Below are 144,179 nucleotides of genomic sequence, written 5' to 3' on the forward strand. Positions count from 1 at the left end.
AATGTGTCCCTCTGCCCCTGCAGGCTGGATAGGGAGACCCTGCGGCTGATGGGTCTGTACGCCAGCCTGGCCACCATCAGTGCTCAGAGGGAGAAACTGTCCCATGGTGCACTGCTTGCTGGCAGCCAGACAGGACTGGGAGACATGGTGAGGGCTTCATGGCAACCACAATGGGAATAAGTCTCTGACTTTACTGTGTCAATTTCATATAGCTGCTGCCAACATACTGACTCAACTCCAGCCACTTTAATAATGGGAATTGATGGAAATGTATGTAAAAATGTATCACTAGCCACTTTAAACAATGCAACTTAATATAATGTTTACATACCCTACATTACTCATCTCATATGTATATGTATATACTGTACTCTATATCATCTACTGCATCTTGCCATCTTTATGTAATACATGTATCACTAGCCACTTTAAACTATGCCACTTTATGTTTATATACCCTACATTACTCATCTCATATGTATATACTGTACTCTATACCATCTACTGCATCTTGCCTATGCCGTTCTGTACCATCACTCATTCATATATCTTTATGTACATATTCTTTATCCCTTTACACTTGTGTGTATAAGGTAGTAGTTGTGGAATTGTTAGGTTAGATTACTCGTTGGTTATTACTGCATTGTCGGAACTAGAAACACAAGCATTTCGCTACACTTGCATTAACATCTGCTAACCATGTGTATGTGACAAATAAAATGTGATATCTGCCTTGTTTCCAGACCCAGTACTAGCGGCTCCTGCAGTAGAGATCAAGCCCTGCTCTACCTGCAGGAGGATGAAGAACCCCCTATCTCTCAACAACAGGTTTTGTCATCGGATCTGTCAGGAACACTGCTGTTGTCTCTTTGCTATACTGTGTTATACCCCCCTGCTCCTGGAGTTTGACCCCTAGCCTCTGACCTTGGACCAGTTGGTCCTGAAGTGTCTGATACTGAGTCAGGAGTGGGAAGGAAAGCGCCTGTTGAGGCTCCTGCATGGGATCTGCAGGGGCCAGGAGAGCAGAATTCACCTACAGAAGGTCAGTATGTCTGCCTGTCTATTTGATATAGCTAAATTACTGCTTTTTCCCATCTTGATCTCTAACGTGTCCTATTATCTATAATAAAAATATAATAAAACTTTATCAAATGCGCAGAATACAACGAGTGTAGACTTTACCGTGAAATGCTTGCCTGCGAGCAACTTCCCAACAATGCAGAGTAAAACATAAATAAAAAATTGAAGAAAAAATGACAAGGAAAAAAATAATAAGAATGGAGCTATATACAGGGAGTACCTGTATCGTATCAATACACTATATATACACGAAAGTATGTGGACACCCATTCAAATTAGTAGATTTGGCTATTTCAGCCACACCCATTGCTGACAGGTGTAGAAAATCGAGCACACAGTCATGCAATCTCCATAGACAAACATTGGCAGTAGAATGACCTTACTGAAGAGCTCAATGACTTTCAGCATGGCACTGTCATAGGGTGCCGCCTTTCCAACAAGTCAGTCCGTAAAATTTCTGCCTTGCTAGAGCTGCCCGGTCAACTGTAAGTGCTGTTGCTGTGAAGTGGAAATGTCTAGGAGCGAAAACGTCTCAGCTGCGAAGTAGTAGGCCACACAAGCTCACAGAACGGGCACTCCGAGTGCTGAAGCACGGTAATGTGTAAAATTGTCTGTCTTTGGTAGCAACACTTCCCACTGAGTTCCAAACTGCCTTTGGAAGCAACGTCAGCACAAGAACTGTTCGTCATGAAATGGGTTTCAATGGGCGAGCAGCCGCACACAAGCCTAAGATCACCGTGAGCAATACCAAGAGTTGGCTGGAGTAGTGTAAAGCTTGCAGCCATTGGACTCTGGAGCAGTGGAAACGCGTTCTCTGGAGTGATGAATCACACTTCACCATCTGGGTTTGGCGGATACCAGGAGAACGCTATCTAGCCGAATGCATAGGCCCAACTGCAAAGTTTGGTGGGGGAGGAATAATGATGTGGGGCTGTTTTTCATGGTTCAGGCTAGGCCCCTTAGTTCCATTGCAGTGGTGTGAAGTACTTAAAACTACTTTAACATAAGCCTTCCCAGAAGAGTGGAGGTTGTTATAACAGCAAAGGGGGATCAACTCCATATTAAAGCCCATGATTTTGGAATGAGATGTTTGACGAGTAGTCCACATACTTTTGTGTATGTACAGTAAGCTTCCAGACCCTTTGCTATGAGACTGGAAATTGAGCTCAGGTGCACCCTGTTTCCATTGATCATCCTTGAGATGTTTCTACAACTTGATTGGAGTCCACCTGTGGTAAATTCGATTGATGGGACATGATTCGAAAAGGCACACACCTGTCTATATAAGGTTTCACAGTTGACAGTGCATGTCAGAGCAAAAATCAAGTCATGAGGTCAAAGGAATTTTCCGTAGGATTGTGTCGAGGCACAGATCTGGGGAAGGGTACCATAAATTTCTGCAGTATTGAAGGTCCCCAAGAACACAGTGGCCTCCATCATTCTTCAATGGAAGAAGTTTGGAACCACCAAGACTCTTCCTAGAGCTGGCTGCCCGGCCAAACTGAGTAATCGGGGGAGAAGGACCTTGGTCAGGGAGGTGACCAAGAACCCAATGGTCACTCTGACAGAGCTCCAGAGTTCCTCTGTGGAGATGGGAGAACCTTCCAGAAGGACAACCATCTCTGCAACACTCCACCAATCAGGCCTTGGAAGGTTCACCTTCCAACAGGACAATGACCCTAAGCACGCAGCCAAGATAATGGTGCAGTGGCTTCGAGAAAAATCTCAATATCCTTGAGTGGCCCAGTCAGAGCCCGGACTTGAACCCGATCGAACACAACACAACTTATTGGCTCAAAAATGCATTCCAGGTGATTACCTCATGAAGCTGGTTGAGAATGCCAAGAGTGTGCAAAGCTGTCAAGGCAAACGGTGTCTACTTTGAAGAATATATTCTAATTTGTTTAACATTTTCTTGGTTACTACATAATTCCATATTTGTTATTTCATAGTTTTGATGTCTTCACTATTATTCTACAATGTAAAATATAGTAAAAAATAAAGAAAATCCCTGGAATGAACAGGTTTGTCCAAACTTTAGACTGATACTCTATGTAAATGTTATATTTCAGGAGGGGGGGGGGGGTTCAATCAATTTCCCAAAATGTAAAATGTTTTTTCTTTGTCATTATGGGGTATTGTGTGGAGATTGATGAGGGAAAATAACAATTTAATAATTTTTAGAATAAAGCTGTAACGTAACAAAAGGTGGAAAAAGTCAAGCGGTCTGAATACTTTCCGAATGCACTCTACATGAAGGCAGGGTAAAGTTACTAGGCATCAGGATAAATTATAATATGAGTGAAACAAAGAACAGAGTAGCAGCAGCATTTAATGTGTAAAGTGTGTGTGTGTGTGTGTGTGTTGTGTCGGTATGCGTGTGTGAATGGCCTGCTGGCACATTTGTGGCCTGCTGGAGGTCATTTTGCAGGGCTCAGGCAGTGCTCCAACTTGCACAAAGGCGGAGGTAGCGGTCCTGCTGCTGGGTTGTTGCCCTCCTACGGCCTCCTCCACATCTCCTGATGTACTGGCCTGTCTCCTGGTAGCGCCTCCATGCTCTGGACTCTACGCTGACAGACACAGCAAACCTTTTTGCCACAGCTCGCATTGATGTGCCATCCTGGATGAACTGCACTACCTGAGCCACTTGTGTGGGTTGTAGACTCCGTCTCATGCTACCACTAGAGTGAGAGCACCGCCATCATTCAAAAGTGACCAAAACATCAGCCAGGAAGCATAGGAACTGAGAAGTGGTCTGTGGTCACCACCTGCAGAATCACTCCTTTATTGGGGGTGTCTTGCTAATTGCCTATAATTTCCACCTTTTGTCTATTCCATTTGCACAACAGCATGTGAAATGTATTGTCAATCAGTGTTGCTTCCTAAGTGGACAGTTTGATTTCACAGAAGTGTGATTGACGTGGAGTTACATTGTGTTGTTTAAGTGTTCCCTTGATTTTTTTGAGCAGTGTATATATGACACTATGGCGCAGCAGTGGGCCCCAGAGATGTGTCTGTACAGGCCCACCTCTGTGTGGACATGTCCTTGCAGCCATCAACCACTGTCCCGCTGCCTTGTGGGTTAGTCTGGTACGACAAAGGCTAGGGGAGCACACCCTGAGGGAAAAGCAGCGTGATGGTGGCGCGTGGTAGGCGAACTCCGACAGACTGGGGTTCAGGTGCTGCCTGCAGCTGTGGAAGATACTGGTCATCCTAGGTTTCCCCCCTTGCCACTGGAATTTCACCTTCCTATAGTGAAGTAGTGCTGATGGAGATTGCGCACCCTCAGCAGCACTTTAAATAACTTCCTTTGCGCAGGTATCCACTTCTGACCTCGGTGAAGCCATCAACTGGAAACCGGACTAAAGTCTGGCAGCATTGGGTGGGTTTGGGTGTCTGGTGACGGGGGCAGAAGTGAATGCACCGGGTGCCCTTAATCAGACCCCTGCATGCCAGCGGCACAGGGCTATTAGGGTCACCAGCAGCTGGGACTTGAGTGGTAGCTGCCTTTAGCAGACCCCTGTGTGACTGAGCAGTCCTATTTAGGAGCCACACTGCTCACTCCAGCCAGGAAGAGGCTTAGAAAAGGTGGCCTAAAAATTGGATAGAATTCCACTCAGCGGTCAAAAAATACTAAAGAAAATATTTTCCCTGAAACTAGCGACATGGAACATCAGAACTCTTTTGGACACTGACGATAATACTTACAGTCACCACAACAAGCGGATCGAGCGATTCCACATAAGATGCCTGCAGCGCATCCTGGGAATCACCTGGTGCAACTGTGTGCCCCATACAGAAATACTTGCTAAGACCAACTGCAAGAGTATGGAGGCCATGGTCACCCAACACCAACTGCGCTGGCTTGGGCATGTCATTAGAATGTTTCAGGAGCGCTTGCCACTGAAGATCCTGTATGGCCAGCTACATCTTGGCCGGCGGTTTGCAGGGGGGACAGCTACATCTTGGCCGGCTGGCTGCAGGGGGGACAGCTGAAGCGCTACAAGGACCAGCTAAAAATGTTTCTGAAGTGCAACATCAAACCCACAGACCTGGAGGATGCTGCTGCCGACCTTTCCACCTGGCTGCAGCTCTGCCAGAGCGGTGTACAGAGGTGGGAGGAGGAGAGAAGCACAAAGAGACAGCAAAAACAACCATGCCTGCCCCCGCCAACACAGACTGCATATGCCCCACCTGCAATAAAGTTTGTGGATCTCAGATTGGACTCTACAGTCACCAAATAATTAATTGTTAAATCTGAAGTGGAAGTCATCATCGAATACGATGGACTACCATAAGCAAGCGTCTATATATTTTATTGTTAGTGTGCGTAGAGTCAGTGAAAAATATGGTCAGTGCAGATAGTCCGGGTAACTATTTAATTCAATATTTATCAGTCTTGGGGGTAGAAGCTGTCGCGGAGCTTGTTGGTCCGAGAGCCGATACCGTTTGCCGGATGGTAGAAGAGTGAACAGTCTATGGCTTGGGTGGATGGAGACTTTGGCAATTTTTCAGGCCTTCCTCTGACATCGCCTGATATAGAGGTCCTAGATGGCAGGGAGCTCAGCCCCAGCGATGTACTGGGCTGTCTGCACCACCCTCTGTAGCGCTTTGCGGTCGAGTGCGGTGCATTTGCCATACCAAACAGTGATGCAGCCAGTCAAGATGCTCTCAATGGTGCAGTGGAAGAACTTAGTGATGGGGTTGCAAAGGAACTTGAAGCGCTCGGCCAGCTCCACTACCATCCTGATAGAAGAATTTGTATGTTTAAGATAATGACTAAAGTATTCCACCCTGAAACTGTATAACTGTGTGAAATGTGTTAGAATCATAATAATATGATGTGTGTAGCTTGGTTAGAATTATAACTAGTGCATTGTATTCTTTTGTAGCTATGCAAGCAGGGTACAACTGTGAGACGAGATAACTATGTATGGGGGTAGTGAGGAAAATATTGCCTGCCTAAGCAGGGAGTAGCCTATGATAAGAAACGTGTGTGTGTGTGTGTATATAAAAAGAATGGCTCTGCATTTGAGGGCCAGAGCGCTCTCTGAATAAAGGAGTGATCTATTGCAGACTGGGACTTTGTCTAATTCTTCATTAACCAGAGCCTTACAACCTCTGGGAATTGGTCAAAGCTATAAAATAGTTCAGTTAGAACATTGGGATATAAATTCTCGTGACACACCCCTTCAATGTGGATGGGGACGTGCTCTGCCCTCTTCCTTCTGTAGTCCACGATCAGCTTCTTGATAATCAGTGATGCACAGAAACCAGTATTGTGACTGTAATCTGTGAGGTGTTGTTTTACCAGAGTGGGTCCAGCACAGGGAGGGAGCTCTGATAGAGGGGTGTGTGAGGAGGCTGAGTCACACACACACTGTGCTGCTGACTCAGCACCTAACACAGGCCCAGCTCCAATCCTGTCTTGGCTATGCCTGGCCCCAGTCCCAAACCTGGTCCCAACCCCAGTCCTCTCTCCAGCCTCAGTCCCAGTGAGGAGGCTGTGCTCTGGTACTGCTGGTTGAGCTGATGGATCTCCAGGAGGCCCTGGTCACTGTGGTGCTGTCGGCTCTACTGGACACGGTCACTCACAGTAAAGCTTTAAAATCAAAGCAACGTTCCATTGTGGCTACACTGGCAATTATATTTGGTGCTCCATTTGAATTGTTCTGTGTGTGTGTGTCGAGTGAGGAGCGCCTGCTGGGCCTGGAAGAAGTATAAACGTCTGAACTCAGAGTGCCTCGGCTCTCCTGCCTGCTCACACTCCTCACCTCTAATCGCTGCATGACCTCTGACCCAAACACACTCCTGACTGCTAACACCTGCCTGGGACCCTCCAAGCCAATCACAGTCCAGGACATCTCCTAAGCTGCCCCATCTCCAGACCTGACCAGAGGTGAACAAGAACACAGTGACGACCTCGGCACTGGTAAAACATAGGCACACACACATCCACTCAAAATGGCACTTAACATAGTGTGTATGCGTGTCACCAGGCTGTGGAACGGCCTTGGCTCCAGAGGACCTGCCCTACCTGGAGATTCTGTGTGTTTCAGACACTTTCGACTCCTCCGACACACACTGCCTCCGATGGACTCTCTGCAGAGTGAGAGGTGTGTGAGGGGCGAGGGAGGGCAGTCCCAGAAAGATTCCTCAAATCTACAAGAAGCAGGGTTCTATCATCACTCTGGCCTGGAACAAACGACCAGATACCCCAAATTACTTCACACACAGATCTAGGATCAGAAACAGTACTTCACACACAGATCTAGGATCAGAAACAGTACCTCACACACAGATCTAGGATCAGAAACAGTACTTCACACACAGATCTAGGATCAGAAACAGTACTTCACACACAGATCTAGGATCAGAAACAGTACTTCACACACAGATCTAGGATCAGAAACAGTACCTCACACACAGATCTAGGATCAGAAACAATACTTCACACATAGATCTAGGCTCAGAAACACTAAAATCACACAGATCTGAACTCTGTATTCTTTGTGTTTGTGTTGTGGTTCTGTACGTCATGTCTACTGCAGCAAAGGAACAGGAAGTCAGTATGTAGGAGGAGAGTGGTCACTGTGACACACACACTGCAACGACACAGCTTGAGACAGACATTGTGAGGATACAGTCAGAGACAGAGACCAGGTGGAGGTTTTGGACTCGTCTCTGTTCCCATCCAGCTCTGACGTTGACCAGCACCCCACCACTGGCCAGGGCGTCTACTATGTCTGGCTGTCTAAGATTCCATCTGGCTTTCCGATTCTGCCTGGCTGTCTTAAGGTTTTGTCTGATAATACTGTAACTGTGTGATAACTCTGGCTGCATTCCAAACACTTATGACACCCTCTCCCCTCAAATTAAGTGGACACTTCTGATGACGTCTGACGAGTTTACACTTGCAGGGCAAGGGGCGAGGGAGGAAGGAATTTTAAATGGACCGCACTTGCCCAGAAATTCGTCACTCGTTCATCCCACGAGGATTGTTTTCAGCCACCGGTAGCTTGTGGGTGCTTTATATGCGCTACAGTCAGTCATTATGATTGCATGTCTACTTATATTAACTATAAAATACACCTACCATATAATAAGTAGCAAATTAATTGCTAACTAACAGCCTGTCTAGCTGGAACTTCTGAAGAAGGAAAATGTTTTATTTATACAATTTCCAAAAGCTAACCAAACAATAAACATTACTTTTACGAGACGTGTTTGTGCCGTCGTGTGCATTAGCAGCACCATTTCTAACTTATTTACATTTGGTTTTACTTACACGTGTATGTAACTTCTCCATATTGACGTTGAGGTTTTGGCTGACTTTTCTTAGCGGATGTACAATCATCGCGAATTGAATTATAGGGCGTTTCAGGCCCTGACGTGAACATAATTGTACACTCGCAATCTCGATAAATACGAGAGCAACATGGAGCATAGCCCAGCAGGAGGCTGAGAGGGCAGGGCAGTCCTCCTTTCAATGAGGAACACACTGATGACTTCACTGCTGTGGGAGCCAATGAGAGTGCTTACCTGGGCTCTGTGGGAGCCAATGAGAGCGCTTACCTGGGGTTTGTGGGAGGGGAGAGGGAGGAAGTGAGAGACAGAGCACTGTGCCATGAGTGGACTTGCTCCTCCTACATCAGACCAGGAGACCCATAAAACCCCACACGCTACTCTAGAGGGAGACAGAACGATGCAGAGTGTGATGGAGAGAGGACGAGGAAGTGAGAGACAGAGCACTGGGCCATGAGTGGACTTGCTCCTCCTACATCAGACCAGGAGACCCATAAAACCCCACACGCTACTCTAGAGGGAGACAGAACGATGCGGAGTGTGATGGAGAGAGGACATTGGAGCCGTTCTCTGCAAAGGAGAGAGAATGATGCGCAGCCTGTTGGACCTGCAGAGGAAACAAAAGAGACAGAGAGACTACTGGGGCGGCCGGTAGCCTATCTGTTAAGAGTATGGGACAGTACCTGAAAGGTCACTAGTTCGAATCCCCAATCCGACAAGGTGAAAAGTCTGTGCCCTTGAGCAAGGCACTTAAATGGCAATCCTGGAGCAATTAAGGTTAATAGTGACCCTGGCTGTGACCCCATATTCTGAGGGTGTCTCAGGATATGCAAACAAAAACAAATCTCCCAATTCACACATATTAATAAATACTTGTACATGTGTAAAATAGGAGAACACAATTTATATTACTGAGAGTGAGACAAAGGGGGAGTGGGGGGGGGGGGGTGAGAGACAACTACTGAGGTTGGGAGAGAGAGAGGGAGAGAGACATACTCAGTGTTTTTTAGGAAGAGAAGCACAAGGGGGAAAAAAAATAGAGCAGCTTAGTTATAAAGAGATACTTCCTGTGTCAGGTCCAGGAGCGGCTGTCAATAATCCAGAACAGGAATTCCCATGAGGACCTAATGGGCCTGAGACTGATTGACACCTCACGCACAACCTGCCCCAGGTAACACACACGCATAACCTACCACATATAATATACCCTTTTGTTAGGCATTGGAGGGTGGTGTATAATTCTGGGCTGTATGTGTCTCTCTCAGGAGGATAAGAAGATCAGACAGAGACTGGAACAGCTGAAGAGGGAACACTCCTATGTCATGCAGTCTAAACGAGACAGTTAACACACACACACACACACAAGTAATATGTAAGACATACAGGTAAACAAGACTGGTGTCAATTTCTACCTCTTACTCATTCTCCCTCCTTCCCAGGAATACAGCAGGCTATAAAGGAGCTGCTGGGTCCAGTGGAACTCCACAGCGCAGACAGATGACACTGCTGACTCACTCAGGCTAGCCACCAACACTAACTAATATACTATCACTACCCATATAGCGATGCCATTACTACACATCTGTCACTAGAATTCTGATCGGTAAGTCCTGCTCTGGCTGTTCCCCCTCAATCTGTCAATTGCTATACTACTACCCACCCCGTTCACTTGCCTGGCTGCAGTTCAGTAATGATTGTTTGTGTATGTATAAGATTCAGCTTTCCTTTAATTAAATACAGTGGACTTCAAAGACCTATACTTTTTTTTATTAAACTGTCTGTCATCGGCTTAAATACCGTAGCATGCTGGTAAGTGGATGAACAGAGGCAGAGAGCTGATGGTGACAGAGTTTATTATACAGTTCAATTGTCATCCTGACAAACATGAGCATCAACAATAATATCACTTACTAAATAAAGCCTGTCTGTTGGTCTGAAGCGTGTCCCTCCAGTGGCCTATTTCATATTTACAGTGACAGTCACATGACTACATCTCTACAGTCTAAAGTAGCCTCCTATCCTCTCCATCTGCAGTGGTCTCACAGAACTGGACAGGAGAAAGGAAATAGGCAGACTGTAGCTAAATGTTTTGAAACTGGAAATGAAAGTGTTTTTTAGGTTGTGATCAAAACATTTTCTAATTTGTGCCAACTGAACATGACCCTGCTGTTTTGTCCCATTAGTGCAGATGAAGGACAGGAATTTGGATAGGAAGGGAGGAGGCAGCTGAAGAGTACTGAGATGCAACCGTGCACAGGGGATGGGGTTGTGGCTGGTATTTACAGAGCTACGGGAATGGAAGTTGGAGATGGCATGTGACAGTTCTACTGGCATGGAGAGTTGTGTATAATACAGAGGTTTCGGGTCGAGGGTTAAAAGGTCAAGGTGGGACAAGTTCAACAAATTCAGATGTTTTTATCTTTAATTGAGCATAAACATGAGGTCATCACTCACACTGCCACTACACACAGAGTACAAACTGCTATGAGTAGAGAAGCCAGCAGCTCACACACACACACACAGACAGAGAGCCTTGCCCGAGTTTAGAAAGAGGAATAGAGTATGCTACTCAGACAAAAACTCTGTGGTCACACGCACGGATGTGCAAAAGCACACAATCCTCACGCAGAATAATCATTTTTTTCTGACTGAAAGGTAAATAAGCCTAAAGATTCAAGCTATGTGATTGGTGGAGATAAATCTGAGCCAGGAAGTTCCCAGGTAACTCAGTGATGAGAGGAGTTTGAGCTTACAGAAAGTGATGCAATCACTTCCTGTGTGGCTCAGCAGGCTGCCGTGTAGGCCAGGGGCTATGGTAGGCCTGTGTTAAATGTCTTTTCAGCATGCGCTGATGTGACAGACTAGACTACGACACTGAAGCCTGTTAGAAGATAAGTGAATGTATTTTTCCAGACAATATTTTCATTTTATACAAAGGTTCGCAAATGACGTTTCCAAAGACAGCAGTAGAGCCTAAAATCCTAGGATGTCAAATGGCCACCACACATCCAGCACAGCCTGCTGACCACACCCACACACTGATTGTGGAATGAAGAGGGTGGAGGGTCCTGATGGGACCTGGGGCAGGGTGCAGTAGGGAGGTGCCCTTCCCTCACAACAGATGGGCACACAGAATGGAGAAAGGGTTGTCGGGGTGTGTGTGTATTCAGTCTACTGGTGGGCACACTGTACCCCTGGGCCGTGCGGCCCCCCCTCCTCATCAGAGCTATCATTGTAGGCCTCCCTTCTGGCCCCCGCTGACCCCTGACCTCTGACCTCACAGTCCTGGAGGTCAACTTCCTCTGCCTCCGACGAGATGACTGGTCCATCTGCACGCGCAGGCAGCAGGTCCTCCAACTCCTAAACACACACAGGTAAAAAAAAAAACACATTCTGTAAATTACGTACACAAAGTAAAGGTTAAGACAATGTGTGATGCACCAGACACCTTGGGCGGGCTATTTGGTTCTCAGAGGTACTCACGGTGAGTTTCTCAGGGCTGATCCAGTTGTTGTCAGGGAACTGGACATCAAACTTGATGAACAGATCTCCCTTCTCAAATGGGTTCCTGTACTGAGGCATACCCTCTCCCTTCACCACCCGGATACAACCTGACACACACATAATGATACAGGGCAAGCAAAATAGATAAAGTTAAAGAGCGACTGCCCCTAAAAAGCAACTTCTCGTTTTGAAAACATCCTATTTGGCATCGATAGGAGTCAGAATTATCATGTCAAAATGTACTACAAAGTAGAAGTATGATCATAAAGTCATTCTCCAAAAAAATGGTACGTCACGGAATGAAGGGTACCGTAAGTGTTCCTTTGGTTGGGTTTATTTCAATCCTGCCCACAGCACACAAGTAATCATGAATTCGGACCGCAGCTGCATGCGACCCGATCGTAATGACCATGGTCAATTTGTATTTGACATCCCTATGGGGCAAGTTAGGGACCATAAGTAAATTACAGTGTACATGGGACAATATTTTAAAATGTCAATAACTCCCAATTTCAATACCTCAAACCATCTATAAATTGTAGAAATATCGAAAGCATTTAAAAAGATGTGCAACATGACAATAGTCCCATTTTGCTATTTATTGACGGTCACTAACTAGCCCCAGAATTAGGCTATCTGATGTCAAACCAACTTTGCCACGGTCGCACACAAGCCAGCTGAAGCTAATTGGCAAAAGAAGTTGGCTAGCACTAGCAAGCCTAAGCGACTTCAAGACACAAGACCTGGTTAGACTGTTTCAAGTTATAAGCGTGAGTGAATACTGTGTGCTGTACAAACGAGTGACTGTACAAACGCTTGCCACATCCGAACACACACAGAGACACCCACATTAAACCACTCTCGTTTGGCTTCAGTCATGGCTGCTGCATTTCTTAATGACCAAGCCAAAAAACTAGGCAAAAATCAGGAAGTTCAGGCCCCCTTTAAACTTGAAGTGGTGTGTGTGTGTGTGTGTGTGTGTGTGTTGTGGGTTTACCTGGGTCTATGACCTTGCCAGGGGGATATTTGACGGCGAGCTGGCGTCCGTCGAGGTGTGTGACCGCCAACTGAAAGCCACACAGCGCTTCCACCAGGCCAATACGCTGGGTCATGTGGAGGTCATGGCCATCACGACGGAACTCCTGCAGAACACACTCAATAATTAACATTTTATCAGTACTTTGACCCAACCTCTCTGGGTGACAAGTCGGCGAGAGCGTTTCAGGATTGTCTCAAACTCAGGAAATGGGAATTGAGGGCCACCTTCAGAGAGGAAGCTAAAACATTTTGTCACTGGCCAGCTACTACCCAGACTCTACCCTCCACCTTAGACTGCTGTCCTATGTACATAGTCATTGATTCTCTGGCAGTAAACATGCCAATTGCACACTCCCTCAACTTGAGACATCTGTGGCATTGTGTTGGGTGATTAAAATGTGCAGTGTTGAGTGCCTTCTATTGTTCCCAGCACAAGGTGCACAGGTGTTACGACCATGATATTTAATCAGCTTCTTGATATGCCCCACCTGTCAGGTCGCTAGACTATCCTGGCAAAGGAGAAATGCTCACTAACAGGGACATAAACACATTTGGGCACCACATGAGATACATAATATTTTGTGCATATGAACAATTTCTGGGATCTTTTATTTCAGCTCATGAAACCAACCTTTTACATGTTGAATTTACATTTTTGTACACACACGTCAAAAGTTTGGGCACACCTACTCAAAGGTTTTTCTTTATTTTTACTTTTCTACACTGTAGAATAATAGTGAACACAAACTATGAAATAACACATGGAACATTGTGGTAACCCAAAAATGGTTAAACAAATCAAAATATATTTTATATTTGAGATTCTTCAAAGTAGCCATCCTTTGCCTTGATGACAGCTTAGCACACTCTTGGCATTCTCTCAACCAGCATCAAGAGTTAGTCACCTGGAATGCATTTCAATTAACAGGTGTGCCTTGTTAAAAGTTCATGTGGAATTTCTTTCCTTCTTAATGTGTTAGAGACAGTTGTGTTGTGACAAGGTAGGGTTGGTATACAGAAGATAGCCCTATTTGGTAAAAGACCAAGTCCATATTATGGCAAGAACAGCTCAAATAAGCAAAGAGAAACAGCAGTCCATCATTACTTTAAGACATAAAGGTCAGTCAATACAGAAAATTTCAAGAACTTTGAAAGTTTATTCAAGTGCAGTCACAAAAACCATCAAGCGCTATGATGAAACTGGCTCTCTCATGAGGATCGCAGCAGTTACCTCTGCTGCAGAGGATAAGTTCATTAGAATTACCAGCCTCAGAAATTGCAGCCCAAATAAATGTTTCAGAGTTCAAGTAACAGACATCAACTGTTCAGAGGAGACTGTGTGAGACTTGCTTGGGTCAAGAAATTAGATTGGTGGAAATCTGTCCTTTGGTCTGACGTGTCCAAATTAGAGATTCTTGGAGCCAACCGCCGTGTCTTTGTGAGATGCAGAGTAGGTGAACGGATGATCTCTGCATGTGTGGTTCCCACCGTGAAGCATGTAGGAGGTGGTGTGATGGTGTGGGGGGTGCTTTGCTGGTGACACGGTCAGGGATTTATTTAGAATTCAAGGCACACTTAACCAGCATGGCTACAACAGCATTCTGCAGCTATACGCCATCCCATCTGGTTTTTGCTTAAAATGGGACTATCATTTGTTTTTCAACAGGACAATGACCCAACACACCTCCAGGCTATGTAAGAGCTATTCGACCTCAACCCAACAGATGGTTTGGGATGAATTGGACCGCAAAGTGAAGGAAAAGCAGCCAACAAGTGCTCAGCATATGTGGTTGAGATAATGCCAAGACTGTGCAAAGCGGCCAAGGCAAAGGGTGGCTACTTTGAACAATCGCAAATATATTTTGATTTGTTTAACAGTTTTTGGGTTACTACATGACTCCATATGAGTTATTTCAGAGTTTGTCTTCACTATTAATTCAACAATGTAGAAAATTGTACAAAATAAAGAAAACCCTTGAATGAGTAGGTGTGTCCAAACTTTTGACTGATACTGTAATATATATATATTTTATTTTTATTACACACACACACGGCCAAAACTATTAGGACACCGCTTTAAATTTGGCTATTTCAGCCACACCCATTGCTGATAGGTGTCTAAAATCAGCTCAGTGACATTCAACGTGGCACAGTCATAGGATGCCACCTTTCCAACAAGTCAGATCACCATGCGCAATGACAAGCTCCGGCTGGAGTGGTGTAAAGTTTGCCACCATTGGACTCAGGAGTAGTGGAAACGCATTCTCTGGAGTGATGAATGACGCTTCACCATCTGGCAAAACTGGGTTTGACGGATGCCAGGAGAACACTACCTGCCCGAATGCGTAGTGCCAACTGTAAAGTTTGTTGTAGGAGAAATAATGGTCTGGGCCTGTTTTACATTCTTCAGGCTAGGCCCCAGAGTTCCAGTGAAGGGAAATCTTAACACTCCAACATACAATGACAACTTTATAGCAACAGTTTGGGGAAGGCCCTTTCCTGTTTCAGCATGACAATGCCCCCGTGCACAAAGCGATGTCCATACAGAAATGGTTTGCCGAGATCGGTGTGGAAGAACTTGACTGGCCCACAGAGCCCTGACCTCAACCCTATCAAACTCCTTTGGGATGAATTAGAACGCCAGGACTAATCGCCCAACATCAGTGCCCGACCTCACTAATGCCCTTGTCGCTGAATGGAACCAAGTCTCCGAAGCAACTTTCCAAAATTTCGTGGAAAGCCTTCCTAGAAGAGTTGAGGCTGTTATAGCAGCAAAGGGGGATCCAATTCCATATTAACGCCCATGATTTTTGAATTATGTGTATATGTATGCATGAAGGTATCTACACACACAGCAAAAAAATAAACTTCCCTTTTTCAGGACCCTGTCTTTCAAAGATAATTTGTAAAAATCCAAATAACTTCACAGATTTTCATTGTAAAGGGTTTAAACACTGTTTCCCATACTTGTTCAATGAACCATAAACAATTAATGAACATGGAGCTGTGGAACGGTCCTTAAGACACTAACAGCTTACAGACAGTAGGCAATTAAGGTCACAGTTATGAAAACGTAGGACACTAAAAGAGGCCTTCTACAGACTCTGAAAAACACCAAAAGAAAGATGCCCAGGGTTGTTGCTCATCTGCGTGAACATGCCTTAAGCATGCGGCAAAGGAGGCATGAGGACTGCAGATGTAGCCAGGGAAATAAATTGCAATGTCTGTACTGTGAGACACCTAAGACAGCACGGACAACTGATCGTCCTCGCAGTGGCAGACCACGTGTAACAACACCTGCACAGGATCGGTACATACGAACATCACACCAGCGGGACAGGTACAGGATGGAACCAACAACTGCCCGAGTTACACCAGGAACGCACAATCCCTTCATCAGTGCTCAGACTGTCCGCAATAGGCTGAGAGAGGCTGGATTGAGGGCTTGTAGGCCTGTTGTAAGGCAGGTCCTCACCAGACATCACTGGCAACAACGTTGCCTATGAGCACAAACCCACCGTCACTAGACCAGACAGGACTGGCAAAAAGTGCTCTTCACTGACAAGTCTCGGTTTTGTCTCACCAGGGGTGATGGTCGGATTCGTGTTTATCGTCAAAGGAATGAGCGTTACACAGAGGCCTCTACTCTGGAGCGGGATCGAGGTGGAGGGTCCGTCATGGTCTGGGGCGGTGTGTCACAGCATCATCAGACTGAGCTTGTTGTCATTGCAGGCAATCAACACTGTGCGTTACAGGGAAGACATCCTCCTCCCTCATGTGGTACCCTTCCTTCAGGCTCATCCTGACATGACCCTCCAGCATGACAATGCCACCAGCCATACTGCTCGTTCTGTGCGTGATTTCCTGCAAGACAGGAATGTCAGTGTTCTGCCATGGCCAGCGAAGAGCCCGGATCTCAATCCCATTGAGCACGTATGGGACCTGTTGGATCAGAGGGTGAGGGCTAGCGCCATTCCCCCCAGAAATGTCCAGGAACATGCAGGTGCCTTGGTTGAAGAGTGGGGTAACATCTCACAGCAAGAACTGGCAAATCTGGTGCAGTCCATGAGTACTTAATGCAGCTGGTGGCCACACCAGATACTGACTGTTACTTTTGACCCTCCCTTTGTTCAGGGACACATTATTCCATTTCTGTTAGTCATATATCTGTGGAACCTGTTCAGTTTATGTCTTAGTTGTTGAATCTTGTTATGTTCACACAAATATTTACACATTAAGTTTGCTGAAAATAAATAGTTGACAGTGAGAGGATTTATTTTTTTGCTGAGATAGATATATACACTGCTCAAAAAGATAAAGGGAACACTAAAATAACACATCCTAGATCTGAATGAATGAAATATTCTTATGAAATACTTTTTTCTTTACATAGTTGAATGTGCTGACAACAAAATCACACAAAAATGATCAATGGAAATCAAATTGATCAACCCATGTAGGTCTGGATTTGGAGTCACACTCAAAATTAAAGTGGAAAACCACACTACAGGCTTATCCAACTTTGATGTAATGTCCTTAAAACAAGTCAAAATGAGGCTCAGTAGTGTGTGTGTGGCCTCCACATGCCTGTATGACCTCCCTACAACGCCTGGGCATGCTCCTGATGAGGTGGCGGATGGTTCCTGAGGGATCTTCTCCCAGATCTGGACTAAAGCATCCACCAACTCCTGGACAGTCTGTGGTACAACGTGGCGTTGGTGGATGGAGCGAGACATGATGTCCCAGATGTGCTCAATTGGATTCAGTTCTGGGGAACAGGCGGGCCAGTCCATAGCATCAATGCCTTCCTCTTGCAGGAACTGCTGACACACTCCAGCCACATGAGGTCTAGCATTGTCTTGCATTAGGAGGAACCCAGGGCCAACCGCACCAGCATATAGTCTCACAAGGGGTCTGAGGATCTCATCTCGGTACCTAATGGCAGTCAGGCTACCTCTGGTGAGCACATGGAGGGCTGTGCGGCCCCACAAAGAATGCCACCCCACACCATGACTGACCCACCGCCAAACCGGTCATGCTGGAGGATGTTGCAGGCAGCAGAACGTTCTCCACGGCGTCTTCAGACTCTGTCACGCCTATCACATGTGAGAGTGAAAGCCCCGCCAGCATTCAAAAGTGACCAAAACATCAGCCAGGAAGCATAGGAACTGGGAACACTCCTTTATTGGGGGTGTCTTGCTAATTGCCTATAATTTCCACCTGTTGTCTATTCCATTTGCACAACAGCATGTGAAATTTATTGTCAATCAGTGTTGCTTCCTAAGTGGACAGTTTGATTTCACAGAAGTGTGATTGACTTGGAGTTACATTGTGTTGTTTAAGTGTTCCCTTTATTTTTTTGAGCAGTGTATATATACTTTTTTGGGACTCTGACATTGCTTGAACTGATGTTTCTTTATTTTGGGGATGTGTGTATTGTTTTATATTGTTACTGCACTGTTGGAACTAGACACATAAGCCTTTAGCTGAAACTGCAATATCTGCTAAATGTGTTTGCAACCAACAAAATTAGATTGAGAATTTCTGAACACCGAGTGGTTTCCTGAGCAGTTTATTTAAGTCTTTGAGTACTCTCTGCTACAGTGTGTGTGTGTGTTTTACCTCATGCTCCTTCTCCTGTAGGACCAGTAGGATGTCTCCAGGCTCAGTGCCTGGGGCTTGGTCAGCCTCTCCAGTGAAGCTTATTTTCTGGCCATGCCTCATGCCTTTATCAACATGGACCTCCAACAGCTTGGTCTCCTTGTTCACCTTACGACCCTCACACTTCTTACAGCGGTCCTTCTCACTGATCACCTCCCCTATACAAAACACAAATTAGTTTCCTAACAAAAATTTTACTTTTTATAGTGTATTCATTATTGCAGTGTGTGTGGTCCTACCCTCTCCGTTGCAGTCTGTGCAGACTGACTGCATCTGTTGGACCATGCCAGGAGCCAGCTGTCTGATCATGATCCTCATGCCTCTCCCTCTGCAGGCCACGCACTTCTGCACCGCCCCCGCCTTACCCCCGGCACTGGAGACGGACCAGAGAGAGAGGAGAGTCAATTATCACATTAAGCAATATACACTGCTAAAAAAAAAACAATGTAACTCCAAGTCAATCACACTTCTGTGAAATCAAACTGTCCACTTAGGAAGCAACACTGATTGACAATACATTTCACATGCTGTTGTGCAAATGGAATAGACAACAGGTGGAAATTATAGGCAATTAGCAAGACACCCCCAATAAAGGAGTGGTTCTGCAGGTGGTGACCACAGACCACTTCTCAGTTCCTATGCTTCCTGGCTGATGTTTTGGTCACTTTTGAATGCTGGCGGTGCTCTCACTCTAGTGGTAGCATGAGACGGAGTCTACAACCCACAGAAGTGGCTCAGGTAGTGCAGCTCATCCAGGATGGCACATCAATGCGAGCTGTGGCAAGAAGGTTTGCTGTGTCTGTCAGCGTCGTGTCCAGAGCATGGAGGCGCTACCAGGAGACAGGCCACTACATCAGGAGACGTGGAGGAGGCCGTAGGAGGGCAACAACCCAGCAGCAGGACCGCTACCTCTGCCTTTGTGCAAGGAGGAGCACTGCCAGAGCCCTGCAAAATGACCTCCAGCAGGCCACAAATGTGCATGTGTCAGCATATGGTCTCACAAGGGGTCTGTGGATCTCATCTCGGTACTCAAGTTGATGGAGCTTGCAATTGGCATGCTACTGCAGGAATGTCCACCAGAGCTGTTGCCAGATAATTTAATGTTCATTTATCTACCATAAGCTGCCAACGTCATTTTAGATAATTTGACAGTACGTCCAACTGGCCTCACAACCGCAGACCACATGTAACCACGCCAGCCCAGGACTTCCACAACCGGCTTCTTCACCTGCGGGATTGTCTGAGACCAGCCAACCAGACATCTGATGAAACTGTGTTTGAACAACTAAAGTATTTCTGCACAAATTGTCAGAAACCGTCTCAAGGAAGCTCATCGTCCTCACCAGGGTCTTGACCTGATTGCAGGTCGCCGTCGTAACCAACACCTATGGGTAAATGCTCACCTTCGATGGCCACTGGAGAACTGTGCTCTTCACAGATCAATCCCGGTTTCAACTGGTACCATGCAAATGGCACACAGCATGTACGATGTCATGTGGGCGAGCGGTTTGCTGATGTCAGCGTTGTGAACAGAGTGCCTCATGGTGACGGTGGGTTTATGGAATGGTCAAGCATAAGCTACGGACAACGAACACAATTTCCTTTTTTATTGACGACATTTTGAATGCCCAGATATCGTGACAAAATCCTTAGGCCCATTGTCATGCCATTCACCCGCCAACATCACCTCATGTTTCAGCATGATAATGCACGGCCTCATGACGCAAGTATCTGCACACAATTCCTGGAAGCTGGAAATGTCCCAGTTCTTCCATGGCCTGCATACACACCCATTGAGCATGTTTGGGATGCTCTAGATCGACGTGTATGACAGCGTGTCCAGTTCCCGCCAATATCCATCAAATCCGCACAACCATTGAAGAGGAGTGGGACAACGTTCCACAGGCCACAAACAACAGCCTGATCACCTCTATGCGACGGAGATGTGTCGCACTGCATGAGGCAAATGGTGGTCACACCAGATACGGACTGGTTTTCTGATCCACGCCCCTACCAACCCACATGGTATCTGTGACCAACAGATACGTATCTGTCAGTGTATGTGAGCGGAATTGAAAATGGAAATCCCGCTTATGGAGCACTGCACTGCTACGGCGCACCACGTCCTTTCCAACTGCTCTGACAAAAACTGCTCCGAGCTCAAAAAAAATTCCTTGCAGCTCCAAATTCAATCCCTTCATTAAAATCACAATTTATCCAACACCCATCTATTTGTGTGACTACCTGGACCTTTCATTTGTTTTTTAAGTATTGAAACCAAACCATATGATTTGAATGAAAAGTATTTTAATAAACATGAAAAGGTGAATGTAAGTGCTCAGAACTTCAAATAGGCTACATGTCATATTAAAACAGCATATAAAACCCTCTAAATAGGTCAGGAGCCAGACAGGGAGCCTAAGAAGGAACAAAAATGAATTATTTAGGTTCTAGCCTACAAAGAAATACATTGTGATCAATTGTGTACAGATGAAGCAGATGCTAAGCTACTATTTTGCTAGCACAGACTGGAATATGTTCCGGGATCCCTCTGATGGCATTGAGGAGTACACCACATCACTCATTGGCTCCATCAATAAGTGCATCAATGACATCGTCCCCACAGTGACCGTACGTACATACCCCCAACCAGAAGCCATGAATTATAGGCAACATCCGCACTGAGCTAAAGGGTAGAGCTGCCGCTTTCAAGGAGCGGGACACTAACCCGGAAGCTTATAAGAAATCCCGCTATGCCCTCTGACGAACCATCAAACAGGCAAAGCATCAATACAGGACTAAGATCGGATCGTACTACACCGGCTCTGATGCTCATCGGATGTGGCAAGGCTTGCAAACCATTAGACTACAAAGGGAAGCATAGCCGAGAGCTGCCAAGTGACACGAGCCTACCAGATGAGCTAAACTACTTCTATGCTCGCTTCGAGGCAAATAACACTGAAACATGCATTAGAGCACCAGCTGTTCCGGAAGACCATGTGATCACACTTTCCGCAGCCGATGTGAGTAAGACCTTTAAACAGCTCAACATTCACAAGGCTGCAGGGCCAGACGGATTACCAGTACGTGTACTGCAAGCATGCTCTGGTCAACTGCAAAGTGTGTTCACTGACATTTTCAACCGATCCCTGACTGAGTCAGTAATATCAACGTGTTACAAGCAGACCACCATAGTCCCTGTGCCCAAGAACACGAAGGTAACCTGCCTAAATGACTACCAACCCGTAGCACTCATGTCTGTAGCCATGAAGTGCTTGAAAGGCTGGTCATGGCTCACAACACCATTATCCCAGAAACCCTAGACACACTGCAATTTGCATACCGTCCAAACAGATCCACAGATGATGCAATCTCTATTGCACTCCACACTACCCTTTCCCACCTGGACAAAAGGAACACCTACGTGAGAATGCTATTCATTGACTACAGCTCAGCGTTCAAAACCACAGTGCCCTCAAAGCTCATCACTAAGCTAAGGACCCTGGGAATAAACACCTCCCTCTTCAACTGGATCCTGGACTTCCTGACAGGCCGCCCCCAGGTGGTAAGGGTAGGTAACAACACATGCTCCAGGCTGATCCTCAACACAGGGGCCCCTCAGGGGTGCGTGCTCAGTCCCCTCCTGTACTCCCTATTCACTCATGACTGCACAGCCAGGCACGACTCCAACACCATCATTAAGTTTGCCGATGACAACAGTGGTCGGCCTGATCACCGACAACAACCTATAGGGAGGAGGTCAGAGACCTGGCAGTATAGTGCCAGGACAACAACCTCTCACTCAATGTGATGATTGTGGACTACAGGAAAAGGAGGACCGAGCACACCCCTATTCTCATCGATGGGACTGCAGTGGAGCAAGCTGAGAGCTTCAAGTTCCTTGGTGTCCACATCACCAACAAACTAACATGGTCCAAGCACACCAAACAGTCGTGAGGAGGGCACAACAAAACCTATTCTCCCCTCAGGAGACTGAAAAGATTTGGCATGGGTCCTCAGATCCTCAAAAGGTTCAACAGCTGCACCATCGAGAGCATCCTGACTGGTTGGTATGGCAACTGCTCGGCATCCGACCGCAAAGGCACTACAAAGGGTAGTGCGTACAGCCCAGTACATCACTGGGGGCAAGCTTCCTGCCATCCAGGCCCTCTCTACCAGGCGGTGTCAGAGGAAGGCCCAAAAAATTGTCATGGACTCCAGCCACCCTAGTCATAGACTGTTCTCTCTGCCACTGCACGGCAAGCAGTACCGGAGCGCCAAGTCTAGGTCCAAGAGGCTTCTAAACAGCTTCTACCCCCAAGCCATAAGACTCCTGAACATCTAATCAAATGGCTACTCAGACTATTTGCATTGCCCCCCCCCCCCCCCTCCCTTACACCGCTGCTACTCTCTGTTGTTATCATCCATGCACAGTCACTTGAATAACTCTACATATTACCTCAATCTACACACAATACCTCATAATGACAAAGCCAACAGTTCATACATTTTTTGCAAATGTATTAAAAATAAAACTGAAATACCTTATTCATTTAAAAGCATTCAGACCCTTTGGTATGAGACTTGAAATTGAGCTCAGGTGAATCCTGTTTCCATTGGTCATCCTTGAGATGTTTCTACAACTTGATTGGAGTCCACCTGAGGTAAATTCAATTGATTGGACATGATTTGGAAAAGCACACACCCGTCTATATAACAAGGTCCCACAGTTGACAGTGCATGTCAGAGCAAAAACCAAGTCATGAGGTCGAAGGAATTGTCCGTAGAGCTCCGAGACAGGATTGTGTCGAGGCACAGATTTAGGGACGGGTACCAAAAAATGTCTGCAGCATTGAATGTCCCCATCCTTCTGAAATGGAAGAAGTTTGGAACCACCAAGACTCTTCCTAGAACTGGCCATCTGAGCAATCGGGTGGCCAGAGCAATCTTGGTTAGGGAGGTGACCAAGAACCCGATGGTCACTGACAGTGCTCTAGAGTTCCTCTGTGGAGATGGGAGAACCTTCCAGGAGGACAACCATCTCTGCAGCACACCACCAATCAATATTTTAATGGTAGAGTGGCCAGACAGAAGCCACTCCCCAGTAAAAGGCACACGACAGCCCACTTAGATTTTACAAAAGGCACCTAAAGGACTCACAGACCATGAGAAACAAGATTCTCTGGTCTGATGAAACCAAGATTGAACTCTTTGGCCTGAATGTCAACCGTCACGTCAGGAGGAAACCCGGCACCATCCCTTTGGTGAAGCATGGTGGTGGCAGCATCATGCTGTGGGGATGTTTTTCAGCAGCAGGGACTGGGAGACTAGTCAGGATCCAGGGAAAGATGAACGTAGCAAAGTACAGAGAGATCCTTGATGAAAACATGCTCCAGAGCACTCAGGACCTCAGACTGGGGTGAATGTTCACCTTCCAACAGGACAACAACCTTAAGAACACAGCCAAGACAATGCAGGTGTGGCTTCGGGACAAGCGTCTCAATGTCCTTGAGTGGTCCAGCCAGAGCACGGACATCTCTGGCGAGACCTGAAAATAGGTGACCAGCGACGCCACCCAACCTGACAGAGCTTGAGAGGATCTGCAGAGAAGAAATGGGAGAAACTCCCCAAATACAGGTGTGCCAAGCTTGTAACGTCATACCCAAGAAGGCTTGAGGCTGTAATCATTGACAAAGTGCTTCAACAAAGTACTGAGTCAAGAGTCAAATACTTGTGATATTTCCGTTTTTTAACATTTGCCAACATTTCTAAAAAACAGTTTTTGAAAAAAAACATTTCTAAAAAACAGTTTTTTTTTTTCATTATGGGGTATTTTGTGTAGATTGAGGGGGGGGGGGGGGGGGGGGGGGACTATAATCCATTTTAGAATAAGACTGTAACGTAACAAAGTGGAAAAAGTCAAGGGGTCTGAATACTTTCCGAATACACTATAGGCTGTGACATAGAATTAAATACAAATTAAACAAAAAATGCCTTATTAGTGCATTTGAATTCATTTTTAGAAACACGAGTTTGGCCAGTCTGTGACTTCAGGCTCATGCGATGGAGCCTAGAGAGCAGGCCAGCAGCGATGCATGTCTTTTCAGATTCCACAATGATTCTTTAGTTGTGGACACTACATCACCGCAGTCGCTCTTGGTCCTCATCTTTGTAAGTCACCTTAATTTTGCAAGTGTGTGTTTTTATCCGTTTCTTTATGAAAATATTTTGCAAACTCAATGACAGTAGTTAAAGAGGCTATAGCAGCACTTGTTGGCTGACCCTCACTACATATTCGTCGCCAAACCCAATGGCTCCAGGTCATCTATAAGTCTTTGCTAGGTAAAGCCCTGCCTTATCTCAGCTCACTGGTCATCATAGCAGCCATCCGTAGCACGTGCTCCAGCAGGTATATTTCACTGGTCATCCCCAAAAGCCAACACTTCCTTTGGCCGCCTTTCCTTCCAGTTCTCTGCTGCCAATGACTGGAACGAATTGTAAAAAAAAATTTAAAATAATAATCACTGAAGCTGGAGTCTTATATCTCCTTCTCTAACTTTTAGCATCAGCTGTCAGAGCAGCTTACCGATCATTGCACTTTTATACAGCCCATCTGTAAATAGCCCACACAACTACCTCATCCCCATCATCTATCACAAGTGTTAATAATAAATAGTAATTATTTCACCTCTATGGCCTATTTATTGCCTACCTCTCTACATTTGCACACATTGTACATTGTTTTTTCTATTGTGTTATTGACTGTACGTTTGTTTATGTGTAACTCTGTGTTGTTTTTGTCGCACTGCTTTGCTTTATGTTGGCCAGGTCGCAGTTGTAAATGAGAATTTGTTCTCAACTGGCCTACATGGTTAAATAAACGTGAAATGAAAAAAAAAAATTGAATAAAAACACAAGTAGACTACAAATGCATGGTGAGCCCGGCATGCCCTGACCTCGTGAAGTGAGCACTTCTGGAGCAAAATTGGTGCGGGCGAAAAGGTCGACGCTCCAGCTCCGCTCACATACTCTATCTGTATTCCAAGACATGTAAAATCCATAGATAGGTCCTAATGAATTCATTTCAATTGACTGATTTCCTTTTATGAACTGTAACTCAGTAAAATATTAGAAATTGTTGCATTTATATTTTTGTTCAGTGTATTTCAAAAAGTGTAGTAGCTCAGCAACTACCAACATTGATCTCCATGTGAATTACATTATTTTAAAGTGTGTGTGTGTAGACTCACCCATTGCAGGAAGCACACAGGACATTCTTGCTGAGTTGTAGTTTGGTTGTTTTACCATTGTAGAGGTCTTCCAGTGAAACTCTGTTAGACAGGTAGGCAGGGTAAGGCATAACTAAAATAATATGTCTGGATGAGGACCATAGATGTGAAGGGAGAATAACTGTCACTCACTTGAGGGGATGCACCATGTCCTCGCCTCTCCTGCGCCCTCCGTTGCGTCCTCCCCCTCCGCGTCCCTGCCCCCCCATGAAGCCAAACAGCCCCCCTCCAAAGATGTGGGAGAAGATGTCATCCATGCCAGCCCCTCCACCACCTCCCTCCCGCAGCCCCTGCTCTCCATAGCGGTCATATAGCTCCTTCTTTTCTGGATTGGTCAGCACCTCATACGCAAAACTTATCTCCTTAAACTGGGAGAGATGGGGGGGGATCATTAGGGAGGAACCTGCCATTGTCCATCATAACTACCTCCCACAGACATGCTACTTCATCAGGTGACATTTTTCATACTGTTAACTTTAAATCCACATGAACAATCATCACGTTGTTGTCTCACAGATCCTCTCATCTCAATAGTCTAGGTTTCCTCTCTTTCATCTGCACTGATGTTACACAGGTCAGATGATAGAGATGCAGAAGAAGATGCCGGTTGGGGCAGTGCTGCAGATGAACCAAAGGAGACCAGGAAAGAGGGTGCCTCAACAGATTAGCTGGTGCACTCTTGCTCTGGAGAGGAGGCCATTTGAGTAATACCAAAAGCGATTGATTACCAGTCTCTGTTACTGCACAATACAGATACCATGTGATGGTACTACCATAACTAGTGGTCATGATGTGGCTTGATCAGTGTTATGTGCTGCTGTGAATCGTGTTGTGTGTACTGTGTCATGTTGTGATTGTGTAACTGCCTGTCTCTTACCTTGTCCCCGGCATCTGGGTTCTTATCAGGGTGAAATTCTTTGGCCAATTTGCGGTATGCCTGAACACAAGAAAGACCTACATTATCATTCACTGTCTGGGAGTGGGCTGTTGTAGGGCCAACATTTTCTAACTGCGTAGCTTTACCCTGCTGCTGCGGCAAGAGAAACACTTGGTGAATCTGAAAATATTCTAACGTTAGCTAGTTAGCATGATTAACATAATCATCCTCTTCATGACAATCCCTAGTAAAATAGCAATCTGTAAATTAGTATGTGTCAAAAACATGACGACAGAGTGTGAGTAACTTTAGACCATATTAGCTAACAATAATATATGTAGTTAGCTAACATTACCAAACAAATGAGATAAATCTCGAGCTCATTATGTACTAGCAAATAACATACCTAGTACCTCTATATGGTTTTACTCTGCCAGCTTTGTTTTACTCGCGCCAGCAAGCGCAGCATCTTACGCTAGCGTTAGCTAGCTACTGCAGTTAACTTCGCGCAGCAGTCTGCACTGCCTAGCAACGATCGGCTGCTGCCTGTGCTACGTTTCTATGCGTAAGGACGGTAGGCCTAGTTTCATATACATATACCCACATTCCCAACAGGTAGTTAACTAGTTAACTAGCTGCTTTAAATCGCGCTTTTCAAATCAGAGAAAGACTTGCTTTTCATTAGATATTGCCCCAGAATATGCACTGGCTAACTCGCATGATTAGCTAGCTAACGTTAACTAGCGATAGTTTAACTAGCTAAATTAGCTTAGCATCTGAATAGTGTTGGTAAGGCCACATCAACCCTGTTTTGCGGTCATATAATTTCCTGTAGGCGCTGATTGTGTATTATTTCTTTACATAACACCAGTCACTTACCTTCTTTAGGTCGTTTTCTGAGGCGGAGGGTGAAACTCCGAGGATGTCGTAGAGCTTGGTATCCACAACGTTGGCCATAATGCTAGCTAACGTTAGTCAACTACAGACAGAAACACCTTCTGCCGAGGAAAGGAAACGAGAGAAGATAAACAAGCCGGGTGGGAACGTCATAAGCAATGCGTCAATATGGGTCAGTGCTGACAGTCAGCTGATAGGCTACAGAGAGCAGCAGAGGCATGAAGGCATGAAGCATTCATATTTATTTGTATAAACCTATCTCTAGGCTAGTTGCAGTTTTGAATAACGCCGGCTAGTCAATGTTGGAAGTACCCTTCTGACTGGGCCGCCTAGTTAGCATTTTAATAATCTCCTGTTATTTTTACTAGGAGCGTGCAGTCTGGGCTATGTTTTAATGGTGCTACACATTTTTGGGGGACTTGTCAAGAATATTCAAGATGCGCAGTATCTTTGGTACAACAATAAACCACACATGCTCGGCGTAGATTTGATTGCTCGTTCCCGCAATAGTGTCCGCCATTTTGATTTAAAATATGTGAGAATCGTTCTCTCTCTTGCTCCAATCTTCAGGATAAAAGCGACAACTAATTTACTGAACCTGGGATTGTCCTATACACAGTTGGAAGGGTCAGGCAGCTTCTGGTGAGTTGACAAGGAAACACTCGACAGATTACTGACATATTTGGTTAAATAACCTGGACGTGCATCACCAGTTGACTGGTTTGGAACATAAACAAAATGCTCAGCTAACGTTAGCAGGTTAACAACACTGACGCACTGAAGCTAAAGTCAAGGTGTTTGTCGTAACTTAGCTGAGAATTCTCAACCCAACGATATCGTGGAGATGATAGTTCTAAGGTAGTCGTAGCTATGACATGGCAAGATTGCAATAATCAGCCTGGCTAAATACGCAGTCTACCGTTAATTAGCAGCGCGTAAGCTAGCAACAACATCCTGATCCTACTAACTAGCTAATATATGCTCAGACATTTGACAGTCATGGATAGCTAGCCACCTTGCTAAGCAGCACTGCATCCTAAAGATAAGGAGAGCCAACTGTGTGTGTAATTACTGTTATCTCTCTCTATCACATTCAGGTTGCAGAGGTAGTGATGGAGTGTAAGTGTATCATCCATATAGATTCATGACCATTCCTACCTGCATATTTGAAATAAATGACTGAAGAGGTCTGACCTAGGATACACGTTTTACTAAGGTAAGAAGAAAACACACTCACATGTGACACATTATGCTCACTTAAAGGTACAATCTGGACTATCTGTTCACTTCAGGTTTAAAGTGCTTCCCCTGTAAACTGAGGGTGTGTGTCTGACTGTCACCCCCCCCCCCCCCATCATACCCCCTCCTTGCATCCGTCTTTAGCAAGACCATAGGAAACCCCATAACACACAAGACCAAACAAAAAAGTGAAAGTTGCAAGTTGCAAAACCTATGATACACAGTGAAGTTGGTGTCTTTCTATTCACTGTGTCTCTCCTCCCAGCAGCAGCAGCCATGTTCTGGAAGTTTGACCTGCACACGTCATCCCAGCTGGAGGCCCTGCTTGAGAAGGAAGATGTCACGCTCACTGAACTCATGGAGGAGGAGGACGTACTGCAGGAGTGCAAGGCCCAGAACCGCAGGTTAGCCTTTAGCATTAGCCCATGCACACTTTTTTATTAGCATTTCCAATGCTAACAAGTGTCTGTTGGCTCCTCTCTGCGCCCCAGGCTGCTTGTCTTCCTGTCCCAGGACACCTGCATGCAAGAGCTGCTGCACCTCATCACCACAGAGCCCCCTGCTGGTCTGGAAGAGATCAAACGCTTCAAGTGAGTCGATACACACACATGCACGTACATCCAGTCAGTCACTGGGATGCTTCACTGAGCGTGTGTGTGTGTGTTCCAGGCACCCTAACATAGCATGTGAGCTGCTGACGAGTGATGTAGGGGTGATAAATGATAAGCTGGGGGGAGAGAAGCCCCTTCTAGACATCCTGTACACCTTCCTGGAGCAGCCCCCTCCCCTCAACCCCCTCCTCGCATCCTTCTTCAGCAAGACCATTGGAAACCTCATCACACGCAAGAGCGAACAGGTACGATAACAAACACCTCTCGCACACAGTTAAAGGGATACTTCGGGGTTTAGGCAATTAAGCCTTATTTATTATTTTATTTCCTACTTACCCAGAGTCAGACGAACTCATGGATACCATTTTTATGTCTGTGTGTGCAGTTTGAAGGTAGTATATCGTTAGCTTAGTGCATTTGTTGGAAGTCTCCACAAACTACTAGCCAGCTCCTTTCAAAAGCAGGGAAATGGACCTAACTACTCCAAAGCTGGGTGGTTGGTCATTTATATTCTTACAAAGCTATACATAGTAATTAATATTTTATAAATTCGTACATTTTTCTGATAATCATAAGGAACAAAGTTCTATCCACTTCCTCATTCTGTCCCCTTGTCACATAGAGATTGCAATGTTGTATTTGTCTGTGGCACTACCCATGCGCTCACAGACGCAATAATGGGACAGATACAGCATTGCGATCTCTGTGACAGTGGAGTAGAATGAGGAAGTGGATAGAATCTTGTTTCTTATGATAATCAGTCAAATTAACACAGTTATAGAATATTGACTTGTATAGCTTTGTAAGACTAAATTACCAACCACCCAGCTTTGGAGTAGTTAGGTTTATTACCCTGCTTTTGAGAGGAGCTTGCTAGTAGTTCCTGGAGACTTCCAGCAATTGCGCTATGCTAACAATATACTACATTCAACTTCGTTCAAACTGCATGCGGAGACATAAAAATGGTATCCGGGAGTTCGTCTGACTCTCGGCAAGTAGGGAAAAAGGCTTAATTGCCTAAACCATGAAGAATCCCTTTAATGGTTCTAATCTGGTTGTTGTGTTCCGTTTCCTGCAGAGCAAGGAGATTTCTTCTCTCTAGTGTAGATTAATACATTTGGTTATAATAATCTATATTGTTGAAATATAGGTTTTCAGTTGATGTGGTTGTGTTGTGGTCTCTGTAGGTGATCTTCTTCCTGCGGGGAAAGGAGGGTTTCCTGGGTCTGGTTCTTAAACACATCAACACATCGGCCATGATGGACCTCCTGCTACGCCTCATCAGCTGTGTAGATCCTGCTCCTCTCCGACAAGACACACTCAACGTATGTCACACACACACACACACCCTCTGTGTGATGTAAAATATGTAATGGTGTGTTTGTGTTCCCTCTGCAGTGGTTGAATGAAGAGCGGCTGGCCCAGAGGCTCATAGAACTCATTCACCCTGGGAAAGACAAGGAGGTGAGACACACACACACACACACACACACAATATACTGATGACTAGAGTACTGTCAGAGGAGTAATGTAGCCGAATGTGTTTCAGAGACAGTCGAATGCGTCCCAGACTGTGTGTGACATCATCCGTCTGAGCAGAGACCAGGCCAATCAGCTCCAAGAGAACTCTGAGGCCGACCCTCTGCTCGCCGTGCTGGAGTCGTAAGTCTCTCTCTCTCACACACACACACACACACACACACACACACACACACACACACACACACACACCTTCCTGTAATGTTCTCTGTCCTGTGTGTTCCTGCAGGCAGGAGTGTGTGAGTCAGCTGCTGGACAACATGTTTGTGGGAGAGAGCACAGAGAGCTGCATCGTCTATGGAACTCAAGTCCTTCTCACCTTACTGGAGATCAGGAGGCCGGGGTGGGTGTTCCATTCTCACATTCCTATAAAGCCTACCGAATAGGATGTATAGGAATTTGGTCATAGGCTAGCCCCTCTTTGACTCACAGATTTTCACAAATCCTAACTGTGTCTTTGGTGTGTGTGTGTGTTCCAGAGTGGATGGTGTGCTGGATGTGTGTGTTCTGGGATATGAAAGGTGTGTCGTCAGCAGCATCCTGCAGGCTGTCCAACCCCACCTCAAACACTACCACCAACTACTGCTGGATCCTCCCGGGGTAATCTTGCACACACACAGACACACACACAGGGTTGGGCGGTATCCAGATTTTCATATTGTCATACCGTCCTTTTCTCATCCTGGGATTTACGGTATTACTGCACAAGGGGGCACCAAAAAATGTTTAAAAAAAGCCCATCGGGTGTCTATTACCAGAATGCTAACAAAATTAGCACAAGTAATAGTGAACGAGCGCAAATGAAAATAAACAAATTGTAAAGACAGACAATCCAGCTCATAAAGTTATAGATGTGTGTGTGTGTGTGTAGGCGCTACTGAATGTCCTTTTTGGTGAGTTTGGATATTACAAAGCGAATGTGAACAGGAGACATTGTGCAAAGGAACAAAGTTTTGATGCGTGCGTGTCTGAAGGAAGTACAGTACTAGCTCTGGAGCAGCATGTGAACAAGCTGTGTTTGTGTGTTATTTGGAGTCGCTAGGGTAACTGGGCCTGCCTGCTCTGCCCGGTGAAGACGGGGGGGAGCAGACAGGCCTAGAATGGAGAGGAGAAAAAAACGCAAGGAAATTAAGATGGCACTGGCAGCTGTACAGATAACCCATCCAAAGAGCTTTCACTTCTCAAACACGGCAGAAAGCTAACACAATATAATGCCCCAATACCTTATTAATTCAGCCACTTACTTACACAACTAGCACGTTAGGGGTTGCTTTCAAATCATAGTTTATTTGTCGTGTGTCTTGAATTCAACAGGTATTACAGTGAAATGCTTACTTACAAGCCCTAACAAACAGTGCAATTTATAAGTAAAAAATAGGTACTGGGTAAACAATAGATCAGTGGAGAAAAAAAAGGAAATAGACAGTGAAAATAACAGTAGAGAATCCTTATATAAATGGAACCGGTACAAAGTCAATGTGCGGGGGCACTGGTTAGTCGGGCTAATTGAGGTAATATGTAGGTGTATAGTTAAAGTGACAATGCATAGATGATAACAGAGTAGCAGCAGTGTAAAATAGGGTGTTTTTCATGCAGGAAAAAAAGATACAACGCAGAAATATCTTGCTGCGTTTTGTCGACGCAGAGCTAAAATGCTTCTTATTGTAATTTCTGCTCGGGATTGAACACATTTTGTGCTTCAGTTGCACTTCTTCACTCGGATGAGAATTCACGAACGAACCGGCATTCTATCACCAGACAGCGCTCTGACTGATGTGTTGCTACTTTTACCAGTACTTTTCTCTGTGTAGCCAGCTTAATTTTCTCAGGTAAAATGCTAGATTAACTTAAAACAAAACATTAGGAAATGTAGCTGGCTACATTCTTTCTATAAATAAACTTTAGAAATATGGCAGCCATGCATTGTTTTTACAAGAAAATACCATGCTTTTTCATTGTAAGCTCATTTACTTATGTGGCTGCCAGCCAAATGGAGTAGCACTTCTATTGTCATCTGATGAAAATTATTCTATTTTCTGCCGAATGTGTTGCACTAATGTATTTTCTGTGATGGGTAACTTTAGTTGCACGTCCCTGATCACTCTATTGAAGCAAAAAAACACAACTTTCAATATAAAACGCGACCCCTGTCAATACACAGCTGGACTCAACCTGCTCCCGCTTTCTCCCGTTGTGCTATTTACAAACAAACAGGAGATGGCTCAACTGTTCTGTGGAACTAAGGTAATCTTCATAATGTAATGTGACCGGTGACATGAAGAACGCGATCTGCTTTATCTCTTAACATATTGCACAAGGTGACTGCAGGTATTTACTTAAGTATATATAAATATGTATTGGAAAAACTTCAAATAAATTGTTGTTGACGGTATTGAAAAACCATCCTGTGGCTATTTCCAAGTACCTCAGTATACCGTGCAAGCCTACACACACATGCACACCTTCAACATACACACATCCTGTATTCTCTGACTATGTCACCCTTCCAGTCTTGCGGTGTTGTGTTATACATTCTTGGAGCTGTAATGTCAGCTATTCATCACGTCATAAAACTAAATTACACCTGTGTCTATGTGCGTGTGTTTCTAGCGGACCCCCATGCTGACCAGTCTAGGTGTGTTGGAGGTGCCACTGGGTAACTGTCGTCTCCATGTGGCCAGACTAATGGCCTCCCTACTACAGACCACTAACATGAGTTATTACACCTGTTTTGACGACACGATTTACAACAACACCGTCACACTGGAGCTCTGCAGACTCCAGACCATAAACCTCCTACTGGTGAGTGCACTCACACACACCATGTCCTGGTTTGTATACATATTTTATCTGTTAACCTGTTTGTGTTGTGTGTTACAGGACCTGTTCTTTAAGTACACCTGGAACAACTTCCTGCACTTCCAAGTGGAACTGTGTGTGGCAGCCATCCTCAGCCACTCTTCTCAGGAGGAGAGGCCCCAGGTTGGCCTGGTTATCCAGGAAAGGCCCTTGGTTCCCCTGGAGGACATTCCCCAGGCCCGCTTTGTGGCCCAGGAAAAACCCATGTTTCCCCAGGCGGAGAATCCTCAGGGCAGCCTCTCGACCCAGGAAAAGCCCAGGCTTCAGCAGATGCCCCAGGAAAAGCAGGCCTTGCCTGGCCCCAAACCACCACTGCCCTCTCTTCCTCCTGACATCTCCACACATAACCCACTGGTGACCCATGTACGTGTCTCTGCCTGCCTGTGTTTCTCTAACGTTTCTCTCTCAAGGTTTCCCTCTCCCTCACTCTCTTTCTTTCTCTCTCCATCTGTAGTTGTTTCAGGACTGTCGTCTGGTTCAGAGGATATTGGAGGCCTGGGAGGAGAATGATAAGACTCAGTAAGACACTCAGTGCCGGAGAAAATAGAGCCCTAAGGAGGCGCAAGTGTCAAACGCACATTAGTTTGCAATTTTGGAATGTGAATACTGGTGCAGTGGCATTTTCCAGCCCTAACGCCAGGTTTGGCAATTTACCTGTCTAACATTAGCGCGAGGAGGGGTGGCAATATTTGAGGCGTGTCACCCACAAAAAGCATGTCTTAAGGGTAATGCAGTTAATAATGACATGGATTTTGAGAGTGGAAGTGCAGCCGTAATGCACAGTGCCCATGGAAGAGGGATGTGCCGGTGAATCTCGTATTTACAAACATAAAAAAATTATTGCTTTCCCCTCATTTTATTTAAAAACCAAGCATAGCCTACCCTCCCCTTAATCAAAGTTGGTTTTAGCAGCATCGCATTGGTGCATCTTTTTATCCTGGCCATTAGCCAAGTAGCCTATGAATGAAGGATTCTAAATGGTCTACTGAGAGTGCGTTGAAATATTTTAGGTTTTTGCCCTCTATTTTCAAAGAGCTCCCTTCATCTGATTACCAAAGACATGCGCCTCAACTATTCAGTCCTATAATGCCATATCAACGGAAGATTTGTTAGAGAATCTACCTCGCACATAAGCAACGATACAGTTGTATTTTGTATAGACATACGAATGTTATGAGTAAAGACATTTAAGGCTACATGTGTACACGGTGCCATGGAACGAGAGAAGTGATTTTATGATAACGCTTCTGACCCTGTCCAATTTAGAAATATTGTTGGTGTTTTAATAAACAGATTGCTTTTTTTGTTTGATATCAAGCCCTCCATAGCCTGCTCTTACCCGAGGCTACTAAGGCTGGTTCAACAGCAATGCGTTGTGTTTTTTATCCTGGCCTTGCAAAGTAGTCTTCCATTAAATTTGTTTAAATGGTCTATTCGTCGGAGTTCATTTTGCTTGTTCGCGTATCCATCTCCAAAAAGTGCCTCCTCTGGTTACCAAAGACACACTCCTCTAGACTTAATTAAATGATTCTGTCCTATAATGCATTATCAATGGTAGGCCTAGGCTATATTGAGAACGTGCCTCACACATACAATTTATGGGAGCCTAGTATTTTCTTATTTTAGGAGAAGTGCAATGCGTAAAGACATGTAGGCTTGGTTAGGCTCGTTGAAGAGAATTGCAACGTTGACCACCAACACTCCAAACAGGCTATTGAGCAAACACTGGATTTAAAAAATAAAAAAAAACTTCTTTTTTTTTTACTGTTGCTAATTGTTACTGTAGCCTATGCTATTTAATACTCTGTAGGATCAATCCACAATGGACCAGGATGAGAATATTCTGTGCTCCTAGACGAATTGGTGTTGATGACAATGCAAATACCGTCAATAACCTTCAGAACCTAAAACAAAACGCATTCAGTATTAAGCCATGGAACATGTTGATTGGCCAGTGAGTGGCCAAGCCCTCATCACACCGACAACTTGTTTATTCATCAAAACCCAGCCATTTCATGCCACCGCCAGCTATTGCGCTCATAGTTCCCTCTGTGAAATTATAAAAAATATTTCTGACACACCCTGAACCTATTAAGCTCTGCCAGCGCTTAGATTTACCACTGAGTTAGGTTTGTTAATAGAGCCCTCAAACTGTTAAAGTTAAACAGATTCAACAGTTCAGCTGTTTTTGCTCCTGTTTTGTCATCTGTGATTGGTGTGTAATAGTGTGTCACAAGTGTGTAGGTTGTACACGTTTATAAATGTAATTGTGCATGTTACATTTTCTCATGAACGTGTGTGTTCTCAGGGCGGAGGGGGGTATGAGGAGAGGCTACATGGGTCACCTGACAAGAATCGCTAATACTGTAGTCTGTAACATGGAGAAAGGACCAGTCCGCATCCAGATCAGCAGCCTTATTACAGGTAGGGCTGTGTGTGTTACTTAGGCCTACGGACATAGCAAGCTTATCGTAGAGTAAATGTATGTGTGAAGCTCTCTACTGTCTGTGTTGCAGAGCTGCCTAAGGATTGCAGGGGGCGCTGGGAGAGCTTTGTAGACCAGGACCTGACAGAGACCAACAGGAAGAACACTGTAGACCTGGTACTCATACCTGCTCACACAAATGCACACCAGTGTTTCCCCAAGCATTTTTTTCAGGAGTGGTGGCAAGGGTAGCCGGGGGGGGGGGGACTTTGTCAATAAGCCAACGACTATCCATTTAAAAGCACGCCTCGGCAGAAATATATATATATATATAGGCAATAAATCGAATAATTACAATTTAGCAGATTAACACTGGAGTGATAAATCATCAGATGATCATGTGCAAGAAGAGATACTGGTGTGCAAAAGAGCAGAAAAGTAAATAAATAAAAGCAGTATGGGGGTGAGGTAGGTAAATTGGGTGGGTAGTTTACAGATGGACTATGTACAGCTGCAGCGATCGGTTAGCTGCTCAGATAGCAGATTTTTAAAGTTGTTGAGGGAGATAAAAGTCTCCAACTTCAGAGATTTTTGCAATTCGTTCCAGTCGCAGGCAGCAGAGAACTGGAAGGAAAGGCGTCCAAATGAGGTTTTGGCTTTAGGGATGATCAGTGAGATACACCTGCTGGAGCGCGTGCTACGGGTGGGTGTAGCCATCGTGACCAGTGAACTGAGATAAGGCAGCACTTTACCTAGCATAGCCTTGTAGATGACCTGGAGCCAGTGGGTCTGACGACGAACATGTAGCGAGGGCCAGCCGACTAGGACATACAGGTCGCAGTGGTGGGTCGTATAAGGTGCTTTAGTAACAAAACGGATGGCACTGTGATAAACTGCATCCAGTTTGCTGAGTAGAGTTTTGGAAGCTATTTTGTAGATGACATCGCCGAAGTCGAGGATCGGTAGGATAGTCAGTTTTACTAGGGTAAGTTTGGCGGCGTGAGTGAAGGAGGCTTTGTTCCGGAATAGAAAGCCGACTCTAGATTTGATTTTGGATTGGAGATGTTTGATATGAGTCTGGAAAGAGAGTTTGCAGTCTAGCCAGACACCTAGGTACTTATAGATGTCCACATATTCTAGGTCGGAACCGTCCAGGGTGGTGAAGCTAGTCGGGCGTGCGGGTGCAGGCAGCGAACGGTTGAAAAGCATGCATTTGGTTTTACTAGCGTTTAAGAGCAGTTGGAGGCCACGGAAGGAGTGTTGTATGGCATTGAAGCTCGTTTGGAGGTTAGATAGCACAGTGTCCAGGGAAGGGCCGGAAGTATACAGAATGGTGTCGTCTGCGTAGAGGTGGATCAGGGAATCGCCCGCAGCAAGAGCAACATCATTGATGTATACAGAGAAAAGAGTCGGCCCGAGAATTGAACCCTGTGGTACCCCCATAGAGACTGCCAGAGGACCGGACAACATGCCCTCCGATTTGACACACTGAACTCTGTCTGCAAAGTAGTTGGTGAACCAGGCAAGGCAGTCATTAGAAAAACCGAGGCTATTGAGTCTGCCGATAAGAATATGGTGATTGACAGAGTCGAAAGCCTTGGCCAGGTCGATGAAGACGGCTGCACAGTAATGTCTTTTATCGATGGCGGTTATGATATCGTTTAGTACCTTGAGCGTGGCTGAGGTGCACCCGTGACCGGCTCGGAAACCGGATTGCACAGCGGAGAAGGTACGGTGGGATTCGAGATGGTCAGTGATCTGTTTGTTGACTTGGCTTTCGAAGACCTTAGCTAGGCAGGGCAGGATGGATATAGGTCTGTAACAGTTTGGGTCCAGGGTGTCTCCCCCTTTGAAGAGGGGGATGACAGCGGCAGCTTTCCAATCCTTGGGGATCTCAGATGATACGAAGGAGAGGTTGAACAGGCTGGTAATAGGGGGTGCGACAATGGCAGCGGACAGTTTCAGAAATAGGGGGCCCAGATTGTCAAGCCCAGCTGATTTGTATGGGTCCAGGTTTTCCTGCTCTTTCAGAACATCTGCTATCTGGATATGGGTAAAGGAGAAGCTGGGGAGGCTTGGGCGAGTAGCAGCGGGGGGGGCGGGGCTGTTGGCCAAGGTTGGAGTCGCCAGGTGGAAGGCATGGCCAGCCATTGAGAAATGTTTGAAGTTTTCGATTATCACGGACTTATCAGTGGTGACCGTGTTATCTAGCCTCAGTGCAGTGGGCAGCTGGGAGGAGGTGCTCTTGTTTTCCATGGACTTTACAGTATCCCAGAACATTTTGGAGTTAGAGCTACAGGATGCAAATTTCTGCTTGAAAAAGCTGGCCTTTGCTTTCCTGACTGACTGTGTGTATTGGTTCCTGACTTCCCTGAACAGTTGCATATCACGGGGGCTCTTCGATGCTATTGCAGTTCGCCACAGGATGTTTTTGTGCTGGTCGAGGGCAGTCAGGTCTGGAGTGAACCAAGGGCTATATCTGTTCTTGGTTCTGCATTTTTTGAACGGAGCATGCTTGTCTAATATGGTGAGGAAGTAACTTTTAAAGAATGACCAGGCATCCTCAACTGACGGGATGAGGTCAATATCCTTCCAGGGTACCCGGGCCAGGTCGATTAGAAAGGCCTGCTCGCAGAAGTGTTTCAGGGAGCGTTTGACAGTGATGAGGGGTGGTCGTTTGACCGTGGACCCGTGGCGGATACAGGCAATGAGGCAGTGATCGCTGAGATATTGATTGAAGACAGCAGAGGTGTATTTGGAGGGCAAGTTGGTCAGGATAATGTCTATTAGGGTGCCCATGTTTACGGATTTAGGGTTGTACCTGGTGGGTTCCTTGATGATTTGTGTGAGATTGAGGGCATCAAGCTTAGATTGTAGGACTGCCGGGGTGTTAAGCATATCCCAGTTTAGGTCACCTAACAGAACAAACTCTGAAGCTAGATGGGGAGCGATCAATTCACAGATGGTGTCCAGGGCACAGCTGGGAGCTGAGGGGGGTCGGTAGCAGGCGGCAACAGTGGGAGACTTATTTCTGGAGAGATTAATTTTTAAAATTAGAAGTTCGAACTGTTTGGGCATAGACTTGGAAAGTATGACAGAACTTTGCAGGCTATCTCTGCAGTAGATTGCAACTCCTCCCCCTTTGGCAGTTCTATCTTGACGGAAAGTGTTATAGTTGGGTATGGAAATCTCAGAGTTTTTGGTGGCCTTCCTAAGCCAGGATTCAGACACGGCAAGGACATCAGGGTTGGCAGAGTGTGCTAAAGCGGTGAGTAAGGCAAACTTGGGGAGGAGGCTTCTGATGTTGACATGCATGAGGCCAAGGCTTTTTCGATCACAGAAGTCAACAAATGAGGGTGACTGGGGACATGCAGGGCCTGGGTTTACCTCCACATCACCCGAGGAACAGAGGAGTAGTAGAATGAGGGTGCGGCTAAAGGCTATCAAAACTGGTCGCCTAGAGCGTTGGGGACAAGGAATAAAAGGAGCAGATTTATGGGCGTGGTAGAATAGATTCTGGGCATAATGTGCAGACCAGGGTATGGTGGGGCACGGGTACAGCGGAGGCAAGCCCAGGCACTGGGTGATAAGAGAGGTTGTATCTCTGGACATGCTGGTCTCAATGGGTGAGGTCACCGCATGTGTGGGGGGTGGGACAAAGGAGGTATCAGAGGTACGGAGAGTGGAACTACGGGGTCCATTGCAAACCAAAACAATGATAACTAGCCTGAACAACAGTATGTAAGGCATATTGATATTAGAGAGAGACATACAATAAGGCATAAAGTGATTGCAGGTCATGATTGGGAGAGCTAGCTAAAACAGCAGGTGAAATAACAGCAGCTAGTCAGCTAACACAGCAACAGAAGGTAAAAATGGCGACGACTGGGCAGAGAGGGTCGGATTAACTACACACAGATCCTGAGTTAAGGCACAGAGCCGACAGATAAAACACAAATAAACAGAGTGGAGTACCGTGAATTAATGGACAGTCAAGCAGGCATCAGCTATGTAGCCAAGTGATCATAGTGTCCAGGGGGCAGCCGTAGATGGAGTAGTGAGGCCTCCACTAAGCTAGCACGCGTTTAAAGTTAGTAGCCCGGGGGGTGGTCTGCTCAGACGGAGGCCGGTTGAGGGCACCGGTTGAGGGCACGTCTGCAGACCAGACGTGGTCGTGTCGACAGAGAATCCAAGCCGGATAGCGATGGCGAAAGAGAGGTTGTGAATTGTAGAATTGTGTTTGCTAACTGGTGCTAGCTTCCTGGCTGCGCTAGCTGCAAGATAAGCTAGCAGTTAGCAGACCGGGGCAGGCAAGTTAGCCTTTGGGGGGCGTCGCGATGGGGGGGGGGGGGGTCTGTTTTTGCCTCTTCGTGCGGTGACGTCGATAGACCAGTCGTGGAATTAGCAGGGTTCCAGGTAGCTCTAGGTAGCTAACAGGCCTAGTAGGTTAGCAGGATGGGCCTTCAGCGGGCGTCACGCCTGAGGGGCCTGTTGGAGTCCTCGGGCAGATTATGTCGGTATTCCAGTCGTAGAGGATCGGCGGGGTTCCGTGCTCCGTACCGGCAGTAAAGGGGTCCGGATATTGTAGCCCGGGAGTGGGCTTCAGTGGTAGCACAGGAGCCCTAGCCGGGCTAGCTTCAGGCTAATTGGTGCTTGCTCCGGGATGTAAACGCTAGCCAGGAGTGGTCACCCGGGATTGTGGTTAGCTAGTTGCGAAGATCCAGATGAAAATGTTCAGAGTTTGCGGTAGGAATCCGGGGATATGGAGAGAAATAGGTCCGTTATGCTCTGGTTTTAGTCACGTTGTTCGAACTAGCGAGAGCTTTCCGAGCTAAAGGTTAGCTGATGACCGCTAGCAATGGTTTGCTAACTGATAGCTGGTAGGCAGTTAGCTGGCTATCTTCAGTAGATGGATTCCAGATCAGAAGTAAATAGAAATACTTTAGAAAAAAGCAGATCCACGCCACATTGGGTGAGGCGGGTTGCAGGAGAGTATTTAGAAGTTGAGGTTTAAGAAAGTATTTTTAAAAGATATGCTAAGAAAAAGATGTAAAAAGATATATACAAGGGACACGGGACACGACAGGACAAAGACGTCTACACTGCTACGCCATCTTGGATAGATGTTATGACATTTACATTAGTATTCAGACCCTTTACTCAGTACTTTGTTGAAGCACCTTTGGCAGTGATTATAGCCTTGAGTCTTCTTGGGTATAAGCTTGGCACACCTGTATTTGGGGAGTTTATCCCTTTGCAGATCCTGTCAAGCTCTGTCAGGTTGGATGGGGAGCGTCGCTGCACAGTTATTTTCAGGGCTCTTGGATCGGGTTCAAGTCCGGGCTCTGGCTGGGTCACTCAAGGACATTCAGAGACTTGTCCCGAAGCCACTCCTGTGTTGTCTTGGCTGTGTGCATAGTGTCATTGTCCTGTTGGAAGGTGAACCCAGTCTGAGGTCCTGAGTGTTCTGGAGCATATTTTCATCAAGGATCTCTGTACTTTGCTCCATTCATCTTTCCCTCGATCCTGACTAGTTTCCCCAGTCTCTGCCGCTGAAAAACATCCCCCGAGCATGATGCTGCCACCATGCTTCATCGTAGGGTTGGTGCCAAGTTTCCAACAGATGTGACGTTTGGCATTCAGGCCAAAGAACCTTGTTTCGCATGGTCTGAGAGTCCTTTAGGTGCCTTTTGGCAAACTCCAAGTGGACGGTGGTGCTTGTTACTGAGGAGTGGCTTCCGTCTGGCCACTCTACCATAAAGGCCTGAGTGGTGGAGTGCTGCAGAGATGGTTGTCCTGGAAGGTTCTACCATCTCCACAGAGGAACTCTGGAGCTCTGTCAGTGACCATCGTGTTCTTTTTTACCTCCCTGACCAAGGCCTTCCTCGCCTGATTGCTCTGTTTGGCTGGGTGTCCAGCTCTAGGAAGAGTCTTGGTGGTTCCAAACTTCTTCCATTTAAGGATGGAGGCCACTGTCTTCTTGGGGACCTTCAATGCTGCCGAAATGTTTTGGTACTGTTCCCCAGATCTGTGCCTTGACACAATCTTGTCTCGGAGCTCTACGGTCAATTCCTTCGACCTCATGGCTTGGTTTTTGCTCTGACATGCACTGTCAACTGTGGGACCTTTTTGTATAGACATGGGTGTGCTTTTCCAAATCATGTCCAATCAATTGAATTTACCAGAGGTGGACTCAAAGTTGTAGAAACATCTCAAGGATGATCAATGGAAACGGGATGTACCTGAGCTCAATTTCCAGTCTCATAGCAAATGGTCTGAATACTTATGTAAATAAGGTATTTGTATGAATTTACAAAAACATTTAACCTGTTTTCGCTTTGTCATTATGGGATATTGTGTGTAGATTGTTTTTAAAAACATTAATTCATTTTAGAATAAGGCTGTAACGTAACAACATTTGGAAAAAGTCAAGGGGTCGGAATACTTTCCGAACGCTGTGTTTTTTATATATAATAATTTATTTTGCAACCGTTTAGCAGCTAAATTAATATAGGGGGAACTCTGCATACCACAAATATAAACGCAACCATTTCTAAGATTTTACTGAGTTTCAGTTCATATAAGGAAATCAGTCAATTTAAATAAATACATTTGGTCCTAATCGATGGATTTCACATGACTGGGCAGGAGCGCAGCCTGGGAGGGCATAGACCCACCCACTGGGGAGCCAGGCCCAACCAATCCGAATGAGTTTTTCCCCACAAAACGGCTTTATTACATACAAATACTCCTCAGTTTCATCAGCTGTCCTGGTGGTTGGTCTGAGACGATCCAGCTGGTGAACAAGCCGGATGTGGAGGTCCTGGGCTGGCGTGGTTACACGTGGTCTGCGGTTGTGAGGCCGGTTCACCAGATTCTCTAAAATGATGTTGAAAGCGGCTTATGGTAGAGAAATTCATTAAATTCTCTGGAAACAGCTCTGGTGAACATTCCTGAAGTAAGCATGCCAATTGCACACTCCCTCCAAACTTGAAACATCTGTGGCATTGTGTGACAACTGCACATTTTAATGGCTTTTTATTGTCCCCAGCACAAGATGTACCTGTGTAATGATCATGCTGTTTAATCAACTTCTTGATATGCCACACCTGTCAGGTGGATAGATTATCTTGGTAAAGGAGAAATGTTCACTTACAGGGATGTAAACAAATTTTTGCACCAAATTTGAGAAATAAAATAAAAATTCTAGGATGTTTTATTTCAGCTCATGAAACATAGGACCAACACTTTACAACTTATGTTTTATTTTTTGTTCAGTATACATACACATGTAAAACCCCTGGCTTCTGTGTGTTCCAGGTGTCTCACAACCTGCGCTCCTCCAGTGAAGACGATGACCGACAGAGTCCCTTCCCCAAAGAGCTGTCACTGCAACAGGTACACAAATTTAGAGAGCCATCTACTGCTCCTACTCTGTCCTGGTAGCTACCATGATCTAGTTCTGTTTTATATGACTGATATCTTACAGACATTCTCAGACTACCAGATCCAGCAGATGACTGCTAACTTTGTGGATCAGTTTGGCTTCAATGACGACGAGTTCTCAGAACACGGCGACAACATCAGGTAAGACGCACAAACGCGACAACAAGTAAGTTCCCTAAGGGGTTCTGACTTGATTGTGACTGAGGTTGATCTATGTATGTTCTGTGCTGCAGCGCCACCTTTGACCGGATCAAAGAGATCAAATTCAACGTGGACACAGAGGACACTGTGAGTGACTGAGTCAATAGCCTCTACCTCATATGTGCTTCCAGTTTTGAAATTTACTGTCTGTCATTACCTAAAATGGTCTTGGAGTACAGTCATGCAGAGAATCTATAAGTATACATTTCTGTGTTTGCGTGCGCTCACAGGCTAAGACTGCAGCATTTGAGGCCTGCACTAAGGAGAAGATCCAGTTGTTTGATGATAGCGAGGAAGAAGACATCTGGGAGGAGAGAGAGATCAACTATACTATGCACACCAAGTCTAGGACCAGGTACACACAAACTCAGATTAACAATACAACACACCAGGACTATGTGTACACACACACAGGCCTACATACAGTATATGCTATCTTAATTTGAGCCTGCTTCTCACAGCAGGAAAATAATCCTTCAACGGGAAATGTGAATTCTAGTTAATGGAAATATTTTTTGGGGTTGGGAAAATTCAAATCTGACATTTTAAAGTTACAAACTTTAGAAGCCTTTTTAAACCTTGAATATACTAGAATTTGCCTTTCCTGATGCTCAGGAAAATTCATTGTGAAAACAGAGTGATCAAATTTAGACAGCAGATCTACATACAGACACACACACACACACAAGTAATGCTCTCTCTTGGTTTCTCAGGTTTGGGGGGCCACAGATGTCTGTTGGATTGGCTCAGAGTGATGGAATGAGCGATACTCCTGATAAGTCAACAGGTTCTGACACAAAGGAGGGGGAGGTGCCTAATGAGGTCACATGTCAGACTGAACACAGCAAGAACATCAGCCAGATGGAGACTGCACAGAGTAAGGATGACTATTTGACCCCAGGTCTGCTTGTGTGGGTGGGGGTATTTCATGGGTTTGCTGCGGAGTGTTTTTGTTTGTGGGTGTTTTTGTGGTTGTGTGTGGTTCTAGTTTTCTTGGGTTGTGTGTTGCTGTGGTAGTATAAGTTTCTGCCTGATTTGTTTGTGTGTCTGGTGCTTACTCTGAGTTGTCGTTTCTCTCAGACCCTGGCTGGGCAGCTAGTTTCGGGGAGGTGAACTTTAACTCCCACTCATCTGGAGTGGACCCATGGGGTAGCCCCGCCCCCAAGCCTGGAGTGGGCGTTGACCCATGGGGTAGCCCCTCCCCCAAGCCTGGAGTGGGCGTTGACCCATGGGGTAGCCCCTCCCCCAAGCCTGGAGTGGGCGTTGACCCATGGGGTAGCCCCTCCCCCAAGCCTGGAGTGGGCGTTGACCCATGGGGTAGCCACGCCCCCATGCCCGGAGTGGGCGTAGACGCATGGGGAAGCCCTGCCCCACAGCCTGTAACTACAGAGGCTGAGAAGGGCTGGGCCAAGTTCACTGACTTTCAGCCCTTTTGCTGGTGAGTGCAGCCACGTTTCAGCCCATCTTTTTTAACCTTCTGCTGCTCATGTATAGGATTATATTCTGACACGTGTGTTTGTGTGTGTTCAGTTCAGAGACAGGTTTGAGGTGCACTTCTCCAGTGGACTCAGAGATCTGTGGGTCAGACAAAACTAAACCCAGCCAGGGAATGAACCGTAAGTCTGTGTGTGCTCTCCCTGCATTGTGAGTTGTGTTTGTGTACACTGAGTGTACAAAACATTAGAAACACCTTCCTGAGTTGCACCCCCTTTTGTCCTCAGAACCGCCTCAATTCGTCAGGGCGTGGACTCTACAAGGTGTCGAAAGTGTTCCACAGGGATGCTGGCCCATGTTGACTCCAATGCTTCCCACAGTTGTCAAGTTTGATGGATATCCTTTGGGTGGTGGATCATTCTTGATACACACAGGAATTGTTGAAAAACCCAGCAGTGTTGCGGTTCTTAACACACTCAAACCGGTGCGCCTGGCACCTACTACCATACCCAGTTCAATGGCACTTTAATCTTTTGTCTTGCCCATTCACACTCTGAATGGCACACGTACACAATCTATGTCTCAGTTGTCTCAAGAAGTAAAAATACTTCTTTAACCTGTCTCCTCCCCTTCATTTACACTGATTTGAAGTGGATTTAACAAGTGACATCAATGAGGGATCATAGCTGGTCAGTCTGTCATGGAAAGAGCAGGTGTTCCTAATGCAAAGTGTGTTCACTTTGCAGAGCATGTGTGTTTTCTCTGCAGCATGTGTGTGGAGTGTGTGTGTGGCGAGGAAGGCTCCCCTGGTAGCATCAGACACCTCTTCATCAGGAGGCTCAGACAGTGAGGAAGAGGAGGAAAAGACTGAATCTGTTACTATGGAGATAGTATCCAAGGAAATGGTCACTACAGAGCCCATCGTCACAACCGCCAGACTGGAGACCATCAGACTTAACATGAATGTCAAGAATGAGAGAGCTGGCTTCACCAGGTATTTACAGTGCATTTGGAAAGAATTCAGACCCCTTCACTTTTTCCGCATTTTGTTACGTGACAGTCCCTCATTAATCTACAAACAATAGACCATAATGACAAAGCAAAAACAGGTTATAGACATTTTTGCAAGTAGATCTTTTTTTAAACTGATCACAATTACATAAGTATTCAGACCTTTTACTCAGTACTTTGTTGAATCACCTTTTGGCAGCGATTACAGCTTTGTCTTCTTGGGTATGACGCTACAAACTTGGCACACCTGTATTTGTGGAGTTTCTCCCTTCTCTGCAGATCCTCTCAAACTCTGTCAGGTTGGAGGCTGCCACCACCATACTTCACCGTAGGGATGGTGCCAGGTTTCCTCCAGACATGACGCTTGGCATTCAGGCCGAAGAGTTCAGACCAGAGATTCTTGTTTCTCATTAGCAAACTCCAAGTGGGCTGTTATGTCAAATCAAATTGTATTTGTCACATGCCAAATATAACAGGTGTAGACCTTACAGTGAAATGCTTACTTACAAGACCTTAACCAACAATGCATTTAAGAAAATACCCCACCCCAGAAAAAGTAAGAATAAAAAATAATTAAAGAGCAGCAGTAAATAATAGTAGCGGTGCTATAAACAGGGGGTACCGGTGCGGGGGCACCAGTGTCGAGATAATATGTACATGTAGGTAGAGTTATTAAAGTGAGGGTTGGCGTCCGTCTGGCCACGCTACAATATATGCCCGATTGGTGGAGTGCTGCAGAGATGATTGTCCTTCTGGAAGGTTCTCCCATCTCCACAGAGGAGCTCTGTCAGAGTGACCATTGGGTTCTAGGTCACCTCCCTGACCAAGGCCCTTCTCCCCCCGATTGCTCAGTTTGGCCAGGCGGCCAGCTCTAGGATGAGTCTTGGTGGTTCCAAACGTCTTCAATTTAAGAATGATGGAGGCCACATTGTTGGAGACCTTCAATGCTGCAGGCATTTTGTCGTACTCTTCCCCAGATCTGTGCTGTGCCTCGACACAATCTTGTCTCGGAGCTCTACAGAAAATTCCTTCGACCTCATGACTTGGTTTTTGCTCTGACATGCACTGTCAACTACAGTACCAGTCAAAAGTTTGGACATAGGGTTTTTATTTATTTAGACTATTTTCTTCATTTGTAGAATAATAGTGAAGACATCAAAATTATAAAATAACACATGGAATCATGTAGTAACCAAAAAAGTGTTATTAAATATATTTGATATTCTTCAAAGTAGCCATCCTTTGCCTTGATGATAGCTTTGCACACTCTTGGCATTATCTCAACCAGCTTCATGAGGTAGTCACCTGGAATGCATTTGAAATAAAAGGTGTGCCTTGTTAACGCCCCTTAAGGATCGGACCCTTTTTAAAAATAAAAATATATATTTTTATTTTCTCCTTAATTGACACTCAAATCTAACTGCCTGCAGCTCAGAACCTGAAGCAAGGATATGTCTTTTCTTGATACCATTTGAAAGGAAACCCTTTGAAGTTTAGAAATGTGAAATTAATGTTCGGAGAATATAACACATTAGATCTAGTAAAAGATAATACAAACAAAAAAACATGCGTTTTCAAAATTGTTTTTGTTCCATTGAGAAATGCCATAATATTGCAGTTTAAGCACAATTTAGATTTTGGCCACTAGATGCCTGCAGTGTGTGCAAAGTTTCTGATTGATCCAGTGAAGCATTGCAATACTGGACAATATTTTGTATCAAGTTTGCCCAAATGTGCTGAATTGGTCAATTGATACAATTGATACATGATACATAACTATAGAGAACATATAAAAATGATAAGGTAATACAACATTTAAGTGTACACACTACCAGTAATTTCCTACATGATGGATCATTAGCTCATACACAAACTTTCTCACACCTAGATGGCCGGGTGGGGTGGGGTGGGTGTGGAGCCAGAGACAGCAGGGGTTCAAACTGTAGAACCCAGTTACTACATTTTAATATAAAAATGGATTTTATCAAACAAAACTTTGCTACATTTTCTCTCTGGGACCCTCTGGATGAAAAATCAGAGCAAGATTACTGAATTTAAGTACATTATTTACCTTCAGAGGTGAATGTATCAAACCAGTTGGCGTGATAATTTTTGTTGTTGTGCACTCTCCTCAAACAATGGCATGGTATTTTTTCACTACTGTAAATTGGATAGTGCAGTTAGATTAACAAGAATTTAAGCTTTCTGCCCATATAAGACAGGTCTGTCCTGGAAAGTTTGCTGTTACTTACAATTGTCATGCTAATCACATTAGCGCATGTTAACTCAACCGGTTAAAAGTTCAATTGTGGAATTTCTTTCCTCAATGCATTTGAGACAATCACTTGTGTTGTAACAAGGTAGGGTTTGTATATACAGAAGGTAGCCCTATTTGGTAAAAGACGCGGTCTATATTATGGCAAGAACAGCTCAAATGAGCAAAGATAAATGACAGTCCATTACTTTAAGACATGAAGGTCAGTCAATCCAGAAAATGTCAAGAACTTTCAAAGTTTCTTAAAGTGCAGTTATAAAAACCATCAAGCTTATGATGAAACTGGCTCTCGTGAGGACCGCCACAGGAAAGGAAGACCCAGAGTTACCTCTGCTGCAGAGGTTCATTAGACTTACCAGCCTCAGAAATTGCAGCCCAAATAAATGTTCAAGTAACAGACATCTCAACATCAACTGTTCAGAGGAGACTGCATGAATCAGGCCTTCATGGCCTTCATTGCAAAGAAACCACTTCTAATGGACACCAATAAGAAGAGACTTGCTTGGGCAAAGGAACACAAGCAATGGACATTAGATTGTTGGAAATCTGTCCTTTGGTCAGATGAGTCCAAATTTGAGATTTTTGGTTCTAACCTCCGTGTCTTTGTGAGACGCAGAGTAGGTGTACGGATGATCTCCGCATGTGTGGTTCCCACCGTGAAGCATGGAGGAGGTGGTGAGATGGTGTGGGGGTGCTTTGCTGGTGACACTGTCAGTGATTTATTTAGAATTCAAGGCACACTTAACCAGCATGGCTACAACAGCATTCTGCAGCGATATGCCATCCCATCTGGTTTGCGCGTAGTGGGACTATAATTTGTTTTTCAACAGGACAATGACCCAACACACCTCCAGGCTGTGTAAGCGCTATTTGACCAAGAAGGAGAGTGATGGAGTTCTGCATCAGATGACCTGGCCTCCACAATTACCCAACCTCAACCCAATTGAGATGGTTTGGGAGGAGTTGGACCGCAGAGTGAAGTAAAAGCAGCCAACAGGTGCTCAGCATATGTGGGAAGTCCTTCAAGACTGTTGGAAAAGCATTCTAGGTGAAGCAGGTTGAGAGTGCCAAGAGTGTGCAAAGCTGTCAGGGCAAATGGTGGCTACTTTGAAGAATCTCAAATGTAAAACATATTTTGATTTAACACTTTTTTGGTTACTACATGATTCCGTATGTGTTAATTCATAGTTTTGATGTCTTCACTATTATTCTACGATGTAGAAAATAGTACAATTAAAGAAAAACCCTTGAATGAGTAGGTGTATCCAAACTTGACTTGTACTGTATATAGACAGGAGTGTACCTTTCCAAATCATGCCCAATCAATTGAATTTACCACATCTCAAGGATGATCAATGGAAACGGGATGCACCTGAGCTCAATTTAGTCTCATTGCAAAGGGTCTGAATAATTAAGGTATTTCTGTTTTTTATTTGTTTTTTTTAAGAGTAGATTGATGGGGGGGGTAATTGAATCCAATTTAGAATAAGGCTGTAAAGTAACAAAATGTGTTAAGTCAAGGGGTCTGAATACTTCCCAAATGCACTGTATGTAGGAAAGTACTCATTTGGCAGTGTCTTAACTCACCATGTGCACCACTTTTTTTTTTTTTTTCACCTCACACAAGTCAACAAAGTTTTTTAGCATCCATTGCGAATGATAGTTCCTCAGTATTTGAAATATCTTTCCAACACTCCTGGCCTCGCTTATCACCAAGCCGCGTGAAAGAGCTAAATATCACGATCTGATGATCCCAGTGGAAACGTCATAAACAGCTTACAGTCCCTGCCCGAGCTCACACAACTCTGCGGTTAGGGATAAGTGCCTTGCTCAATTGGCAGATTTTTCACATAGCTCGGGATTTGAACCAGCAACCTTTCGGTTCCTAGAATGTTGCACTTCACTAGGAATAGTTCAAGACAGATAGAAAGGGAGGCAGAACAAAGAGATGAATGTGATTTGAAAGAACCAGAATTTTCATCAGGATATTTTCCGCTGTTTTTTATTTGTCGGGCAATGTATTTGACTTAATTGACAATGGAAGTTATAGGCCTACTGCTCCATCTGAGTTATGCTCTCATTTCTTTAGCTGCAAGTGGATCACAGTGTATCAATGTGTCCATATGGCAGAGGCTTGTGCTCTCCCAATAGTGTCATTTACATTTTCTGATTTTTATCATTTTACTTTTATGATTAACCACGTGACAATGATTTTGAGAAACAAACATTTTCGAAATTAAACTGTTCCACGAAAAATGCGCATGTAAAAATAATCATAACTGGTTCGCAGATTGGTAGGATAAATTGTAAGCTTCCCCAGACTTGAAACTCACCAGCTCCCTATGGTCTTTACTATTACATCCATTCAAAAAAATTGTGAATGCACGTGCACAGATGGGAGGTCCCGTTAAAAAAAACGTGCCCTCCTATGGAAATCAAAGGCCCCTGCCAACTGATTAGTTCTGGTGCCTGGTCTATGTTCCCCTCCCTGCCTTACTGTCTACACCACTCATCTCATCTTACCTTCTCTCCTTCCCACTGTCCCAATACTCATCCCTCCCACCTCTTTCCTTTCATTCTCTTCCTCTCCTCTACTCTCTAATTTCGTCTCCTCTCTCTTCCAATTCCACTCCCCTTTCCTCCACTCCCCCATTTCCTCCCCTCTCCTCCTTATGTAGTGTAGGAGGTCTCCAACCACTGAGTGTGTTGCCTGTGGAGTTTGTTGCGTTGGGAGTGTGTTACAGAGTGTACAACACTTTGCAGACCAAACACCAATGGTATGTGTTGGCCACAGGTTAATTAAAGGCATTGAACGTTGTGTGCAGCTGCATGATAACTAACTGTTTGTGTGTGTGACCTTTGGCTGGACATCCCTCCGTTCTTCTCTGACCCTATTACTATGCCTCTCTACTCTAGGTCTACAAGGGGCAAATCTGAAAAGGCTAGAAAGTCCCAAATAGTGCACTACTTTTGGCCAGAACCACATAGACCTGCCACATAGTGCTCTGTCTAATAATAGTGCCCTGTACAAGAAATAGGCTGCTATTTGAGACACAACCAAGATGTTCTTAGTTGTGCCTTTCTACTTTTACAGTGAGGTTGACATGAAAGAGAAGGAAAAGGAGAAAAAGAGGGTGATGGGTGGAGAAGACCTGCTTAATGCCACAGCTGCTCCTCTCACAGATCGGCCTGCCACCATCACAAAGTAAGTGTGTTTCTGTCTGTCTGTGTTGTGTACCTGCTTCTTCACTGACACTACCCCCTCCACTCTCCCCACAGAGAGACACCCTCCTCAGCAAACGGACCGGCCTAGTACTGCGCTACCACGACACTCACACACATACACACTCCATTCCCTAGTTAACACAACCACACTCCACTTCCCAACAACACTCTACTTCCCAACAACACTCTATGCCATGCAACAACCTGTATTTGTGAGCAGTGCTGCCCTGTCATTGGTCCGTGTCACGGACATCTATGGTGGATGAGCGGGACAAAAAGCAGAAGAGAAAAGCCCATTCAGAATCCAGACCACAGCTCCTAAACACCAACAACCAATAAACAGATTAATGTGTTGTTTGTACCTGCCCTTCTGCTGAAGTCTCTCCTACACACCTATCACCACACTACACACTGGGACATGACGTGTGTGTGTGTGCGCGTTAGTGCTGCACAATTAATCAAATTCACATTAAATATTGACATGTGTAATGTCCTTGTCTCAACATCCAAAATTGCAGCAATAGTTTTAAAACGCCACTAAGTAAGGAAAGTTTTTATAGTTTACTCTGTCGTCCCTCTTGCAGCATATTCCCACTCACACCAAGACTCTACCCCTGTCAATCAAGCAGCGCATTTCCTCCTCCTCTGTCAAATGCAGTCCACAGATTGTTCTAAACAAGACCGATGCTTCTTTCCACTTTGCTTCCTAATATACAGTACCAGTCAAAATTTTGGACATACCTACTCATTCAAGGTTTTTCTTTATTTTTACTATTTTCTACACTGGAAAGCTCCAACAGGTGCTTCGCATATGTGGGTACTCCTTCAAGATTGTTGGAAAGGTATTCCAAGTGACTACCTCCATGAAGCTGGTTGAGAGAATGCCAAGAATTTGCAACGCTGTCATCAAGGCAAAGGGTGGCTACTTTGAAGAATATAAAATATATTTTGATTTAACACTTCTTTGGTTACTACATGATTCCATATGTGTTATTTCATAGTGTTGACGTCTTCACTGTTATTCTACAATGTAGAAAATAGTGAAAACACTTGAATGAGTAGGTGTGTCCAAACTTTTGACTGGTACTGTACGTCATTGTGTTTCTATGATTCCAACAGTTCACCCAAGTGTTTTGATCTTCATCACGAGTCAAATCGCAATATTTGGTTAAAAAGAATTGCTATTCATTTTTGTGGGCTATCATGCAGCTCTAGCACACGCAGGTGATCCAGCTTTATGTAGTCTTGAGACTTAGAGACGAGATACTTTACTCCCGCTGTAGTCTTCCTCAGCCCAGAGCAAAGTCTGAGGCCTGGGGAGGAGGGGAATGGGTAGTCAGTACTGACTGTAAGATCCTCAAAGCCAAAATGTGTTCCTAGTTTAATTTATTTGACTCAATCATTTTATTATAGAAAATCCAGAATGATTATGAAAATCAACCACTATCTTTCTCTCTCTTTGTGTGGACTATTACAAGTAGTGAAGATATTGATTGTGTCTGTGCTGTCTCTTCGCTTGCGTGTGGGTGTGTGTGGGAGATTTGGGATATATTCTCAGGTTAAAAGAGCAGTCCTGTGGATGTGATGAAAGCACACCTGTGTGACGTCACACAAACACACAGCATGAGTACACACACACAGATGAGACTATATATACACACACAAACACAGCGTGAGGCATACACACACACCACTACCTGAGCGCACACACACACACAAAGCGTCAGACATACACAAACAGTCACACCCTTCCATATCACCCCTCCACAGAGCTGTGTAAATGTAATATTGTGACATTTGAACCTGTATTAGGTTGTGGTATAATGTAAACGTATTATGTAAACAGTATATAAATAAACACTTATCTATTTTTGGTATCAATTCAGATGTATCGGAAAGCGGTTTGCTGTGTGTGTTGAAATGAGGCAATAATGACAGCTGTGTTTTGGTTTATACCCCAGCATCAGACCCTGTAACCCTGCTACATGCTTTCACCTGGGTGTGTGTCTTCCATATACATACAGTTTCACATAGTTTTGGTGAAGGAGTTAATGGAATGCATATGTTCCATTGACCAGATTGGCGCACATTCAACAAATCTGATCTACGAAGTGGATATTCATCAATTACAAATATGATTTTTGTATTGTAACAGGCCCACAATGTCGGTGCTTAAGTCCGATTTTGAGTTATTTTGCTGCATGGGACGCAGATGATAGCATTTAGCAAACTCACATTCACATAAGCTGGCTAGCATACAGAAATCAGAGGTAGTCAAATTTTATTTTTAACTGTAATGCAGTTGATTGGTAACGATGACATGAACATGTGTTGGGGTTGACATCCATACCAGCATTATACTCTGATTTTTAGAGACTCGTGATCTTTCCCCCACGCATTTCCATGGCAATTCCATTATTTTGGTCAAGTTCGATTGATCTCTTTACTGCATCTATGCTACAATCATGCTCTATCATCCCATCAGTATCAAAAGAGCTCTCTCTCTCTCCCTCCTTTCTCTCAGAGCATGTCCTTAATGTTATGTGGTTTTATGTTTTTAAAGCACTTGGTGATGGTGTCACAACCACCAAGGTTTTTCCTCACAGCTGAGGAGATGTTTGACTTAAAGGAATCTGTTTGACATAGTTATTTAAAAATCTTAATATGTTATATGATGGGTTTTTATCCACAGATCGTGATGCCAAAGTGTCTTCCAGAGTGGGCTGGGTCTCAATCCTATAAGAGATAGTCTTCTTCCTCAGAAGTGTCCAGGGGATTAAAAAGGGTTGTGTAAGTGGTAAAGGCTAGAGACAAATGAAATAGGCTAGATTTGGGACTGGGAGAGGGATCCACCCTGAGTCAGGGTCTGAAAAGCTAACTAGTTGTGTGTACAGGGTTACATCATACCTTCACCCCAACACCACACTGCATCTAACCCATACGTGTGTGTGTGTGCTTTCTGAGGTCAGAAGTATTTGGTAAAGGGCGTGGCTGCTGGTGGTTCATTTCTGTATAAGTAATAGGTATGTTACTGTTGTCAAACCCTAGCCTGTACGTTAAGATATCAAACTAATAAATATGTCAATCATCAATACTGGCTTCTGAATGTCATTGCTTAATGTGCTGAAATTATTTAAGTGTGGCGCGCACACACACACAAGCAGCAGCCAGCACAAATACAGAATGTTTATCTTTAGTTTAGGTGAGTGGTGTGGTTGGGTTCCACTTGCAGTCCAAAACACAACATTATACACACGGTTATTTAGGGTAGAAAGAGTCAATAACCCCTCGACTTTCACACACAGCTACTCGCAGACAAGAAACGCCTGCATTCTTTCTGATAGATCTTCCTCCCTCAGTCTCTGTGATATGAGACACACAGTACAGACACTGCTACTCTCAAATCAGATTCTTGATGAGTTTGAGGCCAAACACCATACGGTCTCACACACACACTGTCTAAAACAGACATTCTGTCTTTCTGTTACTCTTCCTCTCTGTCTTTCACACTCAGTGCTGCTCTTGCACCGCCACAATACGTAGGCTACATTTAAGTTGAGTTTCACCGGGAAGCTGTGAAGCGCTGGGGAAGCTGTGGAGCCAGCTGTAGACTATTGCAGGATTGTGTTTATGAGTCTGTTATTAAATGTGTATGTTTACTGCTTTTCATTAAATCATGTATGGCTACAAATATTGTACATAGATTCCTTCATATTGGCAAAGTATTGTAGCCCAGGCCTATATAGATTTGTTCATATGTCAATATCTAGTTTCTACAATGTATTTTTGTTTTATCTTCTTTTTTTAAAATTATTATTTTTTTTTAAAAATTTTTATCCCATTTTCTCCCCAATTTTTTCGTGGTATCCAATCGCTAGTAATTACTACCTTGTCTCATCGCTACAACTCCCGTACGGGCTCGGGAGAGACGAAGGTCGAAAACCATGCGTCCTCCGAAGCACAACCCAACCAGCCGTACTGCTTCTTAACACAGCGCGCCTCCAACCCGGAAGCCAGCCGCACCAATGTGTCGGAGGAAACACCGTGTACCTGGCCCCCTTGGTTGGCGCACACTGCGCCCGGCCCGCCACAGGAGTCGCTGGAGCGCGATGAGACAAGGATATCCCTACCGGCCAAACCCTCCCTACCCCGGACGACGCTATGCCAATTGTGCGTCGCCCCACGGACCTCCCGGTCGCGGCCGGCTGCGACAGAGCCTGGGCGCGAACCCAGAGACTCTGGTGGCGCAGTTAGCACTGCGATGCAGTGCCCTAGACCACTGTGCCACCCGGGAGGCCCCATCTTCCTTTTTTTTTTATTTTTTTTTTTATTATTATTATTATTTTTTATTTTTTATTACTACACTGTCCATTAACATCAACCATTCACTATGAAACCTTTAATCAACAAAAAAGCTTACCAAAATACAAAAAAATATGGGGGGAAAAAAGAAATAGGCCTAAAACATTTTCTTTAAAATAACCAAAAAATACAACAAGGCTACATGACAATGAATCGCCATTAAAAACTAGTTCAGGTCCAAATCTTTCAAGAATGTGCTTAACATTCTGGTCTCATACGGATTGTCATTGAGACCAACATCCATTTTGTTGAAATGGATGTGTCATGAAGAAGTGTCCAAGTAGGCTAGGTGCTCATTTTTCTCAGATTAATTTTGCAGTGTCTTGTCATTTTGGTCATTTGTGTGGTATAAAAAAATATTATTGTAATGTATCCAGTCATGTATAATTTCAGGAAATTATTTTAGAAAAGGCTATGTTTTTCTCAGTATATGTCCCCGTCAGCCCCTGGTCTTCAGGGCTGCGTTCCTGGTTATGAAGCTCTGGTGAAGTCCCTGTTGCTTGTTCTGACCTCTGAGAATAATGAATGCTGAGGGTAGCAATGCAGAATACTTTTACTATTAGCATATAAACGACTTGCAATTCGATTGCTGGACTATCAGCAAACTGGATGCAGTTTATCACAGTGCCATCCGTTTTGTTACTAAAGCACCTTATACGACCCACCACTGCGACCTGTATGCCCTAGTCGGCTGGCCCTCGCTACATGTTCGTCGTCAGACCCACTGGCTCCAGGTCATCTACAAGGCTATGCTAGGTAAAGTGCCGCCTTATCTCAGTTCACTGGTCACGATGGCTACACCCACCTGTAGCACGCGCTCCAGCAGGTGTATCTCACTGATCATCCCTAAAGCCAAAACCTCATTTGGACGCCTTTCCTTCCAGTTCTCTGCTGCCTGCGACTGGAACGAATTGCAAAAATCTCTGAAGTTGGAGACTTTTATCTCCCTCAACAACTTTAAAAATCTGCTATCTGAGCAGCTAACCGATCGCTGCAGCTGTACATAGTCCATCTGTAAACTACCCACCCAATTTACCTACCTCACCCCCATACTGCTTTTATTTATTTACTTTTCTGCTCTTTTGCACACCAGTATCTCTTCTTGCACATGATCATCTGATGATTTATCACTCCAGTGTTAATCTGCTAAATTGTAATTATTCGATTTATTGCCTACCTCATGCCTTTTGCACACATTGTATATAGATTCTCTTTTTTCTACCATGTTATTGACTTGTTTATTGTTTACTCCATGTGTAACTCTGTGTTGTTGTCTGTTCACACTGCTATGCTTTATCTTGGCCAGGTCGCAGTTGCAAATGAGAACTTGTTCTCAACTAGCCTACCTGGTTAAATAAAGGTGAAATAAAAATCAAATAAAAATCAAAGCCATCCATCTAACCCATTTATTCAGATCTGGTAGTTCAAAGAGGATAGTTTCAAAGGTAATCGATTGGGCCTAGTTATTGTTCATTAGTGGCATACGTTTGCATTCATTCTCTCTTAAATCTCTTAAAATAGCCTATACTCGTCTTGTGCAATGTGTAGCCTTCTGCACTGTTGGTGAGAACCTTAAGTTAATAATTATTTAGACATGAGGTGAATATAAAAATAGTTTTAAAAGATGCTGGGTAGATCTTTTAGTATAATAGGCTATAGAGTCAACTCAAATGGTAAAATATGAAATAGCCTACATTTTCCGTATCATAATGAGACTAAATGAAATTACATAGATCAAATGGATTTGGCGAGGTTTTCCTATATTAAATGGACTTATTAGACTGTTTAAAATGTAGGGGGGAAAGCATTTTATATAAACATTGGATTTCTGTGTCTGAAATGTCATCATTTTCAGATGTTTTCTTTTGTTAGGCCTACCCATGTCTTTCCTCACCCAGATAGCCTGCTCACTGATGTCAATACGAAAGCTGATAATTGTGACTTCATTAAATTGGAATAATGTGAATAATGATCGTGATGATGGTGAGAGCCCAGTATTGCCTAACCCTTTAATAATAGGCTATTGTTACTTTGTGTCTCTCAAATCACAATGTTTCAAATTCTAGTCATGTGATCGATTATCGGAGATTTATCAGTGGTGAGTGTTTCCTAGCCTCAGTGCAGCTGGGAGGAGGTGCTCTTATTCTCCATGGACTTTACAGTGTCCCAGAACTTTTGGGAGTTTGAGCTACAGGGTGCAAATTTCTGTTTGAAAAAGCTAGCCTTTGCTTTCCCAACTGCCTGTGTATATTGGTTCCTAACTTCCCTGAAAAGTTGCATATCGCGGGGGCTATTCGATGCTAATGCAGTACGCCACAGGATGTTTTACGCAGTACGCCACAATCAAGTCTGGAGTGAACCAAGGGCTATATCTGTTCTTAGTTCTAAAATTTTTGAATGGGGCATGCTTATTTAAGATGGTGAGGAAAGCACTTTTAAAGAATAACCAGGCATCCTCTGCTGACAGAATGATATCAATATCCTTCCAGGATACTCGGGCCAGGTCGATTAGAAAGGCCTGCTCAGTGATGAGGGGTGGTTTGACCGCGGACCCATTACGGACGCAGGCAATGAGGCAGTGATCGCTGAGATCCTGGTTGAAGACAGAAAAGGTGGTCAGGATGATATCTATGAGGGTGCCCATGTTTACGGATTTAGAGTTGTACCTGGTGGGTTCCTTGATAATTTGTGTGAGATTGAGGGCATCTAGCTTAGATTGTAGGACGGCCGGGGTGTTAAGCATATCCCAGTTTAGGTCACCTAGCAGAACGAACTCTGAAGATAGATGGGCGGCAATCAATTCACATATGGTGTCCAGGGCACAGCAGGGAGCTGAGGGGGTCTATAACAGGCGGCAACAGTGAGAGACTTATTTCTGGAGAGATTCATTTTTAAAATTAGAAGCTTGAACTGTTTGGGCATAGACCTGGAATGTATGACAGAACTTTGCAGGCTATCTCTGCAGTAGATTGCAACTCCTCCCCCTTTGGCAGTTTTATCTTGATGGAAAATGTTGTAGTAGGGGATGAAAATCTCAGAATTTTTGGTGGCCTTCCTAAACTAGGATTCAGACATAGCAAGGACATCAGGGTTGGCGGAGTGTGCTAAAGCAGTGAGTAAAACAAACTTAGGGAGGAGGCTTCTGATGTTAACATGCGTGAAACCAAGGCTTTTACGGTTACAGAAGTCAACAAATGAGAGCGCCTGGGGACACACAGGGCCTGGGTTAACCTCCACATCACCCGAGGAACAGAGTAGGATGAGGGTACGGCTAAAGGCTATCAAAACTGGTCGTCTAGTGCGTTGGGGACAGAGAATAAAAGGAGCAGATTTCTGGGCATGGTAGAATAGATTCAGGGCATAATGTACAGACAGGGGCATGGTAGGGTGCGGGTACAGTGGAGGTAAACCCAGGCATTGAGTGACGATGAGAGGGGTTGCATCTCTGTAGGCACTAGTTATGCTAGGTGAGTTCGCCGCATGTGTGGGAGGTAGGACAAAATAGGTATCTAAGGCATGTTGAATGGGGCTAGGGGCCCCGCTGTAAAATAAAACAATGATAACCAGCCTAAACAACAGTATACAAGGCATATTGACATTAGAGAGACATAAAACGAGGCATAAAGCAATCACAGGGGTTGATTGGGAGAGCTAGCTAAGACAACAATGGGTAAAATGGCGATGAATGGCCAGAGAGGGTCAGTTAACTACACACAGGGCCTGAGTTCAAGGCTGGGGCAGACAGATAAACAAAATCAACAAAATGGAGTACCGTGATTATTGAACAGTCCAGCAGGCATCAGTTATGTAGCCAGGTGATCATAGGGTCCAGTGAACAGCAATAGATGAAACAGGGAAGCCGTTAGTTAGTCGTTACTACGCTAGCAAGCGGGAGACACGGCGTACATAAAGATAGCAGGCCGGGGCTAGCAGAAGTGTCTTCATTGACGTCCGGCAAAGGCCGGTTAAGGGCACAACGGACGGAATTATGACGGCAGACCAGTCGTGATGGATCGGCGGGGCTCCGTGTTGACAAAGGGTCCAGGCTAATTGGCAAAATGGGTATTGTAGCTGGAGAAATTTTGTTTGCTATCCGGGAGATGCCCCTGGCTTGAGGCTAACTGGTGCTAGCTTCGAGACAAGGGCGTTAGCTAGCTGCTACCGAGTGGCTATAGTGGCTATCTGCGATGATCCAATGCAAAGGTCAAATCTAATTTATTTGTCACATACACATGGTTAGCAGGCGTTAATGCAAGTGTAGCGAAATGCTTGTGCTTCTAGTTCCGACCATGCAGTAATATCTAACAAGTCATATAACCTAACAATTTCACAACAACTACCTTATACACAAAAGTGTAAAGGAATGAATACGAATATGTACATAAAAATATATAAATGAGTGATGGCCAAACGGCATAGGCAAGATGCAGTAGATGTATAGAGTACAGTATATACATATGAGATGAGTAATGTAGGGTATGAAAACATATAAAGCGGCATTGTTTAAAGTCGCTAGTGATACATTACATCAAGATGGCAAGATGCAGTAGATGGTATAGCGTACAGTATATACATATGAGATGAGTAATGTAGGGTATGAGAACGTTATATAAAGTGGCATTGTTTAAAGTGGCTAGTGATACATTACATCAAGATGGCAAAATGCAGTAGATGGTATAGCGTACAGTATATACATATGAGATGAGTAATGTAGTGTATGAGAACATTATATAAAGTGGCATTGTTTAAAGTGGCTAGTGATACATTTAATTACATCAAGATGGCAAGATGCAGTAGATGGTATCGCGTACAGTATATACATATGAGATGAGTAGGGTAAGTAAACATTATATAATATAAAGTGGCTAGTGGTAAATTGATTACATAAATATTTCCATTATTAAAGTGGCTGGAGTTGAGTCAGTATGTTGGCAGCAGCCACTCAATGTTAGTGATGGCTGTTTAACAGTCTGATGGCTTTGAGATAGAAGCTGTTTTTCAGTCTCTCGGTCCCCGCTTTGATGCAGCTGTACTGACCTCGCCTTCTGGATGATAGCGGGGTGAACAGGCAGTGGCTCGGGTGGTTGTTGTCCATGATGATCTTTTTGGCCTTCCTGTGACATCGGGTGGTGTAGGTGTCCTGGAGGGCAGGTAGTTTGCCCCCGGTGATGCGTTGTGCAAACCTCACTACCCTCTGGAGAGCCTTCCGGTTGTGGGCGGAGCAGCTGCCGTATCAGGCGGTGATACAGCACGACACGATTCTCTTGATTGTGCATCTGTAAAAGTTTGTGAGTGTTTTTGGTGACAAGCCGAATTTCTTCGCTGTTGCTGCGCCTTCTTCACCACGCTGTCTGTGTGGGTGGACCATTTCAGTTTGTCCGTGATGTGTACGACGAGGAACTTAAAACTCTCCACCCTCTCCACTACTGTCCCATCAATGTAGATAGGGGCTGCTCCCTCTGCTGTTTCCTGAAGTCCACGATCATCTCCTTTGTTTTGTTGACATTGAGTGTGAGGTTATTTTCCTGACACCACACTCCGAGGGCCCTCACCTCCTCCCTGTAGGCCGTTTCGTCGTTGTTGGTAATCAAGCCTACCACTGTAGTGTCGTCTGCAAACTTGAGGATTGAGTTGGATCGTGGGTGAACAGGGAGTACAGGAGAGGGCTGAGAATGCACCCTTGTGGGGACCCAGTGTTGAGGATCAGCGGGGTGGAGATGTTGTTACCTACCCTCACCACCTGGGGGCGGCCCGTCAGGAAGTCCAGGACCCAGTTGCACAGGGCGGGGTCGAGACCCAGGGTCTCGAGCTTAATGACGAGTTTGGAGGGTACTATGGTGTTAAATGCTGAGCTGTAATCGATGAACAGCATTCTTACATAGGTATTCCTCTTGTCCAGATGGGTTAGGGCAGTGTGCAGTGTGATGACGATTGCGTCGTCTGTGGACCTATTGGGGCGGTAAGCAAATTGGAGTGGGTCTAGGGTGTCAGGTAGGGTGGAGGTGATAAGGTCCTTGACTAGTCTCTCAAAGCACTTCATGATGACGGAAGTGAGTGCCACAGGGCGGTAGTCATTTAGGTCCAGAGCTTACGGCAGAAATCCGGTGATGTAGTAGCTTCTAGTCGTGTTAGTGAAGAGTCCGGGAGGCATCAGCTGTGTAGCCGAGTGTTCATAGGGTCCACTGAGCAGGCCGGGAGATGGGCCTGGCTCAAGGCTAGCTTCGGGGCTGGGCCACTCGGTAGCAGCTAGCTAGCTGCGATGATATGGAGTAATGGTCCAGAGCTTACAGCATGAAAATGGTGATGTAGTGGAGAAGAGCAGTCCGGTATGCTCAGGGTTGATATCGCGCTGTGCAGACTGGCGGGTATTATCCAGGCTAAAAGCGGCTGGTGTCTGAGCTAAAGGTAAAGGCCACTAGCAGTGGCCAACAATGACTAAATAGCTAGTAGCTAGTTAGCATCTGATGGCTAGCTCCTGATGGAGGTTATAGCTATAAGGTCTAAAAATTGCAGATCCGTATCACATTGGGTGAGGCGGGTTGCCGGAAGGTAAATTTAATTTATAAATGGAAAAAGAGATTCAAATATATTAAAATATATACATTAAAAGACGGGGGGGGGAAATGATATCTGTATACCACGGATATGACAAAAATATATTTTTCTTGTTTTAATTATGTTGGTTACCAGTTTATAATAGCAAAAAGGAACCTCAGGGGTTTGTGGTATATGGCCAGTATACCATGGCTAATGGCTGTATCCAGGCACTCGGCATTCCGTTGTGCATAAGAACAGACCTTAGCCGTAGTATATTGGCCATATACCACACCTCCTCGGGCCTTATTGCTTAAGTATAACCCATCTCTCACTGTATCAGCCCCTCAGCCAGCCCCTCCTCGTTTATGATTTGTTACGCTGTACAAGCATTGCCGTTATGACCAGACACATAGGTCATTCAATCACATAACACAGACACATAATTAATTCACTGCATTGCCCATGAGCACCGGAGGTGAGACTGCAGCAACGTGTGTGTGTATGTTTGTGTGTGTGTGTGCGTGTGTGTGTGTGTGCGTGCGTGCGTGCGTGGGTGGGTGTGTGCGTGCGTGCGTGCGTGTTTTTTTGTAGTAGTAAACCAGAGAGTCCAGACTACAACAAAGTGCAATCGCATGGCTGGAGCAATGAAACATACACTTAAATACTGAAACACACACATCTGGAGCATCCCTACCTGTAGCAGCAGTATGTCTCTGAGAGGATCACACACACCGACATGACCGACCTCACCGCCCTGCTACCCGGACTGGACCAGGCTGAGTGGTACGCAAGCAACAAGTCAGTGCACACGCACACACCAACTGATTCATGGACTGCTGAATTTATATATTTTTTCTCTTGCTTTGTTTTCTCTCTTTTCCATATTATGTCTATCTCTGATACTCAGGAAATGGCTGAAAATAGCCCATATTAATTTATGAGCCTTAGAAATTAGGTTCATGAAATCAATAACTTGCTAACATCAGATAACATTCATATATTAGCCATTTCTGAGACTCACCTATATAATTAATTTGATGATACAGCAGTAGCAATACAAGGATACAATATCTATAGAAGAGACAAGAATGCTTATAGGGGAGGTGTTTCCATATACTGTATATTCAGAGCCATATTCCTGTAATGCTTAGAGAAGATTTTATGTCAAGTGTTATTGAAGTGTTGCGGTTGCAGGTTCGCCTTTTCTTTTGGGGTGTTGCTATAGGCCGAGTGCTAACAGTCAGTATCTAAATAATATGTGTGAAATGCTTGATAGTGTATGTGACGTAAACAGAGAGGTCTACTTTCTTGAGGACCTGAATATTGACTGGTTTTCATCAAGCTGTCTGCTCAAGAGGAAGCTTCTCACTGTAACCAGTGCCTGTAATCTGGTTCAGGTTTATTTTTATGATTATTTAATGACAAAGTGTGCAAACTTGGGCAGTAAATGCCAACAACAAACAGTGAGCCATTGTACTCATGCATAAAAAAAACTAATAATGAAAGAAATTCATTGTAATTTTGTAAAGTGTGGGAGAGGTGGAAAAATTGTTCAATAATGACAAACCTCCTGGCGTTGACAACTTAGATGGAAAGCTGCTGAGGATGGTAGCTGAGTATATAACCACTCCTATCTGTCATATTTTTAATCTGTGTCTAGACTAAAGTCTTTGTCCTCAGGCCTGGAGGGAAGCCAAAGTCATTCCGCTAAACAAGAGAGGTAAAACAGCCTTTACTGGTTCTAACAGCAGACCTATCAGGTTGCTGCCAGCTCTTAGCAAACTGTTGGAAAAAATGGTGTTTGATCAAGTACAATGCTACTTCTCTGTGAACAAATTAACAACACTTTCAGGATGCTTATAGGACACACAACATGTACTCCACTGATACAAATAACTGATGATTGGTTGAAAGAAATGGATAATAAGAAGATTGTGGGAGCTGTACTGTTAGATATCAGTGCAGCATTTGATATTATTGACCAAAACCTGTTGAGAAAACAATGGTGTTATGGCTTTTCAACCTCTGCCATATCGTGGATTCAGAGCTATCTATTTAATAGAACTCAGAGGGTTTTCTTTAATGGAAGCTTCTCTAATGTCAAACATGTAAAGTGTGGTGTACTGCAGGGCAGCTCTCTAGGCCCTCTACTCTTTTCTATTTTTACCAATGACCTGTCACTGCCATTAAACAAAGCATGTGTGTCCATGTATGCTGATGATTATTGACCATAACCTGTTGTTGAGAAAACATATAGGTTATGGCTTTTCAACCTCTGCCATATATTATACAATGGCGCCGGATCAATTGTGCTATTGTGGGTTTTTTTCATGTTATTTTTTACTTATTTTGTGCATAATGTTTCTGCCACCATCTCTTATGACCGAAAAGAGCTTCTGGATATCAGGACAAAGATTACTCACCTCGTACTGGACAAAAAAAAAGATTTAACGAGTTGGACGCCAAGGATTTACTTCAGACACCGGGCAAGGCCCAAATCCCCATCATTCGCATGAAGAAGAGACAGAGATATCGGGGATGTAAACTCAGCAAAAAAATAAACGTACTCTCACTGTCAACTGCGTTTATTTTCAGAAAACTTAACGTGTAAATATTTGTATGAACATAAGATTCAACAACTGAGACATAAACTGAACAAGTTCCACAGACATGTGACTAACAGAAATTGAATAATGTGTCCCTGAACAAAGGGGGGTAAAAATCTGAAGTAACAGTCAGTATCTGGTGTGGCCACCAGCTGCATTAAGTACTGCAGTTCATCTCCTCCTCATGGATTGCACCAAATTTGCCAGTTCTTGCTGGGAGATGTTACCCCACTTTTCCACCAAGGCACCTGCAAGTTCCCAGACATTTCCGGGTGGAATGGCCCTAATCCTCACCCTCCGATCTCACCCTCCGATCTCAGACGTGCTTAATGAGATTGAGATCCGGGCTCTTTGCTGGCCATGGCAGAACACTGACATTCCTGTCTAGCAGGAAATCACGCACAGAACGAGCAGTATGGCTGGTGGCATTGTCATGCTGGAGGATCATGTCAGGATGAGCCTGCAGGAAGGGTACGACATGAGGGAGGAGGATGTCTTCCCTGTAACGCACAGCGTTGAGATTGCCTGCAATGACAACAAGCTTAGTCCGATGATGCTGTGACACACCGCCCCAGACTATGATGGACCCTCCACCTCCAAATCGATCCCGCTTCAGAGTACAGGCCTCGGTGTAACGCTCATTCCTTCGACGACAAACAGTTGCCTCCGGTAAGACAAGGGGTAGCGGTCTGTGTCTATTTGTCAATAACAGCTGGTGCATGAAATCTAATATTAAGGAAGTCTCTAGATTTTGCTCCCCTGAGGTAGAGCATCTCATGATAAGCTGTAGAGTATCTCATGATAAGCTGTAGACCACACTATTTACCAAGACAGTTGTCATCTATATTTTTCCTAGCTGTCTAATTTCCACCACATACCGATGCTGGCACTAAGACCGCACTCAACGAGCTGTATAAGGCCATGAGCAAACAAGAAAATGCTCATCCAGAGGCGACACTCCTAGTGGCCGGGGACATAAATGTAGGGAAACTTAAATCCGTTTTACCTCAATTCTACCAGCATGTTACATGTGCAACCAGAGTCGGAAAAAACTCTAGACCACCTTTACTCCACACACAGAGATGTGTACAAAGCTCTCCCTCGCCCTCTATTTGGAAAATCTGACCATAACTCTATCCTCCTGATTCCCGATTACAAGCGAAAACTAAAGCAGGAAGCACCAGTGACTCACTCAATAGGGAAGTGGTCAGATGACGCAGATGCTAAGCTTCAGGACTGTTTTGCTAACACAGACTGGAATATGTTCCGGGATTCTTCCGATGGCATTGAGGAGTACACCACATTAGTCACTGGCTTCATCAATAAGTGCATCGATGACATCGTCCCCACAGTGACCGTACGTACCCCAACCAGAAGCCATGGATTACAGGCAACATCCGCACTGAGCTAAAGGGTAGAGCTGCCGTTTTCATGGAGCGGGACTCTAACCCGGACACTTATAAGAAATCCCGTTATATAAAACAACGTAAGATTCAAGACTTCATGCTTTTCAGCTAAAATTATTATATAGAATTCTTGCCACCAACACAATGTTGAATATTTGGGGCATAAAATCCTCGAAGCTCTGCAGATTTTTTTGTTAGGATACAGAATCAATAGACCATTTATTTTGGTATTGCCCTCAGGTAACCTGTTTCTGGTCTCAGGTTCAGGAATGGCTGAAAATGCATAGCATTGATCTAAAATTGACCCTAGAAATAGTACTGTTAGGAGATCTGGAGAGACCGGGTCAGACAATTACTAATACACGAATACTCTTCGTAAAAGTATTTATCTTCAACACGCAATCTGTAGATTCTGTTCGATTAGATTGATTGAAATTGTACGTTAAAAGATATGTGTTGCATAGAAACACAAAGTGGGTGGCCAGCAGAGATAGATGGGATGGGCTGAGGAAGCTGAGGGTTGGTATGTGGAATTGGAGACAAGTGAGAGTGGAGTTGCTGCGTGAGAGAGAGAATGATGGTCAAAAGATAAAGGGGGAAAAAAGTCAAAATAAAACATAATAAAGTACATTTTGTCATGACGTTGCCCTCTTTGGACACAGCGAGCACCATCCCCCTACCTCGGCCACAGTATAGAGAGAGAGTGAGTTTCATAGAGAGAACAAAGGAATTTCTTCCACCTCACAGAACTGGAGAACCGAACAACATTTGTGTTCTGGAGAAGGTATAAAAGATTGGTGAAGAATCCAGCTACGAACTGGTCCGTTTGGTACAATTTTGTGAAACTCATGGGAGACAATACGGTCACATTACCATAACGCTGTTTATACAATAGCCTCAGTTATGAGGCTTACATCTAATTGTTGTGTAAGATGAATGAGTGAGGATGATACTGTTTGTGAAATTGTGTAATGTGATTTTGGACTGTTTAATGAAGGAAATTCCCTAAAAAGTTTCACTAAGTCATTGGCACGCCCCCAGGGGTACAGACAGGACCTGGCGTCATGAAACAGCCTTTTTCTATGTCCCGAATAAAACCCCCACCTGGGTTTTCTATCACCAGACCGAGCTTACCTCAATTACGAGATGGCTAAAGGTTGCAGACCAGCTTACCACGAGAGGGCCAAGGTTTGAGTAGAGACCATAAACCTGAGTATAAGCTAAGGTTTGAGTAGATGGCTGAATCTTTTAACCATACCATGTGGTTAAACTCTTAGACTATCGATACCGACAGAATAAGAACAAGTCTTTGATATTAATTACTAGTCTGCAGCTAGGAATTCGGTATGATTGAACGCGAAGACCGACAACCGCCAAAAAATCTATAACGACATGAATGAATGTCACTCTGAACTATCCATTCTAACCATGACAGAGAGAGAGAGCGGACAAACTCTCCAACAGAAACAAACTTTTCAACAGAGCTCCCGACGACACACTGAGCGTAAATATATATATTGATTGCAATTATTCCCGAATGAGTGAGCGTTCATGTGCAAAGGATTAGCATTTCAATTGTTATAATTATCACTTATCAACAAGCCGCCATGCCGGTTTAGCCCACTAGGGCACATCCCCCTATCATTTCTTTGTAACCATATCTACTTTGTTTGTTTGTGTGATGCCTTTCTGTGAGTACTTAGTTAGTAAATAAATGATTTTAAGACAATTGATGTATGGATGACTCATAGTGAAGACTGGGTTCGTGCAGATAACCAACAATTTACGACGTTTGGAATGAGACTAACGTGAGGTAAAGAATAATTCATTAATCAGAAGACTAAGTGATCAGATAATAAAATATCTGAAAGTTATATTAGGAAAATTATAACTTTGTAATCTGAATATTTTCCTTGGTGCCCCAACTTCCTAGTTAATTACAATTACATGAATAAGTTAGTTTAGTCACGTAATAATAATTACAGAGAATTTTTGATAAAGATCAATCTTCAGTTTAATTATGCCAAAGACACGACAATTTGAATGACACAAAGTGGCAGTGTTTTTACAACTAATGCCGGTTTGCCTGAGGCTGATGCCGTGCAGGTGCTTGTACACATTTATATATGCACACTCTCATTCAAATAAACACATACAAGAACGCACACATACATGTAATAGTGCCAGACATGCACACAAACATACAAAGTAGCCATTGCTGTTATGATTTCAGTTGTCCTTGATGTCCTTTGTTTTACATGTATTATTATAAATTTAAAAAATGTGCGTTGCTCTTTGCTGTTTTCTTCTGTCTTTTCCTTTTTTCTCTTTAGTTCATTCTCTTGGTTGTTGGTGCATTGGGGGGTTCTTGGGGGTGGGGAATGGAATAAAACATGTTTTTTTTGTAATTTTCCGGGGGGGGGGGGTGGGCGTGGGAGGGGTCTCGAATGGTTGAGGGACAGCTTTTGGGGAACTGTGGTGGGATCTTGGAGGGTTCAGGCTTCACAAGATTGTGATCATGAAAAAGGAAACTATGACATATTTATTTTATATCACTATCATGCACATGCACCCTCACACATAAGGATGGCTCTGTTGCAGAAAGATTGATACATGTTTGATAGTGTCTTGATGCTGTATTGTTTGTCCTTTATGTTCTAATACTTAAATGTTATCCCTTCCTTGTGTTTTTTGTAATAAATAAGTATTTAAATAAAAAAATACCGTTATGCCCTCTGACGAGCCATCAAACAGGCAAAGCGTCAATACAGGACTATAATCGAATCGTACTACACCGGAACCGATGCTCGTTGGATGTGGCAGGGCTTGCAAACTATTATGGACTACAAAGGGAAGCCGCAAGCTGCCAAGTGATACGAGCCTACCAGACGAGCTAAATTACTTCAATGCGAGCTTTGAGGCAAGCAACACTGAAGCGTGCATGAGAGTACCAGCTGTTCAGGACGACTGTGTAATCACGCTCTCCGTATCCGATGTGAGTAAGACATTAAACAGGCCAACATTCACAAGGCTGCAGGGCCAGACGGATTACCAGGACGTGTGCTCTGAGTATGTGCTGACCAACTGGAAAGTGTCTTCACTGACATTTTCAACCTGTCCCTGACTGAGTCTGTAATACCAACATGTTTCAAGCAGACCACCATAGTCCCTGTTCCCAAAAACACCAAGGTAACCTGCCTAAATGACTACAGACCCATAGCACTCACGTCTGTAGCCATGAAGTGCTTTGAAAGGCTGGTCATGGCTCACATCAACACTATTATCCTAGAAACCCGAGACCCATTCCAATTTGCATACCGCCCCAACAGATCCACAGATGATGCAATCTCTATTGCACTCTACACTGCCCTTTCCCACCTGGGCAAAAAGAACACCTACCTGAGAATGCTATTCATTGACTACAACTCAGCGTTCAACACCATAGTGCCCTCAAACTCATCACTCAAGCTCAGGAACCTGGGAAAAAACACCTCCCTCTTCAACTGGATCCTGGACTTCCTGACGTGCCGCCCCCAGGTGGAAAGGGTAGGTAACAACACGTTTTCCACGCTGATTCTCAACACAGGGGCCCCTCAAGGGTGTGTGCTCAGTCCCCTCCTGTATTCCCTCTTCACCCATGACTGTATGGCAAAGCACGACTCCAATACCATCATTAAATTTGCCGACGACACACCAGTGGTATGCCTGATCACCGACAACGATGAGACAGCCTATAGGGAGGAGGTCAGAGACCTGGCAGTGTGGTGCCAGGATAACAACCTCTCCCTCAACGTGATCAAGACAAAGGAGATGATTGTGGACTACAGGAAAAGGAGGGCCGAGCACGCCCCCATTCTCATTGACAGTGGTGTAGTGGAGCAGGTTGAGAGCTTCAAGTTCCTTGGTGTCCACATCACGGTGGTCCAAACACACCAAGACAGTCGTGAAGAGGGAATGACAATGAGTCATCAGATCCTCAAAGTTCTACAGATGTCAACAATGGGTGTGTCTGAAATAGCTGAATCCACTAATTTAAAGGGGTGTCCACATACATTTACATTTACATTTACATTTGAGTCATTTAGCAGACGCTCTTATCCAGAGCGACTTACAAATTGGTGCATTCACCTTATGATATCGAGTGGAACAACCACTTTACAATAGTGCATCTAAATCTTTTAAGGGGTGGGTTGGAGGATTACTTTATCCTATCCTAGGTATTCCTTAAAGATGTGGGGTTTCAGGTGTCTCCGGAAGGTGGTGATTGACTCCGCTGACCTGGCGTCGTGAGGGAGTTTGTTCCACCATTGGGGTGCCAGAGCAGCGAACAGTTTTGACTGGGCTGAGCGGGAACTGTACTTCCTCAGAGGTAGGGAGGCGAGCAGGCCAGAGGTGGATGAACGCAGTGCCCTTGTTTGGGTGTAGGGCCTGATCAGAGCCTGAAGGTACGGAGGTGCCGTTCCCCTCACAGCTCCGTAGGCAAGCACCATGGTCTTGTAGCGGATGCGAGCTTCAACTGGAAGCCAGTGGAGAGAGCGGAGGAGCGGGGTGACGTGAGAGAACTTGGGAAGGTTGAACACCAGACGGGCTGCGGCGTTCTGGATGAGTTGTAGGGGTTTAATGGCACAGGCAGGGAGCCCAGCCAACAGCGAGTTGCAGTAGTCCAGACATACGTTTGTATACATAGTGTACATGCATGCATGCACCTTCACAGATGTACAAACACACACGCACACACAGCTTCATTGAAGTTGAGAGACAAACTCAGTGACTCTGTTGTATAAACTGTGAGATAATTTAGAAGAGCATGTGTGTATTGCTCTTTATGCTGTTGCATGTGTAATGTAAATGTTATACATGTGCTTTTCTTATAACTAATTTCTGTGTTCTATTCATGTGCTGTTTTAATAACCAATTTCTTTGTTCATGCAAGTGACTGATTGAACGAATCCTCACTTATCAGTATCTGCAATTTGGCAATACGCCCAGACCTCGTTTTGAGAGTGAAATATATCTCAGTTTCAAGGTCTCAGCTTCGAGGGAAGAAGCCTCGTGAGGTATTGGTCTGTCTACATGTGATTCATGTTCTTCTGACAGACGTTCCCTATGGTGCTGTCACGACTTCCACCGAAGGTGGCTCCTCTCCCTGTTCGGGCGGTGCTCGGCGGTCGTCGTCGCTGGCCTACTAGCTGCCACCGATTTTTCCATTTTTCCTTTTCGTTTATGTCTGTCTGTATTGTTTACACCTGTGCCTTGTTAGTTGATTTCGGTGGGTATATTTACCTCCGCTGCCTGCTAGTCTTTGTGCGGGATTGTTTTCTGTGGTTACGTTATTTAGGAGTGCGTGTCTGCACCACGGGGTTTCTTTTCTCTCGGCAGTTGTGCCGTTTGGTATTGAGTTTAGGAGTAGAGGTTTCTCCTCCGTGTCTAGCGCTTTATTCCCTCTGTGTGTGGCAACCTCGTTTGGGCGTGTTTTCAGTCCCATGTTTGTAGTTGAGTTGGGACTGCTGAAAAACATTCTTTGCCACTGGGATTTCCTTGCTCTCCTGCTCCTGATTCCTGCACCTACCTTCGTTAGGAGGCACGTAACAGGTGCATTATGTTTGTTGGAACCTCTCCAGCGCGGTGGCAATAAACAATGATTCATTTAAGATTGACTTTGAGTGTCCCTGTGTAAATATTTCCACAACATGGTGGTGAATTTTCACAACACATGTGATATGTTTAATATATATACTATATACCATGTTAAGATGATGATGTTCTTGTTGTTGTATGTTTATTGAAAATCTGTGGTCAAATTTCCCAAAGGTCATGTATTCTGTAGGTCAGGCCTGGGCAACTCCAGTCCTCGGGGCCTGATTGGTGACACACTTTTGCCCCAGCTAACACACCTGACTCCAATAATCAACTAATCATAATCTTCAGATAGAAATGCAATTAGTTTAAATCAGCTGTGTTTGCTAGAGATGGGGGAAAAGTGTGACACCAATCAGGCCCCGAGGACTGGAATTGCCCAGGCCTGCTGTAGGTTATCTATGTTCTCCATAAAGACTTTAGGTCGTTCCATGAGTAGAGTGCCTTTTGCATCCCTTAGACATTTTAAGTAGAAATTGTGCACCGATATTGAATTTTAAAAGCCTGATGTATTAAATGAAGTGCCCTTTAATATAGACCACATGGGAAATTCAAAGCATCTTATTTTGAATAAATCTAATCAAATGTTACTTGTCACATGCGCCTAGTACAACAGGCGTAGTAGACCTTACAGTGAAATGCTTACTTACAAGCCCTTAACCAACAATGCAGTTAAATAAAAAAATACATAAAAAATAAAAGATTAAGAAATAAAAGCAGCAAATAATTTGGTTAGAGCGTTGGGCCAGTAAACGAAAGGTTGCTGGATCGAATCACTGAGCTGACATGGTAAAAATATGTTGTTCTGCCTCTGAACAAGACAGTTAACCCACTGTTCCCAGGTAGGCGTCATTGTAAATAAGAATTTGTTCTTAACTGACTTGCCTAGTTAAATAAAAGTTACATTTAAAAATCATGTACTGCATTGTGTGCATGCCATTCCAAACCCACCCACAAGGTGGTGGCAGTTTCCTACTGTAGTACAAAAGCACCAATACTATTGTAACTATCACACTAATCCAGTGTCAAACGTATACACCATTGCAGATCTACGCCCCGAGTGAGTGAGTGTAAATGTATAAAGGCTTTAATGGATATGTTAGTTCTGTTCTTTCAGTGGAACTGCCACTGTTGATCTTATAAAAGTGAACTGCTACAGCCTTAGCCAGTCACAGCCTTGTTATAAACGTCTCATAAAAGTTTTACTGTTGTTCTTTGGTCGGTCCAGAAGGGTGTGTAAATCTGAGCCAGACAGACAGACGGATGGATGGAGACCTCAGCCAGACAGAACACTCATTGAGTCTGAGCTCAGCCTGAGGTGGTAAATTAAGATACATTCTATCTGACTTCATTACTGAAATGCAACTCCTCCATGGTGTACTGAAATTTAGGAGATCAGAGAGATGGGAAAGATACACAGACTCAGACACTTACTTGCACGCACACACAGACCCACACACAGTGGTCTGTGCTAAAAGCAGACTGAAGGTGTGCTAATGCACATATTGGACGGTGATTGGGCTCACTGAGTTAAGAGCAGAGCTAAGAAGGTATTACTATAGACTGCTGAGTCACACATACACACACACACACACACACACACACACACACACACACACACACACACACACACACACACACACACACACACACACACACACACACACACACACACACACACACACACACACACACACACACACACACACACACACACACACAAAGTATTCTTTTAATCTGGGCCAGACACTGATCCTCTAATCTCTTCACACCGTATCACTCCATCTTTCCTCCATCCAACCATATCTTATCCCAACATATCTCTCATATCTCTCCTCTCCATCTCTCAACTTCTCCTGACTTCATAACGGTCTAGTTTTTCTTTCGGTTCTTAAGTGAAAGCAGCCAACCTTTCTCTTTCATTCTCTCTCCATCCCTCACTACAGAGAACCCAGCTCTGAGCTGTGTCCACATCCCTCCACCCTGACATGATGCCAAAGACAGCCTGGCCTACAAATCTAGGGCTACAATCCAGGCCAAGAGGTTGCCTTTTATTCCTGGTAGTCTATTGATTGATTAATGTCATTGTTTGGCCAGACAATCCAGTTACCTGTTGTCTCAGATCTGAATCCATCTGAATTGAGGGAAAAATTGGAAACCAGCAGTTCTGCAAACCTGCAGATCTGGATTAATGAACAGGGGATTTTAGGCTGTTCCTAAATGTTGTGAAGCACTGTGATAAATCACTGTGTGGGAAATCAGACCCAGTTGATGATGGTAAGGCCGTTAACATACTGTAGTTTACACGTCAACTATTGTTGTGGTTTGGCTATGGTTTACCGCCACTCTCTCTGTGGTCTGCTCAGCTCTTCTGAATCACCATCAGGATTTTCCCAGAACTGTTGTCCCATATGTTCCCACTTTTGCTCTGACTAGATTGGGAATGCCCTGGCACTGGCCGACACTGTCAACTAACAGCTCCACACAGTTTATAGGGTGGATTGCACCAACATGGTTTAAATAATAATGACGAATACCAAAATGAGTTTTGAACATAACACAAACATTATTACATTACATTTATATTCAGTAAATTCATAATGTTTTTTCTTATATCATTAAAAACTTCTTACGGCTAGGGGTTCCAAACATCCGCTGAAAAGGCGGATGTTAAAAATAAAACACTCATCCTGTTTAAAAGGTAACATCAAACATTGTAAAACAGTACTAAGTTCTTGTCCTTTATATGCTCCTGCGAAATTCAAAAATATATATTTTTAAATATTTAACTTTCATACATTCACAAGTGCAATACATCAAATTAAAGCTTAACTTCTTGTTAATCTACCCATCGTGTCCGATTTCAAAAAGGCTTTACAGCGAAAGCACACCATATTGTGCCTCGAAAACATCCGGCGAATTTTCTGAGAGCCACATAAATTTACAGAAATACTCATCATAAACTTTGATAAAAGATACAAGTGTTATGCACAGAATTAAAGATATACTTCTCCTTAATGCAACCGCTGTGTAAGATTTTAAAAAAGCTTTACGAACAAAGCACACCATGCAATAATCTGAGTACGGCGCTCAGACACAAAAACAAGCCATACAGGTACCCGCCATGTTGTGGAGTCAACAGAAGTCAGAAATAGCATTATAAATATTCACTTACCTTTGATGATCTTCATCAGAATGTACTCCCAGGAATCCCAGTTCCACAATAAATGTTTGTTTTGTTCGATAAAGTCCATCATTTATGTCCAAATACCTCCTTTTTGTTAGCGCGTTTAGTTCACAATCCAAACTCACGAGGCGCGGGCAAGTCCAGGCGAAAGTTCAGACAAAAAGTCCAAAAAGTTATTTAACAGTTCGTAGAAATATGTCAAACGATGTATAGAATCAATCTTTAGGATGTTTTTAACATAAATCTTCAATAATGTTTAAACCGGAGATTTCCTTTGTCTTTATAAATGCAATGGAACACAGGTCGCTCTAACGGCCACGCGCGTGACCAGCTCATGGCATTCTGCCAGACATCTGGTTGAAACAGCTCTCATTCTCTCCTCCTTCACAGTAGACGCCTCAAACAAGGTTCTAAAGACTGTTGACATCTAGTGGAAGCCTTAGAAAGTGCAATATGACCCCATAGACACTGTATATTAGAAAGGCAATGAGTTGAAAAACTACAAACCTCAGATTTCCCACTTCCTGGTTGGATTTTTGTCAGGTTTTCGCCTGCCATATGAGTTCTGTTATACTCACAGACATCCTTCAAACAGTTTTAGAAACTTCAGAGTGTTTTCTATCCAAATCTACTAATACTATGCATATATTAGCTTCTGGGCCTGAGTAGCAGGAAGTTACTCTGGGCACGCTTTTCATCCAAACGTGAAAATGCTGCCCCCTATCCCAAACAGGTTTTAACATTTAGCTCTAAGTATAAGCAAGTGCAAGCAAACAACCTGCGACGAGGTAGGCCTATTCGTTCAGCATTTTCAAAATGGACACAGACAGAAATTCAGACAGATGATAGTTCAGATTAAAAAATATATATATTTTTTTTTTTATTTCACCTTTATTTAACCAGGTAGGCAAATTGAGAACACGTTCTCATTTACAATTGCGACCTGGCCAAGATAAAGCAAAGCAGTTCGACACATACAACAACACATAGTTACACATGGAGTAAAACAAACATACAGTCAATAATACAGTGAAAAATAAGTCTATATACAATGTGAGCAAGTGAGGTGAGATAAGGGAGGTGAAGGCAAACAAAATATATATATAAATAAATGAAAATATAAAAAAGGCCATGGTGGCGAAGTAAATACAATATAGCAAGTAAAAAAACACTGGAATGGTTGGTTTGCAGTGGAAGAAAGTGCAAAGTAGAGATAGAAATAATGGGGTGCAAAGGAGCAAAATAAATAAATAAATACAGTAGGTGTCACAATTCCGATGGTGAAATGAAGGAGTCAGGTGCAGAGAGCAGGAATTTATTATTTCACTCAGAAATAATCTATGAGGTGGCTACGCCACTCAACAACGGGCGTGTCAAAAATATTGTCCAACATAAATTAGGACCGAATCCACTATACAAAAACACCACCACAACAAACAGAATAACAAGCCCGCACAAAAGTCGGCGGGCCAACTGGGTTTAAATAACACCCTACCCTAAACACAAAACAGGTGAAACCAATCAGACAAACCTAAATGAAAACAGAAAAGGGGATCGGTGGCAGCTAGTAGGCCGGAGACGACGACCGCCGAGCGCCGCCCGAACGGGAAGAGGCACCATCCTCGGCGGGATTCGTAACAGTAGGTAAAGAGGTAGTTGTTTGGGCTAAATTATAGATGGGCTATGTACAGGTGCCGTAATCTATGAGCTGCTCTGACAGCTGGTGCTTAAAGCTAGTGAGGTAGATAAGTGTTTCCCGTTTCAGAGATTTTTGTAGTTCGTTCCAGTCATTGGCAGCAGAGAACTGGAAGGAGAGGAACCAGAGAGATATACCTGCTGGAGCGCGTGCTACAGGTAGGTGCTGCTATGGTGACCAGCGAGCTGAGATAAGGGGGGACTTTACCTAGCAGGGTCTTGTAGATGACCAGGAGCCAGTGGGTTTGGCGACGAGTATGAAGCGAGGGCCAGCCAACGAGAGTGTACAGGTCGCAGTGGTGGGTAGTATATGGGGCTTTGGTGACAAAACGGATGGCACTGTGATAGACTGCATCCAATTTATTGAGTAGGGTTTTGGAGGCTATTTTGTAAATGACATCACCAAAGTCAAGGATTGGTAGGATGGTCAGTTTTACAAGGGTATGTTTGGCAGCATGAGTGAAGGATGCTTTGTTGCAGAATAGGAAGTCAATTCTAGATTTAACTTTGGATTGGAGATGTTTGATGTGAGTCTGGAAGGAGAGTTTACAGTCTAACCAGACACCTAGGTATTTGTAGTTGTCCACATATTCTAAGTCAGAGCCGTCCAGAGTAGTGATGTTGGACAGGCGGGCAGGTGCAGGCAGCGATCGGTTGAAGAGCATGCATTTCGTTTTACTTGTATTTAAGAGAAATTGGAGGCCACGGAAGGAGAGTTGTATGGCATTGAAGCTCGCCTGGAGGGTTGTTAACACAGTGTCAAAAGAAGGGCCAGAAGTATACAGAATAGTGTCGTCTGCGTAGAGGTGGATCAGAGACTCACCAGCAGCAAGAGCGACATCATTGATGTATACAGAGAAGAGAGTCGGTCCAAGAATTGAACCCTGTGGCACCCCCATAGGTCCGGACAACAGACCCTCCGATTTGACACACTGAACTCGACCAGAGAAGTAGTTGGTGAACCAGGCGAGGCAATCATTAGAGAAACCAAGGCTGTCGAGTCTGCCGATGAGGATGTGGTGATTGACAGTCAAAAGCCTTGGCCAGGTCAATGAATACGGCTGCACAGTATTGTTTCCTATCAATGGCGGTTAAGATATCGTTTATGACCTTGAGCGTGGCTGAGGTGCACCCATGACCAGCTCTGAAACCAGATTGCATAGCGGAGAAGGTATGTTGGGATTCGAAATGGTCGGTAATCTGTTTGTTAAATTCATCAAGATGATGAGGCCTTAACTTTACTCTTCTTCAAGTCACCACAGACAGACAGACAGACAGACAGACAGACAGACAGACAGACAGACAGACAGACAGACAGACAGACAGACAGACAGACAGACAGACAGATTACTCTTCTTCAAGTCACCACAGACAGACAGACAGACAGACAGACAGACAGACAGACAGACAGACAGACAGACAGACAGACAGACAGACAGACAGACAGACACTCGGTTAACCTACCATTTGAAGTATTTTATTAGGCCTATGTGGTCTAAAAAGGAAGGAGAATACAAAACCAATATACCGACGCACAGACAGCGCATTGCGCAAACAAAACCCTGGCAATATCAACTGGAATTACATGTCTCTATTACTGAACTTCAAAAATTAAAAAAATGGAATGATTGACTGTCACTGGCAAACATGGTTAAAGACCCAACAGCATTATATACTATCTCATCCTCGTCAAGAAAAGCACATGAGCTAATTATAATACACAGAGTAAGCAAAACAATGAAATCATTCCAACATTGCCAAAAATGATGAATAAGATACTAATGATTGTCACGAATACCACCGAAGGTGGCTCCCCTTCCTGTTCGGGTGGCGCTCGGCAGTCGTCGTCTTCGGTCTACTAGCTGCCACCGATCCCTTTTTCCTTTTCGTTTATGTCTGTCTAAATGTTTTCACCTGTTCCTTGTTGGGGTTTTGGGATAGGTGCTATTTAGGTTAGTTTTGCCCGCTAGTGTTTGTGCGGGCTTGTTGGTTGTTTGGTGATGTATCGTGTCTTGTTTTGGGTTTTTCGCTGTCCAGTGTTTGTAACAAGGTTTGGGGTTTGTTTAGCGCCAGTGTTTTGGGCATTCACCCATGTTTGGACCTGTTACGTTTTTGAAGGACATTAAAGCGTTTTCCCGTTCATTTCGTTCTCTGCATTTGACTCCTCACTCATTTCACTCACCCGTCGTTACAATGATAAATGAGATGTACAAACTATGGCATAAGGGAACGATCAGCGTATAAGAAGCGATCCGTAATTTCGATTAAGACGTTACAATAATGAGCGAGCTAAGTAGGACGTAGTCAAAATAACTATTTGTTTAGTACTTTGAAATGTACAGCGACATAATTCAGAACATGGGCCATTCTTACAGTATTCTCCCTGTACACCAAGTCAAAAACATATAATAAATAAAGGGGGAATATAAGCAGATGATGACATTTCTCTAAAACAGGCTATAGGCTACATGTCCACCACCTAGTCAGAACAGTAGGCTAAGTTGAGGGGGAAAGGGACCAAGTAATAAGTGTGAGGCACATGAACTACTAACTTACTACACAACATACACTTAGTATTACTTTCTTAGCTTCAGTATACATATCCCTGGCATATTACATCATTTATGTGATATCTAAGTCCGTGGGGATGTAGATGCGGTCCAGGGGGCAGGTGGCAGGAGTGGGTTTGCTCTCCAGAGCCTGCTGGATGTCCACATCTACATCCCAAAACACAAGGCCAACAATACAGGAGGACCGATTGATGAGCTGGTGGACACTCACAGGGCCCTCCACTGATATGGAACCACAGGGTGCGGGAAAGCAAGTCCTCCAACATTCTGGTCCCCAGGTGGTGATCCTCCTCTCTGAACAGGAGATGGTGGAATTATGGAGTTGGAGCCATGTGAGGCCAAGGATGACTTTGTGCACCGATGCAGAGGTGATGAGGAAGGAAAGACTTTCCTGGTGCTTGGCTCCCACAGTGAGGGTGAGTGGACCTGTGACGTGCGTAATAGTGCCGGATCCCAATGGTCGCATAGCCAACACTTGGAACTGAAACGGAGAGGAGAACGGGTATGAAGTGCAGGGAGGAGGCAAGGGCCTGATCAATAAAATTCCCTGCGGCACCGAAATCCACTAGAGCTGTCCCTCTGCTCTCGTGGATTCCGGGTTGGGACGTACCGGACACCCTTCCTAGCCACAATAGGGACAGAGCCCTAACTGTCTCCGACGGCGTCGCTCAGCTGCGGGGGGGGGCATTAGGCCCCCACGTCCATGGGTTCAGGCTTTGACTCAGAACGGTCAACGAAGGAGGTAGAGAGGCGATTGCGGTGCCTACGCCCACGAAGAAGGATTGCCTTCTAGGCACGCCACGTCCGTCTGGACCTCTAATCCTCTTCTGAATAGGGCGCAAAGCGGCACATTCCATCTGCTGGATGCTGCCACTGTCCAAAAGGTGAGTAGTTGAAGTAGGCACTCACCCAAGCCCCCCCCCCCCCCTCTGCCCCCCGGTGGATGGTCGAAGACCCCCTGAACAGAGCCATGAACCCCTCATAGGAACCTAGCTCCTCCTCTCCTCTCTCCCACACGGCCGTAGCCCACTCCAACGCCCGTCCGGGCAGAAGGGAAATAACCGTGGCAACCTTGGACCTCGCGGTGGTAGGTGCTCCCATCTGATGAGTGAAATAGAAGGAGCACTGCAGTAGGAAGCCACAGAATTTGGATAGAGACCTGTCATATTTGGGCATCACTGTCACATTGGGCATCGCTGACCTGGGCGGACTGTTGGCAGGGCTGGGGTGCTGGCTTGCTGGGTTAACTTGTGGTAGAGAATCCTCCGCTTGTTGGAGGTGATACCCCTCTGGAAATTTTTTACGTGGAGGACCTCATCCATATGTTAAGATAATGGGCATAATGCCAACCCATAGATGGCACTAGTGGGGCACATATCTAGGATATATAAACAGGTGCATTATCAGTGTCTGAATAGGATGTTGTGACCTGTAACATGTTATACCTGAGTAAAGGACCATGTTTGAACTTTACCTAACTCTCCGAGGACCGGTGGTTAGTAGACCGGCAACGTCGAGCGCTGGAGAGGGGGAGCAGGAGTAGACGTAACGGCAGTGCCTGGATATTGTACCAGCCATGGCACCAGCAGCAAAACACCAGAGAGGCCAAGCAAACACTCCCGAACTGACCTGAACCAAGCTCATATTGGTGTTTTGGAGAGAGCTGGAGTGAGAGAAACATTCTAGGTCCTGAATTTACAAAAATAGCTACTGCAATTTCAGAAACAGAAACTTCTTCGGAGAAACAAATGCCCACTGTGTAAAGAATGCTGATCTTTTAAGTTATATAATTATTTATTAAAACAATGCTTTCCAAGCAATTTGGTGTCCTCCAGTCTTGTCCCCACTCTTGTGTTCTGGTGCTTCCAGTTCCACCCTGTATGGTATTGAGAATAACAATGTCGTAATAATACATTTTAATACAGACAGCCTAATTAGGAATTGTACTTGTCTATTCAAATATACAATTTAGGCTGCAAAATGGTTCTCAATCAAGGTTCTCCTTACAGCATTCCAGTTGCATTGGCAGCATGTTGCCATCTTCTCCATTCTCTTCAGGTAGGTCCTCCTCAGCCTACTCGGGTAACTCGTCTCCTTGTCTCTTGCAAAAGTTATACAAAACTGACACTGCAATAATGATTGTCAGTATAGTGTCCATCTTCGTTGCGGAGCCCCTCCTGTAGGCACAGGAATCTTTTTTTCCACACTCCAAAAACTCTCTATGATACCTCTAACAGTCTTTAGTCAGAGTGAGTGAATGGGGTATCTTATCATTATGTGACATCATACTGAAGTCATATATCACTGTAGGCTCTAACACTAACGGGTGTGACTGCCTGGGTTTGAACTTGGGTTTCAGGCAAGGTTACTCATCATGTAAGTGTAGTTCACTAAATCAACTCCATCACAGAGGTTTTGTTACTAAAGCTTTAAATGGGCATGGTGACACTGGACTAAGAGCCACACTCCTTTATTTCTGTACCTCACAATAAACGTTTTTTAATAAATGTCACATTTTGCAGCTTGTTTTACTGAATGTCACCAGGCCGGGTTCTGGTTTAAAAAGGCCAGAGAGGTGATTGGAGGAACAGAATACGCTGAGAGTCCCGCTGACCAATAGAGACAGCCCAGAGTGACCACTGAGACAGGCCTGTAAAACAATACTTTTTACTGTCTGTGGGGTGACCCATCTCACATCCAGTATATCTCTAATCTCTCTAATATCAATCTCTATATCATCATAGACAATTAACACATTAGACATTTCCAACACTTAAAAAATGATGCTGTACACTCTGAATCTCTAACCATTTATAGCAGCTCATAGTTCCTTTACAACGGTCTTTATACAGTGGGTATGAGTTAATACAGAATGCATAGGGGCCTATAAAGACATTTCGAGATGCTTTCCAGTTCCCACACAGCTAGAAGTCTGGAAAAAAAACAGTCTAGGGCTCTATTCTATCTGTATTGCTGAAGCGTTACAGATTGCGCGATAGAAATGTATAGGCAATTTCCTATTGACTCAGCCGACTTTTTCAGAGTTTAACGTGAATACAGTTTCCACTAACACAGGAACTTTTCCTTTAAAGCCCCCATGCAGTCTTTGTAAGAATTTGTTTAATCATCATTCTATGTCTAATAAATCACTGTGTGTGTTTATATAATCTTTTTTTTTTACTCAAAAATATATTTTTTACCATTTATTTCCCTGAGCCTCCTTTGGTACTTCAAATGCTCAGAACTGAATGTGTGGGCATTAGGAAACACGTTTGAAGATATTTTCATACACAGTCCTGATTGGCTGATAAGATGGTCTAGAGCCCACCCCCTTACCCAGATGAACAGACATTGGTCTAGTATAATCAGATCACATTGTGACATCATGACGTGTGCCAATTGTTTTTTAGAACAGCTCTTACACAAAAAGGGCGTTATCATACTTTTCACGATTTCAAAGCTCTAATTCGACCTCATAGTGTGGAAATAGCCAGTGGTGGAAAAAGTACTAAATTGTCATACTTGAGTAAAAGTAAAGAAAAAATGACTCAAGTAAAAGTGAAAGTCACCCAGTAAAGTACTAGAGTAAAAGTCTAAAAGTATTTGGTTTTAAATATGTTTAAGTGTCAAAAGTAAATGTAGTTGCTAAAATATACTGAAGTATCAAAAGTAAAAGTACGAATAATAAAAAGATCCTTATATTAAGCAAACCAGATGGCACAATTTTCACACGCCGACACTCAGACATAATTTAAAAACAAAGCACTTATGTTTAGTGAGTCTGCCAGATCAGAGGCAATAGGGATGACCAGGGATTTTGTCTTGATAATTGTGCAAATTTGACCATTTTCTGTCCTGCTAAGTATTCAAAATGCAACGAGTACTTTTGGGTGTCAGGGAAAATGTATGGAGTAAAAAGTACAATATTTTCTTTAGGAATGTAGTGAAGTAAAAGTAAAAGTTGTCAAAAATATAAATAGTGAAGTACATATACCCCCCAAAACTACTTAAGTAGTACTTTAAAGTATGTTTACTTAAGTAATTTACACAACTGGAAATAGCCTATAAAAAAATCTGGAAAATCACGTTTTAACTCCATTGCTCCTTTAATGTCTAGCCTGGTGATAACTAACACCCTGATGTTTTGGCGATGTTGGAGGTGAAAATGCGTTGGAGCTGTCAAAAATGGGAGAAGCTGACCATGTGCTCATTGTCAAATAGTCACACCTATCCCACTCGTTCTGAACTACGTCAAGTTCAGAACGAGAAAGTGTAGGCTATATAGAAATAATTGAAAATGTATAATCATTAAATGAAATAATGAGGATTTCTATCAGCCTAATCGAGGTGTAGATTACATCTCACATCCCAGTGTTCGAACTTGTGAACAAGGCTGCATGTAATTTCTCTTAATGCAACTCCGTGCAGCTAATGGCAATGTTGGCTTTAAGCAGTGGTGTAAAGTACTTAAGTAAAAATACTTTTAAGTACCACTTAAGTCATTTTTTGGGGGGGGAGGGGTATCTGTACTTTACCACAGTGGCTTGTGAAAGTATTCACCCCCTTGGCATTTTTCCTATTTTGTTGCCTTACAACCTGGAATTAAAATAGTTTTGGGGAGATTTGTATCATTTGATTTACACAACATGCCTACCACTTTGAAGATGCAAAATAGTTTTTCTTCTGAAACAAACAAGAAATAAGACAAAAAAAACTGAAAACTTAAGCGAGCATAACTATTCACCCCCCACCCTCCTCCCCCAAGCTGCAAGTCTCTCGGGGTATGTCTCTATAAGCTTGGCACATCTAGCCACTGGAATTTTATTCCATTCTTCAAGGCATAACTGCTCCAGCTCCTACAAGTTGGATGGGTTCTGCTGGTATACAGCAATCTTTAAGTCATACCACAGATTCTCAATTGGATTGAGGTCTGGGCTTTGACACATCCATTCCAAGACATTTAAATGTTTCCCCTTACACCACTTGAGTGTTGCTTCAGCAGAATGCTTAGGGTCATTGTCCTGCTGGAAGGTGAACCTCTGTCCCAGTCTCAAATCTCTGGAAGACTGAAACAGGTTTCCCTCAAGAATTTCCCTGTATTTAGCGCCATCCATCATTCCTTCAATTCTGACCAGTTCCCCAGTCCAATGCCAGACGAAAAACATCACACAGCATGATGCTGCCACCACCATGCTTCACCGTGGGGATGGTGTTCTCAGGTGATGAGAGGTGTTGGGTTTGCGCCAGACATAGCGTTTTCCTTAATGGCCAAGAAGCTCAATTTTAGTCTCATCTGACCAGAGGGCCTTCTTCCATATGTTCGCCACATGCCTTTTGGCGAACACCTAACGTGTTTGCTTATTTTTTTCATTAAGCAATGGCTTGTTCTGGCCACTCTTCCATAAAGCCCAACTCTGTGGAGTGTATGGATTAAAGTGGTCCTATGGACAGATACTCCAATCTCCGCTGTGGAGCTTTGCAGCTCCTTCAGGGTTATCTTTGGTCTCTTTGTTGCCTGTCTGATTAATGCCCTCCTTGCCTGGTCCGTGAGTTTTGGTGGGCAGCCCTCTTTTGGCAGGTTTGTTGTGGTGCCATATTCTTTCCATTTTTTAATAATGGATTTAATGTTGATCCATGGGATGTTTAAAGTTTCTGATATTTTTTTATAACCCAACCCAGATATGTGCTTCTCCACAACTTTGTCCCTGACCTGTTTGGAGAGCTCCTTGGTCTTCGTGGTGCCCCTTGCTTAGTGGTGTTGCTGACTCTGGGGCCTTTCAGAACAGGTGTATATATTCTGAGATCATGTGATCACTTTTACTTCACTACATTTCTAAATAAAATAATGTACTTTTTATTTCATTCAAATTCCCTGACACCCAAATGTAGTCATTACATTTTGAATGCTTAGCAGGACAGGAAAATGGTCCCATTCACGTACATATCAAGAAAACATCCCTGGTCATCCCTACTGCCTCTGATCTGGCGGACTCACTAAACACACATGCTTCGTTTGTAAACGATGTCTGAGTTTTATTTTTATTTAACCTTTATTTATCTTTATTTAAAAGGATCCACCTCTTTTTTCAATTTTCGCCTAAACTCACATACCAAAATCGAACTGCCTATATCTCAGGACCTGAAGCAAGGATATGCAAATTCGTGATACCATTTGAAAGGAAACACTTTGCAGTTTGTGGAAATGGGAAATTAATGTAGGAGAATATAACAAATTAGATCTGGTAAAAGATAATACAAAGAATAAACCAACTGTTAAAAAAAAAAAAAATTGTACCATCATCTTTGAAATGCAAGAGAAAGGCCGTAATGTATTATTCCAGTCCAGGCGCAATTTAGGTTTTCGCCACTAAATGGCAGCACTCCATGTGCAAAGTTTTAGAATGATCCAATGAACCATTGCATATCTGATCAAAATGTTGTATCAAGACTGCCCACATGTGCCTAATTGGTTTATTAATAACTTTTCAAGTTCATAACTGTGCACTCTCCTCAAACAATAGCATGGCATTCTTTCACTGTAATAGCTACTGTAAATTGGACAGTGCAGTTAGATTAACAAGAATTTAAGCTTTCTGCCAATATAAGATATGTCTATGTCCTGGGAAATGTTCTTGTTACTTACAACCTCATGCTAATTGCATTAGCGCACATTAGCTCAACCGTCCCGCGGGTGGGAGACCAATCTGTAGAGATCCTTAAGAGGTTTTTAACTGAGTGTTGGAGTGTGCCCTTGGCTACCCATAAAAATAATATATAAAAAATGTAATGGTTTTGTCTGGTTTGCTTAAATTTAAGTATATTTTAGCAATTACATTTCCTTTTGACACTTAAGTAAAGTTAAAACCTAATACTCTTAGACTTTTACTCAAGTAATATTTTACCGGGCGACTTTTACTGGAGTCATTTTCTATTAAGGTATCTTTACTTTTACTGAAGTATGACAATTAGGTACTTTTTCACCACTGGCTTTAGGTATAATGCTGGGAGCCGCTTGTGGATTTGACAGCTCTACCGCAGTTCCACCTCCGACACACAAAAAAAACCACTACGCGGGTATCGGCTAGGATGGTTCTAATAGAATCTAGCCCTAAATTTCACTCACGATGTAACGCTGAACTTCCGCGATACGGATTGAATAGAGTACTTTACACAGCAGGTCTTAACAGCCTAGTAATGCACACTGAACAAAATTATTAACCCAACATGCAACAATTTCAAATATTTTACTGAGTTACAGTTCACATAAGGAAATCAGTCAGTTGAAATTAATTCATTACGCCCTAATCTATGGATTTCATCTGGCTGGGAATACAGATATGCATTTGTTGGTCACAGCTACCTTTAAAAAAAGTAGGAGTGTGGATCAGAAAATCAGTGAGTATCTGGTGTTACTGTCTGCCATCATGCAGTGCGACACATCTCCTTCGCATAGAGTTGATCGGGCTGTTGATTGTGGCCTGTGGAATGTTGTCCTACTCCTCTTAAATGGTTGTGCGAAGTTGCTGGATATTGACGGGAACTGGAACACGCTGTCGCACACGTCGATCCAGAGCGTTCCAAACATGGGTGGTGAGTATGCAGGCCATGGAAGAACTGAGACATTTTCAGCTTCCAGGAATTTTGTACAGATCCTTGCGACATGGGGCTGTGCATTATCATGCTGAAACATGAGGTGATGGCGGCGGATGAATGGCATGACAATGGGCCTCAGGATTTTGTCACAGTATCTCTGTGCATTCAAATTGCCAATGATAAAACGCAATTGAGTTCGTTTTCTGTAGCTTATGCATGCCCATACCATAACCCCACCACCACCGTGGGGCACTCTGTTTACAAAGTCGACATCAGCAAACCGCTCTCCCACACACGCCACACACGCTGTCTACCATCTGACATGTATAGTTGAAACTGGGATTCATCCATGAAGAGCACACTTCTCCAGCGTGCCAGAGGCCATTGAAGGTGCGCATTTGCCTACTGAAGTTGGTTATAACGCAGATCTTCAGTTAGGTCAAGACCCTGGTGAGGACAACGAGCACGCAGATGAGCTTCCCTGAGACGGTTTCTCTAAAATCCCGTTGGAGGTGGCTAATCATAGATAAATCAAGATGAAATTCTCTGTTAACAGCTCTGGTGGACATTCCTGCAGTCAGAATGCCAATTGCACGCTCCCTCAAAACTTGAGACATCTGTGGCATTTTGTTGTGTGATAAAAATACACATTTAAGAGTGGCCTTTTATTGTGCCCAACCAAAGCAGGGTCCCCCCACTTCCTCTCCTCCCACAGCTGGTGATTAGCAGCAGCAGGCTATCTAAACTCATTGAAAGCGGGCTCCTGTGGTTGGCGGTTGCAGTAAAAAAAATATTTAAAAAAAATTATCTGCCTCAAGGGCCCCTTACGGGCTGGGGTCCCGGGGCTTCAGCCCTTTAAGCCCCTGCATTAATCAGGCCCTGCTCCCGAATTATAAAGGCGCGCCATGCCAGCGCACTATCATCTCCAGAGTTCTGTCTGAACCCGCAAGACGCAACCGAGACTACACTGATAATTATTAACACCAAACTAGGTTAGTAGCCTACTAGGACTGTTAATATAATCTTGTTTAGGTGATTTTCAATCAGGAAAGCGTTATTCTGAATAATTCAAACAGTTGAAAAGTTGATTTAAATGTTTTTGTCATGAAATCTTGATGCATCGTTTTGACATTGAATTTCGCAAAATTGCTGCTATTTTGTCACGCAATTAGCTTACAACTAAATACCTTAGTTATGATATACTGATAGTTATTAATTTAAGGAATTCCACGTTTGTTTCTTTTAGACTTCAACAGGTGCGCTAACTAAACCATTCCTCAGTGAGGGGAGATTCTGCCTTTGCCTGAGAACAGTGGAGTTTTTCTTCAGTTGAGCTTTTCTGTCCTGTTGTAACCTGTACCCGAGGGTTGTGACTCCCGCTTGCCGCTATGCCCTCACTGTTCCCGGCATGGCTCTGCTGCCTTAGCCTGCTAACGGTGGAGACACACACCCTGGCCCTGCCGCGGCCAGCCCGGACAGAGCCTCACAGGTACGGCCACTTCACACTATCACTGTGACTGATATAACATCGTTTTGCTACAAACCTCTAGACTACTGTAGTAAATCAATCAAATTACAGTATGCTAGTCCTAGGTTTTAGGAAGTGAGGGTGCAAGGCAAAATAAGGTGTCATTACATTATTATTATTTTGAAGGATGGAGATCAAGCAGTCCATAATGCAACATATTTAAGAAGAGACATTATGAACTAATGATATTGATCCAGACAGAGCTGTGGGCCAATCTCTGTGTTCACTGTTTGGTTCATCATATCTGTCTTTGCGATGTGTGTGTCTGCTTCAGTGTATTAGGTGGAAGGGAGTGATGGAACATAAATTATACACCCCCCATCTTCTTTATTTTACACACACACCCTGCCCCTAACCTCGCTCTCTGTCTGGCCATTGCAGTGGCAGTAAGTTATGTGTGAAAAGGTTACAACAACAGAATGAGGTAATTCCTCTAAAAGCCCCCGGAAGAATGACCCTGTATAATGAATGAGAGGGAGGTGGAGGGCTATGCGGGTGTGTGCGTGTGTGTTTGTTTCCGTTGTGATTAATAAGGATTGGGACCACTGATACACAATATTAACACCTCAGTTTGTGAGGGAAGGTTGAGGGGCAGTGTGTTGCTCAGTGTTGTGTGTACAGTTGTGTTTGTGTGTGTGTGTTTACAGTAGGGAGTAAATAGCTTTATCAGAGACCTACTGTAGTGACCAGTATCTCTCTGGAAGCTGTGTTTTGAATGCTAACTAATGGAGCAGGTGCTAGTTATGGTATCTTACCACAGTGTTTCTCAACTCCAGTCCTCCACCTAACATTACACATTTTTATAATAACCTGTCACATGTGTATGTGCGTGTGCATGTGGTGGGTGTCTTACAGTGATACAGGTCCTGTGTGGCTCAGTTGGTAGAGCATTACGCTTTCAATGCCAGCGTTGTGGGTTTGATTCCCACGGGGAACCAATCGCTCTAGATAAGTGTCTGCTAAATGACTCAAATGTAAAATAAATGAGACATGTAAAGAGTTGAAAAGGACAGGCGGAAGAGAGAAAGGAGAAGTAGGGAAGTAGTGTTTCTCTCATCTGAAGTGGTTGTGAGGGGGTTAGTGTGAGAAAGATGGCTGGTGTGTGCTTCTCTTTGGTTCAGGGCTCATGCTGGGCTCTAACCTGGGAGGAATGCAAGAGTAGCTCTTTATTCACACAAATGGACGTACGCACACGCACACGCATACACACAGCCCCTCCGTATTCAGAGGTAGTGATCAGGTACAGTAGTCTGATGCTAGAATCAGTATTTCATCAGATCTCTGCAGACTTTATCATTTGATCAGAAACAGTAGTCATTTCTCATTCTCTCCACCCAAACTTTATCTTTATTTCTACACCAGTCAATCGTTATTAGTCACATAGAGGGGGCCGTCACCACTTCTCTCTCGTTCTCTCTTTCACCTAATAGATATGGGAGTTTATCAAAATGTTATTTGTTTTCAAATTCTTTGTGAGTCTGTGTAATCTGAGGGAATCATATGTCACACACACACACACACACACACACACACACACACACACACACACACACACACACACACACACACACACACACACACACACACACACACACACACACACACACACACACACACACACACACACACACACACACACACACACACACACAAGTAGCGGGTGGTGGTTGATCAGTGGCCTACATTTTGGTGCCAAGCGCCTTTTTCTTCAGGAGACGACCTTGTTCTGACACGATCCCCAGGTGGTCCTGGCGCTCCAAACCGGTAGAGAGGTGTGTGTCTTAATGGTGCATAGAGCATAAGAAAACACTATAACTGCCAGGAAGTCAGGTGTAGGGTGTACGTGTTTGTCCTACTAATGTACAGCTAACGTTTAACATTTCACTGATGTCCAGAGGGTTTGGAAACAGAGAGAATGTGTGTGTCTCTGTGACCGTTGACCTGTGTGGTTAAATATGGCAGCCATTTTACACGGGGTCCTGATGTCCCTTCAGAGAGGACTGAATAACACACTGGATTACTGGATATTAAAAATAGGCCTGCATACCAGCCTACATTACCTCACATACACTATAGTTTGGGCAGATGGTGTTGAAAATGGTTTGAGCTCATACCTAAAGCTTGTTTTTCTAGAGTGTAACAGTAAAACTAAACAATAACAGTGAAATCTGCATTTTGTCAACTAATGCAATAAAATAACAGCTACAGTACACATGCAAATGGCATAGAGAGTAATGAGAACATGGACTGTTCGTAATCCCTCCATGAGTTGATATAGTTTATGCACACTCGTCACATTAGAATGACAGCATCTGTAGGAAGATAATTGAGGGATGGAAGGGTGCTAACGAGGTAGGGTTGGCTAGCCCATCGTACAGTGGAGTCACCTGATCCAAGACCTGAATTAGTATCACCCTCCTCCAACTAAGTCTTGCTAAAACCTACCATAGTTTCTGAGGAGATGCTGATTGGACCATTTACTTTCTGCATTATTCAAAATGGCCTTCTATTGGAGGAAAGCCAGACTGAATCAGTGAAGTGAAATAGTAGTGAAACAGGGAGACATTCACTTTGGAGTCCAGGCTAGGTCTCTTTTACATAGAACTAAACCATGGACTTTCATGTTACCAGTCAGAGTTGCTTTTACTTTTGTTTGGCATGCGTGCGCCAGTGTGTGTAGGTTGTCAGATGAAAGAGATGAATGAGACTCTGAAGCAGACACGGTGTCTCCTGTCATCAACACTCACAGGCCATATGCCCATTCATGACTAATATTAGACTAATATTATTTAGTGTGTAAAAGGGTTCAGGTAACATAAACACTAATGTTGCAACACGCTGTGTGATCCACGCACGCACTTACAAACACAGGCTGACAGATGGATAGACACAGAAAAGGACTGTTTTAGCAGTACAGTCAAAGTGAATTATATCATGACATTTGGAGGGGCCTCAATTTTTTTCACGGGACCTCGTATGTGTGGACACACTTGCAGGTGCACCCATTTTTTTATGGACCTAATAAAAACGGCAATTTAACTGTAAAAATGTAATAACTTTAAATGTGGCATGAACGCAACCAGTCATGATGTTTTCATGTGATTGTCAAACAAATTCCTTCAAAAACTAGGCTACTTGCGCACATTCGTCCACTGCAAAATAATTCCAGGTCCAAACAGTCCACTGTGCACTCGCCGTTTGATGAATGGAAAGACACAGCTGTTACACAACACCATAAAGTGTAATGACATTCAACGATTGTAACCTGAATTAATTGATGTGTCTTTTTTGTAAACAGAAAAGTTGGGAAACATGAAAAGTGGCCGAAATACAGTTTAAACCATGACAGAGAGGTGGGCGTGTTCGTTCAATTTAGAATACGTTTTTATTTTCATATTTACCACTGAAGCAGTAGAAAATTGCATTTAAATCAAATGGTTAAATTAGCATTATTTAGAGACCCTGACCCAAAGTTTAACTTTTGTTGCCTTTATGGGAGCTCATGGCTCATTCAGGGTAATTCGTACAGCGTGTCTTTGGTGGGTAGGTGGCTGTGTGTGTGTGTGTGTGTGTGTGTGTGTGTGTGTGTGTGTGTGTGTGTGTGTGTGTGTGTGTGTGTGTGTGTGTGTGTGTGTGTGTGTGTGTGTGTGTGTGTGTGTGTGTGTGTGTGTGTGTGTGTGTGTGTGTGTGTGTGTGTGTGTGTGTGTGTGTGTGTGTGTGAGAGAGTGTGTGTGTTGCATAATCGCTCAGGCAGGTCACCCAACTCATCAGACAGCCTCTTACTGCCACTCAAACTGCTGGATAAAGGAGGGAGGGAATGAAGAGAAAGCGTGGGGGGGAAACGAGGGGAGAGGCCATTGTAGTAGAGTGAGAGACAAGAAAGGAGGGGAGGGAGGGAGGTGAAAAGCCTAAGTATAAAAGATGAAGCAGTAAAATAGAGAAGAGGAGTAGAGGCTCTTGACTGAGTAGGTCTCAGGAAGTCTCTCCCACTCTTTCTCTGGTGTGTGTTGTTTAGACATTTCTTAAGACTTAAAAAACAAAGAGGTGTTGTTGATTAACTGTAAATACATTACTAATCATATGAGACTGCAATCATTGAATGAATCCCTAGAAATGTCTCGTAAGGCTTTAACTTAAATATAGAAACATTAATAAGCATGACTGTCATTACTGTATGAGTTGTATAACTGGACATTTTCTCCTATACAGTATATTAAAAAAGCCAAGTTCATTTGTGTCTGGAATATGAGGTTCTTGCACAGCATATTTCTGGAGCGAGGTCTCTCACTCTCTGCCTCTCTCAGTTCTCCTGTTCCGAGTGTGTCTGTGAAACATTCCTCCTCGTCTCAATGCTCAAATTACACTCAGAAATCCAAGTAGTAATTGCTGTACCTGACTGCTGTACCTGACTGGGGTGTGTGTGTGTGTGTGTGTGTTTGTGTGTGTGTGTGCGTGTTTTTGCGGCATGTATGCGACTGTCTCTCTCTTTCTCTCTTAGGTTTATATTATCCAGAACCTCCTGGACACCTGGGTTGTCTTCGTCTCTCACTATGGCGACGGTTGTCACCCCGACTGTTGCCCTGGACGACAGTGTTGCCCTTAGAAACAGATGGGCCGTCTGGAGGGCCCTGCTCCCTAAAGGACCCCCGAGGCAGTCTAACCTAATGCCTGACCATGAAGGCCCACTGGCAAAGCCATCCAGTCTACTGCCTGGCCAGAACTACCACCTCTCTAGAGAGGGGACGTCACGGGGTCGCCGTCATGCCAATGGTAGCGGTGGGCGCGGCCAGGGTCAGCTGATGAGGGTGGGGTGTGTCCTGGGAACCTGTCAAGTTCAGAACCTCAGTCACCGACTCTACCAGCTGATTGGACAGAGTGGGAGACAAGACTCCTCCCCCATCAACCCCCGTAGCCCGCACAGCTACGGCTGAATAACTTTATCGGCAACCAACAAACAGGCACAGTCACTGTTGAATAACTTTATCGGCAACCAACAAACAGGCACAGCTACAGCTGAATAACGTAATCAACAAGCAACACACAGGCAGAGCCACATCTGAATACATTTATGAACAAGACAACAACCTATACACAGACACAGCTAACGGCAGAATGTGGGTCAGATGCAAGGTGGTTGAAGAAACTTAGAGTTTTAAGTGCTGACTGTGGGTAGGGTGGAAGGAGGTCTATAATACCTTGTTGTTCTGAGTTAGAGAGTCATTATTTCTGTCCCCAATGAGCTGAGCTGATCTACAATCCCCTCCATGATCATCCCTATATTCTTGTGTGTCTCTAAACTCTCAATTTCAATTATCTCTCTCTCTCTCACTCTCAAGTTTAGAATATGTGTCCTTTTCTAAAGGCTCTAATCAGTCACAGCCCCCTATAGTCCAAAACAGCCTTAAGAAGCTTCACAGTCCCATATCGCCCTATGAACCTTCCTAATCTCATGTCGTCCCATGAAGTCTGATATGTAGCTCTTATTTCCTGTTAGATGTGTCTAGTGAGCTACTAGGTCAAGTGTATTAGAAACCCGTAAAGCACTTTAAAGTAAATACTGTTTTATGTTTGCTATGACTTGAACGTTTAAAGATATGTTGTTTAATCTTAAATTTATTCAAGCTTATTTGTTGTAAATATTTCACTGACTAAACCAGTGAAACAAATGTGGCCGAAATGTTTCCCCAAATGTACATTGTCTGTTTTATTCATCTTAGTCTATATCTTTGTATAAGCTGTCATATTTAATAAAGAGTATGTGTTTAAATGTGTCTTGTGAGTGTGTTGTGTCTGTCAGGATCCGGTGTGAGAAACAGTCACTAATAGTCGGCAGAACACAGAAGATGAGGCAGACACAGCAGTACTAGAGATGGTGGTTTATTAAAGGAAAAGATCTTCAGGCAAAGAATCTAAATCCACAACGACAAAAATAAAGCCAAGAGGAAAAAATGGATATCCTCCAAAAACACAAAGAAACTCCACAAAGTGGTAAAAATAGCAGGGAACAAACAAACCTCAAAAGACTAATAAAAAATAAACAAGAACTAAACCAGAGAACCTCTGGAAAATCCAACAAGAGAAATATATGTTCACAGCAAGGCTTGGGCTGGGGCTGGGGCTGGGTGCTAACATACAAACACTGAGCAAAGAACTGAGGAACACACAGGGTTTAAATACCAACAAGAAAACGACACACAGGTGCAAACAATAATTAGAGCAAGGAAAAGACAAAAAGTTCAAAAAAGGTGCAATGAGGACATCTAGTGACCAAAACCTGAATAATCCTGGCCAAATCTTGACAATGTCTGTGTGACAGAGAACCAGCCACCACTTTCCATTTCCACAATAAAACTTCCTGCACAAGCTAATCCATGACTACTAGAGATACAGAACACACACATCTGTACTGCTGTCAAGGTCAAAGGTCAGTGTGACAGGAGGTGACCTCGCTCCTCTTGCGTGATCTAGTTCACTGTGACTCATTATTGGGGTCATCACGGATGCATCTCTGTAGGTCACTTTCTCAATCTCCAATCACCATTAGTGTATGAGGTGGTCCAGGGCTGCATGGAAACAAGTCTCACACACTGTGGCCTCTAGTCTGTGTGCATGTGCGTGCGTACGTCCAGTATCCTTCTTTCTCAGTCTCTGATAGAATACTGCTGACAGATCAATACCATAGAGATAAAGATACTCTGATAGAGATAAAGATACTCTGATAGAATACTGCTGACAGATCAATACCATAGAGATAAAGATACTCTGATAGAGATAAAGATACTCTGATAGAATACTGCTGACAGATCAATACCATAGAGATAAAGATACTCTGATAGAGATAAAGATACTCTGATAGAATACTGCTGACAGATCAATACCATAGAGATAAAGATACTCTGATAGAGATAAAGATACTCTGATAGAATACTGCTGACAGATCAATACCATAGAGATAAAGATACTCTGATAGAATACTGCTGACAGATCAATACCATAGAGATAAAGATACTCTGATAGAATACTGCTGACAGATCAATACCATAAAGATAAAGATACTCTGATAGAATACTGCTGACAGATCAATACCATAGAACCACAATCACAATTCTGCAAGAAATGACTTAAATATGATATCATCGATTTCTCCTATGCTATTTTTATTATTCATGGAACCTATGGCCCAGACAATTTGTCAGTCAAAGGAAATAACACCAATTTGCCTAAAATCTAGTGATCACTCCATCTCATTATACGTGGACAGTGTTTTGCTAGACAATGTATCTCAATCGCTTCCAAACGCATTGAAGATCATAGCGAAATTCAGCTTAATCTCAAATTATAAAATGAATCTAACTAAATCAGCCTACTGCCTCTCAAGACCCCAACGGAGGGCTCCATCTCTACTTTTATGGAATCCCAATCGTTTCCCCTTTAGAATATTTGGGAGTATATATGCTTCCTTCCTTAGATAAAACCATTGGCAGAAACTTTTACAGAATGCCCAAATCAACTCAATCCGACCTCAGTAGATGGACTAACATCCCAGGTGCTTTAACCGTCAGAACACCTATTGTCAAAATGAATATATTGGGCTCATTTGAGTGGTAAGGGGTGGCAGGTAGTGGGGTGGCAGGTAGCCTAGTGGATAGATCGTTGGGCCAGTAACCGTAAAGGTTGCTAGATCAAATCCCCAAGCTGACAAGGTAAAAATCTGTTGTTCTGCCCCTGAACAAGGCAGTTAACCCACTGATCCTAGGCTGTCACTGTAAATAAGAATTTGTTCTTAACTGATTTGCCTAGTTAAATAAAGGTTACATAAAAAGGTTACCGCCACTCTGATATCCAAAAGTTATTTCTGGTTGTATGTAATGACACAGAAAATGTTCTGGGCTAATAATGTAAGAAATAACACACACAAAAAAAAAATACTGCAAAGTTGCTGTAGTAACCTGGTATATTCATGTTTACCAATAGATGGCAGTATTGACTCAAGACGGGGGTTTGCTTCCCGCTATCCGTAGCTATTTCCTATGTCTGCCTATTTAACTATGATTAAGAAAGCTTCAGGTAGTTTAAGCCAGGTGCATAAGAGAATGTAATTATAAGTTACAATTAAATACTAAACCGTACGTAAGTCTCATGAGTCGTAATTCTAAGAAGCCTTTAAGGATACTACAGTTGCAAAAAGTGTTATCGTGTAAATGTTCTTAACTGCACATTGCGTGTTCTTGATCTGAATGCACTGTCTTTAGTCAGCTGTTGCACAACAGAATTCTAAATTTAGTTTGTTTTATCTCTGATCTAGGTCTAGGATGGTCAACTCCAATCAATCAATCAAATGTATTTATGAAAGGCCTTCTTACATCAGCTGATGTCACAAAGTGCTGTACAGAAACCCAGCCTAAAACCCCAAAGAGCAAGCAATGCAGGTGTAGAAACACGGTGGCTCTGAAAAACTCCCTAGAAAGGCCAAAACCTAGGAAGAAACCTAGAGAGGAACCAGGCTACAAGGGGTGGCCAGTCCTCTTCTGGCTGTGCCAGGTGGAGATTATATCAGAACATGACCAAGATGTTCAAATGTTCATAGATGACCAGCAGGGTCAAATAATAATAATCACAGTGGTTGTAGAGTGTGCAACAGGTCGGTAGAGTAAATGTCAGTTGGCTTTTCATAACCGATCATTCAGAGTATCTCTACCGCTCCTGCTGTCTCTAGAGGGTTGAAAACAGCATGTCTGGGACACTGTAGCACGTCCGGTGAACAGGTCAGGGTTCCATAGCCGCAGGCAGAACAATTAAAACTGGAGCAGCAGCACGACCAGGTGGACTGATGACTATCAGGCCAGATAGTCCTGAGGCATGGTCCTAGGACTCAGGTCCTCCAAGAGAGAGCGAGAGAGAAAGAGAAAAAGAGAGAGGAAAAAGAGAGCAAAAGAGAGAGCATACTTAAATTCACAAAGGACACTGGATAAGACAGGAGAAATACTCCAGATATAACAGACTGACCCTAACCCCCCGACACAAAATATTGCAGCATAAATACTGGAGGCTGAGACAGGAGGGGTCGGGAGACACTGTGGCTCTGTCCGACGATACCCCCGGACAGGGCCAAACAGGCAGGATATAACCCCACCCACGTTGCCAAAGCACAGCCCCACACCATTAGAGGGATATCTTCAACCACCAACTTACTATCCTGAGACAAGGCCGAGTATAGCCCACAAACATCTCCCCCACGGCACGAACCCAAGGGGGGCCACCAACCAGGACAGGAAGATCACGTCAGTGACAACCCACTCAAGTGACGCACCCCTCCTAGGCACAGCATGGAAGAGGACCAGTAAGCCAGTGACTCAGCCCCCGTAATAGGGTTTGAGGCAGAGAATCCCAGTGGAAAGAGGGGAACCGGCCAGGCAGAGACAACAAGGGCGGTTCGTTGCTCCAGTGCCTTTCCGTTCACCTTCACACTCCTGGGCCAGACTACACTCAATCATAGGACCCACTGAAGAGATGAGTCTTCAATAAAGACTTAAAGGTTGAGACCAAGTCTACGTCTCTCACATGGATAGGCAGACCATTCCATAAAAATGGAACTCTATAGGAGAAAGCCCTGCCTCCAGCTGTTAACTTAGAAATTCTAGGAACAGTAAGGAGGCCTGCGTCTTGTGACCGTAGCGTACGTGTAGGTATGTACGACAGGGCCAAATCGGAAAGATAGGTAGCCTTAACAGGAAGCCAGTGTAGAGAGGCTAGCACTGGAGTGATATGAAACAATTTTTGGGTTCAAGTTAAGATTATAGCAGCCGTGTTTAGCACTAACTGAAGTTTATTTAGTGCTTTATCCAGGTAGCCAGAAAGTAGAGCAATGCAGTAGTCTAACCTAGAAGTAACAAAAGCATGGATTAATATTTCTGCATCATTATCTACAAATTATATCGTTGGGAGGGGCAGAGAACAGTTTTCAACCAGCGATTAAGTTGTGAGACTTTGCTGTAGAGCTCATCACTGCCCCTAACTGTGAGGGGGGCAGAGACAATTACTCAATGCCAACACATCTTTCTAGCTGATTTACACGCTGAAGCTATGTTGCGCTTGGTGACCTCTGACTGTTTCATCCTAACGTCATTGGTGCCGACGTGGATAACAATATCCCTATACTCTCTACACTCGCCAGTTTTAGCCTTAACCAGCACCATCTTCAGATTAGCCTTAACATCAGTAGCCCTGCCCCCTGGTAAACAGTGTATGATCTCTGGATGATTTGTTTTAAGTCTAATACTGCGGGTAATGGAGTCGCCAATGACGGGTTTTCAATTTGTCAGAACTAATGGTGGGAGGCTTCAGCATCTTAGACCCCGTAACTGGAGGAGGAGAGACCAGAAAAAGCTCTGCCTCTGACTCCGACCCGTTGCTTAAGGGGGAGAACCAGTTGAAAGTTTCTGTGGCTGAATGAGTGACACCGGTTGAGCATTCCTACAGCATTTCCTTCCAGAAGCCATGAGAAAATTGTTTTGCTGCAGGGACTGTGCGGGGGGATTTATACTACTATCTGTACTTACTGGTGGCACAGACGCTGTTTCATCCTATCCTACACTTAAATTACCCTTGACTAACAATTATGTCTGAAGCTGGCCTTGCAGCACAGCTATCCTCGCCATTAGGCGATCGTTCTCCTGTATTATGAGTACAGTGACTGCAATTAGAGGGCATAATGTTAATGTTACTACTTAGCTGGTGGAGGTCCTGACGAACCACGTCCAGATAAAGCGTCTGGGGTGAAAAAGTTGAATGAAAAAAGTTGAGCGAGGGATAAAATGTAAATATAAATCCATAATTAAAAAGTTAAAAACGTAAAGTTGGCAGGTAGCAAAGTAAGGTTAGCAACAAACTGCACAGCAGCACGTAAACAAGTTTACAAGTTGTGACCAGTCCTTGGGGGCTTGATTGGTGACACACTTTTGCCCCAGCTAGCTTGACTCCAATAATCAACTTATCATGGTCTTCAGTTTAGAATGCAATTAGTTTAATAAGGTGTGACAGTTATAGGGCTGGGAATGAATGATACCAATCAGGCCCCTGAGGACTGGAGTAGGCCTACCCTGATCTAGGTCTACATCTGAACTGGAGACATTCCAGAATCACATACTCATGTAGACAGTTTGCTTTCCCTTCTCCAGCCTGAGGCTGGAACCCTACTGGCAGCACTTGACTACAACCTCTGTAACCATCATCCAGCCTTGTAGAATGCGTAGGGCAACATGATGTAAGTGTGAGTTGTCATCTAGATTGTGAAAATTATTTGTATGATGTAAAACAATTACATTTACTAGAACTCATGACATGTTATCGCTGTTATATTTTCATTCGTTGCTCTGCACACTACATTTCTGCACTAATAGTAATACAATTCTATAGACAAAATAATCACCAAATATTGTTATATCTTTCAGCTAAAGAAGACTCTACAATAGCAAGCCTTGAAGGTGAAGTGTCTACGCATTGAAAACTACAAATGACTACATTGACATCCCAGAGCTTCAGAGAGAAGTGTTGAGAAGATTGGGCTCTCAATTGGGGCTACCAAGGATAATGATCCTGTGATCAGATGACCCAAGACTCCCTGAAGTGCCACATCAACAATGGCTGAGCTGCTACAACTTTGAGAAGTCACCACGCAACACAGGGAGCAGTAAGCACACCTTTGAGCTGGGAAGGACTGGAGATTTCCTTGCTGTCAGACTTGGGGGTTCCCGGGAAGTGTGAAAATATACAGAGTACTCGGAATTGTTGTTAAAAGTGGTGGACCTACAACCAAACATATAAATCAAATAATTCAGGGAAGTTTGTGTTGGCAAGCTAAGCTATCCTGGATAAAATTAACACATTTACAAAAAGGGAAATTCCTAGGACTATCCATATCAAACGATAAATTGTATTTCCAGGCACTAGCATTTTGCCCCATCCTAAATTGGTTTAGACATGATTCTTCCGTCCCCTTGGCTGAGTATAGAGAGACATATGGTATCTCTTATTGCCCTGGAAGAGGTGACCTTCACCGATATATCCCTTAAACAATGTAACTACACTTTGGTCCTAATATTGTTCACCAATAATAACACTATGTATTCAGGACAAAAGTTACTTGCTTTGACACATTTTCTACAGTATTACTTGAATGCGTTATTGCAAACAAGATGCATGTTTTGGAATATTTTTATTCTGTACAGCCTTCCTGCCTTTTTTTAACCAGATTACCAATAGGTGCCCTTCGTTGCGAGGCATTGGAAAACCTCTCGTCTCTCTGATTGATTCTGTGTCTGAAATTCACTACTCGACTGAGGGACCATACAGTTAATTGTATGTGTGGGGTACATGTTAAACACCATATTGCACACAGAGTCGATGCAAATGATTACGTGACTTGTTAAGCACATTTTTACTCCTGAACTTATTTAGGCTTGCCACAACAGAGGGGTTGAATACTTGACTCAAGACATTTCAGCTATTCATTTTGAACCCATTTGTAAAAATGTCTAAAAACATAATTCCACTTTGACATTATGGGGTATTGTGTGAAGACTAAAGACACAAAACCTCAGTTTAATCAATTTTAAATGTATATGGAAAAAGTCAAGGGGTGTGAATACTTTCTGAAGGCACTGTAAATCTACACATAATACCCCATGATGATGAAGGGCAAACAGGTTTTTAGAAATTTTTGCAAATGTATTACAAATAAAAAACAGATACCTTATTTACATAAGTATTCAGACCCTTTCCTATGAGACTTGAAATAGAGCTCAGGTGCATCCTGTTTCCATTGATCATCCTTGAGATGTTTCTACAACTTGATTGGAGTCCACCTGTGGAAAATTCAATTGAAAAGGCACATGATTTGGAAAGGCACACACCTGTCTATATAAGGTCCCACAGTTGACAGTGCATGTCTGAGCAAAAATCAAGACATGAGGTCAAAGGAATTGTCCGTAGAGCTCCGAGACAGGATTGTGTCGAGGCACAGATCTGGGGAAGGGTACCAAAAAATGTCTGCAGCATTGATGGTCCCCAAGAACACAGTGGCCTCCATCATTCTTAAATGGAAGAAGTTTGGAATCATCAAGACTCTTCTGAGAGCTGGCCACCCGGCCAAACTGAGCAATCCGGGGAGAAGGGCATTGGTCAGGGAGGTTATCAAGATCCCGATGGTCACTCTGACAGAGCTCCAGAGTTTCTCTGTAGAGATGGGAGAACCTTCCAGAAGGACAACCATCTCTGCAGCACTTCACCAATCAGGCCTTTATGGTAGAGTGGCCAGACGGAAGCCACTCCTCAGTAAAAGGCACATGACAGCCAGCTTGGAATTTACCAAAAGGCACCTAAAGACTCTCAGACCATGAGAAACAAGATTCTCTGGTCTGATGAAACCAAGATTGAACTCTTTGGCCTGAATGCCAAGCGTCACGTCTGAAGGAAATCTGGCAGCATGGTGGTGGCAGCATCATGCTGTGGGGATGTTTTTCAGTGGCAGGGACTGGGAGACTAGTCAGGATCGAGGGAAAGATTAATGGAGAAAAGTACAGAGAGATCCTTGATGAAAACCTGCTCCAGAGCTCTCGGGACCTTAGACTGGGGCGAAGGTTCACATTCCAACAGGACAACGACCCTAAGCACACAGCCAAAACAACGCAGAAGTGGCTTCGGGACAAGTCTCTGAATATCCTTGAGTGGCCCAGCCAGACTTAAACCTGATCAAACATCTCTTTTTTTTATTTAATCCAGGCTGTAATGTAACAAAATGTTGACAAAAATCCAGAGGTCTGAATTTTTTCCAAACACACTGTACATACCTATTTTCATATTTTTTTAAAAACTTTCTTTGCTTCTAGGCCCACGGGGAAGGGGTGGTATGGTTAGGACTTTCTCTGGTTGCCATGGAGGGGGGTGGTAGGGTGGATGTAAAAGCATCCTCGGTTGACAAGGAACCTTTAATGTTTATGGGGGTGGGGGGGGGGGGGGGGGGGACTGACAGCCATCATGTGTTAGGGACTTGTGTGGTCTACATTACACCTTCACAGTAAATCACACATCATAGTAACGGGTAACGGGTAACGGGTAACACATAACTACCTACTGGTTCCTTAGTAAACACACAGCAGCCCTCACAAATCACAAGAGTTAATATGTCGGCCGTTCTCACACACACCATCACTTAAACATCTAAAAAGGCCACTAGCATTTAAAGATTTCAAGGCCTCCTGGTCTGTACACCTGGTCTTCACTTCGCCAGCCTCTCAGAGAATAGGAAGTGTTATATCCCAGACAGACAGACAGACAGACCTGGCATGCAGTCACACACACACAGCACAGGAGGTTGGTGGCACCTCAATTGGGGAGGACGGGCTCGTGGTAATGGCTGGAGCGGAATCCATGGAATGGTATCAATTACATCAAACATGATTTCCATGTGTTTGATGCCATTCCATTCGCTCCGTTCCAGCCAATATTATGAGCTGTCCTCCCCTCAGCAGCCTCCACTGACACACACACACACACCAGGGTCTCAAAAAGGAGGAAGTGTTACATCCAGTGGAGGCTGCTGAGGGGAGATAGCTAAAACGGAGCTGAAAACAACAGAATACAACCGTGAAATGCTTACTTACAAGCCCTTAACCAACAATGCAGATTTAAGAAAATAGAGTTAAGAAATAAACGAAAGTAGAAAATATATATATTTTTAAAAGTAACACAATAAAATAACAATAACGAGGCTATATACAGGGGGTACCGGTACCGAGTCAATGTGCGGGGGTAATTTGTACATGTAGGTAGGGGTAAAGTGACTGTGCATAGATAATAAACAGCCAGTAGCAGCAGTGTAAAAACAAAGACGAGGGGGGGGTTCAATGGAGAAAAAATAATAATTTAATTGTTCAGCAGTCTTATGGCTTGGGCGTTGAAGCTGTTAAAGAACCTTTTGGATCTAGAACAGTCTATGACTTGGGTTACGAGTCTTTGACAATTTTGTGGGCCTTCCTCTGACATGCCTAGTATATAGGTCCTGGATGGCAGGAAGCTTGGCCCCAGTGATGTACTGGGCTGTACGCACTAGCCTCTGTAGCACCTTGCGGTCGAATGCCGAACAGTTGCCATACCAGGCGGTGATGCAACCAGTCAGGATGCTCTCGATGTGCAGCTGTAGAACTTTTTGAAGATCTGGGGACCCATGTGTTTGATGTATTTGATGCCCTTCCATCCAATCTGCTCCAGCCATCACCACGAGCCCGTCCTCCCCAATTAAGGTGCTACCAACCTCCTTTGGTTATATCCCTGTTAAACAGACATGCTGATGAGATCTGGGTTTGACCACTGGGGATCAGGTTACTGTCAGGGTCAGAGGTCAACAACTGATTTATTATGGGGCCACAGGGTCACCATCTGAGATGTTGGCTGTGTATGTGCATGTTTTTTAAATATTTATTTCACCTTTATTTAACCAGGTAGGCTAGTTGAGAACAACTTCTCATTTGCAACTGCGACCTGGCCAAGATAAAGCAAAGCAGTTCGACACATACAACAACACAGAGTTACGCATGGAATAAACAAATATACAATCAATAATACAGTAGGAAAATCTATATACAGCATGTGCAAATGAGGTAGCATAAGAGAGGTAAGGCAATTAATAGGCCAGGGTGGCGAAGTAATTACAATATTGCAATTAAAGACTGGAATGGTACGATGTGCAGAAGATGAATGTGCAAGTAGAGATACTGGGGTGCAAAGGAGCAAGATAAATAAATAAATACAGTATGGGGATTAGGTAGATTGGATGGGCAATTTACAGATGAGCTATGTCAGTTGCTCTGACAGCTGGTGCTTAAAGCTAGTGAGGGAGGTAAGAGTCTCCAGCTTCAGAGATGTTTGCAGTTTGTTCCAGTCATTGGCAGCAGAGAACTGGAAGGAGAGGCGGCCAAAAGATAATTGGCTTTGGGAATGACCAGTGAGATATACCTGCTGGAGCACGTGCTACGGGTGGGTGCTGCTATGGTGACCAGTGAGCTGAGATAAGGCGGGGCTTTACCTAGCAGAGACTTGTAGATGACCTGGAGCCAGTGGGTTTGGTGACGAGTATGAAGCGAGGGCCAGCCAACGAGAGCATACAGGTCGCAGTGGTGGGTAGTATATGGGGCTTTGGTGACATAACGGATGGCACTGTGATAGACTGCATCCAATTTGTTGAGTAGAGTGTTGGAGGCTATTTTGTAAATGACATCGCCAATGTAGTGGTCCAGTCTCCACATAACCTGTACAAAAGTGACCTCACGTACCAATGCCCATACACAGACTTAACCTAGTCTCACACTGGGTGACCAGAAGAACGAGGGGGCCCTCTGGGGGTCAGTAGTCTGAAATGCATTAATGGTAATGGACTGGCCTACTGTTTTATAAGGATTGTATTGTTATTTTAAAATTACATTTTCTCCAACTCTAAACGTGCTCTACATTATACAGAGGTAACCCATCCATCACCATATCCATACACATATGGCTACAACAGAGCAACAAGTTGCAGTGCCAGACTCAATCTCAATGCCGTACAGGATGATAGGGATATGTATTTAGCTAATTATAAGGACCCCCCTATGGTGGGTGACCGTATAGATGTGTACAGTGATGATAGACTTATGTATGCTACTGAGCCACCCAGTTGCTTTTGACTGCTGTACAATAATGTCAAACTAATTCAACTGTAGTGACTCTCTAGCCTCATACAACCCTCCTGAAATCCTGTGAGGTTACATTCTGTTTCGCTACACGAGAGCACAGTGGTCAGGATGGTCTTGGATCAGGCTAGTTTAGCTATCATTCCACTCATTTCCACTGCTGTCATGCTAAACATCTCAGACTGAAAAATCTATGAATGTGAGCTTTGAAGTACAGATTGTTTGCTCAGTCTCCGTCTGACACAGTGATACAGATATGGTACGTCACAAGCCCCTCCACACACACACACAAACACACATTTACAAAGAAGACTTGGGTGTAAAGAGGGGTCAGGGGGTTGATGTGGACAAGGGCAGACAAACTGTTACATTATATACAGGCACTAGCCTTTTGGGGGCCCTAAGCGTGATTTGGTTGAGAACCCCCCCCACCTCGCGGCAAAACATTTTAGTGTCCCTCCTCTTGATGGTGAATAACATTCTTTAAATTAAAGTTCCTTTTCTTCAGTTGTATATATTTTGTCATGGTGCAGAGAGAAATAGTGGCAATTCGACTCACTTTGCCATTGAGGAGAGAGGAAAAATGTGTCGTTTTACAGCTAATTTCCTGCAATTCTACCCATTTTTCCATTTGTAGGAGACATTTTTGCAGTTTTAAAGCTAATTTCCACAAATTATACACATTTTGCCATGACTTATGTCATGTTAATATGATACTGTATCTGAGCGAGAATGACTAACAAAGTCAATGAGGGCCCCCTGGAGGTCAGCTGACTAAACAAAAATCAAAAATCAAAAATCATCAAAAAATGTGCCATTCCACATTTTTTGATGATTTTTGATTTTTGTTTAGTCAGCTGACCTCCAGGGGGCCCTCATTGATTTTGTTAGCTAATTGAGGGGGCCCTCATTGATTTTGTCAGCTAATTGATTGACTGGTATAAAAAGAGAAACAATTCTGATGCACAACCACATTTGAAATTGCACCTGGAGTATTCTACTATTCTTACTTTCAACAGTAAGTTGAGACTCTGACTTGAGTTCCTTTTTGGGGTCCCTAAGTGACCATATGTTGCTTATGCCCTGTATACAGATGTACAGTAAATGTAGACAGAGTTGGGGAGTAGTGAACTACATGTTGTTCAACTAGCAATTTAACTACAGTACCAGTCAAAAGTTGACACACCTACTCATTCAAGGGGTTTTCTTTATTTTTACTATTTTCTACATTGTAGAATAATAGTGAAGACATCAAAACAAACATGGAATCATGTAGTAACCAAAAAAGTGTTAAACAAATTTAAATCTATTTTATATTTGAGATTCTTCAAAGTTGCCACCCTTGCCTTGATGACAGCTTTACACACTCTTGGCATTCACTCAACCAGCTTCATGAGGAATGCTTTTCCAAGCAGTCTTGAAGCAGTTCCCACATACGTGACTCACTGTTAAAGGAATTTTAATTCCTTTATGTTTATCAACCAATTCAATTAAAACACTCTGTCCATACATAAACATTTGTAAGATACTTATCAGCATAAAATGGACAGAAACCAGTCTCAAAATCAATCAATCAATAGCGTTTATTCTCGAGAGTACTGATCATAATACATTTTACATCAGGTTATATAATAAAGATGATGTCATAGGTTTTAATGTCCATCCTCCTCTCGGATACAATGGCAGTATAGTTAGAGTTCTCATTACTGTCTGCCACCTGTTAAACTATCTGCAACCAACCCAAGGTCTTTCCCCTCCCTGGGTAGATACATCATTCAAGCCTGTCTGAAGATAAACCCATTCTTTCTAACAAGGAACATATTACACTCAGCATTATGATTATAATAAGTTTCATTCATACAGTAACATCTAAGTCAAATGTATACATATTTTAGTCATTTATTCATAAAAATCCCATAACATATCCACCCTATGACTAAATATTATACCTTTAATCATACTTCTAGTTTTATTAGAAATATTAAAAAGCACAATTCTATTTTTATTAGAAATATTTATTGTTTTCCAAATACTACCTAAATCAACCACAACATCTTACACTACATCAATATATGTATTTACAATGGCTGTTCCAGGCCTATATCAGAATCATAACTATAATATTCATCAAAGAAACAGTCTAACATAAAAAGTATCAACACAAGATGGGACCTAATATTTATAATGTCTCAAAGTAGTCGGCTCCATCCTCGGTCTGGGAACCAGTATTCATCCTCCCACTGGTCAGAACTTGGAATCGGTCCGTATCTTTATCATCAATATTGTCCTTGATTTCTCCAGAGTCCTGGAAAAATGAGACCTTTCACACCCGGAATAAAACAGCATTCACACAGAACCAAAACACTCGTACAGGTGAAATTGGCCTACGACACAGTGATTATGACATTTTTCCATTTTCCAAACATACTGTCAAACCAATTAGTCAGGGAAGTATCCACCCCATAATGTTCTGCTAATTCGTGAGTTAAGGTGGTTAAACCAGTCAGGGTCTTGGTCACTGATCCATCTGGAGCTGTGTGATCAGGAATAAATGTTCAACATTCTGCTCCGAATAAGACGCACACGCCACCCTTTTCAGCCAATAACATATCCAATACTATCCTATGTAAATACTATTGTCAAAAGATCAATAGAGTTCGGTCCAATTGGTAGGCAGGTCAGGCCACAGCCTCATCCCTCCACATAACAACCAGACATCGTCTCTGGGCCTTTTTATCTTACTGAAATCCCCGGAAGTCAACCATCCAGTCAGGTCTTACTTCCCCTTCATCCCATCCGTTTGTAATGTGCCAGGCCATACAATAATAGTGTCCTTCTGTAACTGTGAAAGGAGGAATGGAAGTAATGGGCACATGGGGATAAAGATTATGCAGATCAAAGCAACTGTCATTGTCTGGCTTCCCTGCCTTCATGAACAGCTTTATCATACAGGCCATTCCCCTGAGTATATCAATTCCATCAAATGGAAAGGAGATGGTGGTCAGCTGTGGTTTGGCAGTAGCACAGACATTAACATTCTTCTTTCGCTACTGATCTGGCTGTATATTAAATACCTTTTAACCAAAGTTGGAATCCCCAAACCCAGTCTCCACCTCACTTCACTTCACTATCACTTCTTTAAGGTAACTGTCTGAACTATTCGTACAGGTCCTTTACCCTGGATGTTTATACTAGGAATGTCCGTGGTGTTAGGGAGATGAATTGAACTCTGGCCGACCATAGTCTCCTTACCAGCTCTAACCTCTGCTACCTGGAATGGTACCATAGTATCAGTTGAAAACTGGTCGAAGCCAACATGCCATAACCCGAGATCCTGGGACTTTACTGTTTTAATGTTAATTCATACCTTTAGACAATACTTCCTCTGCTCGGGAACACAGTCAGAAACTCCAACCCTTACTATACTCCATCTGTTCCTAAATTGGATGTATGGGTTTACATAGCCCTCTCTCTCCGTGTGTGAGCTATGACCTGTGTCCATGAACCACACGGGGACCTTCACAGATATATTCTATTGTGTGTATGTACTGACATGTACAGTGGGGCAAAAAAGTATTTAGTCAGCCACCAATTGTGCAAGTTCTCCCACTTAAAAAGATGAGAGAGGCCTGTAATTTTCATCATAGGTACACTTCAACTATGACAGACAAAATGAGGGAAGAAAATCCAGAAAATCACATTGTAGGATTTTTAATGAATTTCTTTGCAAATTATGGTGGAAAATAAGTAAATGACCTCCAGCAGGTCACAAATGTGCATGTGTCAGCATATGGTCTCACAAGGGGTCTGAGGATCTCATCTCGGTACCTAATGGCAGTCAGGCTACCTCTGGCGAGCACATGGAGGGCTGTGCGGCCCTACAAAGAAATGCCACCCCACACCATGACTGACCCACCGCCAAACCGGTCATGCTGGAGGATGATGCAGGCAGCAGAACGTTCTCCACGGCGTCTCCAGACTTTGTCACATGTGCTCATGTGCTCAGTGTGAACCTGCTTTCATCTGTGAAGAGCACAGAGCGCCAGTGGCGAATTTGCCAATCTTGGTGTTCTCTGGCAAATGCCAAACGTCCTGCACGGTGTTGGGCTGTAAGCACAACCCCCACCTGTGGACGTCGGGCCCTCATACCACCCTCATGGAGTCTGTTTCTGACCGTTTGAGCAGACACATGCACATTTGTGGCCAGCTGGAGGTCATTTTGCAGGGCTCTGGCAGTGCTCCTCCTTGCACAAAGGCGGAGGTAGCGGTCCTGCTGCTGGGTTGTTTCCCTCCTACGGCCTCCTCCACGTCTCCTGATGTACTGGCCTGTCTCCTGGTAGCGCCTCCATGCTCTGGACACTACACTGACAGACACAGCAAACCTTCTTGCCACAGCTCGCATTGATGTGCCATCCTGGATGAGCTGCACTACCTGAGCCACTTGTGTGGGTTGTAGACTCCGTCTCATGCTACCACTAGAGTGAAAGCACCGCCAGCATTCAAAGTGACCAAAACATCAGCCAGGAAGCATAGGAACTGAGAAGTGGTCTGTGGTCACCACCTGCAGAACCACTCCTTAATTGGGGGTGTCTTGCTAATTGCCTATAATTTCCACCTTTTGTCTATTCCATTTGCACAACAGCATGTGAAATGTATTGTCAATCAGTGTTGCTTCCTAAGTGGACAGTTTGATTTCACAGAAGTGTGATTGACTTGGAGTTACATTGTGTGTTTTTTGAGCAGTGTATATATCCATATACATACACATATGCATACATATACACATATATACATACACATACCTATATAGATATACATACTTTTTTTGTTGAATTTACCTTTATTATTTGCCCGCAAACCCTACCACCCTTCCCCCAATTGGAGTAAACTAATAAACAATAACACTTATGCTTCTACCTTCAGTTTATATATCTTATACACATTTTATAGACATAATCTATTTTACAATAGTTATATTTTGTTTGTTTTTAGTCCTTCCTCCATTTCTGATGTCCATCCAGTTCTATTTGTAACTGCTATTTCACAACATTTCTGAACCTATACATTTTACAGACCCCATATGTTTTACATTGGTTATCTTGTTATTAGTCCCACCCTTCAGCTCCATTCAACCCCTCCTATCTATCTCTCAACACCATCCATTTTGGATTTCTATTTGCCATATATTTTCAACTGTGCTGTGATGCTTGACAAAAGTACTGAACCTTTCTATTCTCATAGCTTCTACAGATTGTAAATTAAAAATATATTTTGCTAAAATAATTATTATATTATTGATTGATTGACTATAGCTTTTCAACTCACCCAGTATTGCTATCTGCAGCGTTAGTTCTAGGCAAATGTTGCATTTCTTCAGCCATTCCTGGACCTGTGACCAAAAACGAGCTACATATGGACAATACCAAAATAAATGATCTAATGACTCTGCCTCCTCACAGCAGAATCTGCAGAGCTGGGAAGATTGTATCCCCCAAATACATAACATTCTATTGGTTGCAAGAATTTTGTATAGTAATTTAAGTAGAAACATTTGAAGTTTTGAATCCGGCGTTGTTTTGCGTATCAATTCATAAACCATGTGCCATGGAATGGGTACATCGAACATCTCTTCCCAACTATTTTGCAACTTATATGGCACAACTGTCAGTTTTTTGGTCCTTAAATGAAATTGGTATATGTTTTTATATATCACACTTTTCTTTAACCATTTATGTTTTTTAATACAGGGCCGATATACAAGTTCCTTACTTGCAGAGCCATATCTATTCATACCCGGACGGACTGACGGACTGACCTCACCTTCTACTTGCCTCGTCCATTTTAGTGGTAATGCTGCAATTAGTTGGTTGTAATTTTGGGTAGAGCAAAACTTACCCCCCCAAAAAAATTACGCCCTCAACCGCAATGCTCTCCAGAGGGTGGTGCAGTCTGTACAATGCATCATCGGGGGGCAAACTACCTGCCCTCCAGGACACCTACAGCACCCGATGTCACAGGAAGGCCAAAAAGATCATCAAGGACAACAACCACCTGAGCCACTGCCTGTTCACCCCGCTATCATCCAGAAGGCAAGGTCAGTACAGGTGCATCAAAGCCGGGACCGAGAGACTGAAAAACATATTCTATCTCAAGGCCATCCGACTGTTAAACAGTAATCACTAACTCAGAGAGGCTGCTGCCTACATACAGACTCAAATCATTGGTCACTTTAATAAATGGATCACTAGTCACTTTAAATAATGCCCCTTTAACAACTCATCTCATATGTATATACTGTATCTTATACCATCTACTGCATTTTGCCTATGTCGCTCGGCAATCGATCATCCATATATGTAACTGTACATACATGTTCTTATTCCATCGCTTTAGATTTTGTGTACTAGGTAGTTGTTGTGGAATTGTTAGATTACTTGTTAGATATTACGGCACTGTCAAAACTAGAAGCACAAGCATTTCGCTACACTCACATTAACATCTGCTAACCATGTATATGTGACCAATAAAATTTGATTTGATATCTTAAGGGTAGATTTAGTATAGCGTAATTTCTTCCAAGTGTGAAGTAATTGGTAGATTCGTAAATAATATTTTCAGAGTAGCTTCCCAACACTGAATGTAGAATGATTTGGTAACCTCACGTTACATGGGGTAATACAGTTCAAGCAGGCATTCACTGTCTCTTCGCATGACCTTCACCTCTGGTTCTCTCTCCATTCCTCTTTTTCAAGCATAAAAAATGTATGTTTTTATTCTGTTTGTTTTGTTGTTTGTTCTGTTGGAAAAAAGCCAGACATTCCATCACTCAACAGGGGCTCCCGAGTGGTGCAGAGGTCTAAGGCACGGCACCTCAGTGCTAGAGGCATCACTACAGACCCTTGTTCGAGTCCAGGCCAGGCTGTATCACAAACGGTCGTGATTGGCAGTCCCATAGTGCGGCGCACAATTGGCCCAGCATCGTCCGGGTTTGGCCGGGGTACGCCGTCATTGTAAATAAGAATTTGTTCTTAACTGACTTGCCTAGTTAAATAAGAGATAAAAAAAATTATAATAAATAACACAGAGACAAATACGCACACAAACACAACTCTCAAGACCAGCCCAAACCAGATACCTGCTGATCATAGTTAAAGACTCACTGTTCTCTGAAGGAAAACAAACACGCTCACACACACGTACACACAGAGTAGTCCAGCCAGATGAACCCCGTTAGTCGTTATCTCAGTGGGGGCTGAGTTAAACTATCACTACCTGTATGCTGTGAGGGTGTATGACATAAGTGTTGTATAAACCAGAGGGGTATATACAGGACAGGGTCTGGGGCTGCACTTTAGAGGAGCCAGCAGACCCATACCTATTCATACCCGGACGGACTGACGGACTGACCTCACCATGAGGGTCGTCAATATTGTACGTATGACTGTAGAAAAGTAGAAAAAATATATTTAGCTATTACAGATGTAGGATCTTCACTTGATCAGCCTGTTGCAGTAAAACTTTTCTGTAATGCAGGAAATGTAAAGGTTTAAAAGGCTTCTGAAGTTTTTAATTTACACTGACATTTCAGACCTGATTTTCCCTTACAAAAAATGCATCAAGGCCTACAATATTAATATAATATAATTAATATAACCCACACAATGCCTGTTTCTGCAGGATTGTTGTAGCAAAGGTGTCTGTCTAATGTGTCTGTCTGTATGTGTCTGTCTATCATAAGTTTAACTTGGTGTCATTATGCATCTGATAATCAAATAATATTTTGTGTGATCTACTGCTACAGGTTAAAACTTTGTAGGTCTAATATTTCTATTTGAAGCGTATTGTGTTTTCTATCACATTCGCCATTTTAAAATGTGTACTTTACTTTCTTTGTCTGTCCCTCTGTCTATCTGTTTCAGGGTCCAGACCCATCTCTAGCATACCGCCCCATCTTAGACCTGGAGCAGAAAGACAAGGACAAGACAGAATACAGGAATTTTGAGGTCAGCAAAGGAGTATGTTTTTTTACCATGGTTGCGACATAATATTACTGTTTTAAGGCTGGTAATCACAACACATCTGTAATGTGTGTATGTAACAGAGCGGGAGTCTGATTGATCGTGTGTATAACACATACAAGCTGATGCACACCAACCAGACCCTGGACTTTGTCAAGCAGAAGGTGAGTCTGTCAAGACAGGTTCAGCGCAAATGCAAACAACTGTGTGTGTGTTTCAGTAGAGCAGGCTAAACCAACCTGTAATGTTTAACGAGGAGTGTAACTGTGACTGTTAAGATGTAAGATGTTATGTAATTTCGTCTAATGTTGCAGATAACATGAACATACCACTCATTAACCTTCCCCACTCCTCCTCTCCTCTGCAGCACTCTGAGTGGTCAGGTTGTGCGCATGCCCAGATGGAGGTGATGGAAGCCGTCATATCTCTGGACCAGCTGGTTGATGAGTCCGACCCCGACGTCGACTTCCCCAACTCATACCACGCCTTTCAGACCGCTGAGGGCATCCGCAGGGAACACCCCCACGAAGGCAAACACACGCACACACACACAAGCACGCATGCACACATGGTTCACAACTCTAATCCTTATCTCTCCTCCCTCTCCAGACTGGTTCCAGTTGGTGGGGCTGATCCATGACATTGGGAAGATCATGGCTCTGTCAGGGGAACCCCAGGTGAATGCCTCTCAATGTTACCCTGATACAGGTTGTGATGCTTGGCTACGCTAACAGCAGTGGTAAAATGGCCTGTAATGTTAGGCAACGCTAGGCTAACTGCACTGTGTCCTTGTCCTGCAGTGGGCTGTAGTGGGGGACACATTCCCAGTGGGGTGCAGGTTCCAGAATGGCATTGTGTTTCGAGGCAGTACCTTCGTGGACAACCCCGATGACAAAAACCCTGCTTACAAGTACTGTTACACTTCTCTTTTTACCAATCTAATCAAAAAGTCTTATCAAACCACATCATTCACTGCACAACATGTCGGCTATAAGCCAGCCTGGAGAAGTGTTCACATTATGCCATTTAGCAGACACGTATATACAAAAAGTTAATGTGCCATCTTATATACTTAATTCAGATGATCACCTCTCTTCTCCTCCCCCGCTCTAGTTCTGAGTGTGGGATCTATAAGCCAAACTGTGGGCTGGACAATGTGCTCATGTCCTGGGGCCATGATGGTGAGTAACACAGAGACATACACACAGTCACCACTGTAAGGCACATGGGCCTGCACAGTAACACTACTGAACTGCTGTCTGTGTTGTTTGTTCCAGAGTATCTCTACAGGGTCATGAAGTTCAACAAGTGCACCATCCCAGAAGAGGTGAGAATGGGGGTCTAAGGTTCTACATTAGCAAAGAGAATACAGGTTTACAAAAACTCAGTGGTTCTAGTTTAAGACTGCTGCTCAGAGTGTTAACTCACCTAAAAGTCTTCACTCCTCCGCTCTCCCTCTCTAGGGTCTGTATATGATCCGGTTCCATTCCTTCTACCCCTGGCACTCCCATGGAGACTACATGCACCTCTGTGATGACAAGGACATGCGCATGATTCCCTGGGTTCGCGAGTTCAAGTACGTATCAACACACACAAATATATTTTCTCTACCCTCTCTGCAGTCAGTTTGACCTCGAACATTTGACCCCTACAGTAAGTTTGACCTCTACACCAAGACCACTGAGCTGCCTGACATAGAGAAGTTGAAGCCATACTACCAGTCTCTCATCGACAAGTACTGTCCTGGGGTACTGAAGTGGTGACACACACACACTCAGACAGATGGGGCAGCCACACACACCTACTCCCACCTCAAATGTTTCATAAACCAATTAACTATCACAATTCATTTATTTTCCGCCCTCTCTCACGCCTTCATAGAGATCATATCCAGCAGCAACACCAGGGCATCTCCTCAGATATGGGTAACACTATTAGCTTTATCTTCAACAGACCTGGATAGCCTTTACCATGTTGTCATCATCTGTATGTCAACTACATTATATTCTAATGACAGAACATTCTAAAAGTGTTGTTTGTTGCTTAGAATGCCGATTACAATTCATATGGGTTACAATTCTCTGTCAGATCATTTTGAATTTGTCTAATAATGAAGAACCAAATGGATACATTTCCTATCTTTATTATAAATGATACAAAAACATTAACATTTTCCATTCATGGATGTGATGTTTTTTCAAACGTGGAAAGACGCTTGGCGGGAAAGTGCAGAATTGGTGATTCAGTACATTATATCTGGTAGCAAAGCAAAGGACCACAGTGGCAAACCAAACACCCTTTAACACACACACACGTAGACATGTACAATTACAAGGACACTGACAAAAAAAGTTATTTTCTCTTGGTTGTAATAATACTATAGATAATTGGAAACATTTGTCTATTCATTTCAAATAAAGTGATTGTCAAATGTAGAATAAAGCATCAACGAAATTCTTTGGTGAGAAAGTTATTGTTAGGGAAAGGCAGACAGGTAGTCAAGACAGGCAGCTTTCTCCTGAGCACTAGGACACAGAGTTAGTGGAAGGGAGGGCTACCAAATCCCATGTTCAGGGGTCAGGAGGAAACTATTTCTTGAGACAGTCAGTCAACACTCCCCTCCTCTTCTTCTCCATCCTCTTCTTCTTCCACCTCATCTAATACATCGTTCTCTTCTCTTTCACTCTCCTCGTCTTCCCCCCTTCGCTCATCCTCTTCTGCATCATCCTCTTCTGCATCAACCTCCTCCCGCTCCTCCTCCTCCTCCTGTCTTTGTCCTAGACCATCTTTGTCGTTGGAATTGGCCTCCTTAGCATCAGGCTGGTGGGGTGTAGCTGTGGGTTTTGGTTTTGGTTCAGCCTTGGCTGCAGTAGGTTTGGTCTTGAGTGTAACTTCCAGCTGCAGTCCCCGGAGCAGACAGAGGGTGACACTGCAGAAGAGGAGGCTCCAGAGCAGCAGGGGGGCAGACACACCCCTCACCTGAGAGCGCACCCACTTCACCACCTGGGGCACAGCTGCCTCAGACACACGCCGAGGGAGGGACTTATCCTACACACACACACACACGGGTCAGACACAAGGACATACAGGACTCACACACTTAGTGCTTGCTGAGAACTACGGGTAGTTACAGTGCATTCGTAAAGTATTGACTTTTTGCACATTTTGTTACGTTTATTCTAAAATGGATTAAATAAATAAAAATCCTCAATCTACACACAATACCCCATAATGACAAAGCGAAAACAGGTTTTTAGAGAATAAAAACTGAAACAATTTATTTATAAAAGTATTCAGACTCTTTGCTATGAGATTAAAAAAATGTGCTCCGGTGCCTCCTGTTTCCATTGATCACCCTTAAGATGTTTCTACAACTTGATTGGAGTCCACCGGTGGAAAATTCAATTGATTGGATAATTTGGAAAGGTATAGAACTGTCTATATACAATGTGCCACAGTTGACAGTGCATGTCAGAGCAAAAACCAAGCCATGAGGTCAAAGGAATTGTCCGTAGAGCTCCGAGACAGGATTGTGTCGAGGCACAGATCTGCAAAAGGGTACCAAAACATTTCTGCAGCATTCAAGGTCCCCTAGAACATCGTGGCCTCCATCATTCTTAAATGGAAGAAGTTTGGAACTACCAAGACTCTTCCTAGAGCTGGCCGCCTGGCCAAACTGGGCAATCAAGGGAGAAGAGCCTTGGTCAGGGAGGTGACCAAGAACCCGATGGTCACTCTGACAAAGATGGGACAACCTTCCAGAAGGACAACCATCTCTGCAGCACTCCACCAAACAAGCCTTTATGGTAAAGTTGCCAGACGGAAGCCACTCCGAAAAAGGCACATGACAGTCTGCTTGGAGTTTGCCACAAGATTTTCTGGTCTGATAAAACCAAGATTGAACTCTTTGGCCTGAATGCCAAGCATTACGTCTGAAGGAAACCTGGCACCATCCCTACGGTGAAGCATGGTGGTGGCAGCATCATGCTGTGGGGATGTTTTTCAGCGGCAGGGAGTGGGAGACTAGTCAGTATCGAGGGAAAGATGAACAGAGCAAAGTACAGAGAGATCCTTGATGAAAACCAGCTCAGGACCTCAGACTGGGGCAAAGGTTCACCTTCCAAGAGGACAATGACCCTAAGCACATAGCCAAGCCAATGCAGTAGTGGCTTCGGGACAAGTCTCTGAACGTCCTTGAATAGCTCAGCCAGAGCCCGGACTTGAACACGATCTTACATTTCTGGAGAGACCTGAAAATAGCTGTGCAGCGACACTCCCCATTTAACCTGACAGAGCTTGAAAGGATCTGCAGAGAGGGGAGAAAATCCCCAAATACAGGTGTGCCAAACTTGTAGCGTCATACCCAAGAAGACTAAAGGCTGTAATCGCTGCCAACGGTGCTTCAACAAAGTACTGAGTAAAGGGTCTGAATACTTATGTAAAATGTGATTTGTATTTTAATAAAATGTGCAAAACATTTCCAAAAAACAGTTTTATCCCTGTAACTAGGGATGCACAATATAACGGTAAACATATCGGAATCGGCCGATATTAGCTAAAAATGCCAACATCGGCCCAATGTCTAGTTTAACACCGGTGTGCAAAACCGATGTCAAAGCTGACGTGCATACCTATATAACGTAGGTAGATGATATGCAACACTACAATCCGCTACACGTGCAACACTTTTATTCCTAATCTAGACCAAAATGTCTGCTGTGTGGATCGAGGCAGTCAACAAGTCCATCAGTCATTTGAAAGAGTAAGACAATTTCAGCGAGACAACTCAAAGGAAAAACCCATTATCGGCAAGATAATGGAATTCCTGGCCCTTGACAATCAACCGTTCTCTGTTGTGGATGATGTTGGCTTTCGCCGACTGGTCGAGCACCGGTACACACTACCAAGTAGGTGCTATTTTTCAGATGTTGCCCTACCGGAGTTACATAGTATTGTTGAAACACACCCATGAGCTACTTGCTACTAGCTTCAAGACTGACATTTGGACCAGTGATGTCAGCCCCATGAGCATGCTGAGTCTGACAGCACAGTGGGTCGACGAGGATTTCGATACTGAGGAAAGCCGTATTGCATGCTCAAGAATGTGCTGGTTCTTATACCGCTGCTGATATTTCAATGACATTTGAGAACATGTTTGAAACGAACACTCCTCGCTCCATTTGAACAACTGACTGGAGAAATAAGCTCAACTGTGTCTGCAGCAGACGTGATACCCTGTCATGGCGTTGAAACACCTGCTCAACAAAAATGCCAACACAGACCGTCGGGTTAACTTGGAAAAGTACTCTACTAGAGACTGAACAAGCGATTCGGTGGCATTCTCTCTGAGCCTCTACTGTGTCGCCACCATGCTTGATGCTAGGTACAAGGACCTCTACTTCGATGCAGACAAGAAAGAGGGTTTACGCGAAATGTTACAGACAGCTGGACAGGATGGAAACGGACAGTGACAGTGCGCACCGAGGAAAATGCCACGCATGGAAAGACAGAGCTTTAACTTCACTGCTTGACATGTATGATGAAATTCTGGTTGAGACTGAACAAATGAACAAAACAGCAAGTAATTGAAAGCAATAGGTTTTGATTTTTACTGGTAATGGGGATATACGTAAATTCCAACCAAATAACCTTGTGCTCAGTGTGTTTAAACTATTTAACTGTACTTAAATGCTTAAAAGCCCGCTAAAATTTGAAATATTGGTATAGATTTCTTTGGCAAGGAAAATATCAGATATCATTATCGGCCAAAAATGTCATCACTAGCTGTAACGTAACAAAATGTGGAAAAAGTAAAGGGGTCTGAATACTTTCCAAATGCACTGTACCTTGAGTCCATGCTGGCTAAGCATGCTCTCCAGGAAGGTGTCGCCCAGATACACTGTGGGATAGAACTCCTCTATGTACACCCTCCTCCACCAGCGCTGAGGATACGACCTACAACACACACATAAAATATGTCAGCTGTGACACTGACTAGCGCATGTTAACTGATGATTTCTGCATTTCCTCAAAGATGTCAACATTCAGATTATTGCTGTGCAATATGAATCAACTACCTCATCACCTATCAGTTCTCTGTGTGTATGTGTGTGAGAGTGAGTATGTACTAACCCATCAGTTCTCTGTGTGTATGTGTGTGAGAGTGAGTATGTACTCACCCATCAGTTCTCTGTGTGTATGTGTGTGAGAGTGAGTATGTACTAACCCATCAGTTCTCTGTGTGTATGAGAGTGAGTATGTACTAACCCATCAGTTCTCTGTGTGTATGAGAGTGAGTATGTACTAACCCATCAGTTCTCTGTGTGTATGTGTGTGAGAGTGAGTATGTACTAACCCATCAGTTCTCTGTGTGTATGTGTGTGAGAGTGAGTATGTACTCACCCATCAGTTCTCTGTGTGTATGTGTGTGAGAGTGAGTATGTACTAACCCATCAGTTCTCTGTGTGTATGTGTGTGAGAGTGAGTATGTACTCACCCATCAGTTCTCTGTGTGTATGAGAGTGAGTATGTACTAACCCATCAGTCCTCTGTGTGTGAGAGAGTGAGTATGTACTAACCCATCAGTTCTCTGTGTGTATGAGAGTGAGTATGTACTAACCCATCAGTCCTCTGTGTGTGAGAGAGTGAGTATGTACTAACCCATCAGTTCTCTGTGTGTATGTGTGTGAGAGTGAGTATGTACTCACCCATCAGTTCTCTGTGTGTATGTGTGTGAGTGAGTATGTACTAACCCACCAGTTCTCTGTGTGTATGTGTGTGAGAGTGAGTATGTACTCACCCATCAGTTCTCTGTGTGTATGTGTGTGAGAGTGAGTATGTACTCACCCATCAGTTCTCTGTGTGTGTGTGTGTGAGTGAGTATGTACTAACCCATCAGTTCTCTGTGTGTATGTGTGTGAGAGTGAGTATGTACTAACCCATCAGTTCTCTGTGTGTATGTGTGTGAGTGAGTATGTACTAACCCATCAGTTCTCTGTGTGTATGTGTGTGAGAGTGAGTATGTACTCACCCATCAGTTCTCTGTGTGTGTGTGTGAGAGTGAGTATGCACTCACCCATCAGTTCTCTGTGTGTATGTGTGTGAGAGTGAGTATGTACTAACCTATCAGTTCTCTGTGTGTGTGTGTGTGTGAGAGTGAGTATGTACTCACCCATCAGTTCTCTGTGTGTATGTGTGTGAGAGTGAGTATGTACTAACCCATCAGTTCTCTGTGTGTATGTGTGTGAGAGTGAGTATGTACTAACCCATCAGTTCTCTGTGTGTATGAGAGTGAGTATGTACTAACCCATCAGTCCTCTGTGTGTGAGAGAGTGAGTATGTACTAACCCATCAGTTCTCTGTGTGTATGAGAGTGAGTATGTACTAACCCATCAGTCCTCTGTGTTTGAGAGAGTGAGTATGTACTAACCCATCAATTCTCTGTGTGTATGTGTGTGAGAGTGAGTATGTACTAACCCATCAGTTCTCTGTGTGTATGTGGGTGAGAGTGAGTATGTACTAACCCATCAGTTCTCTGTGTGTGAGTGTGAGTATGTACTAACCCATCAGTTCTCTGTGTGTGAGTGTGAGTATGTACTAACCCATCAGTTCTCTGTGTGTGAGTGTGAGTATGTACTAACCCATCAGTTCTCTGTGTGCATGTGTGTGAGTGAGTATGTACTAACCCATCAGTTCTCTGTGTGTATGTGTGTGAGAGTGAGTATGTACTCACCCATCAGTTCTCTGTGTGTGTGTGTGAGAGTGAGTATGCACTCACCCATCAGTTCTCTGTGTGTATGTGTGTGAGAGTGAGTATGTACTAACCTATCAGTTCTCTGTGTGTGTGTGTGTGAGAGTGAGTATGTACTCACCCATCAGTTCTCTGTGTGTATGTGTGTGAGAGTGAGTATGTACTAACCCATCAGTTCTCTGTGTGTATGTGTGTGAGAGTGAGTATGTACTAACCCATCAGTTCTCTGTGTGTATGAGAGTGAGTATGTACTAACCCATCAGTCCTCTGTGTGTGAGAGAGTGAGTATGTACTAACCCATCAGTTCTCTGTGTGTATGAGAGTGAGTATGTACTAACCCATCAGTCCTCTGTGTTTGAGAGAGTGAGTATGTACTAACCCATCAATTCTCTGTGTGTATGTGTGTGAGAGTGAGTATGTACTAACCCATCAGTTCTCTGTGTGTATGTGGGTGAGAGTGAGTATGTACTAACCCATCAGTTCTCTGTGTGTGAGTGTGAGTATGTACTAACCCATCAGTTCTCTGTGTGTGAGTGTGAGTATGTACTAACCCATCAGTTCTCTGTGTGTGAGTGTGAGTATGTACTAACCCATCAGTTCTCTGTGTGCATGTGTGTGAGAGTGAGTATGTACTAACCCATCAGTTCTCTGTGTGTATGTGTGTGAGAGTGAGTATGTACTAACCCGTCAGTTCTCTGTGTGTATGTGTGTGAGAGTGAGTATGTACTAACCCGTCAGTTCTCTGTGTGTATGTGTGTGAGAGTGAGTATGTACTTACCCATCAGTTCTCTGTGTGTATGTGTGTGAGAGTGAGTATGTACTCACCCATCAGTTCTCTGTGTGTATGAGAGTGAGTATGTACTAACCCATCAGTTCTCTGTGTGTATGAGAGTGAGTATGTACTAACCCATCTGTCCTCTGTGCTTGAGAGAGTGAGTATGTACTAACCCATCAGTTCTCTGTGTGTATGTGTGTGAGAGTGAGTATGTACTAACCCATCAGTTCTCTGTGTGTATGTGTGTGAGAGTGAGTATGTACTAACCCATCAGTTCTCTGTGTGTATGTGTGTGAGAGTGAGTATGTACTAACCCATCAGTTCTCTGTGTGTATGTGTGTGAGTGTGAGTATGTACTAACCCATCAGTTCTCTGTGTGTATGTGTGTGAGAGTGAGTATGTACTAACCCATCAGTTCTCTGTGTGTATGTGTGTGAGAGTGAGTATGTACTAACCCATCAGTTCTCTGTGTGTGTGTGTGTGAGTGTGAGTATGTACTAACCCATCAGTTCTCTGTGTGTGTGAGAGTGAGTATGTACTAACCCATCAGTTCTCTGTGTGTGTGAGAGTGAGTATGTACTAACCCATCAGTTCTCTGTGTGTGTGTGTGTGTGAGTGAGTATGTACTAACCCATCAGTTCTCTGTGTGTATGTGTGTGAGTGAGTATGTACTAACCCATCAGTTCTCTGTGTGTGTGTGTGAGAGTGAGTATGTACTAACCCATCAGTTCTCTGTGTGTATGTGTGTGAGTGAGTATGTACTAACCCATCAGTTCTCTGTGTGTATGTGTGTGAGAGTGAGTATGTACTAACCCATCAGTTCTCTGTGTGTATGTGTGTGAGAGTGAGTATGTACTAACCCATCAGTTCTCTGTGTGTATGTGTGTGAGAGTGAGTATGACCTAACCCATCAGTTCTCTGTGTGTATGTGTGTGAGAGTGAGTATGACCTAACCCATCAGTTCTCTGTGTGTATGTGTGTGAGAGTGAGTATGTACTAACCCATCAGTTCTCTGTGTGTATGTGTGTGAGAGTGAGTATGTACTAACCCATCAGTTCTCTGTGTGTATGTGTGTGAGAGTGAGTATGTACTAACCCATCAGTTCTCTGTGTGTATGTGTGTGAGAGTGAGTATGTACTAACCCATCAGTTCTCTGTGTGTGTGTGTGTGAGAGTGAGTATGTACTAACCCATCAGTTCTCTGTGTGTATGTGTGTGAGAGTGAGTGAGTATGTACTAACCCATCAGTTCTCTGTGTGTATGTGTGTGAGAGTGAGTATGTACTAACCCATCAGTTCTCTGTGTGTATGTGTGTGAGAGTGAGTATGTACTAACCCATCAGTTCTCTGTGTGTATGAGAGTGAGTATGTACTAACCCATCAGTTCTCTGTGTGTATGTGTGTGAGAGTGAGTATGTACTAGCCCATCAGTTCTCTGTGTGTATGAGAGTGAGTATGTGCTAACCCATCAGTCCTCTGTGTGTGAGAGAGTGAGTATGTACTAACCCATCAGTTCTCTGTGTGTATGTGTGTGAGAGTGAGTATGTACTCACCCATCAGTTCTCTGTGTGTATGTGTGTGAGAGTGAGTATGTACTCACCCATCAGTTCTCTGTGTGTATGTGTGTGAGAGCGAGTATGTACTCACCCATCAGTTCTCTGTGTGTATGTGTGTGAGAGTGAGTATGTACTCACCCATCAGTTCTCTGTGTGTGAGAGAGTGAGTATGTACTAACCCATCAGTTCTCTGTGTGTATGTGTGTGAGAGTGAGTATGTACTAACCCATCAGTTCTCTGTGTGTATGTGTGTGAGAGTGAGTATGTACTAACCCATCAGTTCTCTGTGTGTATGTGTGTGAGAGTGAGTATGTACTAACCCATCAGCTAGTGTTTTAGTGAACCAGTATTTGTAGCGGTGAGCTCTGAGGTACGTGGGAGGCTGCTGGTGGAACGGGTACTGAGACACATCTGACTGGATGAGCTCAATCACTGGAGAGAGACAGAGTGATGGGCAAACGTTAAGATATTTTACAATACAGTAAATACAATACAGTTTGTGTTAATGTGGCTGTATTGGCAGTAATGCACTGCCATTAACCTCAAAAAGAAGAAGTGTGTACACCCTACCGTCCCTCTTGCCCTGCAGCAGTCTGTACATTAGGCTGGTGAACCAGGGAGAGTGCGTATGTGTTCCCAGGGCTGCAAACCACATCTGCCAGTCCAGCCGTGGTTGATGAGGGGTGATGACCGAGGGAGGGGCACTGAGGTTCCCTGGCTTATACATAAATTCTATCTCCTAGAGGAGGGAGAGGGTAGGACAATGGAGACAATTAAAGTTGGATGGGGGAAAAAGATGCCTTGGTTAACTTCCGCTTTAAAACAGATTACAGAAACATTACAAACGGGCAAAAAATACACCTCTCCCACACAAACACACCCCTACCGTCCAGGTGACTTTATCCATGGATCCCTCGATGACCACCTCGGGCCGCCCCCCCACCCCAGTCATGCGTCTGAACAGGCCGTAGGAGTTGACCAGCTGGTAACGACTGACCGCATCATAACCCTGACGCACCCCCGGCCACACACTGGCGTTACTGTCATACTCTATGAAGGTGAATGGGACCTGGACAAACACACACACTGCTGTTAGAATCATACTCTATGAAGGTGAATGGGACCTGGACAAACACACACACTGCTGTTAGAATCATACTCTATAAAGGTGAATGGGACCTGGACAAACACACACACTGCAGTTAGAATCATACTCTATGAAGGTGAATGGGACCTGGACAAACACACACACTGCAGTTAGAATCATACTCTATGAAGGTGAATGGGACCTGGACAAACACACACACTGCTGTTAGAATCATACTCTATAAAGGTGAATGGGACCTGGACAAACACACACACTGCAGTTAGAATCATACTCTATGAAGGTGAACAAGAACATGCTGGAACACACAAAGTATGACATGCCTTACTGAGAGCAGGTACCATTACTCTAGATCAGTGGTTCCCAACCAGGGGTACTAAGAACCCTGGGGGTACTTGGCCTATTCATAGGGAGTACTTCAGAAGACTCACGAGATGAGTCACACATGAAGGGGTACTTCAGGGATACTCCAGGCAGAGCTAAATTCAGTTGGAACAGTAAACGAAAAGGGTTGGGAACCAATGTTCTAGAGTGTTCTACTCACCAGACTGATGGCAAACATAGAGACAGCAGCAGCACCAAACACTGTCCACTGGACTGTACCCAAAAACCTCTTGAAGAACCCTTCCACACACGCACACCTACAGAACACACAGACACACATGTAAATACACACACACACAGCAGTATCCCAAAGCCTCCAGAAGAAACACTCTACACACACCAAGACAACACACAAAACATACCACTTTCCCAGAGAGGTGTGTGTGTGTTACCTGAACATGGAAGAGACTAGTTCCCAGGTGAGAGACAGTACTCCCAGCCAGACCGAGGGGAAGGTGACAGTCTTCAGGAACTGGTTAAACTGGTGGAAGGTAAACACTGAGGAGATAACCAGCAATAAGAGTCAAAACAATGATTATCTACTACAGCTGATATCTGACACGCACCTGTCCTGGAGGAGACAGTCCCCTTGTCCCAGTTGATCTGCAGGTCAAACCATGTGACCATTCCGAAGCCAATTAGAGCCCAGACTGCAATCTCCACCACAAACCCTGCCCACCACAACAAGGAACCTGATTGGAGCAGAGACAGAACCAGGGAGTACATGTCACATCCTGCCTCCAGTAACTGACTGACTGTCCTCAATGCAAGTTACCTACACAGTGTGTATGTGTCGGAGTGTGTGTACCTTGGTTAGGGTTAGGAGTGTATTTCTTGCGTAGCCAGAAGTATATATGCTCGTCGTCCAGCAGAGACAGACACATTGTCAGAGTCAGGAGGTTGAAGAAGTTATAGTTTCCAGACAGGATGATCAGCACCTGCAGTACCACCTAAATACCACAGGGGTGACAGAAAACACTGCACTTCACCTAACCGCCAGAGGGGGGAGACAGACCAAGTCCCCAAACTGTTGATGACAAAATGCTACAACATACACAGAGTTAATCTGACCTGCATGTAGAAGGCCCCGAGGCGAAGTCGACGTAGAGGGCTGAGGAAGAGGAATGGAGCAGCGATCTCAATGGCGAAGGTGGCTACCACAGACAGCTTATGCCACCAGACGGGCAGCTGGTGGGCAAACCAGGCCAAGGGTGTAGGGATACACTGGGTCTCGTAGTGATATGTCAGCGCTAGAGACACACACCACCACATGTTAGAGGCACACATCAACAGTAGCTACACTGGGCCTCAATGATATGTTAGGGCTAGAGAGAGATATACATGTTAAGCACACACAGGCCAGAGACGGTGTGATACACTGGGTCTCTGTGGTACATCAGGGGGAGAGAAAGACGCTCAGTAACAGCAGTCTGAGCGGCAGTAACGTCTGATGAGTTAGGTAACCTGCTTGAGCAATTATGCAACACACACACACAGCTACCTGTGAGGCCCCACCAGGTAGGGCAGCGGGAGGTGAGTTTGACGACTCCGGAGGCGAACATCAGTCTGAACAGCAGCCAACGGACCAACCAGAAGGTCACAGGGTCGTGCTCCCTGCCCGCTCGCCACCCCCGCAAAGACGTCACCGGGGCGATGAGCACACAGAGGAACCCAGTCTCCAGGAGAAGAGAGTCCCTGGATGCAGTCACAGAGAAAGGGAAAGGAGAAGGGGAGGGAGAATGAGCAAGGTGGAGAGAGTGTTAGGACCCAGAGACTGAGCATGCCCAGACAGGGCTAATGTTGTAGTGTTTTCATCATGATGCTACTATGGTGATGTTGTTATCAATGTGTTATAGTGTTTATAATCTGGCACCTGACAGATGCAGTTGCACAGCAGTAGGAGCACCAATCACACATACACATCAGCTGACTGCCAAGACTACTCAGTCTCATACACACGCTAACAGCAGTACTGGGGTGTTAATTAACATGGTACCTCAGGGTGGCATTCACTCTCTGGGTGTGGCAAACACACACACACAACTCACCACTGGAAGTAGAGGAAGACCTGTCCCACCTGGAACAACAGGCAGAGTCAGAGATCAGGCGTACTGTATACTGGCTCCCGCTACAGCAGTGTGTATGTGTGTGTGGTATAACTGACCTGGTACATTGACAGGTACATGATCCAGAGAAATAGAAACACCAAGCTGTCTCTGAGTGATTCCAGTACTGTAGCAGCCAGGCTCAGTGCTGCCCCTAGCAGGCAGAGCAGCTCCATGGCAGTCTGGGTGTCAAGACCTAGAATACAGTTTACACTGTTAGAATCTATTCGATTTATGATTCAAATGATCAGTTAGTCACAACACATTGCTAAAATGTTGTTTAGGAACTCACCCAGACGTGGCGCGAGCCACAGTAAGGTGGGAGAGGAGAGGAGCTGCTCCCAGAGAGCCTTACCACTGTACCGCAGTTGCCACCGTGCTGGTAACAGGCCATCATTTCCATACAGGCCTGGAAAACACACACCTTGTCAACAGGGAGAAGAAGTCACTTGTACTGGAGGTTTACTTTAGGATGTAGTTCCATAGGAGGAAAACCCCATCTAGCCTAACCGAACACCTAGATAACATTTGTATTATATTGGACATTTGGTTCCCTCTCCTCAATAGCTATTGAACCAAGTATACCATGACTATGAAGATAGTACACTACATGGCCAAAAGTATGCTTGTCCCCCCCTTTGCTGCTATAACAGCCACCACTCTTCTGGGAAGGCTTTCCACTAGATATTGTAACATTGCTGCGGGGACTTGCTTCAATTCAGCCACAAGAGCATTAGTGAGGTTGGGCATTGCTGTTGGGCGATCAGGCCTGGCTTGCAGTCAGCGCTCCAATTCATCCCAAAGGTGTTCAATGGGGTTGAGATCAAGGCTTAACCCCATCAAACACACCAATCTTCACAAACCATTTTTGCAGACCTTGCTTTGTGCACAGGGGCATTGTCATGCTGAAAAAGGGCCCTTCCTAAACTGTTGCCACAAAGTTGGAAGCACAGAATTGTCTAGAATGTAATTTTATGCTGCAGCTAGGGTTGCAAAGGCTAGGAAACTTTCTGGAAATGTTCCAATTTTCCATCTTCCAAGCTAAAAGTTAGCTTATAACAGTGAACCTTTGTTGTGCACATTTGTGGCCTGCTGGAGGTCATTTTGCAGGGCTCTGGCAGTGCACCTCCTTGCACTAAGGCGGAGGTAGCGGTCCTGCTGCTGGGTTGTTGCCCTCCTACGGCCTCCTCCACGTCTCCTGATGTACTAGCCTGTCTCCTGGTAGCGCCTGCATGCTCTGGACACTACGCTGACAGACACAGCAAACCTTTTTGCCACAGTTCGCATTGATGTGCCATCCTGGATGAACTGCACTACCTGAGCCACTTGTGTGGGTTGTAGACTCCGTCTCATGCTACCACTAGAGTGAGAGCACCGCCAGCATTCAAAAGTGACCAAAACATCAGCCAGGAAGCATAGGAACTGAGAAGTGGTCTGTGGTCACCACCTGCAGAATCACTCCTGTTTTGGGGGGTGTCTTGCTAATTGCCTATAATTTCCACCTTTTGTCTATTCCATTTGCACAACAGCATGTGAAATTTATTGTCAATCAGTGTTGCTTCCTAAGTGGACAGTTTGATTTCACATAAGTGTGATTGACTTGGAGTTACATTGTGTTGTTTAAGTGTTCCCTTTATTTTTTTGAGCAGTGTATATATATCTCATACACACACACACACATTTTTGTAATAATGACAATTGCAACAATACTGAATGAACAATGAACACTTACTTTAACTTAATATAATACATAAATAAAATCAATTTAGTCTCAAATAACATGAGAACATATGTTAAAACGAACCACCAGCTTTCATGGGTCTTCAATATTCCCAGTTAAGAAGTTGTGGTTTGTAGTGCAGAAAGCAGAGCTTGTCTGCATGGTCCCCTGTCAGTCTGCTCCTCCGCGAAACACAGACCTTATTTGAAGTAGATCAAGACATTCTCTATGGAAGACATGAACGGTAAAATAACGAAGGAAGCCCTTTCAAGTTCAGCCGCAAGTTATTACAGGAATTATAACGAGTCGACTATTTCTCTCTAAACCATATACCTTTGACTAATCCGGAAACTATCACCTCGAAAACAAAACGTTTATTCCGTTCTGTATTTTATCTAACGTGTGGCATCCATGAGTCTAAATATTCCTGTTACATTGCACAACCTTCAATGTTATGTCATAATTACGTAAAATTCTGGCAAATTAGTTCGCGGAGCCAGGCGGCCCAAACTGTTGCATATACCCTGACTCTGCGTGCAATGAACGCAAGAGAAATGACACAATTTCACCTGGTTAATATTGCCTGCTTACCTGGATTTCTTTTAGCTAAATATACAGGTTTAAAAATATATACTTGTGTATTGATTTTAAGAAAGGCATTGATGTTTATGGTTAAGTACACATTGGAGCAATGACAGTCAGTCATTGATTGATTGTTTTTTTATAAGATAAGTTTAACGCTAGCTAGCAATTTACCTTAGCTTACTGCATTCGCGTAACAGGCAGGCTCCTCGTGGAGTGCAATGTCATCAGGTGTTAGAGCATTGGACTAGTTAACTGTAAGGTTGCAAGATTGGATCCCCCGAGCTGACAAGGTTAAAAATCTGTTGTTCTGCCCCTGAACGAGGCAGAATATTCCTAGGCCGTCATTGAAAATAAGAATGTGTTCTTAACTGACTTGCCTAGTTAAATAAAGGTGTAAAAAAAAAATATATATTTTTTAATCGACGCACAAAAATACCGATTTCTGATTGTTATGAAAACTTGAAAATCAGCCATTCCGATTAATCGGCCATTCCGATTAATCGGTCGACCTCTAATGTGAAGCGTCAACTCATTTAATTAAAGTTCAATTCGTAACTAAATATTTTTTTCTCTCTCTCTATTGGAAGGATTTAATCATTTGCAATTATGTCTCCATATGATATGGTAAATATATCCAACACAAAAAAACTACATGGTATTAAAATTAATTTGCATATATTTCCGTTAATTCCCATATATTCCCGTTATTTCCATGGAAAGAGTTTCCACCTCCGAATATTCCCCAAAATGTGCAACCATAGCTGTAGCATTAAGATTTCCCTTCACTAAAGGCCTAGCCCGAACCATGAAAAATAGCCTCAGACCACTATTCGTCCGCCATCGAACATTACAGTTGACACAATACATTTTAGCTGGTATTTGTTCTCCTGGCATCCGCCAATCCCAGATTCAACTGCCAGATGGTGAAGCGTGATTCATCACTCCAGAGAACGTGTTTCCACTGCTCCAGAGTCCAATGGCGGCGAGCTTTACGCCACTCTAGCCAACGCTTGCCATTGCGCATGGTGATCTTAGACTTGTGCTGCTCGGCCACGGAAACCCATTTCATGAAGCTCCCGACAAACAGTTTTCGTGCTGACGTTTCTTACAGGGGCAGTTTGTAACTCGGTAGCGAGTGTTGCAACAGAAGACAGACAATTTCTATACGCTACGTGCTTCAGCACTCGGCGGTCTCGTTCTGTGAGCTTGTGTGGCCTACCACTTCGCGGCTGAGCAGTTGTTGCTCCTAGACGTTTCCACTCCACAATAACAGCACTTACAGTTGACTGGGGGAGCTCCTATGACTGTGCCACAGTCTACTGCCAATGTTTGTCTATGGAGATTGAATGGCTGTGTGCTCGATTTTACACACCTGTCAGCAACGGGAGTGGCTAAAATAGACAAATCCAGTAATTTGAAGTGTTGTTGACTAACTTTTTGTTTTTATAATAAGATTTGGAATTTAAATCTTCAATAGCTCTGCCATGACTATGAAAATTATATATTCAGAATCAGGGGAGGATGGAGAAAATCCACAGCTTAATTATTTTAGGAAATTTCAGCAGTTTTGTTTATGCTTTCAATCTGCATACTTTCAAGAATGCTAATTACTACTGCAACTTTCAAGCTGGTAGAGCTACCTCACGAAATGTCTATGCCTCTTGTCGTAGGGTACATTCCTCTCATGCGGTCTACGTTTAATCGCCGGGGGATACAGGCAAAATGGATTCTTCCTCTTCTGTGGATGTTATATTAAGGTTGGAAACAAACTTTAAGGTGGATTACCTCCACCAATTTGACTCAAGCGTGGACCAGAGACAGGGAAGGTGTAAATCCTACTAATTCTCAAAAAATTAATAATTAAATACTACATCCCCTAAAGATTATATCAGCAGTTAATTTAAGCTTTTTAACACCATTACTCTTTAAATCTAAGAACAACCTCTCCCCTTCCTTCCCATATTGCTGTCACTGAAATAGAATGTGTTCCACTCAATGATTTAATTACACACAGTTTTTGGGAGATTTTTGTCCATTTTCCCCAGATTCAGAATATATCATTTCCATAGTCATCCAGAAAAAACGTTGTTTTTTGTCCATCCACCTCCAATTCAGAATATATAATTTTAGTCATGGAACACTTGGTGTAAGAGCTATTTAAGATCATAATACGATTTCGGATTTCACTTTTTTTTTTTTTTATCCGCCTGATTCAGAGTATACCATCGTCATAGTCATGGCAAACTTGGTTAAATAACTATTATGGAGAATATCGAATATCCAATATAAAACTAAGTTTTCCTTGGTCAGGAAAGTAAAAAATTACTTAAAAGATATGTGGCCCGTGTCTAGAGACAGAAAGAAGTCGGGCTAAGTATAATAAAATAGAATTAGTGTCTACCGTTATCTGGCTAAAAAAATACTTAGCTAAACTAACTAGCAACAGAGTAACAAGTTCCTTAGCTAGCTAGCTAGCTAGCTACAGGGGAACACGTTCCCAATGCAAAAAAGCAATGAAACTTGAAATATGTTTGACTTCAAAGTCAAGTACAATACTATAGGAGGCTAGCTAGCTAGCTGGCTAACAGCTGCTAGCATACCATAACACTCATAACTGTCAAGAAACTATCCTAGCTAGCTACATGGGTCAGCTAACTAGATATCTCACCTGGTATCTGCAGGTAGAGGGAGACGAAGGCTACCATGTAGATGAGAGCCATGCACCAAAGGAACAGGCGGCGTGGCAGAGTAATGTAGCCCATGTCTGCTGTGTGGAGGCCCTTCCTGGGATCTCTATCTGTTTCTGCAGGACGCGATAGTAGTCTACTGTAGTGGAACGGGAAATCGGTGTGGGATTTTCACATAACCTGGAGACAAGTCCCTATCGGTGGATCAAAATGTTGATATTGGGGTAAAGGCGTGGGCATGGGTTCCCACCAATTATGTTTATATACACTAGACTTCCCGGGAGTGCTGTTTTGAAGCCACTGCACTTCCATCTGATCTTGGCACTTCCGCCATTCAAAATAATATTTTGGAAGCTATAGAAATGCATTCAATGTCTACATTTCTGCCACATTTTTTTCTATTACAGACACCTTAGTATACTTACACATGACATTATGTGAGCTAAACATATAAAAACATTTTTTCTCAAAGTATACATTTTTGAAAGCTCTAATGTTACTGTCCCCACTACACCAACAAATACGTGTAATTCTGTCCTTGAAAGATTTAATTGAAGGACTGCTTCTACCGGGAGTGCCAATATGGCTGACCCAGTGACTACAAAGTCTCTCATTGCCCAATCCATAGCAACTAGCAATCCAGGGTTTATATACATCGTTGGTTCCCACTAAATGTGGACACAGCGTAGTCAACATTATCTATATCGACAACAGAAAATTGTTTGGTTATAATTTAGGGTTAATCATTAGGTTCGCAGTGTGTTTAAGGTTAGGGCCAATATTAAAATGTAATTAGATAAATAGGCAGGGTTTATTACTTTGCCACTTGCCCAGATAGTGAGGACCGGAGGCGTTGGGGAACCGTGTCAGCATGGCCACTTCAAGCTTCACCCACCAAACGTACGTCAAAGTCTGTTCAATACGTTTTGAGGAAACGTGTCGCTCAGTACACACCGTTCCGCGACGTAGCAAACGTTTAAGCGAACTGAACGCACCTCTGTGTAACTTGATCTTTCCTTGTCATGTACATAATCACAGTTTCAAAACAATCTTATCGGCTTTGACATGAAAATGCTTTCAGTAAAAACCATTTATAACAGGAGATAATTAATAGGCACCGAGAGACAGGACCAGACATTGGCAGGCTGTTTTTCACTGTAGTTCAGTTTATTGTGCAGTACTGTTTATCTCAGGCAACAAGCTGACAGTCATGGCAATAGTAGTTACATGCTGCTAGACACTAAGCAACACACTCTATATGTATTTACATTCAAGTCTTACAGAGAAAGAGAAACAGGTTGTATTCATTAACAGTAGAACGCATCTCTTACTTCTTACACAATGAATCAAACTTCAAGGACTTCATTAGACATGCAAAATTAGACACCACTAATATACTCTTACTTTATAAAAATACTAAAATCAGATTTTAGAGTACATTTACACAAATAAAAGTTATTGTGGCACCCAGACTATGAACAAAAAGAGGTCATCGCAATAAGTTTATTTCCCAGCATTTACATGATTGTTAAAAACAGGAGAGTTCAGTAGTATGGACACCGTTGAGGCCGCAGTCAGGACAGCCAGGAGTGTGACAGGAGGCTGTCCACGGGGTGGGTGTATGTTTGTGTGAATGTTTGCCAAAAACATTGTCATACAGTGACACAATTAAACTCAATTTAGTTCTCTTTACCATGGCCATCTTCAGTAGTGGCTACCCTGTACTGCAGGGGTCCCCAATTACTAAGTCGTGGGCCTACATTTCCTTGAGCAGATAGTCGGGGATCCGGAAAATAGTTATAAATAATTAGTACCCTGCAAATTGACCGCAAGAATCCCAAACAGATATAGTATTTCACAAAAACAGAATAATTTCACACCTTGATTAAATTGGGATACGATCACATATGCCTATAGCTATGCGTGGGAATACTTGGAAACAGATTTCCTAAATTAAAATCACTTTGAGCTAATTTCCTGGTGATTTTACAGTCTTATGTCAAAGAACAAAAATGATATAAAACCATGTTTTTTTGCGCCGAAATCTTGAGTGGGCAAAAGAAAACCACACGGGTCGAATTTGGCCCACGGGCTGCCTATTGGGAAACGCTGCTGTACTGAGTATGGTACTCATGGCTGTCTACTAATGACTACCCTGTACACTTTAGAATGGCCGGCTAGTGACTGGATGGAGAGCAATCAGTCTTTTAGCTGCCTAAAACTTCACCATGTATTGGAATGTCTATTATATCACCAACAGACAGACAAAGACAGACAGACATGACATAATGCCTTTAAATGGCTTATGTAGAGTGCCTTAATGGACAATTAAGAGACAATTTCTCCATCAACTAGTCTGTTTATGGCAGACAAAAATCACAATTATTTGGATGGCTAGACTCAAGTGTGTGTGTGTGCGTGAGTGAGTGTCATGTGGTCCCATCAGCCCCAGTGGTGCTGGTCTGTCCGCTCGCAATCAGAGGGGGTATGGCCTCCTGGTCTGATTCTCTGACAAAGATGACAGCATCACCACTAACATTAATCAGACACTGAGCCTGGAGAGAGACAGAGAGAGAGAGAAATGGGAAAGAGAGAGAGAGAAGGGCGAGATAGAACGAGAAGACAGACATGAGGGTCTGTAGCCCTTTCCACTCACAGCCCGTCATCCCGTACACGGGTTGAAAATGTCAGGTTTTGTTATTGATAAGCGCCTAAATTGGAACACAGTGGCTGTACAGTAACATGATATACATGACGTCAGAGCTCCAGTTATCCACTTCACAGCACTGTATGAGTTTTGACTGACAGCCGTTATAAACTTGAGCATCACGTGAAACAACATGCTCCCCATCCCTCCTGCTAACTGGGCTACTTTTGCACATCTGTTCTCTGAGTGAGGGACATGCTGTAAATCGAGAGGAGTTGATTTGTTCTAAAAGATGAGATGTTGAGGAATATAATAAATACCACTGATGTCATGCAAGCTAACCACACACCCATGCACCTCACATTTCCTTTTTGAAAACTAATTTAATTTACACAATCAACGTTTGTGATTGTTATGTTTGATCCAATTACAAGGAAAACATGCTTTATACCCTGGGTTGTCCTGAACAGAATGAACCTATGTTTGTTATATTGTGGAGAAAATTTGCCGCGGAACACGCACTTGAATGCACTCATGACTCCATACTATGCTCACTAAAATTACAATCTGTTTGTCTGAAGTGCCTTTTGAAAGCCTAACACTGTGAGATCATATTTTATTCGAAATGGTCGGTAATCTGTTTGTTGACTTGGCTTTCAAAGACCTTAGAAAGGCAGGGTAGGATAGATATAGGTCTGTAGCAGTTTGGGTCAAGAGTGTTCCCCCCTTTGAAGAGGGGGATGACCGCAGCTGCTTTCCAATCTTTGGGAATCTCAGACGACACGAAAGAGAGGTTGAACAGGCTAGTAATAGGGGTGGCAACAATTTCAGCAGATAATTTTAGAAAGAAAGGGTCCAGATTATCTAGCCCGGCTGATTTGTAGGGGTCCAGATTTTGTAGCTCTTTCAGAACATCAGCTGACTGGATTTGGGAGAAGGAGAAATGGGGAAGGCTTGGGCGAGTAGCTGTGGGGGGTGCAGTGCTGTTGACCGGGGTAGGGGTAGCCAGGTGGAAAGCATGGCCAGCCGTAGAAAAATGCTTATTGAAATTCTCAATTATAGTGGATTTGTCGGTGGTGACAGTGTTTCCTATCTTCAGTGCAGTGGGCAGCTGGGAGGAGGTGTTCTTATTCTCCATGGACTTTACAGTGTCCCAGAACCTTTTTGGGTTTGTGTTGCAGGAAGCAAATTTCTGCTTGAAAAACCTATGCTTATTATAGTTCATTTCAATTTGGCCCAAACCACATAGGTCAAGTTCCACGAGTGTAAGGGGTTAACCTGATGGTTCTTTGAGAAAATATTGTAGTTCAAACAGAACAATACTATAGGCCTCCAGTTCTTTAACTAACAGAGCAAATTAACAGTGTGTGTGTGTACCTGGTTCTTGTTGGGGTTTTCCATGAAGACACACTCCTTCATGCTGTATGACACTACGGCGTTGCCCCCCAGAGCTGCTACATGTGCACGGACCATGGCAAACACCTCCGCTATGAAGGAATGCAGGAACCCACTTACACCCCCCTCCTAACACACACACAGGTAAATATGTTAACCTTTGCGAAATCATTGCAATGAGCTAGCAGAGGAACAGACTACGCACACCACAGAAAGACATGTAATCATTTCCTACTCATCTCTGATGACACCTGCAGGAATCTATTGCACAAACGTGTGTGTGTGTACCTCTCGTAGTGACGTGGTCTCTCTAATGAAGAACATGTTGATGATTCCCAAGTATTTGACGATGCGCGTCCTGGGGAGAAAGGACAGAGGAGTCATCTTCACCACGGTAACAGGGGCACCGCATGGCAACGACCTGGTGGAGCGTAGGGACCGGGACCGCACCTCTGGGAGAGGACTGCAGCGCTCTGAGGACGAGACTGGAGGAGGGGGAGAGAGAATGGGGGAGAGAAAGGGAGCGAGCGATAAAAAGAGGGAAGGATGGAGATACCAGACTCAGCCTTTAAATGGTGCTACAAAGAACAGAGGATATGATGAGCTATGAGCTGGAGGAAATGGATATAGAGTGTGTGTGTGGAGTTTGAATGCAAACTACAAACGGGTTAAATTTAGGCCAGATCCAAATGAGAGCCGGTAACTTTGGAAATGCACATTTTGAATTAGGGATATCTAATGAATTTCTTTTGTCCACATTTCTTTTTCCTCAGCCAACAACACGAGTAAGCAACAGCAAAATCAGACAACCCCATAGTAGAATAGTTTATTTATTAAATTGGTCAGCTTGTCACATTCTATACGAGAAAATAATATTTATCTCAAGAGTAAGGAGCATTCAAATTTCTGCACAGGAAGAGAAACATGCATGCCCAGTCATTGTACAGCATTTGTCACGAGCGTTATAAGGAGTGGACCAAGATGCAGCGTGGTATGTTTCCATCCTCTTTATTTAGAAGAGAAACTCAAAGAAAAACAATAAATCGCAAAACGAAACATGAAGCTAACAATAGTTCTAACAGGCAACTATACATAGTCAAGATCCCACAAAGCACAATGGGGAAATGGCTGCCTAAATATGATCCCCAATCAGAGACAACTATAAACAGCTGCCTCTGATTGGGAACCACACCAGGCCAACATAGATATATAAATCACCTAGATAACAGACCCTAGTCACACCCCGACCTAACCAACATAGAGAATAAAAAGCTCTCTATGGTCAGGGCATGACAGCATTATTAATGCAGTGGTGGGAAAACACACTTTTGAAAGCAGTTTTGAAGAGGAGGATCTTTTACTATGCTCATTTCTCAACTCCTAAAAATGTGTGAACTGCACCATTTTAAGCGGCTAGGTTTATGCACATCTAGCACTAGCCAATAGTGTTGAATGCATGGGGAGACCTGTGCTAAATGTAGCACGGGTCAGGTGTAACTGGTAGGCCTACATTATATTCACTGTACATGGTCCTTTGATGAGTGCCAGTGGCACATTTTTGGGGACTTTCAAGCCATCAATATGTTGCTAACTAGCAACAAGATAATTTTTAGAGTTTGGTCAAGCTAATGATCAGCCCAATGGGGTAAATACAGATGGGAAACCCTATGCTTCAGCCTATTTATGTATTGCCACTATACTGCGTCAGTTGGGCTACAGCCTGACGATATGGAGAAATATGTTATTGGGCTCATTTCTGGAGGGGGAAATTATATATTTGATTAATTTGAGTAAAGTGTCCATTTAAAAAGTTGCCATAACTTACCTTACAGTCATTCTATCACAAAATGTGTAGGTCCCGCCGCGACCTATTCTGTGATAGGTGTCTTTGTCAGTATATATTGTTTCGGCGCGCCCACAAACTAGGGACCCCACACCTCCCAAATCCCAATTGAACCACTCACTATAAGTTGTGAGTTTGTTTGTGTGTGTGTGTGAGAGAATGCGCAGCAGTGTAGCATGATGACAGTATAATCACAGTGATGAAAGCGTGAGCTGCCATGCACCATTCAGTGACAGACAGGCAAACAACCATACAGCCTCTGCAAACAGACAAGACAGACGTACATACAGACAGACAGACTGGTCAGGCCTTGTGTGTGTGTGTGCGCGCGCGTATGTGTGCATGCATTTACCTGTGTGTGTGTGTGTGTGTGTGTGTGTACGATCGATACAAAACAGAAACAAATTAGGCAGTCTGCTAAGCAGAATGATTCAATCAAGCCAGAGTGTGAAAGATGTTCCATCTCGTAACATAGTGAATGATGCTTCAATCTGACCTGGAACCTTCAGAGCCAATTTGAATAACATTAAGTCTGCATCTCAAATCCCTCCCCACTCCCTAGTTAGAGCATTACACAGGGATCTGCCATATGGCTCTGGTCCAATGTAGTGCATTAAAGGGAATAGGGTGTGATTTGAGATGTGTCCTTTCATTTAATCCCAGTTAATTATTCCCAGTTATCATCACAGTTTATGACAAAGTTAATTTATGTAGCATCAAACTGCAATTCCCCCAAGTCGCTAGCTTTAGTGAGATATGTTTTTAGTGTGTTTTAAGATCCTATTTCATGTTTACTTCCTCCATGTCTGTCACTATGGCGACAGGGTCAGAGGTTATACGCTGGCTGTTGGTTATTCCTCTGAGGGGCGGGGCTTCAACTTTCACACTCTAGTTAATCAGCTGGTGCATGATCTGTGACGCTCCGCCCCCCAGCGGCAATTGGGGAGGGATGTGTATGTTTGTGTGTGTGTGTACCAGAGTTTGCTAGCGACTGTGTCCTCCTACTTGTCTTAACTGATCCTCGTCTTATGGTGTGAGCTTTCAGCCTAAGCAGCTCTAGCCAGGTGCTGCATCTGTCTGCAAAGGAACCGTAATCAACCGAGGAAACTGGAGAAACACACACACACACACACACACACACACACACACACACACACACACACACACACACACACACACACACACACACACACACACACACACACACACACACACACACACACACACGCGCACAAGCTCGCACACACACACACAACATCTACACCTCATACATGGCACGTGCATACACACACCACACACGTACCGAAAACCACATACACCCATGACATAGAACATAATATAGACACATAAAGAAAAATAATATAGAGAAAATAAAGGAGGAGGTTAGGGCGGAGCAGGAGAACAAAAGGATGAGAACTTAAAACAGGGCCGTGGTAGCCATGGCAGCAGGGGGGGGGGGCTTACCTCGAGACGATGAGTGGGTCATGGCACTCTCTGGAACACCTGTGACACACACACACACACACACCATGATGCACTGCCACACACACAACCACAGATGTTGACTCTTCAGGCCTCAGCAAGATACAGTGTGTTGTATCTCAATACCACATCTTGTTCCCTAGTTCTAAATCCTATCTCCTAGGTCTAGCTCCAAGTCCTGGCTGATGTGGAGAAGGTGGAGGGCGGCCATTTTGGTTTAACCCCAGCTCTCTCTCCAGATCAGTGAAGAGCAGGATTGTTTTTCTTATAGTCATCACAGTGCTACTCCACATAGCTCTACACACACATGGCTGCAAGTCTAAAACACCTGAGAGAGGATGTACCTGGTTATACAGTTACATTATTTACCTGGTCATACAGTCACAGGCGGTAAAGTCATGTTTAACACAACTACTACAGAACATATTGAAATAGAGGACAGAGAATAGAACACTATGGTTAAGGGAGCTTCAAGGAGTGAGACGTTCCAGGCGGTTAGAGGATTTCTGATGTTTTGTCTGCTGAGGGATGGCTATTGGAGGTTAAAGGTTAGACAGTTGTTAGTGATCCGGGATTATAAGGGGTAAAGTTTGGTGTACCTGAAGGTTTGGCTGTAGGCTGGTTGTTGGAGGACGTTGACTCTCCACACAGCTCCATAGAAAACTGTAGCTGCTCTTCATTCTCTCCACTCCCTGGAAAACAAACAAACACACACAGAGTTTAATCTCTTTCTCTCCTCAACCCACCCAAGTGCACTAACTCGTGTCTCGTCTCCTTCAGCTCTACATAACTCCAGACCCTTATCCCTTTATCTCTAACCCCTGACCTACAGCCTTTGAGAATACTAACCCTTGTTAAGAGCCTTGTCTGCTGCCAGCTGAGTCTCCTTGTCAAAACTCATGGCTACAGCCGTCACCGCCACCTGGAGAGGACAGGGGGAGAGAAAACGGGAGAGGGTATGTGAGAAAATGAAATTATCATTACCTTGTTACTATCCTTTATTGACACAAATGTCAGGTAAAGTGATAGGAGGAAAAATGTATACAGTTACATATCGCAGTATTATTTTTGGATATTATATAGATATTTGACTCAAAGTAATGACTTCTTAAAAAGGTATCTTTAGCTAGCGCTAGTCGGCTGTACAAGCACTAAAACCCATCCTATAGCCCAGGTAAGGCTGGGCGATATGGCCTAAAAATCTTATCTCGATTTTTAAAAACATATAGGAGTTTCACGATATATATCTAGATTTTGAAAACATTTTTTTTTTTTTTACTTAATACGCGTTGTTGTACAATTAAAGGTAAAATACACTGCATTTCAAATAGTCAGCAATAATCTAAGAAATTCAGGGCTTGTGAAGTTATACCTAGGCTAAATATAAGCCTTCCACAACCATAAGACCCAGTAATAATTTAAGAATTTTATCAAAATTGTTTAAACTGCTTTTTTGCAATAATCACTGATCTGGCTTTCAAGTCTGTCTATGAAAATGCCCTTTTTTGTTACAAATTTAACTAGAATCATGCATAATGCACATTCACTAATAATGACTAACATCTTGTAGCAGCCATTAGACTCCACCATTTTTTTAACACAGCTCTCATCAACAATCTCTCAAGCCCACCTGTCAGTGATTAGTCAGCGAATCTTCATATTTCAAGTTTCGCCAACTTGGATCTATTTGCTAGCTAACAAGGTTGAACAGGTGAATTGTTATGAACACACCATTCGGTCTGTCTCCAACTCTTTGAAAAGCATGTTAGCCTGTCCACATGTTGAAATCAAGCGGCCGACCTTATTTCTCAGAATGGAAACAAGTTGCCAATTCCTTATATAATTGTGTTTTATGTTTATTGCACATTTATAAAACAGACTAGTTAACAGTCTTTGACTAAAATGCTGCTAGCGGTATGTGGTACCACAATGCCGCGCACGACAAACATAAATCATTTTCCAGAATCAATGTTCATTGATACTCTCGTTTTAGTAGTGTCTGCTCTGCACACAATTTGGGAAGTTGAGACATAAAATGGTATCGTTAGAAAAGTTAACTTCTCCAGTAAAATAATGTCTCACTTTGTTTTTTGGTGTCCATGTGACCGATTCTGTTGGACCAAATCTCAAATAACGAGTTGAAACCGCTTGTCAGAGAGGAAGATGTGATATCAACTTTGTTGGCGAATGGAGGCAGGGGGGGGGCTTGGTGTGTGTGTAAACCATAGAGGAAGAGGCGAAGTTGAAAGCAAAGATTTTTTTAACTAAACCAAGATAGACCACAGTCTGTCGTTTCCAATTAGAACAAATGAGTAATAGTGGGCAGAACAAGCAAGGAGTTGGGCAGAACAAGCATGAGCTAGCGAGATCCTATTTGCCTGTTCTAGCATCATCTGCATATAGGAACGCCTACTCTGTGAAGCGCGTGTGTGCAATAACTCAATTCGCCTTTGCACTCCTTCTAAACGACGCAATTTTGAAAAACTGTAACAAAGGGCAAAGTCTACTCTACTCTACTCTGTTCAAAACAGATGCTAGTTTTGGTAACAGAAAACTGTATTGAGATCAAATGTTTAATCGATGAGAAAATTAGCAGAATGTTGGCCAAAATCCATCTCCTTTCACTGCTGGCCCCTGGGCTTCTTCTCACTAGTGGAAACGCCGGGCAGATGCTTCATATTTATGCATCCAGTAAAATATCTGTCTCATTGTTTTATCTGTGGTGAAAGGTTTCACTCGCTAAAATCTTGTCCAAAATAAGGGCAATGCATTTTCTAGGGGCTATTTTTTAACCTAAGCTTGTCGTCTGCCTTCCCGCCTTGTTAGGGCGGAGACATGCATTTTGTCATTATATACAGATCTCTAGTGTAAATGGGAAGGTGCACACAACACAAGAGGAGTCAATGAGACGAAACCAAAAATACAACATGAGAACAAGCGGACATAAATGCTCAAAAAAACTCAAAAATAACAAAACCTTGATTCTTGCGATACAGGCATTTGGAATATGGCACACAAATATACATTCTAATGAATTAGATATATCGCCCAGCCCTAAACCCAGGGTTATTCAACTCTTACCCTACAAGGTCTGGAGCCTGCTGGTTTTCTGTTCTACCTGATAATTAATTGCACCCACCTGGTGTCCCAGGTTGAAATCAGTCCCGGATTAGAGGGGAACAATTAAAAAACGCAGTGAAACTGGCTTCGAGGCCCAGCGTTGAGTTTGAGGAATATAGCTTATTCTCCATCTTCTTTTTAAATAGTGAGCCAACATGTTTTCAGCAATTATTTCCCTGAGTGACCAAAACTAATTTTCTCATGCTCTCTCGTCTCTCTGCAGCAGACGCATAGTGAGCAATATGTTTGAACATCAAATCAATAAAACACCTTTATCGAAACGCAATACATATGGAATCGTGAGAATCGCAATACATATCGTATCAGCACCTTAGTATCTTGATAATATCGTATCGTGAGGTCCCTGGCAATTCCCAGCTCTAATACCGACCAAAATGTTTATAGGAAAGATGGACAAAAATAGGAGAGGTGTGCTTAGGTGTGAGTCTTCTCACCTGTATGAGTTCTTCCTCTGGTACGGCTACAGTGAAGTTGAGATGGCATAGACAGCAGGGGATCATGGAACGTAACTTAAAGTATAGACTCTACACAGACAAATAAAAGCAGACAGTTCAATTTAATACAGAAGTTAAAGATTACGTAGATTAAGTAAGAGGAACAACAATGCTTGGGCTTGACCAGCGTATCCCCATTGTGTGTGTGTGTGTGGTCTTACCTTGAGTAAATTATCACAGAGGTCAGTGAAGATCTTGTTGAGGCCCTGGTTGGTCAGATTGGCATTATTAAGTCTGTAGACCCTGACAGATGTAAACATCTAGGGAGGGGGGGGATTGGCGAAGAACGAAATATAAACATATTATAATCTCTCAATAACCTGTAGAACAGTAGTAGTAACAGCCAAGTAGTAGTAGTACACACGTACAGCATTAGTAGTAATACAGTAGTAGTACACTAGTAACAATAGAAGTAGTACAGTAGTAGTAGATGTAAAATAGTAGAAGTAGCACAGTAGAATAACAGTAGTAGTAGTAGTAGTAGTAGTAGTAGAAGTACAGTAGTAGTAGAAGTACAGTAGTAGTGGTAGTAGTGATAGTAGAAGTACAGTAGTAGTAGAAGCACAGTAGAAGTACAGTAGTAGTAGAAGTGCAGGTGTAGTAGAAGCACAGTAGTAGTGGTAGTAGAAGTACAGTAGTAGTGGTAGTAGAAGTACAGTAGTAGTAGTAGTAGTAGTAGTAGTAGTAGTAGAAGTACAGTAGTAGTGGTAGTAGAAGTACAGTAGTAGTAGAA

At 43.8% G+C, this 144,179-nt stretch overlaps 6 protein-coding genes across 29 annotated transcripts in view; 3 read left to right on the plus strand and 3 right to left on the minus strand.

Moving 5' to 3' along the window:
- Positions 1–10,221: 10,221 nt before the first annotated feature.
- On the minus strand, positions 10,222–27,719 carry LOC129862239 (dnaJ homolog subfamily A member 2-like). The gene is made up of 9 exons (XM_055933695.1): positions 27,634–27,719; positions 26,755–26,814; positions 26,010–26,245; positions 25,839–25,919; positions 18,828–18,961; positions 18,550–18,746; positions 12,887–13,031; positions 11,869–11,996; positions 10,222–11,745 (listed from the first exon to the last, which is right to left on the minus strand). The coding sequence occupies exons 1-9, from the start codon at positions 27,709–27,711 to the stop codon at positions 11,557–11,559; spliced, it is 1,248 nt and encodes a 415-aa protein (XP_055789670.1). The 5' UTR covers positions 27,712–27,719; the 3' UTR covers positions 10,222–11,556.
- Positions 27,274–55,008, plus strand: LOC129862238 (serine/threonine-protein phosphatase 6 regulatory subunit 2-like). 11 transcript variants are annotated; one of them, XM_055933686.1, is made up of 27 exons: positions 27,301–27,319; positions 28,222–28,293; positions 28,749–28,867; positions 29,156–29,294; positions 29,382–29,480; positions 29,560–29,746; positions 30,689–30,826; positions 30,900–30,965; positions 31,051–31,163; positions 31,270–31,383; positions 31,520–31,640; positions 33,651–33,842; positions 33,921–34,262; positions 34,354–34,418; positions 36,208–36,323; positions 36,416–36,501; positions 43,645–43,722; positions 43,814–43,911; positions 44,004–44,058; positions 44,202–44,326; positions 44,685–44,848; positions 45,052–45,409; positions 45,502–45,587; positions 46,174–46,399; positions 51,370–51,468; positions 51,786–51,896; positions 51,971–55,008. In XM_055933686.1, the coding sequence occupies exons 4-27, from the start codon at positions 29,167–29,169 to the stop codon at positions 52,002–52,004; spliced, it is 3,201 nt and encodes a 1,066-aa protein (XP_055789661.1). In that variant the 5' UTR covers positions 27,301–27,319; positions 28,222–28,293; positions 28,749–28,867; positions 29,156–29,166; the 3' UTR covers positions 52,005–55,008. The 11 variants fall into 11 exon arrangements, with proteins under 11 accessions (XP_055789663.1, XP_055789661.1, XP_055789662.1 ...); XM_055933684.1 differs by lacking the exon at positions 27,301–27,319 and adding an exon at positions 27,733–27,823; XM_055933685.1 differs by lacking the exon at positions 27,301–27,319 and adding an exon at positions 27,862–28,104.
- A 33,408-nt stretch (positions 55,009–88,416) lies between these two features.
- Positions 88,417–94,786, plus strand: adm2b (adrenomedullin 2b). Its single transcript, XM_055932930.1, has 3 exons — positions 88,417–88,501; positions 88,756–88,998; positions 93,536–94,786. The coding sequence occupies exons 2-3, from the start codon at positions 88,898–88,900 to the stop codon at positions 93,966–93,968; spliced, it is 534 nt and encodes a 177-aa protein (XP_055788905.1). The 5' UTR covers positions 88,417–88,501; positions 88,756–88,897; the 3' UTR covers positions 93,969–94,786.
- Positions 94,787–113,103: 18,317 nt separating this feature from the next.
- miox (myo-inositol oxygenase) lies at positions 113,104–116,233 on the plus strand. The gene is made up of 10 exons (XM_055933698.1): positions 113,104–113,192; positions 113,681–113,764; positions 113,863–113,943; positions 114,147–114,309; positions 114,389–114,456; positions 114,580–114,689; positions 114,893–114,960; positions 115,057–115,106; positions 115,243–115,355; positions 115,434–116,233. Exons 1-10 carry the CDS (start codon positions 113,175–113,177, stop codon positions 115,540–115,542), a joined length of 864 nt encoding a protein of 287 aa, XP_055789673.1. The 5' UTR covers positions 113,104–113,174; the 3' UTR covers positions 115,543–116,233.
- On the minus strand, positions 115,907–132,764 carry lmf2a (lipase maturation factor 2a). Of its 2 annotated transcripts, none has more exons than XM_055933697.1 (15): positions 132,426–132,764; positions 127,745–127,861; positions 127,512–127,648; positions 127,396–127,424; positions 126,849–127,042; positions 126,419–126,597; positions 126,156–126,297; positions 125,914–126,039; positions 125,740–125,845; positions 125,508–125,604; positions 124,745–124,927; positions 124,429–124,597; positions 124,179–124,290; positions 119,626–119,734; positions 115,907–116,827 (listed from the first exon to the last, which is right to left on the minus strand). In XM_055933697.1, exons 1-15 carry the CDS (start codon positions 132,517–132,519, stop codon positions 116,384–116,386), a joined length of 2,238 nt encoding a protein of 745 aa, XP_055789672.1. In that variant the 5' UTR covers positions 132,520–132,764; the 3' UTR covers positions 115,907–116,383. The 2 variants fall into 2 exon arrangements, with proteins under 2 accessions (XP_055789672.1, XP_055789671.1); XM_055933696.1 differs by having other exon boundaries at positions 127,745–127,876.
- An 826-nt stretch (positions 132,765–133,590) lies between these two features.
- The window catches only part of c2cd5 (C2 calcium dependent domain containing 5), a 55,794-nt gene continuing 45,205 nt past the window's right edge, over positions 133,591–144,179 (minus strand). For 9 of the 13 annotated variants that reach the window (XM_055933703.1, XM_055933699.1, XM_055933705.1 and 6 more), the window contains 9 exons: positions 143,608–143,706; positions 143,387–143,476; positions 140,661–140,733; positions 140,411–140,503; positions 139,794–139,832; positions 139,305–139,406; positions 136,775–136,971; positions 136,469–136,615; positions 133,591–134,999 (listed from right to left, as the gene is read on the minus strand). In XM_055933703.1, the coding sequence (XP_055789678.1) occupies positions 134,874–134,999; positions 136,469–136,615; positions 136,775–136,971; positions 139,305–139,406; positions 139,794–139,832; positions 140,411–140,503; positions 140,661–140,733; positions 143,387–143,476; positions 143,608–143,706 (966 nt within the window). In that variant the 3' untranslated portion in view covers positions 133,591–134,873. The other 4 variants (XM_055933700.1, XM_055933713.1, XM_055933707.1 and 1 more) reach the window with 3 other exon arrangements.

The sequence above is a fragment of the Salvelinus fontinalis genome, chromosome 9 (genome assembly GCF_029448725.1).
Source record: "Salvelinus fontinalis isolate EN_2023a chromosome 9, ASM2944872v1, whole genome shotgun sequence".
NCBI classification, from domain to species: Eukaryota; Metazoa; Chordata; class Actinopteri; order Salmoniformes; family Salmonidae; genus Salvelinus; species Salvelinus fontinalis.

What these genes read in the sequence shown, in the direction of transcription:
- LOC129862239 (XM_055933695.1), bottom strand. Translation starts at nt 27,711, where the DNA reads ATGGCCAACGTTGTGGATACCAAGCTCTACGACATCCTCGGAGTTTCA. An exon ending in CTGTGTGCTTCCTGCAATGG is followed by an intron (nt 18,962 to 25,838) that starts GTGAGTCTACAC and finishes GTCCGTCTCCAG; the next exon opens with TGCCGGGGGTAAGGCGGGGG. An exon ending in TACAGGAGAAGGAGCATGAG is followed by an intron (nt 13,032 to 18,549) that starts GTAAAACACACA and finishes TGTGTTCTGCAG; the next exon opens with GAGTTCCGTCGTGATGGCCA.
- LOC129862238 (XM_055933688.1), top strand. Translation starts at nt 29,167, where the DNA reads ATGTTCTGGAAGTTTGACCTGCACACGTCATCCCAGCTGGAGGCCCTG. An exon ending in TGCAAGGCCCAGAACCGCAG is followed by an intron (nt 29,295 to 29,381) that starts GTTAGCCTTTAG and finishes TCTGCGCCCCAG; the next exon opens with GCTGCTTGTCTTCCTGTCCC. An exon ending in AGACCATAAACCTCCTACTG is followed by an intron (nt 33,843 to 33,920) that starts GTGAGTGCACTC and finishes TGTGTGTTACAG; the next exon opens with GACCTGTTCTTTAAGTACAC.
- adm2b (XM_055932930.1), top strand. Translation starts at nt 88,898, where the DNA reads ATGCCCTCACTGTTCCCGGCATGGCTCTGCTGCCTTAGCCTGCTAACG. An exon ending in GCCCGGACAGAGCCTCACAG is followed by an intron (nt 88,999 to 93,535) that starts GTACGGCCACTT and finishes TTTCTCTCTTAG; the next exon opens with GTTTATATTATCCAGAACCT.
- miox (XM_055933698.1), top strand. An exon ending in CAGAATACAGGAATTTTGAG is followed by an intron (nt 113,765 to 113,862) that starts GTCAGCAAAGGA and finishes TGTATGTAACAG; the next exon opens with AGCGGGAGTCTGATTGATCG. An exon ending in GACAAAAACCCTGCTTACAA is followed by an intron (nt 114,690 to 114,892) that starts GTACTGTTACAC and finishes CCCCCGCTCTAG; the next exon opens with TTCTGAGTGTGGGATCTATA.
- lmf2a (XM_055933696.1), bottom strand. Translation starts at nt 132,519, where the DNA reads ATGGGCTACATTACTCTGCCACGCCGCCTGTTCCTTTGGTGCATGGCT. An exon ending in CCTCTACCTGCAGATACCAG is followed by an intron (nt 127,877 to 132,425) that starts GTGAGATATCTA and finishes CCTGTTGACAAG; the next exon opens with GTGTGTGTTTTCCAGGCCTG. An exon ending in TACCTGGTGGGGCCTCACAG is followed by an intron (nt 126,598 to 126,848) that starts GTAGCTGTGTGT and finishes GTGTGTCTCTAG; the next exon opens with CGCTGACATATCACTACGAG.